General features: G+C 43.3%; 2 protein-coding genes across 7 annotated transcripts; one reads left to right on the forward strand and one right to left on the reverse strand.

Annotated features, from left to right (window-relative positions):
- Positions 1–13,997: 13,997 nt before the first annotated feature.
- Ehf (ETS homologous factor) lies at positions 13,998–53,982 on the reverse strand. Of its 4 annotated transcripts, none has more exons than XM_034496409.2 (9): positions 53,820–53,982; positions 34,193–34,292; positions 29,700–29,945; positions 26,951–27,013; positions 24,504–24,572; positions 24,335–24,403; positions 18,714–18,776; positions 17,509–17,704; positions 13,998–17,411 (listed from the first exon to the last, which is right to left on the reverse strand). In XM_034496409.2, exons 2-9 carry the CDS (start codon positions 34,287–34,289, stop codon positions 17,312–17,314), a joined length of 903 nt encoding a protein of 300 aa, XP_034352300.1. In that variant the 5' UTR covers positions 34,290–34,292; positions 53,820–53,982; the 3' UTR covers positions 13,998–17,311. The 4 variants fall into 4 exon arrangements, with proteins under 4 accessions (XP_034352300.1, XP_076785466.1, XP_076785465.1 ...); XM_076929351.1 differs by lacking the exon at positions 53,820–53,982 and adding an exon at positions 53,738–53,760; XM_076929350.1 differs by lacking the exon at positions 53,820–53,982 and adding an exon at positions 48,318–48,469.
- Positions 53,983–54,091: 109 nt separating this feature from the next.
- LOC143441377 (uncharacterized) lies at positions 54,092–100,601 on the forward strand. Of its 3 annotated transcripts, XM_076929352.1 has the most exons (5): positions 54,092–54,532; positions 54,703–54,855; positions 56,722–56,846; positions 60,403–60,468; positions 64,797–75,871. In XM_076929352.1, exons 2-5 carry the CDS (start codon positions 54,836–54,838, stop codon positions 64,979–64,981), a joined length of 396 nt encoding a protein of 131 aa, XP_076785467.1. In that variant the 5' UTR covers positions 54,092–54,532; positions 54,703–54,835; the 3' UTR covers positions 64,982–75,871. The 3 variants fall into 3 exon arrangements, 1 of the variants encoding a protein (XP_076785467.1); XR_013108713.1 differs by lacking the exons at positions 60,403–60,468; positions 64,797–75,871 and adding an exon at positions 85,773–100,601; XR_013108714.1 differs by lacking the exon at positions 60,403–60,468.
- Positions 100,602–121,896: the final 21,295 nt, after the last annotated feature.

The raw sequence follows: 121,896 nt of genomic DNA on the forward strand, positions 1-121,896 counted from the left end.
CCTTTGAGAGTGGGGTGGCAGAAACACCACTTGAAAACTTTTTGTAGAGCTGAGGATCCTGAGTGTTTGCTGTACAAGAGCTAAACTTGAATCCTAAGCACCAACATTAAAAAATAAAAGACATGACTGCAAGCCCCCTGTAGCTCCAGCACTGGGGTGGGTGGGGATGGTAGAAACAGAAAGATTCTGAGTTCACAGGACAGCTATCTGAGCTGAAATGGAAACTTCTTGTTCAGTGATGTAATAAGACTGAAAGTAATTGAAGATACTGCACACACTACTTACACTCCTACACACAAACAGACATACATGTACAAACTCATACACATACACACCCGAATTATTTTCAAGTCACCTCTGTGGTTCTGGATAAACTTCTTTGATAATATACTGAACCTGGGCCACATAGAATATAGTTTGGAGAGTTACACATGAAAACTCCATAGGAAAAATGTCATAGAAGATAATGCAAACACTGTACTAAGAAGGGATATCGAAGTTCACTTTGTGTGGTCCAGAGAAAGATCTACAAAAGACGTTCTTTCAGTTTCCAATGAGTGCATTTATTAAGCATTTGACAGGCAAGTCAAAGAACAAATAACAAGATAGATAACAAAGCATCATCAAATTAGGCCCTTTCCGCACTCAGCAGAGGCTGATTGAGAGAGCAAACAAAAGTAACCCTATCACATTGGTGCCTACAACATCCAACACAGATCAACCAGAGGAGCCTTCCTGAGTCAGTCATCTGGAGCTCCAGTGGAGATTCCCTCTGCAGGTATTTTTGTACCCTGCTATGAATAAGCAATGACTGTTGGAAATAATTTGCCTTCTACATCTTCATGAGAGCACAATGCTTTCACACTTTATCTATTTTTCTTTTCTCCTTTCTCCTTGTCACAGGACCAGGAGATTGTCCAGACACAGGACAGACAGTGTTGGAGGACGTTTGATATATACACACTTGAATCTGACACAGGGAGACTCATAACACATGGCAATTTACCAACATAATGTACATTATATGGGTAAGAAGAAACAGAATGTTAGTACAATGAACATATTCTGCAAACAGGTGATGCTTAATAATCTCTGTCCCAGAAAATTTTTGTAGTTCCCAATTATTATCACAGTCTCAGGGAACTTGGCAGTGGGTATGTTTTGGGTTATGTAGCAGTCTGGATATCCCATGTCCTTAGATCATCCACACCCCTGATGTAAAAAACTGGGACAAGATGCAGATTATAGGGAGGAACATGATGGCTATGACCTTGAACACTAATATTGTTTGATTATATGTTTTGATTGTTTGATTATATATATTGTTGAATTATATGAACAATTTTGTTCATATAATTCAAAGCAATTACAGGCTCTTTGAAATCCCTGTGAAATTTTCAACAACACTTTATAGAAATAACAGGAAAGGCTTTTTGTAAAATTCATGTGGTATCACGAAGGAGTCTAACTAGGCAATCATAAACAAAATGAACAAATCCAGGGACATCGAATTATAGAACTTCAAAATACACTGCAAAAATGTAAATCAAAATAGCATTGCAGTGGCATTAAAAATAGATGCACGGAAAGAGGAACATGAAGATAACTGAGACAGAATTAACTGGAGTTCAGCAAAGATGCCAAGAACACATGAGAGTCTGTTCAATAATGGTACTGGGGAATTGGAATATTCATACACACAAGAGTCTGGTTGGGCTCCCGCTATGGCACACTAAGTGCAAAATTAGCTCACAAGAGATCGGAGATGCAAACATAAGGCCTGAACTACGAAACTACTCAGAAGAAAGGAGTCTCTATAACAGTGATTTGAGAAATGATTTCTCAAAGGACCTCAAGGCACAGGTAGCAAAAGCAAAATATACAAATAGAATTATTTCACACTGAAAAAAGCTCTACACAACAAAAGAAACAGTCATCAGAATAGAAAGACAATGTATAGAATGAAACTATTTGAATATGATGTACCTGATAAAGGGTTACTATCCAGCATATGTAAGGGACTCAAACAGCTCAACTAAAAAACAAATAATGATTTTTAAAGTGAACAAAGAAACAGGATACTTTGGTTTTTTTCAAGAGAATATATACAATGGCATTCACATATAAGGCTGAATGTTCAAGTCCCGTGATAATCAGGGAAATACAGAATAAACAGAGACTTCACCTCACCCCTTACAGAATGGCTATTATCAAAAGGATGGGTGGTAGCAAGTATTGGCAAGGTCATAAAGAATAAGGAGCCCTTGTAGATAGGAATATAAATTAGCAATGCTAATGAAAACCTACTAGTATAGCAGTTGCCCCAAAAAATTAAACATAGGACTTGATGTGATCCAGCAATTCAACTGCAAGATATACATGTGAAGAATGTGAAATCAGAGCATCAAAAATTATCCCTACTTCCATATGCACTGCAGCATTATTAACAAGAATCAAGATTTAGTGTTCATGTATGAGTGAGTAAAATTTTTACATGTGATGTGTGTGCATATATATATATATATATATATATATATATATATATATATATTTCTGTCCCTTAAAAATGTCTGTGGCATTTTTAGTAAATGGGCTTTTTAGTAAGTTAAGTGAGTCAGACACAGAAAGACAAGTCCACATCATCACATTCAATTGTGAAATCTAAAGAATCGAACTCTTGGAAACAGAAAGGTTACCAGAGGCTGAGAAGAGGGATGGAGTTCAACCTCCATAGTATATTTTAAAAAGAAGAAATATGGTAGCATTTAAACATAATAATAATTTATAAATTGATAATAATAATGTATAACTTCAGTCTCTGATTTCTTTCAGGGACATTGGTTTTTTAAAAACTAATCTGGGGAATAAGAGTCTATGGAGTTCTCAGCCTTAAACGGGCTCTCTAGTCCACCCTCTTATTCCAAGGTTCAGGGATCACTGTAGAAGAAGGAGCAGAAATATTTCGAGAGTCAGAGATAGTGGATTACTGAAGTAAAACAGAGTGATCCAGACACAGCAGTCTGGTTGCACACATAAATTCATACCTACTGGGACGGCATGTGTGCACAAGACCTGCACAAGATTAAGCCTGACAGAACCCTGCAAGGAGGCGAGACACAATCAGAAAGCTATTGACAATGGTAGTTGCTGGGAAAGGTAGAGTCCTCTTTTTTTTTTTTTCAGGAATGTGGCCCCTGAGAGGCTGCCCACATTGTGCCCATATAGGCAGCACTATGTAGATCCAGTAGGTTTAGAAAAAGACTATGTAAAGTTAGAAGAGAAGAGTGATTAGGGAATAGAGGAGAAACTGGAAGGAGGAAATTGAGGGTGGATTTTATCGAAATGCTTTAGATACATGTAGGAAATTCTCAGACAATAAAGGGAAATTGGTTTAAATAATCTGAGAAGGTGCTTGGGAGATTGCTCAGTCAGCAAAGTACTCGCTGTGTAAGCATGAGAACTTGGATTTATTCCTCTCCCAAACACAATATAAACTGTTGAACACAGTAGCTACTGCAGCACAGAAGAAGCAGACACAGGAGGATCCCTGGAACTCACTGCTCAGCCAGTCTAGTGGGCTCAGCAAGCTCTTGTTCAGTGAGAGATCCTGTTTCAAAAAATATGAAGATAGTCAACATTAACATCTGGCCTCCACACGTACATGCATGTGTACCTGCACACACTTGTGTGTGTGCACACACAGAGAGACAATCATTGTCTTCTTCTTCTTCTTCTTCTTCTTCTTCTTCTTCTTCTTCTTCTTCTTCTTCTTCTTCTTCTTCTTCCTCTTCCTCTTCCTCTTCCTCTTCCTCTTCCTCTTCCTCTTCCTCCTTTTCCTCCTCCTCCTCCTCATTATCTGAGGAGGAGGAGGGGGAAGAGGATCCAAGAAGGCTGGATAGTGGTGCTCAGTGGTCATCTCTGCTACCAAAAGGAAATAGGGGCCACAGAGGAACAAGTGTATTTAAAGGAGAGCTCTAGATGTCAATCAAGAAGTGGCTCGTATGCCAGATGTCCTGAGGAGTCTGGCATGCACTCTAAAGAAAGGAATAGAGTTCACACACCAGGAAAAGTTGAGAAGGAAATCCCCATCAGCTCCCACCATCACCGGGTACCAGCTGTCTTTTTTTAGAGTATAAAAAATTCTGCTTTTAATATTTTTACAAAAATAAAATCACTTCAAACTGAACATTTTTAACTCAATTTTTTTTATTTCATCTTGTTTTGTGAACAATAAGTCAATAGGAAGACATCTATACCTGAGCCTTCACAAGCTGCATAATGTAAATGCCTCTTTAAAGAAAAGTCAGTGAATGGAATAAATGAGGGGAATTGTCTCAGAATATGTGTCATTGAAATTCCAAATTTCATGAATGTTTAGCCTCGAAAATAACCCAATCAGAGAAGAAAAGTAAAAGAATAAGAAGGAAAGATAAAAGGCAGTCTTCAAGCCTCCTGGAACACCATTAAATAAACAACTATCTGCATGCTAGAAATTTGAGAAGAGAAGGGGAAAGTAATTGAAAATTTGTACAACAAAATAATAGCTGAATCTCGACTTTTAAAAGAGATATGGGTTTATATATTCATAAAATCCAAAGGACCCACAGACTCAACCACATTTCCAAATGCCAGACTTTTTAAAAAGAATTGTTAAAACAGCAAGACGAAAGCATCAGATCCCATGAAAGGAAATCTCCTCTAGACAGCAGAAGATGCACTTGCTGACATCACACAGCAAGAGGAGGCAAAAAGTCATCTATCTAAAAATCTTGGAAGGAAAATAACTGTCAGCTAAGGCTTAAGCAAAGGACAAATCAAATCTTTCCCAAATAAGCAAGAACTGAAGAAATACATCACCTGCAGGGAGGTCTTACAATAAATATTTAAAGAGGTTCATGTTCGATCAGAAGGATGGCATCTACCCTCGTGAAAGCACACAAAAGGATAAAACACACTAGCAAAAATGTAAGTATGAAAAAAATGAAAGCTTTCCACTCCAGAACACTGCCAAATGAGGAAAGCAAAGACTCAAAGGAGAGAGGAATACATTTTAAGATGTTCATTTGTTAACAGAATGGCAATAGTTAGGTTCTTATCTACCAATAATAATATTGGGTGTAAATGAGTTAAATTCTTCAGTCAAATGTACAGATGCTCTAATGATTGTCTTTTAAGAACATTATTCAGAGCCTTTGCACATTTACATGGTGCCATCAGAAGTTACTAGAGTCAAGAGACCAAAACAAGGAGGAAGACCAGAAATACAGAAACATCAGTAAAAGATTCTGACAAGGACTTTAAAATAGTTTTTTAAAGGCATAGAAAAAAATGAAGAAAATAAATGAAAAGATAATTTTGTCATAAAGATGGATTCTCACAATATTTTTTTATACTTTTTGGCAATTTGTATTTTTTTAGAGATAGCTGTTCAGACTATGTTTAGTTTTTGTTTGTTTTTTGTTTTTTATTGGACTGACATTTTGCTGTTAATATTTGGGGGTTCCTAATGTATTCTGCATATCATTACTTCCTTATTAGATAAATAATTCTCCCCAACTTCCATTGTGTCCTTCGTGGTGATGTGCAAACCTCTGAATTCAAAACAACCCCCTTTGTTTTCGCATTTACTGCCCTTGCTTTTGGGGGTTTTACCCAGTTCTTTCCTCACCTATGGCAAGCCCTTGATCTGTTTTCCCCGTGCTTCAACACAGTGACTTTACTGTTTCGGGTCTTATTTAGGATTTGGACCAATTTTGAGTTCTTTTTTGTATGTGGTGACTACTAGGGTTCTAGTTTCAGTTGCCTGCAGACATAAACTCCAGTTTATAAACAGCACTTTCTAAAAGGGCTTCCCTTCTGTCATGCTTGATCTTTGTGACTTTCTCAAAACTCCACTGGCTAACATGTGGGATGCCTCACTGTCGATTACCACTCAGGGAAGCCCCAGAAGCACTATACAACAAAAGCTGTTGTCTTTGCTCTTGGCTGCCAACCATATCTAGATGGCAAGACCCTATTGCTGAAGACACTTTGGTGACAGGACATTGAGAAATCAAGCTTCAACTGGCCTAAGATTTTCTTCCCTGCTAGCTAGACTTTATAGTACTGGAAAGAGCTTTGAGGGCCCTTTGGAAGAAAAGCCATCAATGACCTTACTCAGTGGAGACCCCTAAATGCTGCCAAACCTAACTACAGGCAAGATGTACAATAATGGCATGACATCTATGAGGCAACTAACCATTTCCTTTGTATTTGAGGTGGTTTCACAGTAGGCAACACATATATGGTGCTATAAACCTGGTCAAAAGCCCATGGCTGGTAGACTACGTGAGGTTGGGTGGGTGGTCATGGGTCCAGGACTCTGGGGTCTATAGGAAACTTACTCCTGTTATTCTGCTAAACCGACAGGTTGTCAGAGTGCTTTCTACGTATTTATAGCTAAAATTATAGGTTAGTGCTGCTCTCAGCCTTATCCAGAGAAGCTTTTTAATACACTGGACAGCAGCTAACATAGCAACTGTTAAATTCACAACTATCAAAGTGCTGAGAATAAATGACCATTGAGTGCTCAGCAGTAAGTGGGACAACAGGATCAACACCAAGGTTCAGGGACATTCAAAGAAAGACAAGGGGATAAAAACAATGTAAGAGCTGGAAGATGGCAAAGAATGTTACTGAAATAAGGTCTCCTAGACGTGGCAGGGCCATTGTGCTTGGATCTCACTGCAGATCTGCTGACCTGCACCAGATCAAACCAAGATCAGTCAGAATTCCAGCAGGCAGCACTACCTGGACCCAGTGGTTTACCAAAAACAAACAAACAGAAAAGAAGGTGGCATGGAGATGTGAAAGGATGGGGTAAGGGAGTGCCCAAAGGGAATAGGGGTGAGGGGGAGGAGAGGATGGGATCCAGACACACTGTGCATAACTATGAAAGTATCAAAGAGTAAACAAGACAGTTTTAAGTGACTGTGAATAAATGGGTTTGTTTCTGGGTTCTGGGTTCTGGTCCATCAGTGTTAGCTTTGATGCTATGGCAGCACCACATTACTGCTGTTACTGTAGGCTTGAAGATGCTGTTAAAATCACGGTAATGGGATGCTTCCTGCTCTGATTTTCTTGCTCAGTGACAGTTTGGTTAATTGGGCCCCTCTGTGGTTCCATATGAATTTTAGAATTCTTTTTCTTTGCAAACTATTACCCCCCCCCAAAAAAATAATTGAAAAGGAAAGAAATCTGTCAAACTCATTCTTATCCTACTACTCAAACAGAAGTCATAACAAAAAAAAAAGTGAAGATAAGTTTCCCTCACAAACATAGATGGGAAACTTAACAACGTACAAGCAGCTGGTCATGGTGGCTCACAACTTTAATTTTGAGAGGCAGAAGTAGGTGGATCTCAGTGAGGTCAAGGCCAGCCTGGTCTACATAGCAAGTTCTAGGACAGCAGGGCTCTGTAGAGATACTCTGTCTCTAAAAACCTAAACTAATAAATAAATACCACAAAGCAATCATAACCCAACAGCACATCAAAAAATTTACACAGCATTATCAAGCGAGATTTATTTTAGGTATTCAAGAATGGTTCGACATATTGTTACACAGATCAAAAGCGATATCAATATCATAGCTGAGCCAAAACTCAAACACAGCCAATCTGGCCCTAGAGCCTAGTGTTTAAATAATGCAATATGTGTTGTCTGACTCTGAGAACTAAGGGAAGTTGATGAAACTCCCAAAATCAAACAAATGCCAAGAGATAACTAGAAAGTATCCCCACAGAGCAGTCTATGATCCTTTCAGTGTGACCTAACCCTGCACCTATATGTCCAGTGTTACCTGGCCCATGGGTCCTATCTGATCAGAGTCAGTACACTGAAAGCTGAACTCCCAGGGAGCTGCAGGAGAGCTGGATTTGTCTCATAGGCAGACAACTGCAGCCAAATCTTGCAAATTCTTGCAAAAGTTGTCAATCATCTTTTTAATAGGAGTTCAGGTTTCTCTTACTCAGGATTCTGTCTCTGTTTGAATTGGGATTGCACTGTACCCAGTTCCCTAAACAGAGAAGTAAACAGGCTTTGTTCATCTGCCAGGACAATCCCTTTCCCTCACTCCCTGCTCACCCCATTGGACTTCCTTAGCTCTTATGTAGACTCTTAGCTGCCAGTAAAACCTTCCAGTGATAGCCCAGGACAGACTAGTTACTATCTCTTTTATATTTGGAAAAACTATACTCTCAACGATTGATCTACAGGCTTTCAGCTCCTGGCCTCTGAAGTTTTGTTCCTATCATGTCCCTGAGAGACATCATTTAATATAGCCATCTATTTTAATGATAGTGTTAACTAGTATCCAGATTGCAATCAGCATAGACCATCTAAAATAAAATTTAATACATTTTACTAACAACGTTTATCTCTGTAGATGAAAAGTCTAGTATCTGGGATACTAGTACAGCTTTCAGATGTACCAACTCTGATCAGATAGAACCTATGGGCCAGGTGACACTGGGCACATAGAAGCAGAGTCAGGTCACACTGGGTCCAGCCTGCCCCAGGCATTGTTAAGATCATCAAGCATGAAGTCCCATTCCTACACTGCCACTTTGGGGACTCAAGAGTCTCAGCAAAAGGTAATGTCTTTCATAAGTTTTGAATGTCAAATTATTATGTGTGCTTTTTAAAAGAATGTTTCTTTATTTTATGTGTTGGGGTGTTTTGCATATACAGCATATGTGCCTGGTGCCTGTGGAGGTCAGAAGAGGGTGCCAGGTCCCTGGAACTGGAGTCATAGATGATTACAAACTACCATGTGGGCACTGGGAACTGAACCCAGGTCCTCTGTATGAACAACAAGTGCTCTAACCACTGAGCAATCTCTCTATCCCCTATTTGTGTTTTTAAACAAAACTCTACATTCAACTTTTAGATCTGAAAGGGCAGCCTCCCCTGGAAATGTTATGCATGTCGAGGGATCTGGTGTTGGCTGCATTTGCCTACACTCTCCTCCTGCCTCTCCAACACTACACTACCACCAGACACCGGTGACTCGGTGGTCACTTCAGCTCCACAATGCATCCCAGGACAATGAAAAAGCCCATTTCTAAGCTGTTTCTAATCATACACATTTAAATGAATCTTGGACTGAATTCAAACATATCTTCACATGTTCTAGCACTTATTTTACTTGAAGCAACCTCAGAGATGCTCTGGTCTAACCTGTCAGTTTTCAGATTGGTAAACTACCATAAGAGAATTTCACAAACTTCCTACTGTCAGCAGTGGAGCCAGGACTAGAACCCTATACCAGTGTTCTATCTCTCCACAGTTACCTACCACTGATCACAGTTTGGCTGGTTCTCCCAACACAGCACTGACTTAGCACTCCCTGCCTGCTCATGAGGAACAAAAAGCTGGGATGATTACAACCCAGAAGCCTGTGTGGGCTGCGCTATGAACCTGTTTTCCCAGCCCAGCCATTGGAGATTATTCTCCATTGTAAAGGCAGACTGGTCATCAACAGAGGCAGGGTGGTAGAACAGCTCTGGATGTCAGGTGACCTCTGACACTGACCTACTTTATAAGGTTGGAGCAGACACTTGACCTTTTCCTTGGGTTGTGGTGCCCTGTGGCAGCCTCTGGCAGTTCTTGTCACACAGTTGTCATCGATACCTAATTGAAATTAGCTGAATATTTGAGATGCTTTTTATTCCTCTTGTACCCAGGAGCGATGCTGTTCAGTTCTTCCTGCTTTCCCTGCAGGAGAACCTCAATGGAGAGAGTCCAGGGTCCTGTAAATGCCGGCTCAGGTGGAGACGTGTCCTCAGACCCAACTTGAGAGATCACCTCTGTTTTCACAGCTCCGGCAGGGATCAGTGCCTCTATTTGGTGTGAACGCACTGTTTGTTTTCCTTCTTCTCTTTCTGTTTGCTGTTGGAAAAGTCCATTAGTCTTGAATGACATGGCTAAACCATAAAGGGGAGTACAGTTGATGTGCTAATAATTCTTAGGTAAATACCATTTGTTATTGTCACCTCTAAGCTTTCCAAAGAGGTGGCACCATTCCTGGTCCTGGACCGACTCCTCTTTGGCTTTCACCAACCTGGAAAGGCAAGTTTGGAGAGAGAAACTTGACAGGATGGGTGAGCCTGGGGAAGGAAGAGTATGATAAAGAAATGGGGTCACTGAAAGAGGTGCAGAGAGCAAGCGAGAGAAGGGCCAGACTCGTGTGCCTGCTGCTTACATGCCTGCTCACAGGCAAACACAGCAGAGAAGAGGAGAGGCAAGAGCTGATGGAGCCTTTCTCAGGCTTTCTCTCTGAGAGGCTTTTTCTCTGAGGCTTCTTCCTCAGAGACACTGGAACTCTGCAGTTGTCATGCCCTAGTGGCACTAATTCATAACCTCTAGCTCCATATCAGCTCCTTTCAATCGTTAGCATGGGTGACCTTGGTGACTTGCTGTGTGGCAGAGAAGAGATGTTACATATGACATAGGGAGGTTTGATGATGTCAGCATTAAAGTGGAGCATCCTTATGATGCTCTGTGTCAAGGATGGAAGGAATATGACATGACCAAGAAGATTCACGTTTGCCTAGAAGGATTTATGGTTGATAAAGAGAAGAGAATGTGGACTCATCTCCTAGCTAACACCGAAGTCTAGAGAAAAGACTTCTATCAGAATAAGGCCCTTCACTTACATGTTCAATAGACTTCTGATGGTGTCTGGTACTTAGCTTAGGGATACCCTTGTTCTGGGAAGGTGTTGGTGTCGGGTCTCTTCTCTCTAATGACTTACAGCCTAGCACTTTAAGAAAACATTATAAATATAAAATAATGAACTGAAAATGGACTGAATAGGTTATACTTATGTATTTAGGAACACACACACACATTCTCTGTGTCCTATTTCTCTTACAGATCCACAATGTACATTAACGCATTAAAGATTCTGAGAAAGTAGAGAAACAGGGTCAGGGCTTGACCTTTAATAGCAAACAACTTCAGACTCACTACTAGCTTGTGACTTTAAGACAGAGTGGATGAGCCATTTTTGCCATTTAATTCAATAAAAGCTAATTAACATATCACTAGCTTGCCTATGTGTGTGCATGTGTGTATATTACAATTAATAAAAAGGAGGCGATGAATTTAAGAGAGAGCAAGGCAAATGCATGGGAGAAGTTGGAGGGAGGAAAGAGATAGGAGGAAATGATAAAATTATAATTTCAAAGAATAAAAATTATGAAAAGAAATGGAATGGCAGATATTATATGTTCTGACAACATGAAACATGGGAAACCTACTAGAAGGTGACATGGGATAGGCAAGCAGCTGAAGCAAATATATCTGAAAAGGTGACTGTGAAGTGAGACCTCAAAGGAGCCGGTTTCACCAAGAGTGACAGAAAGGGCATTGCTGATGGAGGGAACAGTGGGCAGTTCAGATCAATGGGTGGACTGTGACCTTTAGCAGAACATTGTCAATGCCTTGATGTATACAGAGAGAACAGACTGTGTGCATCACAGATGAAAGTTAGCTACCGAGGAGAGACAGAGCTAGACTAGGCTACGAGAGGGTGTTCCTGAAAGGAAGGAGGACAATAGTTTTGCTGCCATTTTTTAGTGTATGGTGGGCACGGCGGCCATTCTCATTTGGGGACCTCTTATTCCTGTTCCTGTAACAACCATCCCCTGTCAATGCCAACATTTAGAGCCAGAAAGCCACAACTCAATCAGTTCATATTACTAACTTTAGGGTACTTGTGGGGTTTGGAAATAATCAAATCCTCCCACTCTGCACCTTCACTGGCATCATCAAACTTGTTTATTCTTGAAGACGCTGTCATCAATCCAGCAAATACAAGGACATTTAATTCAGTTCCCCACCCCCCTCTATTTCAAAGTCACCTCTGGTTGTTAAGATTACAGGTTAAGGTTCTTGTTTCCTGGCAGTTATCTTGGCTCATCTTTCATCTCTGATCCTAGTGTGATCAAAAGACTCTTCCCCAATGATGGCTGTGTGTACATCCTGTCATCCAGTGCAGGAGCCACAAGCTGTCTATGGTCATCCAGTATAGAAAAGGTAGATGTTCAATTTATTGAATTTTACCTAATGTAAATAGTTTTAGATGGGTAGTTCCAGAGAGTTAAATGTTCTTTTTGATTACTGAAAAGATACTGAAATGCATTTACATAAGTAAGCAACACAGTTAGTGAGAAATTTCTTCTGAAAGAGAGAAGGAGAAGGAGAAGGGAAAGGGGAAGGGGAAGGGGAAGGGGAAGAAGAAAAAGAAGAAGGAGGAGGAAGAGGAGGAAGAGGGGGAGGAGGAGGAGAAGGAGAAGGAGAAGAAGAAAAGGAAGTAGAAACATACTTCAAAGTTGGCTGAATTGGCATACAGAAATATGTCATTATATGTATTTGGCCAGATCATAAAAATGTCACCTCATCCATATTTCAGAAGGTTTTTTTCTAAAAATTATTATTTCATTAAGTATTCAAAAGTGAATCATGAGGTCTTCTTTGATGGAAATAGTCCATTACAAAAGAGCCTGGGAAATGGCTTTGCTTTCTCTTTCTCTTATAGATTCATAGTCCATGTCAACATAATAAAGACTCCCAAGAAATCCTATAGCATTCACCTCTGGAAAACACAATTTAACAAAAAAATTCCAACATGTTTAAAAGAAGGGTCGTGTGTGTGTGTGTGTGTGTGTGTGTGTGTGTGTGTCTGTGTGTCTGTGTGTGTCTGTGTGTGTCTGTGTGTGTCTGTGTTAACCTTAGCATCTGAAAAAAACTAGAGAAACCAGACAAGGGCCTGGACTTTAATAGCAAATGATGCCAGACTCATTACTAGCTGGTGACTTTGAGAAAGTTGGTTAACCTTTTTACTATTTTGTTCAATAAAATGAATGAATTATTGTATTACTGGCTTGCATTGTATATATAGCCCAAGCAATTAACTAGTATTTCCACTATGCCTGTGGGGTTAGGTAACTGAGTGACAGACTGTGGGTCCAAGAAAAATGGTGCCATCATTGAGCAGAGCTCAGGTATTGAAAACATTTATGTGAATTATAAGTCAGAATGAGAGATGAAGCTATGCTTCATCCCATGACTTAGAATGTGCACCCAGCACCAAATGCTTTCCTACAGTTCGTTCTTGGCACAGCCACCATTTGAGCTGTAAGTTGAAGCATGTTATCCTTTGAACCCCCAACCTTATACAAAGTGAAGACGGGACCCATCATGTCTGCCTCTGGGAGCTCTGTGCTCTGGTCTGCCCTGCTCAGGCCTCTCTTTCATTGTGTCCAACCACTATGAGTCTATTTCTGCAAAGTCTATTTGCTGTTCATTAGATATGACAGTATCATGCCTGCCTCTGAGCCTTTGCATTTGCTGGCTGTTTGGTATACCACACTCTTCCTGTTATCTAAGGCTCCTTCTCTTATACCTCTTAATCCTTTACCAAAATGTCTTCTCAGCCCACCCTAAACTAGCAACACAACTCCACCTCTTCTCCAATCTTTCTTCTTGCCTCACATATCTGATGTGCTAAGCTTGATTTTCCTTATCTGTTTCCACCTAAAAGAATATAAGCTACATTAGAGCTGAGTATCTTTGTCTGTTTCATACTCTATGTCTGGCACAGAAGACATCACTGACAACAAGTGGGCACTGGAAAGAGGACTCAGCAGGAAAGAGTGCGTGATGCTTTTGTAGAGAACCCGGGTTTGGTTCCCAGTACCTACCTTGGTACTCACAACCACCTGTAATTACAGTTCCATGGAACTTGACATCTATTCTAGTTGACACCTGCACACTCATAGTCTACATACAGAAAAATAGGCACACATACATATACACAAAATAAATCTTAAAAAAAAAAAAAAAAAAGAAAAGAAAGAAAACCACCAAGTGGTAACCAGATGCCAAAGCTGTCCATATTCTGTTGCTATGTTTAGTTTGTAGGATGGATTATCCCAAAGAAGGAAACACATCTCCAGCATGCCCTCTGTGGTCTTTATTAGTGTTTTCTGGGACCCATTAAACAAACAAAATAGAATTCTTTCATTAAACAGAAATTGTTTGAATTTAACAGTTTAAGGGGAAAGGGTTATGATTTTTTTTAAACAGTGGCAGTAGGGTTGTTGCCTACCAATTATCAACCCAGAAGCCATGGCAAGAAGAATGAGATGTATACAGATAGCTACAGAATGATTAATCCAAATTCAACTAAACTCTGAAGTCTACATGTTTCAAAAGTTTGTGAGATACAGTTCTAAGAAGTCTTGTTTTCTTAATGGTCTCTCTTATTCCAGAAGCTGAATCTTGAGCCCCAAGCTGAGGATAACTCACCTGTGACACTAAGTTTGTCATCCTGGTATCTTCTTCTCTTAGTCAGTGTTCCTCTGCAGGTCCAGATCGTGGGACTTTTACAGTCTATATTCTCACATATACTCCTCATATGTATGGTGTTCCACTATGCACAAGGCATCCATTAGGTGCCTTAATAAATCACTGGAAAAAATAATGTAACTGCCTCCCCTTCTTACTGTTCTCCCTTTTCTTAAATTTTTATACATTAACAAAGACATACTTGCAAAATGAAAATCTAACATGCATGACTAACCTTATCAAAATATCCCTCAGCATTTTTCAAAAAGGAAAAAAATAACAAAAAATGAAAACCAACCCCTAAATACTAAAACTGAAAATGGGTTCCTGATTAAATAGCAAATGACATCATATAAACACATTTATAATCTTCATTGGTTAAGTGGGTCAAAGGTTCATTACTGGCATCTTATAACCAGGTTAAGTCTCACAGTTCTAGAAAGCAACAGAATTCTCATCCAGCAGACACCAGTGAGTGGAACCAAGCAGGCTGTTTGAATTTCTTTTCAGCACAGGTAGAAGGCAAAGGAGGGTGTCACAGTAAAATGTTCGCCTGAGAGGATATGTCTTGGAAAGTTTGGTTATTATATTCTGTTCTAGAGAAGTGATTCACATCCCAGTTATGAACATGACTGATGGCTTCCCAGTCAGAGGAGTCTCCCAGATAATCATCATCCATTCGTTGAATATTTATCCTGTTGCATTCCAGGTATGAGGATAACAAAGGTGATCAGACATGGTCCCTGCCCTTGGAGAGCTTACAGTCTAATCAGTTGGGAACTTGAAGGAAGGCTCAGTGGATGAAACTCGTGGGCAGGGTCTGCTCTGCTCAGCATACTGAAGAAACTGTAGGCCTAGTCCTGGGATCCAGGGCCTTGCTTAATTTCATCAAGTCATATAGGAGCCTCAGACAATCTGAGTCTTGTGAAATATTAATGGTCCATTGCTTGACTTCAGTTCCCATGGAAACCACTAATACACCACTTAGGAATATTCGAGGAGACTATATTTAGTGATCCTGTGGCCTATTAATCACAGATGAACTTATTAACTAGGTAACTATCCCCTAAAGAAAGAGGGGCTGTTCTGTAAGACTTTAGTGCTTTTTTCAAACTGTGGTGGGAAGCTCACTGCTACACCCCAAACTGGCATAGCTTGATTACCTGGAGTTCTCAAAGTCACGAATACCACATAGAAAACACAGCAAATTCAAGCCAAGACAATAGATATGCAGAGAACTTAATACTCCAGCCTACTTAAATGGAAACTGGGTGCCAAGAAGCTGCCACTCTCAGCAAACAGCATAATCTATTTATCTGTAGAACTGTTCCCACTGGTCCTCTCCAGATTCACCTACTCTCTGACAAGAATAGCTCTATAATGAGGTAGGTGTAAGAAGAGTCAAATCCAGTTACAAGAATAAGAGAAACTGAACCTAGAAAAATGTCTGGTCATCCTAGACAAAAACCAGGGAAGGAAAAGCAGAGAGAAAACTGACAAAGGCCCCTAGTAACTTCACACACACACATACACACACACACACACACACACACACACACTCACTCACTCACTCACTCACTCACACAAGCTCACCACAGAGAGACATCCATAGACTCTTTCCTCGGCATTTCCTTCTGCAATATCTACATTCTTGGTGCAAACATCTTCTCTTGCACTTCTCATACATTACTGGATTTATTTGACTTTGGCTCTCATGTGAAGCTCTGAAAAGAATCTTCTCCATCTATCTCATCCTGTTGTCCCTATGATTTTAAAAAATAAAGATATATTGACTTTAAGATCTTGCTTTTGCTTTACCCTAGGGACTAGAAGTGTCTACAGATCCCTCTGTTGTGAGACTAATGACTGCCTTTATACCAACTGGTTCAATTGGTGATCCTCACTCAAGGGTACTATTGTCCTCCTAAAGACATATGACAATATCTAGAAATACCTTGGATTGTCACAGTTACTAAATGTGGATGGAGGTCATAGATATCGCCATACATTTTACAATGCCCAGTATCACCCCCACCACAAAGAATGACCCAGCCGCAAATGTCAACTGTACCCATGGAGAAACCTTGAACTACAGAGACACAAGAGCATGTTCACCACTCATTTCCAGGCTACCATCTTCCTGTCCCACTTATTTTTCAATATTTGGGCTAAACTCTAAATAGCTAGAAGTGATCACATGTGGTAACTGATTTTTCTAACCCACCATTCAAGGGTCAAGGGGTTACATGAAAATCATCCATGAATGAGGGTAAGCTCTTCTCCCACCATCATTCTCACGTACTGAAACATTCCCAGTCCTGTGATCATGCCGTGATTATAGGCCACTCTGGATTGTCAAAGTTCCCACTCTCAACTCACTATCTCCCAATTCAAGTCAAACATCCCAGCATCTTTTAGATTGATCCCACCAATCTGAGACCCTGGACTTTGTCTTACCTACCCAATTCCATTTCTCTTGAGGTGGTCACATGGATGCTTATGTGCAGAGAATACATATTGCCCTTTTTAAAAGTCCTTTTACATTTGAAAACATTTAATGCCCTCATTTCCTATCCCTTCCTCTTAGCAACAAGCACAAGGCTATAGGCCCTGTTGTTCTCAGGGTAGAAAAGAACACCACAAAGAGGCAACAGCAAATCACAACCACATACAGCTTCATAGTTCACAGAAAACTGTGTACATTTGTTCCCCACATAGGACATACTTCAAAGTAACAAAATAATTTTCTTTTTATCAACTGTAGTGTTCCTTCTTCCCATCAGAAGTAGATTTTCTTTGTCCCTTCATGGTACATAAATATCACAGAAAAGTAGTCTTTGAAATATTTACGTCCAGTTCTTCATTGATCATAATCCATTTGCTGTGTGTTTTGGTTTGTGTCCCAAGGGTTGGCAGCCTCAGTTCTCATTTTCTCTCCATCCACGAGCGTTCTTCCCAAACTTATAGACCAGCCGTCGTCCATCCACACGTTCCAGGATCTCTCGTTTGTAGTAATATCTGTAAGAAGAAAATGGATAAGGTAGCCATTCAGCCTGAGCAGGACAGGGAGCACCAGCTCTTGGCCTTGCTATTGGAAGAAGGTGGAGCTGCTCACCTCATGGCCCGGCTGAGCTTCTCATATGTCATACTACTGTTATTTTTCTTCTTCCCCCACAGCTGAGCCACAGCTTCTGACTTCAGGAACCTGAAGATGCCTTCTGAACGGTCTTCCCACTTGATCAGCCCTGGGTTCTTGTCTGGGCTCAGGAGAATATCTCGGATGAACTCCCATAAGTGAGTGCCTCTTGGGTCTGATGGAAAGCAAGACACAATGGCTTAGCAATAGTGCAAATCAGAGAGCAGGAGGGAGAGAGAGAGAGACTGTGGAGTAGTGACCACCTCTGCCTCGAGATACAGAAGCACCAAATAGTCCTTTTAGAGTGAACAAGTAATACAGTCGGGGCGTGGGGAATCTCAGTGGTTTAACCAATGTCACGCAGTTAACTACTAGCAAATCCAGTACTAAAGAATCACTGCTAACCATGTAATTCAGGTCCAGTTGCTTCTAATTATTGTTCACAAATGGCCTGGGCTTCATTTCAGACAGCAACCTTCAGTCATTTACCTAGCACCTCGTTTGGTTAAGTTACTCTGGCCCCATAGCCATGCTTCAGCCAAATGACATCACTAGAGCACTTGAGTCTTAACTCCATAAACATTTTGTGGAGAGGATTATCACACAGGGGTCAGGGGAACCAACTTGAAGACTAGGCAGCTCCTGAAATTTGATTTTACTTTCAGGAGATTTGTGTCACTGCCCCTCCCCCATGCCACTCAAGGGACTCTATAAGTTCACTTTTATGGCATAAGCTGGAGAGCAGAGAGTAAAGATGTCCCAGGTCTCTGTCCTTTCTAGATTTTACAATCCTGATACTTCTCTGTGCCCAGAGACCCTATGTCTCTGATAGTCTGATATGTTCATAAGGTTTTATCCCTGGGGAAAAACCAACTCCCAGAGAGCAGAGTTGAGTATTCAAATAGCCATGTCTTGGGACAGGAAAGAGTGCTGTACCTCAGCCACCTCTTTCCAGCTTGCTTCTTGTGCCACACTGTTTTTTTCCTGGATAAAGGAAAACCTTTAACCTGCCCACAAGTTCTTATGCACTTAGTATCCTAATTTTAGAGAAAGCAAGATGAGGAAGAAATCCCCTGGAAGCCTCACCTTCAGAAACAGCCATTTAGAGAGTCACTTTGATAGAAAACAAATCCCACTTAGAGGTAAATGAATGGAGACAGAAGCAGCATGGCTAGGTGACTTACTGTGCTTTTTGGTGTGGGACTTTACAGGGTGTTCTTGCTCCTTTTTCATATCAGGTGACTCTGCTAAAGAGAGAAGTCAGAACATCTCAGTTTACATATCTCCTACAATTACCGTTCTCACACATACACTTAACCAATATTCAGTGAATACCCACTGTGTGCCGGCACCATTGGGCTGTATGGTAGTGCCAAAACAGAGAATAAATGCCATGGAGAAAAATAATGCAGGGTAAGAAATGGGGATCACTATTATATATTATTATTTTTATTATTTTATTATTATTATTAGAGAGATAGAATTCTGTGATAAAGGGACCTGGGGAATGTGGGGGAGTTGGCCCTGCAGAAACCCAGGACAAGCTTTGCATAAATGAGAAGAGTAGGTGCAAAGTGCCTGAGGTCACTTTATACAGGACAGAAAGAAGCCAGTGTGGATGTGAACAGAGAGATGGGAGCTGAAGTCTGACCACTAATGCCTTACAGGAATTTTTGAAAGGACTCTCTGAGAGAAACAGTAAGCCGTGGAGAGATGTAGGTCATCTAAAGGATGTTTTTATAACATAATACAAAAATGTAAACACTTATAACAAAGAAGGATAACGTTCAAGCCAGAGGAGTGCCATTTTTTTGGCATGCAAAGATACATTTTAATCACCTTGACAAAGAGGCCATTGAGTGGCCTGAGCTCAGCACAGAAGGCCACCGTGGACTATGGAAACACAGATTAGTTTAACAAATGACTCTTTATGGTAATTCTTTCACTGTCTTCATGGAAGAAGAAACAGAGACAGCTCTCTGATGTAAAAATTTGTCTTAAAAAAATCCAAAAACTACTACATGTTCTCAGGTACATAGGACAGATTGAAAAGTTGAATCCCAGTGAAACAGAAGTGGAACGATGACGGTAGAGATGGAGGGGACGAGAGGGACAGCAGGGTTTGTCTGTGTTTGTGACTGGTGATGCTCCACAAAAATGTAGTTACTCTGGAAGAACAAGGTCTATTGTTCTGCCAGCCAGTAGGACGAAAATATAACGCATGGTGATTTATTACATAGCTTACAAAGAACCAGAACCAAGAAGTCCCAAGGTCCCCAGCATCCAGATGATGAACAGTGAAGAGGTAGAGTTGCTAGGGAGCTAATACATCTGACTTAGTTATAACTTATTATACACAAATACCAAGCTGTCCCATGAATATGTTGTTATTATGGATCAATTAAAAGAGGCAGAGCTGGATAGATGACTCAGCAGTTAAAAGCCCTTGTTCTTTCAGAGGACTTGAATTGTGTTCCCAGTACCCCCATGATGGTTCATAACTATCTATAACTCTAATTCTAGGAGACCTGGTACCCTGATACTCTTGTTTGGTGCCATGAGCACCAGGAACACACAAGGCACACAAGTGTTTGTGAGTGAGTGTGTGTGTGTGTGTGTGTGTGTGTGTGTGTGTGTGTGTGTGTGTATGTGTGTGTGTGTATCTATGTGCATTTCTCTGTATCTATGTGTCTGTGTTTGTATATGTTCAAAGGCACTTCAAGGGTTGTGAAGACCATTTTGATCTCACCCTAAGCCCCATAATCAACAGCTAGCCAATTTTAATATATAATAGTCCCTAAGCACAAGTCAGTCCTCTACAGATATTAAGCAAAACATGTGTCTTCTTGTGATGTTAGAGCAGAGCTTCCTAGCCTAGGGTTCTCTGGTGAGGTCTTCACCAGCATTCTAGGTGCATTGACAATGTGCGCACAGGGAGGGGGTCAAAGCTTGCATCTGAAGGAAGAAGTTACTATTCTATTTCCAGTTAAAGTGATCAAGAGGGCTGGAGATAGGCCTCAGTGTTAGCGCACTTGTACAAGGCTTGATCCCCAGCACCACAAAAGCTGAAATGTACAATAACATAAAATCAAATAGTAAGAAAACCACTCCTAATTACCGAGTTCTTGCCATGTGCCAGGCACCATCCTGAACATTTTACATAGTTTATCTTAATGTCATTCATACAATAACGATATGAAGTAGGTATTATTATATAATTCATACAAAAATACTATGAGGTTAGTACTACTATAATTCAGTTCATATCTATTGAGGATTCAAAAAAAAACCAGCCTAGAAGAAGAGCCAGGCTGAAAATATCAATGGTCGGATCCCAGAAGCTCATAATTCTTTGCTAAAGGGAAGCAATTTGCTCACACAACACACTTCTCCAATGTCTTCTGAAGGGTCCATCCACTTTCACAGTGTCTTCATCAACAGAAAACAAAACAGTCATTCCCATGTCCTGGCACTGCACTTCTCGGTGTGTGGTGCTGATGGGGGCCCCTCCATCCATCACATATCCAAGCATCTCATACTTCCATGGGAAGAGGGATTAAACAAAAGAGAAACTCCCCATTCTGAGTAAGAATTTTTCTCCTGGCATGGATGCCAGCAGGGCATGGCCCTATGTAGCTTTCTCTGAAATTCAGAATGACCAATACACGGAACTGGAAAGAACACCTCTTGGCCCCCTGCAGTTCACAGGGCAAGGTTGCAACACCCCACCAGGACATGATGACATTAAAACAGGTCTGGCACCCACCCCGGTTTCCCAGTGATACATCACCGTGACAGGGCCATGTTGTTCTGGAGACAAAGAATGGCATTTACCCAGCAGGTCACAAGCAAAGCTCATTTTCCAATGAGATCCAGGAGGGAACTGGGCCATAATTTCAGAGCCAGGGATGGCTTCAGAAAAACACACATTTTCTGGCACACTGGCCTCAGTCAGTGCATGAGGGCCTCAATGTGACAGAGAATCCATCACTTTGGGGTTATGGTATCTTTAAGAACTGAAATCCTAAATGTTCTCCCCCAGAAAATGCAAGTGTGTTGCACTAATGGAATTTGGTCAGTCATTTCAGGGATCTCTGGCTCATTCAGAGGGGTTCACAGACTCTAGATTAAAAGATTAGGGAAATTCTATAGACACTCATACACACAGACACACACACACACATGTTCCTGTCATCACATGGTAAAATAAGTAATCCTGGGCAAAAAGATGAATGTTTCTTTCAGACACCCTTCTCTTGCCAATAGGCAGAGGAAGCCACAAAAGCCCTCCCAGCCTCAGCTCTAAAGCCTTTTGATCTATGAACTCATCTAATACAACAGCCTCTCTCCTGCCCCCTTGTCCTCCCCACTGCCACAAAATAAAAGCTACCTTTGAAGTAGCCATGCGGTCAAGTGGTTCATTTTTATAAAATAATGGTTAGCTCTACAGAAGTTGTCCAGCCTAGCTTTCTCTTGTTTCCCTCCCAGACACTTGGGGTCAAGGTGTCCGTGGGTCCAGGTGGAAGCTGTAACATGCCCCAAGTTTGCAGTGTAAGTGGGAGCCTATGCCTTCAGCCTAGCTACTTCGCAAGAGAGCAGAGATTAGATGGATTTGCATATGAGTCAGCTGTGAGCCATTTCTTTACGGGATATACAAATTTCGGTGTTCTAATAGACTGTGCCACCCTAGCTGGAGGCTCAACAAGTCAGAAGATAAACACATCAAGCCCGAGTTGGCGTGACTGGCTTCGGGACTATTGAGCAGATCATAATAGTGGTGGCAGCCATTTTATGGAATGGGCAGATAAAAAAAAAATCAAAACAAAGCTAGCTTCCCCACCGGCACTATCAAGGAGACCATCAGTTGACATCGAGCCTCACCTTAGCTCAGCTTCAACTTGCATGAAAACATAGAAAGGTGTTTAACTACACCCTATTTTACAGGAACTTGAAATGGCAAAACTAGGACAGATGGTAAAGGTCTTTGGGGGCATTCTGGCCCCATCCAGTAGAGATTAAACTATTCTGAAAGGAACTGACTCGTGTGTGGTTGCAATTAATATCCTACCAGACCTAAAACTCCAAAGAATCCACCAACTATAGAGAAAAAAAAAAAAAAAAAAAAAAAAAACAAAAAAACAAAAAAACAAAAAAAAAACACCCTAATTCTGATAGAGGGCTTGGATTATCTGTCTCATTTTCTAGCCTCTTACCAAGGCAGGTGAAAATGAGCAGGAAGCAGGGAAGCAGATTCATAAGTTTCATTTTAAAGACCATCTAAAGCCATAATAGATGGATCCAGAAGACAGTGACTCCCTGCTGTTACAGGATGCAGGCATAAACTGTTGCCTTGAGCCCCTGATCTTCTGAGATCCTAGAAGATGTAAGGCACTGAAAGGGGAAGGCAGACTTGGATGTGAGGTGACAAGGCCGTGACTTCCCAGGAGTCTGGGGAACTTAAAAACCCTGGAGGCTCTCAAAGCAGTTGGTTCAACTTTATCATTAGTTAACATCTTTTGCCACATGTTAAAGACCCAACAGGAAAGACAGGGAAGGTGACAACTACCGGAAGTTGGAGTGGAAACTAGAGGGTGACTTGGGTACTTTCCTCAGCCCTGAAGCTGCTAGTCTTCTCTAGGTAGGTGGCAACAGTTGCCACAGAAAATTATACAGATGGACTACTCTTCCATAGTGGCAGATATGGCCTTCCTTCCTGATTTACACAAAACACTTCAAGGGATACACACTAAGGGCTATTTGGGGGTTGGGAGGTGACTGCTTCAAATCTCAACCACAATTCCAGATGTGCTTAAACTAGCTCTCAGTTCTCACATTCAAGGAACCTGACCTGCACAAAACTTCAAACTAAAAGCTATGATTAGTTCAGCTCACACAACACATTCAACTAAAGCAAAAGAAGATGGAGAGTTATTAAGTCCACGCTTTCTCCCACACAGACACTGTTAATTTCCAGTTTTGTCATCACTCCCAAGATCAACTCGTACAGAATACTTCTATTACAAATGAAATCTCAGTTTCTCAGACCCAAAAAGGTCTAGAAATAGCCAGGGCAAGGAAACACACAGAATCTTTTGTTCAGCTAATTCTTGTAGTCCATATATAAACTGTCTGAAAGCCCTCTTCTCAGATCCAACCCCAATGTGCCAACCTTGCTATAACCTTTGACAAAGCATCATGGCCAACCCCTAGTTGTATCCAATCACGACTAATATACTCAATGCAAGTATCGTTGACACAGGGCAGATGCTCTGATTACAGAGTACTGATGAGCCAACAAGATTAAGCGTCAAGTGTGGGGGGGAGGGGCTGTAAGTGCAGGGCTGTTCTCCAAACTTCCAAATTACTGTATCTGTAGACCATGCCCATAGGTCCAGAATTGTTTTGAGTTCTCTAACGCCAAACATAGTTCAAATGTATGTTTGGGATGCAATTGAAAATTAAATCTAGCCTTCTCCCCAATTTAAGTACAAATAAATTTACCAGGTTTATCTCCAAAGCAATTTTTTGTTCAAAATAGAAGAAACCGCAAGGAGCTTTCATCGTCTCATGAGACTAGTGAAGCAGAGTGATACAGGAGAACACTTCTGTGGAATGTAAGCTGATAATCTTTAGTGTATAGCTGGCTGGGAAGAATGGCCATTCATGCGGATGGCAACTTAGTCCATTCCCTGGCTTTTTAATGAGAAAGGCTCCAGTGAGGTAGAAATGAGGGTGGTGCTAAGTTTTATTGATAATTAGTAAGCACAGGTGGAAGGCAAGCCCAGCCCATGTCTGGACAACTTACCAACTGGAAGGTGACTGGAGGTTGTCATGGAGATCTGAGCCCTGCAGAAAGTTTTGCTGTCCAACAGATCTGCAGGAAACAGAAAGGGAAGGGGCATTGAGAGACCCTCGTGATGACACAGGACTGAGGCAGAGTGTAAAAGGCCCTTTAGAGTCAGGGAGGTAGTTACCTACTGTGCTACCATAGCTGGGATCATAGAGATAGTTTTCTTCTTTCCATGTGTTCATGATGGAAGGATCTACAAGGGATAGAGAATGGGGACCATCAACAATTGTTATCCCTGGGTAGAAGAATTCTCATTCTAAGAGGCGGCTCATCTAAGAGGTATGGGGAAAGGAAGGGCAGCCAAGAAGAGGAGTAAAAAAAGACTCAGCTTCAATTATCTGCTACTTTGTAACAATGTCAGCCCTTTTTTTTTTTCCTCCCAGCATCAGGAGAATAACTTTGTTAATGTCTTAACCAAGTGATCTGCACTCGTTACATTTTAGGCTATAGAATCCTATCCTAGACCAATTCTCTTTCTTTCTAGAAATTGTTTCAGCCTGGCTGTCCTTACTTGACATCCTGCCAGATAATCACCAGGATAATTTTAGTCTAGAGTGGAAGGAAAGCTTTGTTGGAGATGAATAAATGCATAATAGTGAGTTAATGAGCATTCTTCTTTCTTAGAAAATTGATGTGTTTCTTTCAGAAAAGGAAAAAGAAACTGGCCAATTTTTTCACAATTCCTTCACTGCTGAAATCCAGAAGAGTAGTTCCCCTAAGTTACCTAACAGCCACTGCCATCTAGACTTTCTCAGAGTAGCTTAAGAGGTAATACACAATTCTCAAATTTCAGGAGAAGGGGAGAATGTTACTAAATCACACAAATAGCTTTTATGGATGGACCTTTGCTTCATCTCTGGGAGAAGCTGAAGTCACCCCCTCACTCCCTTGCTCCTTCTCCTGTATGCCATGTCTCAAGAGTTAGTCCAAGTGAGACACACACTTCAGCCTTTGGAACAGAAGGAAACTCCCTTCCATCTATCCAAGTAAGCCCAACTCCCACACAATCGTCAGATCCAGGCCAGCTTCCAATATAAGCATTCTCCTTTCAAACTGGCCAAGAGCTTGATGCTCCCACCTTCTTCCTGGCATCAAGTTCTTGGCCCCTACTCTGCGCTGCTTTAGTTTTCCTGATACCCAGGTTCCACATGTGAGGACCAGGTTGGCAAGCTACCGGCTGAGCTCTGTCTTGTTTTTAACAGCATAAATGATATAACACCTGACTCACTGGCTAAGTCCTCCTATTTATGACACAGGGATTTAGCTGGTATTTAAACTCACAGATACGTATTTGGACACTCCAAGCCTAATGTTTTGGGGTTACACCCTCTGTTCTTGTTGGGTCGCCTTGTACATCTGTTGTCTCTAAAAACAACATCCAGAGAGGTTTGGGGTGGTGGTTCCTCTGAGTCTATTCTCCCCATTTCCCAGGGTGGACCTTCTCCACCCTGGAGCTCGGCTTTTCCAAACCAGCAACACAAGAATGTCCGGACAGTCAAGGAGGATTATCAACTTCTTTGGGGCCTCTCCAATATCACCTTGGCCTGTGCAGTGGGCTACATGTAAGGCCAAGGCCATTCTCTAAGCCAAAGTGTAATCTGTCTCCAGAACTTGGGCAGGCCTACAAAACACAGAGCACCCAAGTTGAAGGACAGGCCTAGGAAGGCCTAATTAACATGTTTAGCAGCTATTTTTTCCTTTAATTACGGTAAACTAAGGTCCTTATAAAAGATTAAATAACTGCATGGGCTAATTTTGGTGCCGAGTGACTCAAAATTTCACCCCTAGGTCAAATTCTGTCCTTGGCAACTGGCACACAACTCTCAGGGAGACCTGTGGCAAAGTTTGTCAGCCCACATGGATCTATCTGACATGGTAGTAGGAAGTGACCCAGAAGCAATGCTAACTACCTGCATGTTATGTTTTGTTTGTTTGGTTGGTTGGGTTTTGTCTCATTTTGTTTGGGGGGTTGTACCCATGAAGTTTGGAGCACAGAGGAAAGGAACCAAAAATAAATGTAGACATTATGAAACTATAGACTTTGCTCAGAGCCCAGGACAGGCTCTTTCAGATAGAAATAGCCTCAAGATGGGGATTGGCCTCTATAACCACCTTTAAACGTCCCTGTGGAAGCTCACTAGGGCCCAGGCACTACGCTGCCTACAACGTCAAGATAGCCTCGGTTCCCTCCTTGTGAAGTTCACTCCCATAGAGGTAGGAGAACAAAGACTCATCTTCTCTCCCCTTGCTCTTCTGACCTCAGACTCACTCTTTTTGGGAAGGAAGCCCACCTTAGAGTCTGTGTTTACCTGGCTACTGGTCTTGGATTTGGATTGGTGCTATGATTGACAGAAGGACACAAGGTGCTGCTGGCAGCACTACACATACCAGATGGAATTGGTGGTCCCAAGATCAGGGAAGAGGTTTCTAATGGGCAGAGTGGCCCATTGGAAGTAGGGAAGTGACCTCCATGGTTCCTCTTCTCCCATGGTCTCCTGTTCTCCCTCCCCCTAACCCTCCCCACAGGGCTCTGCCTGGCTGAGCTGGCTCCCTCAGCCTCTCAGCACTCACCAGTTTGTTCAGTCTTGACAATGACATTGTGTGCAGACTGGAAAAGGTCACTGCTGCATTGACCTGTGAAGGACAGATTGCAAAGTCAGACCAAGTTAAAACCTGATGCTTCAGTAAGGACAGAGCTGGCTCCTTTGAAGATCTTCAGCCATCTTGCTGCCTTCCTTGTTTGCCTGTGGGAGTCTCCCTCATGAGCCTCAGCACACCAAAGCCTGGGACCATCTCAGGCCTTAGGAAACCAGTAGCCTAGGGCACCTGCACAAGTGGGATCTTTTGATGGTAGAAGTAACGAATGTCATAAACAAGAAGGCCTTCTTTTCCAATGCTAGGAGCTGTGTGGCATTTGCTAGTCTAGTCTCTGTCTCCTCTGTAAATTCAGGGGATCGGAGCAGGTTGAGTTCTTACATGAGCTCTATGGTACTTTCTCACACTAAGACATCATATGAAATGGAAGTGAGGCATTTTAAATAAATGCACAGAAAGGCATTTTAGCTTCTCTAGAGCTTAAGTCTTTGATCTTAAACTCAGTCAACCCCACTTTTATGAGATTCATCTATGAGATGCACCTGGATAAAATACCATGGGTGTTCCTTTACCTACGCCTTCAGCACTCACACACATGGGTCCTGCCACATAGCCTCATCTTGGTTCGAAACTCCTCTTGACTATGACATGTAAAGGCACATATGTAAATGAGTCTGTGGTGATTTTCTTCCCCACAGGGATTACCAATAGTTCATATTTCTGACCTTCAGTTCTCCCATCTTTAAAATGGGTATAGCATTTTTCCATAAGAATCAATTCACAATGTAAATATATTCATAACAAATGTAAATTAATAGAATATGTGTAGAAATTCAAACAATTTTGAAATTGTTTGACTGAAAATTCCTACCATTTTACACTCATAGTCATGAAGAGCAAGACCAAACAAGTATAGAAGGTCAAAGATGACTGCCATCTCCCAGGCCTCCCTGCCTCAGGCTTCAGTCAGAACAAAGCTTTCCAGGAGTGGACATAATTAGAGATGGTACTTCTAATTCCTCTAGTATATGTCTGCTTGATGCAAAGATTCCTGTGGGTTATTTAAATAATAGAGCCTCGTTTTGTTTGGTTATAAAAAAAAAAAAACCAAACAAACAAAAATGAGTAACTACCACCATGAGGTGAGTGAAGAGAATGCCAGAGTACCACTCGTCCAAAACGGCATGGTGGCCGCCAGTGTCACTGCCACACTCCCTGATGATGGCAGGCTGTCAACGCAGGCAAGAGTTCACATTCACTGAGCCCTGGTTTCTTGTCAAACACAGGCTTGGCTGAGACATAAGCACACTTTCCAATGGGTCAACTCTCTGTATATGTATGTGTATGTATATATGTGTGTGTTTATGTATGTATGCATATGTGTGTGCACACTGTCACCATGTACAATTTGCAAGATCGTGAAGGTGAGACCTGAGGAGAGAACCTTGAAGTTTTAGGAACGATTCCAGAAATCACTCCAGAAACAGTCTGTGTGTATCCAGCCCAGTCATTCTCTTTTCAGAAATATTTTTATTATAGATCTATTTTTAAATATCTATCTCTTTATTATTTTGTATCATGTATGTCCTCGTATGTGTGCCTCTGTGTGTAGGTATGTACATGTGAGCACAGAAGCAGTGTGGTTCATCATAGGTGTTGGATCCCCTAAAATTGACATTACAGGAACTTGTAAGACCCCTAATGTGGGTATGGGAAACCAGCTTAAGCCCTCTGCAAGAGCAGTGCACGCTCTTAACTGCTGAACCACCTCTCCAGCCCCCGTTCTATACATTTAAAGAAAAGGGGGAGAGGTGGAGCTAGCCTTCTGTACTCCAGAGACACAGATCTAGTTTCACTAGTCTTCTTAAATACACCGGATGCCCATTTTAAGAACTGGGATCTGGCGTGGGTGTGCTATTCATTCCTGTAATCCTAGAACTTGGAAGGCTAATTAAAGAGGATTTTTGAGTTCATGGGCAGTCTGAGTGACAGAGAGAATTCAAGGCCAGGTATATAACCACAAAGTCCAACCCAAACTCAAGATAACAGGACAAAAAAATTCTAATTAAAAATTTAAAACTTAGGTCAATATTTTTTCTTTTTAAAAATTACTTTGTTTTTTATAATTGATGATCTTTAACAAGCAAATGAATGGCTAAAAATGAAGCTATTAGGCTCTGTCAGAAAATGTAAAGGAGGACTAGAGAGATGGTTCAGAAGCTAAAGGGTCTTGATGTTCTTGTAAAGAACCCAGATTCAGCACCCAGTATCCATATGGTGGTTCACAATCATTCATAACTCCAGTTCTAGGAGACCCAACACCTCTTCTGATCTCTTCATGAACACCAGGGACAAATATGGAACAGACACAAACACACAGGCAAAACACTTAAATGCCTCAAGTAAAATAATATTTAAAATACATACACACACATACACACACATATATACATACATGCACATATATATGGAAAATCTTGTCTTACTGTGACAAGTATCCTGTGGATAACTCAGCTAGCTCTGTCTCTCTGGAAATGAAGGCAACCACAAGAAGTTTCATAAATGTTTCTAAGGGATTAGACACATACCATACATACCCTAGGCTCTGTACCTCTCCTCTCTCTCTGCTACTTCTCTGTCCTGGGAAATGGTAATTTGGAGATGTCACTCCTGAGAAGGAGCCTAGCCAGCTGTGGAGCCCCTGCTCTTCCCAGGCACTACTCACCATTCCACTTAAGATGCTGTAGGTTGCTGTAGAGCAGCTGCCCGGCTGAGCCTGCTGCCCTCGTGAACTCCTGCAGACTCATGCTGCACAGGTGTTCTCCGCTGATGTCGAACTCCTGGAAAGGGATGCAGCTAGCATCCAGCTGGTTGGTGTCCAGGAGATGCTGCAGCCATTCCCACACCTGGTATTTGGTCCAGTACTGAGGGTGGATTTCATGCCACTGGCCTCCAAAAAAACCACTGGAAACTGCAAAATAGGACATGACCCTGTGAGTGGCCCCTGCTTGTTCCTGAGTGGTCTCAGACACAAGAGGCATGGCTGTGGGTAATGTAATGGAGAACATAACCTTTGCCCCCATCCTGAGAGCATCACCACGGGAGCTGAATACAGAATGTGCTCTGGATAGCAAGTCCTAGCATGTGTGTGTGTATGAGGGGGGTTACCCAGCTGTGGCAGGGCATTTTCATATTCTTCCTAGTATGATGTCCATCTCTGAATACTAGGTAATAGACGACACCTGAAGTACTCTGAACTCACTCTCTACCCTACCCTCAAAAAAGTACCAACATGAAAGAGTTGGTTATAGTTTCATCTACTTTCTAGCTGATTGTACTCATGCAAATACATTAACTTTGCCAGAACACCTCATGAATACCAAAAACATCCCTTATACAATGCCATATTTGCATATAACTTACATATTACCCACTGTATTTTAAAATCTCTAGAATAACTACAATCCCCACAACAATGTAAATGCTCTGTATATAGTTAATGCTGGATTGTTTGGGAAATAATGACAAGAAAAGATTTTGTATTTGCTCAGTTCAGATACAGTGTGTGTGTGTATATGTGTGCGTGTGTGTGTGTGTACATGTGTCTGTGTATATGTAAGTGCATGCATATGTGTATTGAGTGGGTATATGGAGACCAGAAGTCAGTCTCTGGTGTTTAGTATAGCTCTCCACCGAATTTTTTGAGACAAGGTTCCCTCAGTGAACAAGGAGCTCACTGATTTGGTTAGACTGGCTGGCCAGAGAGATACAGTGAGCCATCTATCTGCCTTCCAGTGCTGGAATTACAGCTGTGATCTCCCACATCTGCCTGGCCTTACCTAGGTACTGGGGACTCTGAACTCAGATTCTTACACTTGCCCAGCAAGCACTTTAGCCATGTACGATGATCTCTCCAGCCCTCGGATACATTTTTTTTTTATTAGGATGTAGTTGGATCTGTAGGTGTAGAAACCTAGGATACAGAGGACTGTGGATAGTTCTTTCCCACTCTTTTTTTTTTTCCTCTCTTATACACACACACAGAGAGAGAGAGAGAGAGGGAGGGAAGGAGAGAGAGAGAGAGAGAGAGAGAGAGAGAGAGAGAGAGAGAGAGAAGAGATAAAAGCTGAGAGCCATCAAATACAGATTACTTTCAATCAAAAATGGGGTCTTCAATTTATCTTCCTTTTCTCTAATGGCTTCGCTCTTCCTTGAAGTGACACAATCCATTTGCTGACCATGTGATGTTTCCTCACCCTGGCTGATGGCTATGGTTGCTCTGACACCTGGCACTCAGGTTCCTTCAGTAGTATCGCACTATTCCCTGAAATAAGACACAGAACTGCCACATCAGGCCCTGGAGCACTTTGCTAACTGCTTTTGAAGTGACCTGTGTCCTCTGTGTTTATTTTCCTGTGCCGTCTGTCCCCAGGCCCCCTTCTATCCTTCCCTTTACTGATACTAAATTCCAGGCTCCCTTTCTTTTGAACTTAGAGCCACCGCCATTTCCCTAACTTACTTTGAAAACTGAACCTCCAGGAATCAAGCTTGTGATTTCTCTCAACGGTACCTGTCATGCCTTGCTTATCTTTATAGATCTCTGAGTCCTGGCTTGTTCTACTCTGCAAACTGTATGTCCAAGGTCATGGACGCTAATCTTACTCATCTTCATATATCCATAAAAACTCCACTGGGGCCATAGTGGAAGCTCACTACATAATCAATATTCCACTTCAGCTGAAGCACAAATAATGCAGGGATATAGATATGTAGTGTGAGGTAATTTGGATAAAGATGTGAAGTGCATTCCTGTGGGTAAATGCTGAGCAAGATATATGTTAATGTCCTATGTACATGGCTGACTTGTGCTCACTTAAGAGAACTGTACAGAATTGACCCAAATTCGGTCTCCTATGAGTGCTCACAGCTACTCCAGTTTCCAGAACCCATGGCCAAGCCATGGTCAGGAGACAGCATTCTGTGAGGAAAATGTATTACAAAGAAAATATTCCTAAAACTGTCCCTTCAAAATCATGCTGGCTAACTAACTACTTAAAACTTCAGGGCAACTACAATCACCAGGGTCTCTGCAAATCCCAATCCAGTAGGAATGGGCTAGGGCCTGAATTTCTGCATTCTTGACAAGCTTTGCCATGCTGCTGCTGCTGCTGCTGCTGCTGCTGCTGCTGCTGCTGCTGCTGCTGCTGCTGGACTGTAGAGTGACAAGAAGATTCAGGACTCCATAATGCCTGGGGGCTAACCCTTTATCCTACCCAGAGGAAGTATAGGAAGCAGGGAAAGTCTCGGGCAATCTCACTTTTCTCTCCCTTCAGAATCCAGCCTTTGATTCCAGACCTCAGAGGCTACAAGAGCAAGAAGTCAAGATCAGTCAGGATATCAAGGTGACGGCCATTGCTACCTGCCACTCGCAGGATGAGCCTCGTGGCTTCCATCTTACAGCCAAACAGATGAATCCCCACAGCCTCCCCTACAGGGGACAGCAACAGGGCAAGGGGAGTAAGGACTGGGAAAAAGTAGTCTAAAACTTGGGGTACAGAGAAACTCTCCAGCAAAATACAAAGTCTATAGTGGATGTTTCCAAGTCCTTACTACTATTTTTATTACTATTGTATCTCACATGTGACATTGTTTAAAGATGAGAACTGTTGTTGTTGTTGTTGTTGTTAGCTGATGGCCTCTATTCCTGAAATAATTCCATTGCTATATGTGGCTAGCCTGGGATCCTCTCTCCTGTGCACTCAATGTGAACCTAATTACACGAAGTTTCTGATATTCAGTTAAAGCCTGAGAAGGGAGAGACAAAAACTTGCCTGAAGTTGGCTAGAAGAAGATGCCTCCCTCCTCAGGCAGAGAATCATCAGCATCCCTCATGTCAAGGTAACTGACAACCCAGAGGGTTCTATTCTCTACCATTCAGCTTTCTTCTCCCTCCCCTTCAGTCTTAATAAAGACCAGGGTCTTCTTTGGGACCTCCAGAGTTAAAGAAATAAAAATGACTTCTGAATTGTACTCCCTGCTAAATCTACTGCTCCAGTTTTCCCCAAAGCAAACAGCAAGACAATGCCTGCGGCATGCCCAGACTTCCTGCTCGATTTAGACTTGCTTTTTTCTAGTTCCCCACAGCAAGTTCGAGGTCTGCCACAGAATATGTAACTGTCCAGAAAGGACAGCAATTTGAGGAGACAAATAATCTAAAACAGGAAGGCCACCTGTTCATTCTTCCTGCCATGCTTGGTTGGGGTTCCAGATTAAAAGAGGAGTGGCACATGGACCCACCACTCAGCGGAGAATGTCACCCTGCCATTCCCCTCGCTCTTGCTTCTCAAGCTCTTCCTTCTGACAGAACACCTCTGTGTGTCTGGGTAAACGTGAGCCGCCACATCTCTGGAGGGGAAATTAGCAGCAGGTGAAGAGTGCTCTGAGTCCCAGCAGCCTGGCTGTGCTGAATGCCTTCACAGTGAAGCACGGGGCCCCTAATTCAGTTTTCACTGTGCGCCACAGGCTGGATCACCAAACATTACCTACAAGTCTTGTCACCAGGTCCTCCTACTTTGAGTCTATATGTTCCAGAGTAAAGCACTAGAAGGCAAGGCAACACCTGGTTTCCTGACCAATCTCTTCCTTAAACTGGGAAGTAACAGTAAACAAGCAATCTATCTATCTATCTCTCTCTCTCTCTCTCTCTCTCTCTCTCTCTCTCTCTCTCTCTCTCTTTCTCTCTCTCTCCTCTGTGTGTGTGTGGTGTGTATGTTTTAAATACAAATGTATGTACTTGTGTGCACACTCACCTACCTGATCCTATCTTGATATCCCAAATGAAACACTACTGAAAGTTTCAACAAGGAGTCTCCCGTCCCTTGGAATATCTCATTTAACACCTTTATTGCCAACCCAGGTCTTTACATTTTGGGAGAAAATGGCGGTCTGTCTCAAATGGGCTTTGGCATAGAGCCCTGGAGGTCCATGGAGCCCTCCAGCATTAAAAGTTTCCTCCTATGAAAAAGTATAGATCAGTGGTCTATGATTAGGCAAGGCACTGGGTTCAATTATCAGAGAGAGAGAGAGAGAGAGAGAGAGAGAGAGAAAGAGAGAGAGAGAGGGTTAGAGTTGTTCCTAGCCTCCGTGTAACCCATGAATAAAACCTCTGTTTTCCAAGCATCAAGTTGGAAAGGAAGACCAGGAGAGGTTAGGCCTTACCATTGCATGCAGGGTAGCTGTCCGTCCAGGCTGGCTGCTGGTGAAGGAGGTTGTTGGCTGGGTTGAGATTCATTACACCACTTCCTTCCAGAATCATGATCTGCAAGGGATCAAACAGTCCTTTAATCTGTGCCTCTTAGAAATGCCACTGAAGAGTGCGGAACATGGAGTTCATTTGGGAAAGAAAGAAAGAAAGACAAAAAGAAAGAAAGGAGAAAAGGAACCTGCCCTTCCACCCATTGCCACAGCCCTTTCAGCAAAAGCAAAACTCATGGCAATTAAAATTTTCCAGGTTCAATTTTCATATGCATGAGGCAAGTTTTTACAGCCACCCATTCATAAATGAATAATCTCTGATCAGAAACGAAGCCGGGAGGAAAACACAATGCCTGCTTGCAGGGCAAGCCTGGCCAGCATCCAAGTACTTCACAAAAGTGAAAATACCAGAGAGGTCTTATTTGAGGTGAAATTTCGATCAGTGAAATCTCAGACCTAGTCCCTGTGTGAGACAATACTGTGCATCCCCACATGAGTGGCCACCACACTTAGGGACAAGGAACGTTTCCACAGTGCCGAGTTCTCCTTGGGGTCAACTGGCCATCTGAGAGTCTGCATCCAATCTAAGTAGAGCCCCTTAAGCTTTTTGACTCTGGGCTAAGATTAATAATCCTTTGATTTCTGTGATAGACACTTTGTCTTTCCAGTACAGAGAACTAAGATTTTTGTGTTCTGCTAAAAAGTTATAGCATCCCTTCTGATAGAGACCTGGAACATCCAACAGGCTTTGAAATCATCCTCAAGACAACTTCCTTGGCTTCTTAGCCTTGAGACCCAGGAGAACAATTTTCATTGAGAGCCAGTCTAGAACATTGAAACAATGTAAAAAGTTTACATCTCAGAAAAAAATCCATAACATTTATGATGTGCCTACTCCCAAACTGGTCACCCTCCACACTGCAAGTTAGCGCCCAGGAGTGTGTGCAATCATGGGGATGGGGGGCAGGTTTTTTCTGAAGCCTAGTGAACCTATTCACAGTCTCTCCTTCCTCATACTGTATCTTAGCCGAAAGGCTTAGAAGCATTACCCCTTATTGTTTATAAAATGATGCAGTGTGGATAGCCACAGATCAGGGATGGGTTTTTTGTCCTATTTGGAGGAAATTTTACATCCTCAGGTATTACCCATGTCAACAGAATGGTCCTTCCCCTCAAAATATCTCTCTCTCTCTCTCTCTCTCTCTCTCTCTCTCTCTCTCACACACACACACACACACACACACACACACACACCAATTCAGCTCCTCTATAGTTGGTTCTGTGTAGAAACTTATCGAGAAAAGATATATAACCTTGAGAAAGCATATAATACACCCATAGATTCATTAATTCAGCAAAGGATTAGCAGTCTGATGAAGAGCTGAGGACCACCTTTAGGTCCTGAGGACAGAGCAGCACTTAGGAGTTGAACTGGATCAGACACCACTTGTAAATTGCCGACCTCGTCACTGATGCTTGGTGAGCACATTAACTTACACCGGGCATGAGTGGAAAGTGAAGAAAGCAAGCCAGATAGAAGCAACAAAGACAATTCAGTTAGAGAAGCTTGGGAGGGAGCACAGGAGCGCTGCAGCCTCCTTCCTGGCACCTACAGGAGAGCTTTGAAGCCAGGAGAGCTGGGATTCCTCCCAACTCTCCCACTTGCTAGCCTGAGTGAGTGTGAACTCACACAGGTTACTCAACATCTCTCAGCCCTCCTTTCGTTCCCGTATGTAAAAATGCAGATGATGACATCTACCCCGACACTGGTTAGAGATCAAACACCGTTCTACACTTATGGCTCTTGGCACAAGGTCAGACACAGTTAAGAGAAACCACCGTGAGGAAAATGGCTACCTCTGTGGATAACCTGGACGCAAACCAACCCTGGGCCTACATTTCTCAATCTAAAAAGGTAAAACTGATTCTCAAGCCCCCTTCCAGAAACCTTTTTCATTCTCACCTTGAGAGAAGGAAAACCAATCAGATCAAACCTTCCTTTCACACAGTAAGGGAGGCATTTTCCCATCTGGCTTTTTAAAACAATACCCCTATGCTAATTCATCCTTCAGGGGCTTTAAGGCAGAAGAAAGTCTGTGAGACTCAGAAGGCAGCTGGGGAGGGACAGAGCCCAGCCCTGGCTTTTTGTTTGCTCAAGGCTGGGTTTCTTCCTTGGCAGCGTTTGCTCACCCACAAGCAGTGGAAAGGTTACTTTTTAACCCCCGAAAGGGTTGCAGCTCAGAGCCCAGCCCTGCTGGAGAGAGCAACCCTGCAGCCTCAGAGGATGGCAGAGATAGGCCTCCTGTCATCCATTCCCAGAACTCCCCTGCAGGGCTGATTCAAAGTGACTGGTGGGGACAAGACCTGCTGGATCCAGTAGGTGCCTCCCTCTTCCCCAATTCAGGGATTTGTCCTCTACTTCCTAAGAGAAGGCAGGTGGTATACGGGCTGGACCTACTCTTCTGAGTTGAGGAGGGAACAGACACTCTAGTTCCTCTGCTCACTGCTGATCTCTGTATCCTTCTGGCTCAAAATTTCCTGGGCCTCACTTGCCCCAGCTGTACACAATGGGCATATCACCAAACTCAAAGCCTGAGAAGAATCACCTGACACTGTTTATGTCAAGATCTTAGATGTTCATAACAAGAACTGGGGCTGAAGAGGTGGCTCAGCAGGCAAGAACGCCTATTGCTCTCGTAGAAGACCCTGACTTAGTTGCCAGTAGCCACATGGTGGATCATAATACCCCTAACTCCAGTTCCAGGGGATCTGGTGTCCTTTTCTCACCCCCTCAGGGACCAGGCACACACAAGGTGCATATACATACATGTAGGCAGAACACTCTCACACATAAACACGTGAAAAACAAATCTAAGAAAATTTTAATAAGAAGCAGCATAGAAACATTTTTTTAAAAGAATGTACTGTCTCAGACTACTTCTCAGCTTCTTATCAGGCTCCTTTCCCTGGGGCACATGTCATCTCTCGACACACTCGCCTGGAAACATCCATAACTATTCCCAGCTCACAGAGAAGCCTTTGGAACTACAGAGTCTCAGTTGTTCATCTTCCCCACTACACCCCCTCCCAAACCCTTTCAGCACCCCCCTTTCCAGGGGAAAGCAAGCAGCATAGTGAGGGGCCCTTTTTACAGGGCCCTTTAAATGGTTACCACTCATAAAAAAGTTTATGTGGCTTAACCCTTAGTGACTCAGAGTTCATTGGAGCTCCCCCAGGCTTGTGAATAGAGACAATCCTACCCCCCCCCCACACACACACACACAGCAGCCACAGGGAGCCACAGAGGCACTTTGGTCGGACTAGACTAACCAAGTGCCTTTAGCCAAGTCTACTCCCTTCCAGGCCCAGCTTTTCAAATTTAAAATGTAGATATTTGTCCTCCAACAGCCTCTCAGGACGGTTGAAGAGATCAAATGAGATAATGGATAATAAATGTGCCTTGAGAACTATAAAAAAGCCCGATTATGACCAACGTACCCACACCCCCGTGTACTAATATAGACATTGCATGCTGTACACTGATTGGTTTATGGAATGTAAAAGGCTACCCTTTTAATTAAAAGGAGCAGGGATTATTTAGGGCTTGTTTTCAGCTCCCTACCTTTGCCTTCAGCATAGCTTTCTTTAAAAAACAAAAATGCACTATTAAATGTGTGAAGTCAAGTCTAGGATCTGCAGGACCCCAGTCAGGTTCCAGGCTCCATCTGGCTCTGTGACTTTGAATCTATTCCTCATTCTGAACCCAGGCAATGGTGAGGGTGAGAGGCGGGGTGCCCTGTGTCACCAAGCATAAAGAAGAGCTGAATAATAATAACACAGTGGCTTTAGAAGTGTCCAAATCCAGTGCATGGCGTGCACACAACCCAATTTAAAAGTAGCCCTCTTTTTCTTTTCGTGAAGCAGCAAATGTCAAGGTGTTGCTATAACACATCTCATCTGTGCTGGGACTCAGTCTACACATCGGAGACTGAGAGGGGCTTTCTGTGCCATGTGTTCAAGATGACCTGGAAACAGGACTCACTTCTCTCCAGCCTCAACTTGAGGGACGGATACTGACAGTACTGTCAGAGGGCAGGGCAGGGGCACAAAGGACTACATCTTCCTCATGCCAGAAAGGGGCCGATCGCAGCTTCTCAGCATTCCCTCAGCCCAAATTTGGTGCTGAATGATTCTTTCTTGAAATTTCTAATTAAGGCCTAGTATATGTGCATATTTTGGAGGGTACAGTCTGGCAATTCATACGTGTATAAAATATATAATTAGTATTTCTTCCTTTCCAACATTAGTCATTTGCTTGCATTTGGAATGCTTCTGCCCCAGTTGCTTTGAAATACAAAATGAATAATTATAGACTGTGGTTACACTATTGTTCTGAAAAACACTGGAGCTAATTCTTCCTCTAATTGCATTTTGCGACCTGCTAACCTTGGCTTCTCTACCCACTTCCTTGCTACTTTCCTAGCCTCTAACTCCACCATTCTCTCTTCTTCTATGAGATCATTATTTAACCTGCCACCAAGGAGTGGAAGCAAACATGCAGTGTTTGTCTTTCTATGTTGGGTTTATCCTTCACCATGATACCCTCCAGTTCCATCCCCATTGCCACAAATAACAAGATTCTATTCATTTCATGGCTTCACACTAGTCTATTGCATATATGGACCACATTTTCTTTACCAAGTCATCTGTCAAGGAGCCATTCCTTGGTCCACTGTGAATCCTGTTGTAAGAAATGGGAATGCAGGTAGAGCTGGGACATTCTTTGGTGTGGAAGTCATCACACACAGGTAGGGTATGTAGCATCACCCATGGTTTCTACCCACTAGATACTACATGCTGGAAGCTCCCTTTTCTTTTATAGTGTCCCCTGGAGCAAAGTCACCCCTGGTTGAGAACTATGGTTCAAACTAAGGCCAGTGGAAGTGATGGATGGGCAAACAACATACGACTCCAAGATGCTAACCACAGGGGCTTCTGGGCTTACATGATGCCCTGGGACTATGCTTCCTCTAGGCCTCCATCAAAGGCTCCCTTCTCTTCCAGAGAATGGCCATCCCAGACATCACACATAGAATGGACCACTTGGGGAAAACACATACAGCAGGAATGGAACACTTGACCTGAACAAAATTTGAGAGTCTTAGATGTTTGCTGCTGGTAGCAGGGGATTTTCACATGGGAGAAGGCAAGGTCTAGCCACAGAGTCTCTATGGCTCTGACTTTGAAGAACGTGTTCAAGGGGATCAGAAGATTTCTACTCAGCTCAAGTCACTGTATCTCCAAGATGGTCCTTAAATGCCAAGGGTCATGACATATGCCATGAAGGCTGAGATCTTGATGGCTGTGTTCATTATGGGGAAGTAGTATCTTCTTTACAGCTGACAAAAGGTGGAGTTTACAAACGTAAACAAGAATGTTTGGAAAGGACTCAAGCATCATACATGTGGCCTCTGTCTAATATTAATTAGCTCTTAGGATGAATCTCTTCTTAAGCTAGAAATTGACTGGCTTTAAGAACATTCTTGGGGTAGAACCAGACTCTTCAGAAACAAGAGGGTGCAAGAGTCTAGGAGCCATTGGCTATGGAGTCAGGATGCCGTATTTTAAGTCCTAGCTTTGCCAGACTATTAACAGGGCAATTCATACAAGTTATTTAACTTCTCCAGGTTCAATTTCCTCATTTATGATACGAGGATATTCTGTTAAGGTTTTCTTAGTTAAAAAAAAAAGAAGTGAGGACAGCCAACACAGGCTTAGAAAAGTTTTGGATACATAATGAATATTTTGCATACGTTAGGTGACTTTTATAATTATAATATTAATAATATTCATGATTCTCATCATTTTTGAACCTCCAAGGAGAAAACTGAGCACTGAATTCATTTCAAACAAAACCTCAGACCTCTGCCATCTGCACAATTCTTCAGATCCAGCTGCCAGAGCAGCCAAGCCTTGAGCTTGTTCTCCAGGTTCCTGTTCTATCTCAGCTGGTGCTGCTGAGTGGATGCAGTGTATTGATACCGCAGCTGAGCAGTCAGCAGCTGGACTATTCACAGAAGTCGTATTATTTGCCTACGGGCACAGTTCTTGCCTGAGGGATTGAAAACTGTGACCCCATCCCACCAGTTCCCTAACCTCTCACCAACCACATAGAGCCTGAGGCTGCCAAGCCCAGTGCAAGGGTACACATGCCCAAGCTCTATGTGACCACGGGTTTTGCATGCCCACAGCCCTTGGTTATTGCGCTGGGACAAGAATAGATGGTGAGAGTAGCATGGCGCTAACAAAACATGGCCATGAGCTTCTCTGCCCTGTGTGATCCCTTAATACAGAATGCTCAGTGACTACAATGATTGGGCTCTGAAATCTGGAGTGTAGACACAGAAAAACAAAGGAAGGCAACCTTTAGAATTCTGACAAGGTAATGAAGCCCTGTCTCTCACAGGAAGTTCTGGCCAGCCTCAGAACTCCTATCAAGGGCAAAGACTGTTCTACTGGCCTCTTCTCTAGTGCATGCAGAGAATCTTCCAGAAATGGCAAACAAGGCCAACATGACTTGCTCAGCTAGAAGCAGGTCTTTCTTTTGCTCAGTGGTAGGGTGCCCAATAAGGACCAAATACTGTTTTTAAAAAAATTGCTTCTGTTATATTATAGTAACTAAAACTTTGAGAATATTTTAAATGTGCCAGCTATGTGCTAAAGTCTTGAGCCATTATCTGAGTGGATGCTGATGGTTACCACAACTCCAGGAGACATTACGCCATCTAACAGGAGGATCAGAGGAGTTAGGCAACTTGTTCAAGGTCAAGGGGCTCAGCAAGATTGGAACTAGATGGAAATTCAAACTCAGTCTAACAACAATGCTCAGGAGCGTCAAGTCAAGTCATTTGTACCCACAGTCCCATTTCAAAGGTGGCCACAGCATTTTCTGTACCACTGAACTGCCTTATACCTTTATTAAGCTTATACACAGCACATATATGTGCACGATAACTAATATATATATACACATGCGTACATACCATTATGATGTAACTGCCCCCCTCCCCCCCATAACTTCCCAGGTCAAAGGATTTACTGTTTACTCCTATCACAAGGTGGCAAGCATACTGAGAAGGCCCTGCACCAGGGAGCAGATTTATCATCAGGGTTAGTGGTTATATTCCCTGTCCTCATTCTGAGGGAAGTGAGAACGAAAGCCACCCACGCTGTACCTCCTCCACAGCTCCCTTCTTCTCAACCCAGCCACACTCCTCACACTGCCTCACAACTGGCTGCCATGGGATCCAGTTACTTCTCCAGTGAAGAGAGCAATTAAGCCTTTTAAATAATCACTTGTTCTGTGACAGCAGCAGCCACCAGACAATTCTCCATCCTTAATCAAAGCTGCCAGCGGGTGAATGCACAGCATGTCTCCTAAAGATGCTGCAAGGGCTTCCTGCTTACTTCCTGTTTCAATCTGACTGTTCTTTTCAAAGGACTACTACCAAGCAGGAGAAAAGAAAGTTCATATTCGTGTGAAAGGTAGCTGAATAGAACACCGGCCATAAATTGTGGTTTTACAAATTGATTAAAATGGGAATCAAGCTTGGAGAATGTATCTGATCCTCTTGGAGTTGCATCATAGCTAACTTCCTATATTCCTAATGTATTTTGGGACAAACATTTCTTGTTTCCAGGGGCAGCATCCAGTGTCTTCCTGGGACACTGAACATTTTCATGACTGATAACACAGTATGGGGAGAGAGAGAGGATGATTCTACGGCAGATACACCCTATTGACTATAAGCCGTTGGGAAATAGTCACAGTGTGCTGACCTCTATCTGCCTTGGTGCCAGACCCAGACAAGATGGTACATACTGACAGTGGCAGGCACCAAAACTGATCAAAACACAAGATTGTCTGAAATAGCCCACAGAGCCTCTGTCAATTTCATTCAGATATAACAAGCCAGGTCATGATTGAACCTCCACAGGTCACAGAGCCCTTTGAGGCCTCAATAGAAGTAATTGTTCTCTCCCTCCACCAAAAAACGTGCATAGGCTTCTGCTTTAACACTGTTCTGTGGGCCTTAGTTCCTCTAATGATCAGCGGTTGATCCCTAAAGATCAATGGATACCATTATAATTACCATGGACACCAATATAGTTAGTATAAAACATAAAATAAAGCTCTGTGCTCATGCGAGATTAGAATTTTAAGGAAACTTTATGGTAGACACAGGTTAGCAAACCGAAGTGCCATCTCTGAGAAAGGTTTTGATAGTTTTCAACTCTGTTCTCTTACCTGGTATGTGTGCTGCTTTGATGCCTCCCACTGGGAGCAAGAAAGACTCTACTGTCTTCAGGTGTCTCCAGCAGCACCTGAAGCAGGAACCAAGTCACATCCTAGGTGGGTCATTTCTAAGAACTTGGCATTTTCCTTAGTACCTCTGAACCTCAAAAATCTGTCTCCTTGCTATGGCCCCCTCTGGATTTTAAAAGCCCAATGACTATAAGGTAAAGAAAGCATAGTAAAGACACAGGCCTCGTTCTTCCTGCAGCCTGGGAAGGACTGGAAGAGATGTGGAGGCTGGAACACCCCAGATGACTCCAACAACCACCACCTTCCAAATTAGCTTGAGAATATGGGACTGATTGACTCTCATATGAGTGTGCTCACCACCCAAGGAAGAACTGAGCTTCAAACTGCATGGGATCCTACCCAGACCTAAACTAGAATCTGCCTTTCTAAGCCCCTCTGTTACAGTCCTTGAGCACTCCCCCAGCTGAAAATGTCTGCTCTGTGACTTATTCACCTGCTCTCACTTCAATCTCCCACCACCTGGTGACTAACACCTAGAGACATCAGTCTTGAAGGAAATGTCCATAAACATGAAAACAGCCCATATAAGATCAGAAACAAAAGATACCATCTGGAGGATTCAAGATTCAATCTGTCTGTAGAGCGCCCATTGCTCTACTGTTTGCCAGCACGACACAGGACAGCCTCTGATGGTCAGGACCCCCAAACTGCCACATTCATAGGTGTATGGTTACTTATAAGTGTGCGTCTCTGACAACTAAACAGATACTCTGATCTCAGCACCCAGCATTTCTAGATGGCCCTTATAATGTTTGGTTTGTTGTTGTTTTACTTCAAAAGGCTCTTATGACTGGCTACTGTGACCCCTGACCTAGCCCCGCCTCCACTTTTAAAAGATTATTTAACCACCTAGGTGTTAAGCCTTACACCCTTCAAAATTGATGAATCAGCCTTCAAGGGAAGGAAACTTATCTCTGAGAAATGCTTGCTCAACTATTACAAATATTTACTGGTCTCTTCCAATTAACATATAGACCAGATGTGCTGCATCCTGCTTGATGCTGGGGGAAAACAAACAAACAAACAAACAAACAGTGAACAAAACACAGATGTAGCCCTGCACTAATCGATTATCAGTCAAGACACACTTTCAAAACAATAACAGATCTTTCCGAAGGCCCCTGAGCTTGTTCATCCCCTTGGTAATGGAATGGGGGCAAGAGTAGAGACAGCCAGCAACTCTCTCTGGTATTTGGAGAGAAGTAGCCATGGAAAGAATTTCAACAAATTTAAAAAGCAAGTCGGGTCCTCACCTCTCCAGCAACCCCATACCCTTGCCCTCTGAGAAAACCCTCATTTAGACATGGAGTTGGCAGACAGGATAACACCTCTGAGTTTCACAAAGAAGCCTCAGCCAAAACCAATCTCCACTTGGGGCAGAATAAAGCAGCTGGTTGTCAGCATGGCTGAAAGTCTCTTCCCCAGACAATGGTGTGTTTATGTGTCAGAGGGTTAGGAGTGGGTTGTTAACATAAAACCCACCGTCCACAGAGCTGTTAATTCAGTTGCTGGCAGGGGCTTCTGTTATCTTCTGAATACCTCCCAGAGGGGATAAACCCTACCTCTTCATTTGAGTTGGCAGCAGGATTATTTTTTTGCACCTGTTGCTCTACTCCGATAACAATGCAGTTAAGCATTGATTTGTTGGAAAATAAACAGAAAAAAAAAGTAAAGAAAGGCATCTGCCCAGACAGCCTGAGCTGGTTTGACTCAGCCTTCATGCCAATTTGTTTTTCCTATAAAACCAGAGAAAACCCTGTCCTTTCGGTTATGATGCTATCCTCCCACTCCCCCGAAGAAAAGGAGGTATCAAATAGGCCAGTGGGAGCCGGCAAAGCCCAGGAGCCAGAAGACTTTGTACTTTTCCATTGGCTGGTTTGCAAGGGCACTGAGGGGTGTCCAAGGTCTGCAGAGTGATATGGCCAGCCTCCAGCTAGCCAGGTTCAGACCAGGAATGAGATGAACAAGGGTGAAGAAGGGACTCCTGGGAGGTGATTCAACCCCAAACCACACTCTTCAAATGATTGACTTCTGAAATGCAGGGTGTTCAGGGAGGAGATATGGTCTATGGGTTACCAGCTAGAGTGGAGACTTAGCACACACATTCTCAGTCTCAGCCCAGCCTCTCCCACAGATGCCAACATCTAGCCTGGATGAAAAGCCCTAGTTCCTAGACCATGGCAATTCCCATCTCAGAAATGAGGCTGGCCGTACTTATACCAAAACCAGGCTGTTAAAACTCCTTCATGCTCTAGATCAGGCTCTGAGGTCCCAAGTCCCAGGTGGAAAAGGACCTGAGAAGTTGACGGTGTGATTCCCTCTGTAATTCAAACAACATGATATTCTCACTTCTCATTAGTTTGTCAAAAACCCATGATGATTTAAGCGTTAAAACTCCACGAAGCATTTCATTCAACAGAGATGATGAATGACATCAATTAGCCAGTAACATCATCACCCAACCTTCAACACACGGTCAGAGGAAGTGTCTTCATATTTCATTTTGTGCATAGTCATAGGCAATATACATCGCTCCCCACAAAAACACCTTCTCCACAGCCTTCTCTGGACCACAGGCCCATTACCACCAGGGGCCCCACAAAAACACCTTCTCCACAGCCTTCTCTGGACCACAGGCCCATTACCACCAGGGGTTTAAAGAGCAGTGGAGAAGGGCTGGGGAACAGGCAGGGTTTGTGCCTTCTCTTCTGAGTGTTAAGGACAGGGTGATCCAGCAGGGTGAGACATGGCTGGCTGAGCACTCCCAAGCATTCTTGTCATGAGCAGGGCAGGGAGTGGAGTTCCTCACATCAAATCAGGCAGCAGCAAAAGAAAGGTTTAACAGCACCCTTAGTTGACTGAAAAATAAATAAGACCAACTTCGCAGGAATGCAGGAAGGGTGGAGGGAGGTAGGGGGTGGGGACTGGAGTCAGGGAGGGGTTGGGATGGACTAGGACAATGGATTTGACCAATTCAAGAGTCAAGTTTCCTCCCAGGAAAATACCAAAATGTCAAGCTAACAGCCACCAATCTGAAGCCTCACAAACTGTATAATTACACAACAACAACAAAAACTAAGATAGAGAAGGCAGTTCATATGTATTAAGTATTTGTGTAGACTGATTGGAGCCAAACCATACATTAATAATCTCCTGGAATCCTCATGAGAACTTCAAACATAACATACTAAAATCTCCATTTTTACAAATGAAAAGGCACAGTGAAATTCAAAATCTTACCTGTGGGACTTAGTAAATAGAAAGGGTATCCTGTAAATGTATTAGGAAAGGGGTGGGGGAAGCAGCATAGATCTTTATAGCTTTTGAAATGGATCATTCTGTCACTACAAAGGAGACATCTGTCTCCTAGAACCTCATACTTTTCATTTAAAAGCATGTCAAGATGGCTCATTGACTCCCTCCCCCCACCCCCCACAAAAAAATGTAATGAGGAGACATGCTGGTCACCTTGTGATCAAGAAGGAAAGGTGTCCTTGAGCAAACAGGAGTCTAGATCCTACTACATGCTGACTCATGGTCCCCCAAATACATTCACAAAAACTTAAGCTTGAGTAGAGGAGACGCTGAAGACCTCCCCCAGTGATATGCACATGTTGAACTTGTAAGAGCCCCTTGTTTCCATCCCCAACACCAAACCAAACAAAACCCTTCAGTCCTGCTTCCTGTTGAAAGCCCCAGGTTGACTCAGGAGTTGAAGTGGCTGCTGGAAGCCACCTCAGACTTATTGGCCTTAACAAAAGAGCCCTAATAATAGCAGGAAACACTGAAGAAAATTAAGGAGAATTTATAGCTCCTTCTGAGGGCACCAGAAGTGTGAGGGAAGACCTGCAAGTGCCAGGAATACCTCAGAACTGAAAGAAACTGGGTGAGTCGTCTGGGAGCCTAATTTCCACCAAGAGAGATCCAGCAAAGCGTTCCATGACTCTGCTTCTCCTAACTCAGTGGTCTATGTGTGGAAGAAGCTCTCTGGAAATTCAGGAATGAAAACCCACCATGAAGGCAAACACCTCAATCCCACAAAGGCTTCCCCAGGAATTAAATTTCACAACACTAATAATGACTTAGCCCATCCCCTGGCTATTTCAAAGGAAACTTGCAGTGTAAACTCTAAAGGAATTCACCAACTCTGCAACTCCATCTTCCCCTCTTCTGACCCAAGCCTCAGGCTTACACCCAGGTTACTTTGATGAGGAAGATGATCGTGGACAGAGCTCCTCCAAAGCAACTTCCCAGACTACCAGGCCCCAGGAATTGTCACATATTTCAAAAACCTCACCATGATGAAAGGCACCATAAGCTACAGAATGCAGGTCTCAGTGCAAAAGGAAAAGCAGAGCTCCTTGTTGAAGCCTTACTAAGTATGTTAAACTAGGTGTGATGGTGCATGCTCGTAACTGCTAGCACTTGAGACACAGACACAAGAGGGTAAGGAGTTTGAGGCAGCCTGGTCTACATAGTGAGTTCCAGGCCAGTCCTAGCTACATAGTGGGGAGAGTGAGTGAGAGAGGAGAGAGGAGAGAGAGAGGAGAGAGGAGGATAGGAGAGAGGAGAGAGGAGAGAGGAGAGAGGAGGAGAGGAGGAGAGGAGGAGAGGAGGAGAGGAGGAGAGGAGGAGAGGAGGAGAGGAGGAGAGGAGGAGAGGAGGAGAGGAGAGAGGAGAGAGGAGAGAGGAGAGAGGAGAGAGGAGAGAGGAGAGAGGAGAGAGAGAGAGAATGAATATGAATATATGAATATGCAGGTCAAAAGTATAGCAACAGGGCATTAAACCAATGCTGGCTGCCTCCAAGACAACAGCCCTAACATTTGCCTTTAACTCATTAAGACTCTAACACCACTGAGGGTGAAACATTCTTTTCTGTCTTTGGACGCCCCATGATCTTGCCTTCTCAGATCGTTTTGAGGATAAAACAAATATAACATTGAACATACTTGAAATCCTGTCCTACAGTAGACACTCAGCAACCAGCATTTATTAATATTAGTGTTATCATCACTCTCCTCTCTATGCCTTACACACAAATATATCCACAACACCAAGACCGTCTATAAGCAGAAAGAACACATTCCCCTGTTGTGGTGAAGAATATGGACAGTTGACCTACTCAGTGGTCATTTCCTGTGCAAGAGAATGCTATAGCCTAGATCCTCACCCGCATTTGTTCTCCGTGGACCCTTTGTGCACTCTGTCTGTCAAGGCTTGTGAGCCACACTCTCAATTATGCTAAATGTGTGATATTATGTGTGCTTCATTAACACACTGAATTAGAACATCTGTCTTACATCTAATTACCTCTGTGAAGGAAGGTGTTGATTCTTTGGTACTTCTGTAACAAGTACAATGTGATATAATAATATTAATAATTTTTCTTGGAATAATCACTGTTTCATCTAATACTAATAGACAGATTTGACTATATTTATATTAAGAAGATATGTTAAATTATAATTTAAAGTTATTGAAAATAATGTCATTTTTTCCTTGGTCGCCTGAATTATTCTTTCCTTTGGACACAAGGTTAGACCTCTGGATGTTTTACTAACAGCAAGGATTATTTGTTCAACTTTGTCTTTAGAAAGGATTTTCACGTGTCTACAACATCTCAACAATTCACTGAGAGACGGACCACAAGATCTTAGCAAAATAAGTAGCAACACACACACACACACATACACACACACTCACCAAAGCCTCCAGATGCCCAAGGTTAATGTTTTCTATAGCAGTGCTCAGTAGATATCTAGGGAAACTCTGAAGAACCGTAGGAGTGAGCACCATTTCACACAGCTGAATTATCTAGTGAACAAACCAGAAGAAAGACATTTCTTCCAGAGCCTTGTACACATGAGGTATCCAGGCATAGGAGAGAAATGCCAAAGCCTCTCCTGTGTGCATTGTAACTTGAAGCCAGCTCAACATAAGGCTCAATTTGAAGGACTCTTATTAATGTGGACCGCCCCATTTCCTGATACCCACTATCTCCAGTAAAAATTAAATATCTAGTTTTTCTTCCCCAAGGTCAGAGTTTAGAGTCATTACAGGAAAAGAAAACACAAAAACAAAACTGGAATTTAACACTCCTTCTGCTCTAATACCCAGAATTGAATACTTTTATGTAGGCCCCAGCCTATAAATTATTACTACAAATTATTCATGAGCTTATTATTATTCTGGGTGCTTTCACATTCTTTGCTTAATTTAATCCTCACTAGCCCTACACAGTAGATGTTATTACTCCATTTTCCAGATGAAGAGTCTTGGATGCTAACGATTACAGAATTCACCCAAAGGCATTCAACCACCCAGTGGTAGTGTCCAGTTTAAAGTCAGGTATTCTGACTCTACATCCAGGGTTCATCTTATCACTTCCCAGCAAACCTTTGCCCCTCCCCCCAAGAACTCAATGCTGCCCATCCCTTCAGACACAGTCTTTATTCACAAAGTTCCACAAGCCTCTGGCCAGTAGAGGGAAGATGGCAGAATTGCAACTTCTCTTTAATTTCTTAAAAGGAACAAAGTTAGAGCTGTGGTTAAATTAAGATCACTGACTGCTCTTCCAGAGGTCCCGAGTTCAAGTCCCAGCAACCACATGGTGGCTCACAACCATTTGTAATGGGATCTGATGCCCTCTTCTTGTGTGTCTGAAGACACTGACAGTATATTCATACATTAAATAAATAAATATTTAAAAAAAAACAAAGTTAGGCATAGGCTAATTTTCAAGCTAAATCTACAGCCCATGAAAAGCCAAAACAAGCCTGGTCAGCAGTCACCTGGAAGACAAAAGTGATATTAACTCTTCCCCTTCAAAATCTACTCATCTCTTCCTCCAGACTGTAACACCAGCCCTACTGAGGGAAAGCTTACTAAAGACTTCTAAGAGAGAGCCCAGGGCCAACCGCACAATGGCCATGTTCAGCACTGTTGTCAGACACAAGAAAAATCTCTTATTCTGAGAGGCTCATCAGGGTTAAGTTGGTATCAGGTGGGGGAAGGATTAATAATACCTAAAGTCTCTCAGATTCGTACCTGGCTTAAGATCCCACCCCAGAATCTGCTTATCATGAGTCTGTGATACAAGGAGAGCAAGAAGCAGCAGATAAGCCAATTCAACTTTACCACAGTTACATCAAAGAAAGCGTGCATCTAGACAAGGTTATCTGAGAGAAGTTTTCATAGTAAAATAGTGGGGTTAATGGGATGTTTGGTCCTTTTTACGGGAACACAATTATCTGTTTGGCTCTTTGCCCCTTTTTATTTTAGGCTTGTTTCATCAGAAATCATGTTTTGAGTGCACTTATACACATCAAACAAATAGTCAAAACCCCTTACCAGCCAACTATAATGCTAAGAAGTAAATGAGAGGAGATCAGGAGAGGGGATACAAGTGAGGCAGTGACCAGGTGATAAGGAGCCTTCCCCCGGAAGGCAAGCCAAAGACAGACTGTGGTTAGGTGCTAGTGAAATCATTTTCAAGGGAGCATTTAACAGGATGTCTCTTTTAAAACCAAGTCAATTAATACTCTAGGAGCCTCTTTAAGTGGGACACTATGCTTGACCCGGTTATAAGCTCTGTCTGCTGCAGATATAGAGCTGAGCCATCTGGGAACAGCACGGGCTTCAGCTTGGCCCAACCAGCCCTGTCGCCCACATGATTACCATCGAGTCTTCCTCTAGGACAGGGTCCATATCTTTCTCATCTGCTCAGTCGTCCATGGACAAACCAATGTAGCTCAGGTTGAGTGGATGCCAGTGTGTGGAAGGCTCACCTTGGGCTGATCCTGTGGCAGCCTTGGTGACTCTTCAAATGCTAATCAGGAATCACCTGCTCTTTATTGATCACAACTCGCCCAATTCTGCTATCCCACCAGCTCTGGGCCCATGGGTTAGGATGCCATCTCATGTGCAATTAGCTGCTGAGACCCCCTGTGAAGGTGCCAGGTGCCAGCTTCATACCTCGACAGTCTCAGTCAAAGTTCTGAAGACACTAAAGGAGACCTTTAGGAGACCCCAGTAATCTTCCTGTCTTGGGGCATCTGCCACTCCTGTCTCTGTTCTCATGGACACTAATCCTCCCAATCCTCTACATAGTTGGTGCCCCCAACCTTGGCTACCATAGGTGGCAGAATCTGTAAGTTCAAACGTATCTTTAAAAATAGTCAGAATGTACAAAAGAGGAAACTAAAGCCCAGAGAGGTGCAGTGTTTTGGTCTGGGCCACACAGCCTTGCCAGGTCTCCTCACTGCCATGGTGAGCCCCTTCCCTGTACCATATACTCTGATCACTCCAAAGACAGAGCCTCAGGGAAGGTCCCTAAGAAATAATCTTTGTTCCTGTCTTAAAGGTAATACAGTTTTCATCAACCGACTTTAAAGGACTGATAGAATTGTCTAGTGCAGACCATCTTGGCTTCTTCACCATGATGCCACTAGGCTAGAAAATATGTCTCATCCTAAGATAAGCTATTATGAACAGTCATTCTCCCCATGATGTCACTGATTTCCTGCATATCTTAGTACCTGGGCCTTTAAAATTCTGACCAGCATTTAAAAAAAAATCACAAATTTTAATAAGAGCAAAACTGCTTCTTTGAACAAATCATATCTCTTAAAATCATTTTATAAACAGTTCAGTATAAAAATGCCAAATAAAATGAATTATCCACCCTCTCCCATCAGCTGTAGGGAACCAATTTAAGGAAAGTTGAGCAGGGTGGCAACCTCCTGCCTCACTACTCCGAGGGAGACCCCACTACAGATTTGTCTTACCCAAGCTGAAAGCCACTGCTCTGTGCTCAGTTAAATAGTAACAGAAGCAGGGTCAGAGTGTATGGTCTTGAAACACCATGCCAATGCTTCCCAACCGGGGCCCCACCCACAACAGAAATGTCTATGGCTTAGTTCCGTGAAGAGGAGAGCCAGCTGAACTGGAGAAATGGCTTAAAACACCAGCAAAACAGTGGCACTGAAATCCAGGTTACTTCATATGGGAGAACCATGTGTTGTTGGAGTCAGTTTTGGTGTTGCAGTACCCACCCCCACCTCACCTCCCAGAAGTCTTCAAAGACCATATCTCTTTTTAAAGGCCTAGAGATGGCTCCATCCAAATGGAGAGGAGACTGAGTGAGATCCCCTGTAAGCCTCCACAACTGTGTGTGACAGATAATACAATATGAAACAACATTCTTACATGTTAAAAATGCAAGGAAGCCCCAGTGAACACAGCCTAGTTCTCAAATCCCCAAAATTCGGAGAATATCATAAGGAAATAAAACCTAGTAAGAGTCCAGAAAGCAAAATCCCACTTCCTTAGAGCAAAACATGACCCAAAAGTGCTCACCTTCTGACCTGCTAATAATACCAACTAGCTAACAGAATACCAGCGAGAACATAGCTGAAAATCTCAGTTCTGTTTTTTCCTTCTCAGGCCTTCGAAGGTATTTAAAGAGGATTGAGGTAACACCAGCCAATGAATGGGGGACCCTTAGGGTACCCACAAATGTGGAATCATGAGTGTGAGCAGAGCTTGTCAGAGGTCTAGAAAGGCCCAAGGCACTTGCATGAGAAATGTTAGTATAATAATATAATAAAGAAAACATCAGAAAGCTTGTATGGATATAGGTAATATAATTTTTAGCACACACAACAATGACAAAAAATGTTATTGACTCTGGGACCTTTTGCATAAATGAGGCCTGAGTCAAACACACTTCCATACCCACGACTATGGGAAGAGGTCCTGAATAAGGGTGTCATGAGTGGTCACAGAACTTCCAACACAGCTTCCTCAAGACCGCTCTCTTAACTTCTCTGCCCAGTGAAATTGAAACATGGGAGGTGGTACTCATATTTGGTAGTGTTTAAATGTGGTTATAACCTTCCGAATAACTCTGGTTTCTCCCATCCCAATTTTTAAATACCACTGGCCAGTAATGCAGCAGAAACTAGTCCCACATGGCTTCATATTCTAATAGCATTCTTAACTGTGAAATTCTCTTTATCTCTTCTGTAAAGAGAAAAAAAAAATCTTTATCTCTTCGGTAGAAAATGACTCTTGCCTGGACCTTGGGGAAAGTAGCATCCAGCCATTCATGATCCCTAACTTCCCTTATTAATTGAAAGATACTGTCTTGATACAGCCTTACACCAGTGCCCACAGAACCAATCGGTGTTTCTGTCAGAAACCTCAGACTCCAAACTCCCGATTCTCCCTGAGATCAATGTGGAAAAAGAATGGAGACACCCGAGGATTCAGACTCAGAGAATCTTACAGTTCATCTAAAACATGCATTATGCACAGCAGTTTTCAGAGAGTCCCAAGAAAGACAAGAAAATATACGTGACATTGTCACTTCATTGATTTCATGAACCAACAACATTCATTCCCTGACTGTGCTCAGCTTGATCCACACTGGGACCAACACTTGTTCATGGTGTACAAACAAAATCAAAAGAGTCCCTACATTGGAGGCATTTGTTGCTGGTGAGTCATGTCTGCCTGTCTGGTCATAGTATTCCATTGTGGAAAAACAAAGGGTTGGTCTGTCCTCTTGTGATATGGTACAATCGTCTACCTAAGCTGAGTTTTTTTTCTGCATCCGATCATTTTTAAGGGTATGGTCTGCCTAACCTTGGCCACCTGATTCCTGCCGCCTTTGTGAATATAGGTTCTTTTACCTACCTACACCTGTCTCCTCAAACTGGAATACACTGAAGGTGAATTGGCTTTTCCCTGTAGCTCCTGAGTCTGAAGAAATATTAGCAAACACACTTCTAGACTGTGAGACCATACGCTCTGAGCCCAACCAGCCCCTAGCCAGCCAGTTAGTCACTGAGCGACATCAGAATCACCTGTCTCCATTTGAGTTTTGTTCCAGAGAAATCTAACCCAGACACACAGCTTTGTCATACCACATGGGCAGAGAGAAACAGGGGACTTTTAAACTCTTGCTGATTGGAAGTCCAGACACTGTAGGGAATTCACAGATAAGGCTCACACCGAGTAACCCAGCAGTTCTCACCCAAATAAACTCTAACAAGACCCAGTAGGTGAGCCCAGGTAAGACAAGCTCTACTTCCTGCCAGCTGCCTCCCGGAGGCTCTCACCTGTCTGCTCCAAGACAAGCTTGTCTTTCCACACAGGTGTTTGAATTCCAGGTTCAAAAGAAGTTTAAATGCGAGGACTTACCTCATTTACCTAAAGATTCTGGGTGGGAAGTCCTATGGCTCTGGCGATGGAGAAGAAGGCAGGAAGCTATCACACCAGCTCCTACCAGGATGGGGAGCTACGGCCTTATCACGTCTGAGCTCTCATCTGAGTGAAGATAAACGCATATGACAATAATTTAAAATCATTTTGTAGGATGTTAAGCAATAAGCCACCAACCGGGAATTCCCTAAGTCACTTCCCCCTCCTCTGATTGGCTGCCGGGCCCTTTAAAAAAATAAAATAAAGGATTACAAACATTGGCTCATTTGCATTTGGCCAACTCACACGTTAGTGTTCAAACAAAACAGGTCTAACCAGGTTATGCCTGTGTCTCAAGAACAGAGACAACCTGTTAATGGATGAGGAATTGATTTGGTGGGGACTGTGCTTTTCAGCTTAGAGACAGTTTCAGGTGAAAAGTATCTCACTCCCTAAAGATGCTGTGAGGGGGAGAGGGGATATAAAAGCCAAGTCCCTGTCAAGCAAATGAAGGAAGAGGGCTGGAGGTGCTCTTAAACACCCGCCTCATTTTCTAACCTGTATTTAATCCTCTGCTATGTCATCAAGATCTTTACCCTGGCTGTGCAGGTACCCGACGTGGAAGGAGCTTCTAGCCCATTCTGTCTCTGGGCATCATGACTGACTCTTTGTAGTGACTCTTGACCATTTCAGAGGCTTTCCCCCAGCCCCAGGTAAGCACCTTGGAGGAAGGGATGGTCCTGGAAGGGCGGGGCCACTATGAAATGTCTTTGGGCAACAATCCCCCTCAGCAAACAAGGGCTGGTTGACCAGCTCATCTTCCCTCCCCTTGACGCTTACACGATGCATCTTGTTGTTTATCAACCCTCCCGGTACGATCCAGAAAAGAGAAAACCAAAATGCCAACAGTCTGAGCAAGATGTGGACTGCTGAGGGGCTCTATGATTTCCCAGATCCCCACCCCCTGAACTAAGGGAGCACAGAGAGTTTCCTAGTCTTGCTTCACTGGGTCCCACATGTTTCTCCACCTGCACAGGTGAGCGACTACCTTGGCCAGGAAAAATACAATCCCCTAACCATTAACTTTCCCTTTTGAGTCTTCCTGGACACCAGTCTTCTATGAGCAAAGCATCCAGACAGGTATGTTGAACTCGGCAAGCCTCCTCTCCCTTTGCTGGAAGGCAGGAAGGAGTTTGGCAAAGAGAAGATTTTGTGATCAAGTTCCTTCTGTGAAACAATATATGTGTGTGTGTGTGTGTGTACATATATATGCACTGTATATATACATATACAGTATATATATAATATATATATATTATATATATATACACACACACATATATATATGTTCATGAAAGGAACAGAACCCAAATGGTTGTTGTGCTGCTAACTGGGACAGGAGCCAGCCAACTGCAATACTCTCTTGTTGTTTGATTTGAGCACCATGAATTTAGAGAAGTTTCAGACGCAAAAAAATAGCGGTGAGGCAAGGATGGGTTTGGAGGGGTCTTGGAAGAAAGTAGGTCTTTAAATGAGATATTGGTGTCCTTAATGTGGTAGAGTTTAGGGTGGCTCTGTAAAGCTCCTCTGCTTCTCTAACCTCCAGCAAATAAACCCACCTCCCCTCCAGTTCAACCTTATCTAGCTGCCAAAGGCGCTGTTAACATGCAAATGTATGCCCTGGGCCTTATAAAAGCGGTTAATGTCATCATTGCCCATTATCATATTAGCCCCAATTAGTTTATCAGCTCCAGATCTGAGAGAGAGGCCCCAGGGAACAGCTGGCTGGAGTTTTGCTGGAGAGATGAATCAAGCTGCTCTAACTCCACCCACCATAGGGCGTTCCCAAGAGGGAGGGAGGAAGGGGGGAGGAGGGCCTTAGGGAAGCAACCTTAGCTTCTCCACACTTTTGCCCGACCTTCACCTGAAACAGCAGAGACTAGTAAGGGGTAAAGGGTATATAGCCCTGAGGTACAAACATCAAATAAAAATACCTACAATCTGTGGCTCCCTAGCCCAGGCCCAACCACCCTTAGTTATAGGTCTTTTAATATCAAGATGAGAGTCTACTTCTGCTTCCATTCCTTTTACACTCATATTCTACTAAGCTAGATGGACACTCCTGAGAAGGGACAATCTGGGGCATTGGTGGAGGGGGGATGTCACCTTATAGCCACAGCCACTGTGGACATGCATATGTACATATCTCCACAGGTGTATATATTAATATACATACTAATAAATATGTATACGTATGTATATACATATATTAGTATATAATTAATACATATATTATATATGCATTAATATATTAATACATATTAATAATATTAATATATTAATACATTAATATATTAATACATATATAATATATATTAATATATATTACCTAACAAAGTGTCTGATAATTAGTGGATCCATATTAAATATTGATTGTTTTCTTTACTTGGGACCAAACTTACTCTTCTAGAAGAAAAACAGTAGCTAAAATAGTACCTCCGAGAGAGAGAGAGAGAGAGAGAGAGAGAGCGAGAGACAGCGACAGAGAGAGAACAAATAAAGTCATTTACCTGATAGTAAACAATACAGTCCTGGTAGGTAGGTAGGTATGTAGATAGATAGGTAGATAGACAGACAGACAGATAGACAGAGCAAATCTGAATAAAAAAAATTTAATACTAACTATTGAAACCTCAAACAGAGCAGATACTTAACAGATACAGAGCAGGTTCCTGAAGAAGAATCTGGCAAAGTGTCATTATCATCACAGATTTCCATCATTCATTCTATGTTTCTAAGATTCTCTGGGAGACAGATAAGAAGGAAATAGAACCAGGAACTATATTAAAATCTCTAGAAACACAAACACTCTAAATAGAAACCTGCCTCATCTTTCCTATAGGTCAAGGCTCTGCCAAGTATTAGACTTGTACAAAGATGTGGAGCCTCTGAGTCAAGTCCTGAGAGAAGACGTCTCAGTAAAGTGCCTACTGTACAAACATGAGAACATGGATTCGCTGCACCCAGGTAAGATGCCAGGCATGGCAGCATGCACCTGCAATCCTAGCACTAGGGGTGACAAGAGGTTCCCTGCAGCTTGCTGGTCAGCTAGTCCTGCTGAATCAGTGAGAGTTCCTGTCTCAAAACCTAAGGTGGAGAATGACTGAAGAAAATGTCAACCTCTGGCCTCTAAGTGCACATGCACTCAAGTGTATATACATATGCATTAATATATATACACACATAAACATACACACACAGCAGGTAGAGCAGACAGGACTATTTGTAGTTCCCTGGAGTTCCTGAGTTAGTTGGTTGGTCTCCTAAAAGATCATGAGAGTAAAGAAGCAAAGGGACCTAAGTGCTAAAGCAAGGCCAAAACAAAGAGTCCCTCTGAGATCAGCAGGCCTTAAGGGGTTCAAGGTTCAGACAAAGCCATGATGTCATTACAAGGGGATGACAGTGATATCCTTGTTTTGCGCAAAGGCAGATGCTCAGTTGCTTTACACTTCAGTCCCAAACTAGAAGCCTATATTCATCTTTGAAAGCAAATGTGTGTTTGTGTGTATTTCTGCCTCTCATTCTCTCCTGATGATATGGACCTGCCCAAGTGCAGAATGGGACAAGTATGTAATAAGAGACAAACGAAAGTTTAGCACAAGCTGAACAGGAACAAGAAATTCTCTCTCTCTCTCTCTCTCTCTCTCTCTCTCTCTCTCTTTGTGTGTGTGTCTGTCTGTCTGTCTGTCTGTCTCTTTGTCTCACTCTCATCCTATAAAACTCACAGGGGATAGAAAGTCAGTCATTTATTAGCCTGGTTATAGCCAAATAAGGAACTAGGCTTCATACATATGGATGTAAAGTCTCTAGAAACACAAATACTCTGACTAGAAACCTGCTTTACCTTCCCTACAGGTCAGATGGATAAGAGGCTTCTCACCTCTTACCATCCTCCTTAAACTCTGAATGTTAATGATTAGATTCCAAGTATCTTTCTGGACTCTGTGATGATCTCACAGGCCCAGGAAGTGGCATTCTGTTTCATTGGGAGGTCATAGGTTGACCATTGTCCTCACATTTGCACGGAGGACTCTGTGGCTATTGCCATCACATCTGTGCACCCGCGAGCTGCTGAGCAAACTCTCCAAACTGCTGTGGTGAGAAACAACCTCACTGTGGAGTAGGGAGGAACCCAGTGAGAACTGAAAGGAGCTCAGTGTGGCAAGAGGCAGATGGAGAGACACAGACAGACAGACAGACAGACATTCTCCATCATTTGAACATGTCTCCAGCCCTACTTAAGCACCAAAGACAAAACAAAATTACCCTAAAGTCCTACTCAGAAACCCTCCATTCCTGCCCAGCACAGTTTGTCCCTGCCTTACCTCTTCCACAGAATATTATCTTGCTATTTCCTCTCTAGCTTTACCTTCCCTTGTGACCAGCTTCACACACTGTCCCAACTTCATAGTTGAGACAAGAACTCTGGTTCTTGAATCAAACTACTCCCAGACTCTCAGAAAAGGCCAAAAGACCAAGCAAAAGTTGGCCTCTGTCAGACAAATTTTCTGTAACCAGAATTTTCTTTTCTGTATAAGAAAAAGCTTTTCATAATTAAAGCAGGCTTTCCCACTTTCTGTGCGACTCTTTATAACAGACAAATTAAAATTGAGTATATCTAAGGTATACTACATGATGCTTTGATATGGGTATGCCTTGTGGAATGAATAAATCAAACTGATTAACATATGCATTACCATAACAACTTAGCATTTTTAGACAGTGATAATAGTTGTAATCTGTTCTCAGCAGTTTTCAAACACACAATATCTTGTTTTTAACTCCTGTTTTCCTGTTGTACAATTATCAGTTGCTTTTTCTAGGTTATGTTGTGCTTAAGATTGCCCTTCCCTCTATCACGGAACCCTAAATATAAAATTAATGAAAGGATGACTACAGCATATGGCTGAACTCCAGCCCAGCCAGGGCTACAGAGTGAGACCTTGTCTCAAACAAGTAAAAGCAAGTGAGTGACTAGAAAAGCAAACTAAAACTAACATGAAAGAATCTAAACTGTGGTGACAGGCCCGGATCTCAGGGCCCAGTCTTCAGCCCCTGTGGTTCAATACCAAATACTGGAAAAGCTGAATGTTCAGAATAAAAATTGAGGGGAAAACCCACTGCAAAAGTAGGGATTTTGTGTTGTCAGGGAAGTCATGAGGGTCTTTTGACACAAAGGTCACCCTGCTGCTCATCGGGCTTGGTGGCACTGGATAGGCTAAATGCCCCGTGAGGAGTCTCTGACATCTGGAAACAAAATTGAGGAACAGAGCAGAGAGGGCCATGACAGTGATAGCAGCAAGGCCTGAGAAGAGCAAGGAAAGTGAGCTGGGAGAGAAGGTCACCATCCAGTGGCCATTACTCCTCACAAGCAGGTTAGAGAGTCTCAGAGTGACCACCCAGACAGCCATTTCTAAAATCCTCTTCCAGATAAAACTAGCACTGTCCATGTCCTTGGACCAAATGCATCTCAAAACTCCTAGAAGTGATGTTGGAAAGTAGACAGGCACATCTACAGGGACTATGCAAATTACTCATTTGTATAAATAAGTTATCCATTCAGGCTATTCAAAACATTTGCACCTGCATGCTTGTAGGAAGCAGGAAAGAAGCCTCTGGAATTATTTCTGAATAATTTCATATTTGGGGGAAATCCAGATGAAATCTCCCTGCTGATGTTGGGACATGTCTTTGATTTTTTTCTCTCTCTTCTCTCCCCACCCTAACTCTTAGTAATCACATGTTAGTTCAGGGTTTAAAATAGTCAGTCTCCCGCTCTGCACAGACTATATGCCAAACAGTCTTATTTTGACAGCTAACTTCTTTCATGACATTGACTCAAGGAGGTTTGATACAAGTCATGATTTGGAGGCTAGTAGCTCTGAAATTCTGAAAAAAAAATGTATGTATACATATGTATATATACATATGTATATATACACATATATGAGTGTATATATATACACGTGTGTGTGTGTGTGTGTGTGTGTGTGTGTGGAGTGTAGTGTAGTGTAGTGTAGTGTAGGTGGATGTACAGTAAAATCGAAATAAGGAACTTGGCTACAAACAGAACCAAATCTGCATAGTCAGTGCATGTGAAAACTTCTGCTGGGAACACAACCCCAACAAGGGGGACTAGCCATGGTCTGCACAAAATCCCTTACAGTGGAAATTACGAAGTCCCTGAGCTCTGGTATTCTGAAAAGAATGGCCTAAGACAGGCAGGAGAGATGGCTCACTCAGTAACATGCCTCCTCACAAGCATGAGTACCTTGGTCCAGAGCCCCACTTAAGAATCAGGCACGGTGCTATGTGCCTATAACACTATCCCTGAGGACAAGGAGACAGGAAGATCCATGAAGGTCACTGCCCGGCCAGTCTAACTAATTGTTGAGGTGCGGGTTTAGTGAGAGAGTCTGTCAGAATGGTAAGGTGGAAAATCATAGAAGAAGACATGTGAAATTGACTTCTAACCTCCACTTACACATTTCCATGGCTGCACACATGGTTTAAAATTAATAAGAAGAAAAACAATGCTATAAGAAGTCAAGAGGAAGGAGCCACTCCAACAAGAAGAGACTACAGACAGGTAAGCCCCACTCACTGTGGACGCCTTTCCACCAACACTGAAAGCTAATGTTGATGGACTTTCTCTATCAACACCAAAAAATGTCAAAGCCTTCTTTATGACCGTCAGCCTCATTGGCCTATAGCTCTTCAGAAGTTTCTAGAACCACCAGGGCAGAAATCCTCAGGGAATCCTATCTTAGATCCAAGGTTGTTTGGTCACGGTGAGGGAGGGGTGCCCCTGGCAAATACCCCACTTTTGCTAATCCATTTTTTTTTCTCCCAGATCAGCAGGTTAGCTTAAGGACTGAAGGCCACACTGGGAAAGATGTTGCTTGCTAGGAGGAGGGACAAAGCTCTGTGAACTTGAGCCTTGGCTGGGGGTAGCATTCCTTTTAGAATCAAGTAAGCTGAATCTAGAAAGCCACAAAAATCATACCAGTGAAAGTGTAACTGCCAGAGGTTCTGCAGGTCACTATGGAGTCTACAGCCTCTCTCAAAGGGAGCCATACCTTCCATTCACGGTATTTCTTTTCTTGCTCAGGGCTTCTACTATGCACAGGGCACAGGGCAAAACAGCTGGAAAGATGGTGACCCAGAGAGAGAGGGGGGATTGGGGGTTTATAATCAACCCCAATGACTGCAAAGTCAACTTGGTAAATGTCTTACCATCTTAGTCACAGTTGTACCTGAGTTTCTTCCTCTCTCCCTCCCTCCTTCTCTCCCTTCCCCCCTCCCTGGAACAACACAGGCACACACAGCACATACGCTCTGTTCTGGACTTCCTTGCATCCGTGACCTTCTCAAAACAGCATCCAGCTCATTCTCTTTGTCAAAATCCTTGCCAGTTCTCTACCCCAGGCTCATATTCCTCAGAGGGAAACCTGCCTATCTTAGGTGACATGCAAGATGATTTCAAGTGCAGATCATCATTTTTAAGCTCTGTGATTTTTGATGTGAAAAAATTTGTAAGTAAAAGTGAGTCAAGTGAACGTAAACTCTTAAGTTCTGTAACCCCAGGAAGAATGGAAACAGCTAAAACAGTAGCAAAGAAACAGAAAAGGTTAAATGCGGGGGTGGGGGTGGGGGGGGGGACTGGCTTAAAGACGGGCACTCCACATTCACACTGCTAGCACCATGGCAGATTGCAAATTCTCAGTACTGAGTCCTGCCAAGGGAGAGACTTAAGTCCTGTACAGCAGAGTCTCCACTTAAATTCCTAGTTTGAAGTCTCTAAGCCTCCAGCCTCAAAGGGTGCATCCCAACAGCAGGTATGTGTCCTCTATATAAGCACCCTGCACCTCCCTGTTCCCCTTTGTCCTGTTGTGACCCAGATGGGATGAAGATGAGCAAAACAGTCCCTCCCCATCTTCCCATTCAGCTTCCCCAACTGCCTTCATTCAGAATTTGAATTTCCTAGGATCCTTTGTCCTTGGAAACATGTAATATTCCACATTTAACAAATGTTGCTGGGGCTTCTGCCTCCTGCCTAGGGTATACTAGGGAGTGGTGCCTCAGTCACATGTAGGTAGAAAAAAAATATCTACTGTGGCAGATAGACTGTAACAAAATAAACTGTTTCTGATTCTGCCCCAAAAGGCTGCTTCAGATTACCGCTTTTCCCTGCCAGCCTGGCAAATCCAGCCTGAATCTTCCTTGTAGTCCTGTCTCAGAAAGGCCTAACATTACTCCATTCAAGTAGCAGGGCATCCAAACCTACTTGTTGAATCAAATCCGATGGCACCAGCTCCAGGGTTGAGATTAATCATTAATATTAGCTAAAGATCCTGCCTTCTGCCCTTCTTTCTTTCTTCCTTCCTTCCTTTCTTTCTTTCTTGCTCAGAAAGGTTTTTTCTTTCTCTGTTTTCCTCCACCCCACCACCCCATCCCAGCCCCCAAGGACAAGGTCTCTCTGTATAGCCCTGGCTGTTCCAGTGTTCACTTTATAGACCAAGCTAGCATGAAACTCACAGAGATCTGCCGGCCTCTGCCTCCCGAGTTGTTCATCTTTTAGAATCTGTTTCCCCTTTACATCTGTTAGATTCCCCCACAGTGTCCCTTTGGTATATAATATAGACTCTGTTGGGTTTGGTGACTTTCTGGGGTTCTTATAGCTCTTAAACAGGAGGTAAAGCTTGAGGTCGAATTCAGGATCCCCCTTACGGCTGCTTTTAGCACATCGAGATCTCTCTTCAAGCCTCAGACTAAGGCTCTTCCAGGAGATAGCTCCAATCCCCATGACTGGAAGCACCCTGTGGCCACATGGTGACTACAGGAAAGAGGGAGTCGCTGAGAACCTCAGGACAGGGGGAAGCCAGAACCATTGAAAAACTGCAAGGCTGAACTTCAGCCTTCACTTCACACCCCTCTTTTCTTGCTCACCCCCAACCCTCCTCCAGAACCCCTGCCAGCTCAGCAGGAAGGCTACATTAGGGTGACCAACTCATTCTAGCTGCTGCCCCATTTTAACACTGAATGTCCCATAGAATCCCACATACCCAGTCAAACTGGGTTGGCCGACCTGGGTGCCTCTCACACTGACATTTTTCAGCCTGATCGTCTCACATAGTCATGCATCCTTAGACTAGAGGCCATCTCTGAGCCTCTGTTTCCTCATCTGAAAATGGACTTGATAACACTCCTCACTCCCAACCCTGCTTTGGGGAACAGAGAGGAAGCATGTTAGGGGGCTCATGCACCCTGAATGCCTACACTGATTAACACCTATGGGTGATACACTGAGAGCCATGTGGGAGCTGCTGCTGAATCGAAGAATCCATCTGCTGATTAATACCTGCTGAGCAACCATCTCTTTGGGTGGCCAACATGTGGCAGGAAAGAAGAGTCATGCATGCAACATGCTGGCACCAAACCCTCACTTTACCCAGCTGTATTTTTTTGATCAAGTACTTACTGCATACTGGATACCGATTTATTAACATGCAGTTTATTACCTAATCCTCCAAAAGGCTCTAGAAAGTACCCATAATCCCACATTTTCAGAATGAGAACACTGAGGCTGAGAAAAAATTAGGTGACTTTCCCAAGGTCACACTGCTGGAAAGGCCAGATGGGAGCCAGCTGAGGCTGACCTCACTCAGGACCTCTCTCCTTGAACACCTAATCACACACAAGAAACTCTCCCCTAGCTTCAGTGGGAGCAGACAGCTGCTCTCCCCTCCAAACAGAAGCAAATTGGCATTTGCCTCCACACTGGGCAACCTTATAGGTCGTATAAGGCCTGAGAATTAGCAAGCAAGCCTTTGCTTGCTGGGAGATGGCTTACCCTGAAGCCCTGCCGGCTTTCCCAGAACCCTGAGTTAATATTTACATAATCTTACTACATCATTTTCCAGTTTCATCGTGAGAAGAACACCCAGAACCCACTTGGGTGAATATTGCCACTGTAGCATAGACAGCTTGTTTGTCAACCCACAACAAACACACAGACTAATTACAGAGGGAGAGGTTCTTACCTTGGAAACAGACTAGGTTTGTATCTGACTCCACTGTTTACTAATTATATCACTTTGGACAATTTGAGACTCAATTTAATCATCTTTAAAATGAATATAAATTGTCCCTGTCATTACTGCTGTCATCATTATCTCTGGTGCCACTTAAATGTGCAAAATCCCTTTAATGCTTTATGCAGTGGTTACATTTTTGAGTGTGTGTGCGCGCACATGCGTGCATGTGTGTGTGTGTGTGTGTGTGTGTGTGTGTGTGTGTGTGTACAGACACACATATACATGACACATATGTAGAAGTCAGAGGACAACCTCTGGTGTCCATCCCCAGGAACCTCATAACAATTTGAGGCAGTGTTTCTTTCTGGCCTGAGACATCACCATCACAGGCAAGTAGAGCTGGCCCATTAGTTTTCCAGAGTCCTTCTCCACCTCCCCCCTCCTCCACCCCCTCCTCTCTCACCTCCCTCCTCTTCCCTCCCCCTCCCACCTCCACCTCTCCCCTCTTCTACTCCTTCCCCCTCCTCTCTCCCTCTCCCCACTCTCTCCCTTTTTCCACCTCTCTCCTCTTCCCTCCCTCTCCCCCTTCCCCCTCCCACTTCCCAGCACTGAAATTACAGACATATGCTATCTATCATACTCAAATGTTTACAATGGTTTCTAGGGATTCAGACTCAGGTTCACACATTTCCAAGGCAAATACCTTACTGACTGAGCTATCCCCAGCCTACAGTGGCTACCTTTATTCTTTATACCTAAGGAAACCCAGACTCAGAGAAGTGGGAAATTGGGCCAAGGCTATACATGGTAGAACAAGGTCTAGAACATAGACCTTGTAACCCCAAAGCCTCGCCTGTCATTGGTGTGTTCTCTCTCATAGGCAAAGCTCTCAGTAAGGCTGCCCACATTGGCAAGACCAGCTCCCGTCCTGTGCTGCACAGTCCTCAAGCCCCTGCTTTTCAAGAGTTTTGGTGGAAGGGAAGGGGCTGTCCTCAGGAGCAACCGCCCCAAGGCAGCATCTCCTCCTCCCTGACCCACACTGCCCTTCCAGGTGATGGCAAGTGACTCACCAGTCTAGATGTGCACACTGGAGCTTGAGAATGACTCAGGAACACAGGGGGACTGAGGAAGGAGTATCTAACTGCAGAACAAAGCCAGGCAGCCACTTGTGGCCAAGATAATTACAAGCTGGAGCTGGGACAAGAAGAAGGCCAAGGGCTGTCTTGTTTACAAGGTCATAAATCACAGCCTCAAAGACTTCCAGGAGGTCCAGAGATTCCACCAGGTACTGTGGACCCAAGTAAAGTTTGAAAAACAAATAACCAAAACTAAACATGTCACTTGGGCTTTCAATCACCCTGCAGCATCTCCGTGTGATTCCTCCAGAGTTACACCTGCTAAGTCCATATCACTGGCCCTTGCTTGCCCAGCATTCTCCAAAAGGGTAAAGAGAATGTGAGGTTAGAGGGTGGTAGACTTGTCAAATATGTACAAATCTACATTGCCAGTTCAGCAATGTAGTCCTGATTTGTCCCACTATCCTGTGACACGTTGAATAAGGCTCATTTTTTTAAGAAAAAATGAAAAGCTTTCGTTCTCATGTATCCAGTCATTATGGCAGCAACCTTTAACTGCAGGTCACACCCCGTATGCTCTTGATAGCATTTTGGTTTACAGTAGGATAGGTCTCTTTGTATTCCAGATTGGTCATTTATGACAATGAGTGATTGGCCAAGTGACCCAGTTGTCTACCTTCTCTTTCTGAAGCTCTTGGCCATCAGTTCTACACAATTTCCATTGATATCTATCTTCCCAGAGTAGAGCAAACTTGACTCCTGACCTTGTTTCTAGGAGATAGATAAATGATAACTAGATATAGATAGATGATAGATAAATAAATGTAGATAATAGATAAATATAGACAGATGATAGATTTGGAGTTACTGTTTATACAATTAAATAATATTTGTATATAATAATGTGTATATGTGTGCATGGTTGCATTATGTGCTTGTGTGTGCAGATGCTTATGGAGTCCAGAAGAGGGCATCAAATCCCCTGGAGCTAGAGTTAATGGGCATTGTGCTGTACCCTGATGTGTGCTGGAGCTAAACTCTGGTCCTTTGTAAGATCTTCAAGTACTCTGAGCCATCTCTCCAGCCCTATAAAACTTTAAATATTTATTTTATTTTAAATTATGTGTTGATATGTATGGCAAGGTACATATGTGAATGCAGGTGAGTTCAGAAGAAGGACTCTGGTCCCTTTGAGCTAGAGTTACAAATGGATGTAAGCTACTTTATGTGGGAGATAGGAAAGAAACTCGGGACCTCTGCAAGAGCAGGGTGTGCTTCTAACTGCTGGGCCGCCTGTCTAGTCCATTTTGAGATTTTTTTTTAAATGAAGCCAGTGGGACTAGGAACCAACTCCCAACTAGGTCCCTAGTTCTTATCCCAGAGAAAGGGTGGCAGCTGTATTGTCAGTCATGGTGATATAGAACTATTCTGCTTAGTAGGTGTTTTGTTTTGTCAACAAGGACAGGGTCATCTGAGAAGAGAGAACTTCAATTGAGAAAAGACCTCCATCAAATTGACCCATAGACAAGTATATGGGGTATTTTCCTGATTACTAATTAATATAGGAGGGCCTTAGCCCCTAGGCAAGTGGTCCTGGGTTGTAGGAGAAAGCAGACTGAGCAAGCCAGGAAGAGCAAGCCAGTAAGTACACTCCTTCATGGCCTCTGCATCAGCACCTGCCTCCAGGTCCCTGCCTTGAGTTCCTGCCCTTATTCCCCTCCATGCTGGACTGTAAGCAAATAAGGTAAAATAAACCCTCTCCTCCCCAAGTTGCTTTTGATCAGTGTTTTAATATAAACTCTAACCAAATCGACTGTTTTCCAACAGCCTCTTGAAGGTTTCCAAAGCGGCAGAGTCCCTTTCCTCCCCTCTCCACTCCAAGAGTGCACTCTCCCACTAGCACACAGCTCCGGCTTTGGGATCTTTCCATGGAAGGGCTATTTGGTTACCAGATGCTTTGCATCTAGTAACACCAAAGGCCTGTGACGCCTGGTCATGTGATTAAGACATGAGCCCAGACACAGCTTGACAGTGACAGAGACACTCTTTGAAGCTATCGCCTAAACTTACTTCTTCATGCTCTCTAAGTACCACCCTTCCAAACACAAACTTCCTCTAAGAACAAAATCATAAAGGACTCAATACTGTGTGCTTTAAGTCCGGTGTCCCTACTGCTTCTACACAACAGGTTAGGAACTGAGGAAAGTCTGTTTAATCCTGCAAGTCTTCTCTACATCTCAGGGCTTGGTTCCCTCCATTTTATCTGGCAACTGTTCTTTAAATGATCTAACCTCTTGATGTTGTGAAGAATTAGATGCATAAGACAGAGAGCAGTGAGGTGTGGTTGGTCAGTGTCCCATAGGCACTCAAGGAAGGAATTGTTGAAATCCCCAAGAAAACTAGTAGCATACATAATCAGTTCAGACATGGGCAGATATTATTGTACCAGACAGGGGTACATTGGGATTCCCAAATACCTGCTGCTTGAGCTGTAATTAATTTTCTGGAACAACTTACATACCTCAAGGAGACACTTATGTTTACCAGTTTATTATAATAGATATTTAAATGATGCAAGTCAACAGACAGATGAAGGGCTGCATAGGGCAAGGTCTAGAAGGGTCTCCAGAGCACAGGCTTCTATTCCCATGGAACTCAGGTATACCATCTTCAGCACATGGATGTCTTCTTGTTCATCTTCCTGGAAACCCAGAGCTCAGATCTTGCTGTTTTTTTCTGGAAGCATCATTAACCCAGCATGATTGACTACATCACTGGTCAGCGTTGATTAGCTTCACTTCCAGTCCGTGTCTTGTCCTCAGATGTGCAGATCAGGACTGAGCTACAACTCTCTTATATACTGTATTTGAATGATTGTTTCTTCGCTGCTTGCTTGTATGGAGGGTTGTATGTACATGCCTCTGCGTATATGTGTAGGTCAGAGGACAACTTGCAGGCATCAGTTCTCTTCTTCCATCAGTTGGGTCCTAGGAATCCAACTCAGATCACCAAGCTTAGCAACAATCACACTGACTCACTGAGCCATCTCGCCAACCCCTGGTTTCTTCCCATTGTCAATGTTGTGCTCTAAAGGAACCCAGTAGTGGCCGTCCATTAGTCAGTTCATTATTATAAATATCATATCAGACATATCACTTTGGAGATTCTGAGACATTTAAGAGTTGAATGCCAACAAACTGGTTGAAACCTAAATCTACATCTCAAAATACCACATTCCCACAGACAGGCATGCTAATCTCCCCTAAACTATCATAGTATACTCTGCGTATGCCCAAAATATGTTCATTGATTTTTGTTACTCATTCTTCTGACTACTCATCCTTTAGATCACAGCCCAAACACAGCTTCCTCTGGGAACCTTTCCTGATTAACTATCTTACCACAAATCAGTGTGCACACACACATACACACATACACACACATACACACACACATATACACATACACACATACACACACATACACACACACATACACACACATACACACACACATACACACACATATACACACATACACACATACACACACACATACACACATACACATACACACACACATACACACACACACACAGATACACATACACACATATACACACACACATATACACACACACACAGTGGCCTGTTGCATTCTCTCTCCTTGAATTTTCCTCAATTAAGCTCTTAAGCATTTCGTTACAATGTCCTATTTGTCACTCTCTTGGGATGAACTAGCAGAGTAGCTGGTGTATCCTAAGAATCTGTAAACATGTACTTAATGAATGAAGCACAATATGGATGCCACCTCCTCAGTAGATGACATGTATCTGACAATGACAGCCTCACCAGCTTGTTGCATGTCACATATAAATCCTGCTACCTTCATCTTCATGTCATACCCTAGAAAATCTCAAGACTTGGATGACAGCACGTTATAAAAGGCGGTGAGCATTGGGAGGTGAACAGGGTGATATTTTTGGCTAATTCTAACCACAACTCCTTAAGGGTAGAAACAGAACACCCTCAGGTTTACAAGGTGGTAATAGAACCAAAGGGCTGAGAGGAAGATCAAAAGGTCATTGAATCCATGCCTCTGCCTCCAGGCAAAACTGGCCCAGTCACAGACAAGTGGGAGTGTCCTTACATTATTAGTAAGAACAATATTATTAGTAATATTAGTAGCGGTATAATAATGGTTCTACTAAAAATAAACACAGGGAAGATGCCATCAACCACACAGGTCCCCCTTTCCAACACGCAGTAGGACACAGGAGATCATCTCAATAGTATCAGTGAGCTTATTCAGTGAGAGCTCTCCTCCAGAACAATAGGTTCTCTATTAGAAGGCAAAGACAACGAGAACAGCCAGGTTTTGAAGGAGCTCTCCCACAGCAGCTGGGGGCCACACAGCATCACTGAGTTACAATCAGACATCTCCTCTGCCATGTATAAGCAATTCAGCCTTTCCCTGTGCAGAAGACTCTGTTTTCTAAATGTTCACCCATCCATGGTATCATTTGATCCCCACATCAAAAGTCACATGTTCATTCAAGAACTGGAAGAAGCCAAGACTGATACAGGCTTCAGGTCAGTGTCCCAGCAGTCTCAGACTTGAGTGGTTGAGCTATGATAAAGCAAACAAGATATCTAGTGGCCAATTGAATACTCTCCCTGACTTATATTCAGCTTTCTCAGTGTAGAGAGAAGACAAAGGATGGAAAAAATTGGGTCATCAACCGTAAACAATGTCTTCACTAATATGGAAAAACCTAATACATTCTAATCACTGACCCAGGGGCTGGGACAATAGCAAGTAAATGAACAGATCATCAAAAGGGAAACCACAGCAGCCCTGCCCTCATGAAGCTGGCGTTCTAATGCTGTAGTATTTAATAGTCACCTGAAATGGCATGGCTTTAGATTACCTAGGGACCTGGAATTACACAGTTAATCACAGAGAAAAGTATACCTCCTCTGATCTCTTTCATTCTTTACACACTTCAAAGGAAGTCTCTGTGTGCAGAAAGACATCTCATGTTCATAGAAAGAACTGGAGTTCCAATGTGAGAGGTTAGTTCCTATGCTGGATCTTAGCATAGGTATTTATTTATTTATTTATTTATTTATTTTTGCAGCTATTATTATTGCTGCTTATTTTCTATTACTGGTAGTGATATGATTGCTTCATAAATGCATAAATATTTCTTTCACTGAAATATAGTAATTGACCATATTTATGGGGTGTGGGGTAATGCTTGTTACCTGTATACCATGAGTGATGATCAAATCAGAGGAATGAGCTTCTCCATCTCCTTTAACACTTATTGACTCTTGGCTTGGAGCCTTTTATTGAGTCTTCAAGATCTTTATACAATGTAAAATAGAGTGTCGTGAACTATAGTCACCATGTTATTGAACATCAGAACTCTTTCTTTAGTAAATGACTCATTCATTTTAAAGGAAGACCTAAGAGGCTAATCAAGTAGGTGGTAAATGTACCAAATAAACAAAAGGAGGTTTGAACAGGGTGGTACAGTAGCATCCATCATACTGGGAGGTGCCAAGAGCAATTCTACATCTATGTCTGGAGACTTAGATATACTAAAGTTGCCTTTTCTTGGGCTTTTAAGAACCTAGGGTCTGTGGAGATGGCTTAGTGGGTAATATGCCTAGCTGTGCAAGCATGAAAACTTGACTTTGGATCCCCAGGACACACACAAAAAAAACAGGACATATCCATTTGTGCTAGGATCTCTGTGCTGGAGAGGCAGAGACGGGCAGATTCTTGGAGCTTGCTGGCCTAATCTAGCTAATTGATAACCTCTGGGTTTGATCAGAGACCAAACCTTGCTCTATTTCTTCCCACCTTATTTTTTGTCTCAAAAAAATAAGGTGGGAAGAAATAGAGAAATAGGCATGCATCCACATACTCAGGAACTAGGACACAGAAACAGCATCATTTCTGACATCCATACATGTAGACATGTAGCTATATACTCGGAAACATGGACACACACACACACACACACACCAGTTAATAACCAGAATGAGACATCACTGCTTAATGTTTTAAATATCAATAATCTTTAACACTCTACCCAACCTCCAGAAACCACTGAGCTCAATTCTCCAAAAGAGAACCTCCAGAGCTGAGCCTTGAAGCCTGACCTCAGACCACACACTCAAACTTATCTCAATCACAAGGGACAAAGGTCACCTGCAAGAAGTTCCCTCAAATTTAATGACCCTGCATTCCCAGAAGCCAGCAACCTGTTCTTCATGAAGAAAAACCCAAAGAGGCCATTCTATGGAGCCCAGCTGCTCACAGGGTGATGAAGCCTCTGGAGGTTCTGAAACACCTAGGAACTTCACCAAAATATGCTGCCTTAGTGCTGCAGACTACCAGAGACAGCCACCTTAAGGTAGGGTTCAGAAAGCTGCATTCTTCCCTCCTTTGGGGGAACATGATGTTTTGCTGACTGGAACGGGGAAGCCAGTGATCTTGGTTGGAGACACCATGTCAACAGGCTAACTGTTTGAACCAAGTGACAAGCCACAGCTGTAAGGTCTAGTGGGTGTCTACATGCACTTTGGAACTGAATGAACCTCCGCATAGGTCCTGTGCTCACCCTCAGGAGGAAATGGTTGAGTGGCCTCAGGCAAGTTGCTTCACTACTCTGTGGATCAGTTGCCCCAGCTATAAAATGGGAAAATAATAGTATAATGTGTACATCATCAGGATGTTTTTGGGATTCCATAGTAGGATGTACCAAAAGTGTAGAGTACGGTGATTTGCATAAACAAAGCAACCACTGGCTGTGATCAAGGTGGGATGGGGTACACTCTGGTAACTAAGGAGGACTCAGAGAAGTTTACAGATGAGAGGAAGGAGGCAAGAGACTAGGGGGAGGGTGAGAACACCATCTTAGATCTCTCGATCGGATTTACCTTCTTCCCTTCAACACATGAGGTTCCCACACCAGAGCGCTGAGCTCTCTGATCGTTTCTCACTCACCCACTCTCTGACATCTAGCTGCCCTGGAGATTCTGCCAATTTGCTGAGTGACCCATGGTATGCAGCAGCTGCTCACCGAATAAGCTAGGGAGATCCAGAGGAAGTTTGATAGAGACAGTCTAGGCCACCATTGTGATAAAGGGGTGTCAGAAGACCCTACATTTCTCGACACAGAGGATACTCTCGTCTCCCCACTCTAGCACACTGCTTTTCTTCATCTGGGGGGCAGGGGCTGTCTCCTTGTGGAGGATGACTGGGTAGATCACTCATTTTTGGTTCCCTTTTTCAGCTGATCCTTGCTGAGAGCCTACTGGATGCTTGTCCTGTGTTTATAAAATACACTGTGTGCTGGGTACATGCTGGCTTACCTGGTTGGTTCCACAGATGAGAACCCAGCATTAAGGAGTATCAGGTGACTAAGCCACTGAGAGGCATGGCCAGGGTTCAGATCCAAGTGTCCTGACTCTTACCACCTGGCCCCAATCCCCATGCCCCCTTGTAAACTACAGAGTCAAAAGTTCCCATAAGGAGGTCCATCCCTTAACCTACACCTGTTGTCTGACCCGATGTCTATAGCTGGTCATCGTTTAATTAGTTGGTAGAATACAATAGTTCAGGAACCCACCAGAAATACAGTTGGATTGTGCAAGAAGGGTGGTGCTCCTCAAACTGCAAAGCATACACCAGTCATCTGGAAATCTTGTTAAAAGATGCAGATTGAAAGAAGTTGGTGGGCAGAGCTGGGGATTCGGCTTTTGATCAAGCTTTTGTGTTACACACATGATACTGGTTTGGATAAGTTCCCACACATTAAGTACTTTGTCCAGGCTCATTTGCTACATAGTGGGCACTCAAAAAACTTCCACCTTCCAACAAACCATGAGGCCAAAACAGTTCTGACCATGGTCAGCATAACACAAGGCATTTGCGGCAGCTGCTGGGAAGGAGGAGAGTAAGGCACCTTCAGGCCGTGCCAGCTTCCTTTGCCTCCCCCATCAGGTGAGCTTCCAGCTGGCAGTCATTCGGGTACTTTTTCTTCTACTCGTAAAAATCTGGGGAGGGGGGGGGAGATAAGCAGGTTTTATCTATAACATTCTGAAAAGACAGGCAGTTATAAAAAAAAATTGATGAAGTATCTATTCTGGGCCCAGATGATAGCATCAGCAAGGAGGTGGGGACACCTATCAGTGAGTTCCCATGGCCACAAATTAAAAGCCCCTCCAGGTTACGAGATTGATAAGAAGTGAAAAACCCAGGCAGGGGCAGGAGTTGTGCTGGGATCCAGACACCTCAGGTTGTCTCCTCCTCTGTGGCTGAGGGAACTTGTCCTATACTCTCAGTGCCCTCTCAGTTTTCCTTGTCACTCAGCATCTTCCCTCCAGTGGCAATCATTCATTGCAAGGCATGAACGGCTGTCAGCACCTGGATGGAAGTCTGGGGTTTTGATTTCTCCAGAATTCAAGCCTCGGACTAAAAATAAACCACTCCCATGAGAGCATTTTGGACACTGGCCATGGGAAAGGGACAGTTGAAGAGACAGTTCTGTTGTTTTGAGGTCAAGGGGAACTTAGCTGGGATTCCAACTCTGAGACTCAGCAGCAAACCCTGGAACAGGACAGCAAACTCTCCACTTGTAGAGTGGGGTTAATCCCTTGAACACAGGTCAGTATATGAAGTTGGGGATAATAGACAGGACGCGTCTGTCTATTAACACTGCCAAACCCTCCATTAATGATCAGGATTATGAGCTGTGGAGCCCCCTCTCCTGACCTCCTAGGAGGGGCTGGCCACTCCCTTTGACCTCAGCCTGCCTGTCTTCTTACCATGTTGGCCTAGACTACACACAGGTATCCTGTCTGTCTTTTCAGCATGAATCCAGTAAAGGCGGGCAGCTGACCGACCTATCCGGGGCTTCCAAACCCTGTACAGAACAGCATGGACAACTTGCCCTGTTTGCTCCTTGGGGTTGAGTCTTGGCTGAAAGCAAAGGGTCCTAGAAGAGAAAAGTCACTGGCTGCCAACAGCCTATCAGCCAGGTTCTGCAGCTGCCAGGGACTGGTATGCTTTCTCCCCTGTGAACAACCTCAGTTTGATCCTGGGGCTTTTCCTGGCATGCCAGGTCCTGGCATGTGTGGGCAGGGACTCGCTAAGCTCTGGGTTGGGCATTTTCTCAATTGTTTCTTTCTCTTTTTCTTATCTCTGGCTAGTTAGTGATTAACTGCACTCTGAACGTTTCCCAGCCTCCCCAGAGCTCCCCAGGAGCACAGGTGGCCACTGGGTTAGAGAACCTGACTCAGACTTGGTTCTCTTTGCAAGACAAGGAAGATTTGAGACACAACCCTGGGGATCACACCCACTGGGGCAGGCTGAGGCCCAGAAAGTTTGCACAGTGCTGAATGGCAGAGGTTGCTGGGAAGGATGCAAGGACGTGGGCCTGCTAATACTGGTTCCTTGCGGGGGGGTAGGGTGAGCTGAGGGATGATGACCAGGATGTGGAAGAGACAACCCAACTTCTGGGAGATACATGCAAGCCCTGACCTTGGGTAGCTTCTGTCAGATTGTTGCTCCTTCTGCAGGTGGCTCCTGAAGGTGGGGAGCAGCCACTCGGTAGCAAGGCCCACCCTAGTGAGCCACAAAAGCAAGAGAGTCAAGGAAGCTCATTTTCTCAAAAAGGTTTTGCTTTCCTCCTATTCGTTCTCTTGCTTTCAGTAAAGAAGACAAGCTCTGATCAGAATGGAGATGTTCTGTGGCCCTCTCCTTCAGCCTGGACTTGGGTCAGTTGGCTCATTTTCAGCTCAGGGTCTTTACCCTGGCTGTGCTCTCTCTCTCCCTACCTCATCTGTCTCCCCTTTACTGGAGGACATGCCCCTCGTGTTTCAGGCATTCATGCTCCCATGTTTCACCCTCAGGCTTCCCTGGCTGGAAAGGCAGCAGCATCTGCTCCCCAGCTCCACTCCCTGTAGTACCTGTTTGTGCACTAAAACTACGGGGGCTCCTTTTGCTTAGTAATTTAATGTATGAAGTTTATGCTCCCTGAGAACAGGGCTTTGTGGTGGTCATAGCTGCAGCTACAGAAATTGCCAGAACCCCTGGAGCCCAGGGAATCTAAAAACATTTGTAGGATTGAAGAATGAATGAATGAATGAATGAATGAATGAGTAGCCTTCCTTACATGCTCAAAGGAGGCTCATTGCAATAAGAACTATAGCTCTGAATCGGATATCCATAGACTATAGCCTTTTGCCCAACTGTAGGCTGTTGTCTATTTTTTTACAGCTAATGAGCTAAAAATATTCTTTACATTTTAAGTGATTGAAAAAAAGAAAAAGAATAATATTAGTAAATGTGAAAATCATATAAAATTCAAATTCCAGTATTTATACCTAAAGTTATAGAGACACAAAAACAGCGCCCTCTGTGTCCACTTTTCACAATAGCAGGGTTCTGGACAGGCGCTGTCCACTCTGAGAAGTTGAGAATATTTCCCTCCAGCCCCTTTCCAGCTAATGTTTACTAAGCCATGCTCTAAATAATGCTAACAAAGGAGGCAGAGATGGAATCCATGCGGATACAAATTCCGATGAGGACAGGAGAGGAGAAAGCGGTCAAATAGAAGGAAGACCTTGTGCCTCTATTGTATAGTATGGATTGTGTTCCATGTTTTCCCTGATCTGTCATCTCTGGATACAACTTCAAGTAGATGCAAAATTGTTAGTCTGGAACTTTCCATCCTTAAACTCACTGCTTCATTTGGGTAGCTGCTACCTGTGGACAGTCTCTCTGTCTCTCTCTTTCTCTCTGTCTCTGTCTCTGTCTCTCCCTTCCTCCCTCCTCCTCCTTCCTCCTCTTTCTCCCTCCCTCCCTCCCTCCCTCCCTCCCTCCCTCCCTCCCTCCCTCCAGACCCACCATTCTCATTCTCTCTCTCTCTCTCTCTCTCTCTCTCTCTCTCTCTCTCTCTCTCTCTCTTTTTCCCTTCTCACCCCCCCCCTTAATGAATGACTGTTCCTCCAACTCCTGCGTAGCCTGTTCCGTGCACGTCTGTGTACAGAGAACAAGGTTTACTTGTTTATCTTATTCCTTTAAAATCCTGCTACGTGACAGCAGGATTGAACAGGACATTTTCTCTGCGTTAGTCTGACCCCCACCCACACCACCCCAGCACAGAATCCGGCACTTAAGAGGACCTCAGTAAATATTTGTTATGACTGACTTAGACAATTGACCACAAAGAATCTTAACTGGGTTAAATAATGTCTTATGACAAAAGGCCCTGTGGTGGTGAAAAGGCTGGGGAAGAGGCAATGAGATGGAGCAGAAGAGAAAATGAATGAGAGGGAAAAGTTAACCAAAACCGAGAGAAGACTTTATGGAAACGCCGTAAGGAAACCTGACCGATAAGCTAATTTTGAACAGTTTAGAGACGGGCTCAGCAGTGAGCACTCGCTGCTCTTGTAGAGGACTAGAGTTTGTTTCCTAGCACTCATATCAGGCGTCTTACAGCTACTCGGATCTCCAGTTCCCTGGGATCCAACACCTTCGTCTGGCCGCCTCGAGTACCCGTATGTGCGCATGCGCACTCACGCACAAATAAATATTTCAAAAAACTAATTTTTAAAAGAGTGTGCTTTAATGGGGGTGCTCTATGTAGGTGAGTAAAACTGTTCCCAGCAGTCATAGGTTATTTAATGGAAATCCTAGAGCCCAGAGTGGGCTACCTCCCTGTGATGACTGATCTTCATTGTGAATACAAGAACCTGGGAAAAGGGAGCCTCCTTTGAAGAATTGTTTCCATCAGATTAGCCTGTGGGCTTGGCTGTGGGGCATTGGCTGCTTGATTGCTAACTGAAGTAGGAGGGCCCAGCTCACTGTGAGTGGTATCATCCCCTAAGCAGGTGAGCCTGCCCTCTGCGGTAACTGAACTGGAGCCTGCAAGCAAGCTGTAAGCAATGTCTCCCTGTGGCCTCTGCTTCAGTTCCTGCCTCTAAGTTCACGACACCACCTGCTCTTGCTTTCCTGGATGATGGACCATAACCTATAAGCCAGGGGTTCTCAACCTGTGAGTCTCAACCCTTATGGAGGGTCAAATGACAGTTTCACAGGGGTCACCTAAGACCATGGGAAAACACAGATATTTACATTATGATTCATAACAGTAGCAAAATTACAATTATGAAGTAGCAATGAAAATTATTTCATGAGTGAGGGTCACCACAGCATAAGGAACTGTGTTAAAGGGTTGCAGCGTCACAGGGGTTGAGACCATCTGCTATAAGCTCAAATAAATTCTTCTCCCCTAGGCTGCTTTAGATCATGGTGTTTATCACAGCAGCCTATTGTTCCGAGAAGCCTCTGAGCTCCCCAGAACAATACTGCCTGTGGCCAGCGCTCATGGCTGTCCTCCCGAACAACAGAATAAGACTCTATTGCAGGAAACACCGCTCTTTCTGATTATAGGATGTAGAAATATCAAGCTGGCAAAAAGCTTATTACCTGCTGACTAGCCCTCATAGAGCAAGAAGGTGATATGCATGCTTCTGGGGGAGGGGGGGAAAAGGAAGTTATCAGCAATCAAACTTATCTATGGTGCCTGTGTGCTACACTGCTGACCCAAGAGGCAAGATAATGACTACTGGTGTAATAGTTGCAAGTTTGTTAAGTTTGAAACCCAGTCAGAATCTCGTGGCTGGAGAGGTCGTAGGCCCAGTGTGGAAGCTGCTGTTGTTGCTTTGCTACATGAACATGAGGAACTCACCAGACTGCCTTCTAAATAATTATGTTTATGCCCAATGGTTAGTGCTGTTGTCAGCTTTGATCAGAGAAGCTTCTGTTTACAGCAGGAGTGTTTACTACTACAAGACTCGGACTGGTCAAAATGACAAGAATAAGCAACTGTTGAATACTCAGCCATAAGTGAGACATCTACCTAACCCTTTCCAGAGTCTGGAGAACACCACAGAAGGAGCAGAAAGAATGTAAGAACCAGAGGAAAGCAAAGAGTGCTGCAGAGTGCTGACCTCTGGTCATGACACATGGAACTGAAGGCTATGCTCTCAGTGGGAGAATGCATTACCATAAAGAGGCCCTGGCTTCCATCCCCAGCAAGGGTGGGTGGTGTTGGTGAAGAAGAGAGAGAACAAAGAGAAGAGGAAGAAAGAGAGGGGGCAGAGAGAGACAGAGACAGAGAGAGACAGAGACAAAGACTGAGAGACTGACCTCACCTGGTATTTTCTTTAACTGGTGATGACGCTCACTTTCAGGGCTGGCTGGATGAAAAGGGCAGGTTATTTGTAAAAGGGAAAATAAGCATAAGGACTAGATCAGAAAATTGAGAGAGAAGATGGGTGGGGTGGGAAGTGATTCTCTTCTGAAATGTGGCCAGTACATCAGTGAAGACAGCCTGGGGAGACTGGGCCGGCTCTTCCCAGCTCCTCCGTCTCACTTGTCTTTGATGAAGGCATTGTCAGTTGGCTTTGTATCTCTCTGGGCTTTTATGCTTCCAATGGCAGATACCAATAACTCCTGGGAGAGCTCAAGGCTGGAGGTTAAGCAAAGATTCTGGTCACAATTGCTTTTTTCCAGGTCCCAAGAGAAACCTGGGAAAGAAGGGCCAAAGCAGGGGAGAGATGGCTCAGTGGTTAGCAGTACTTACTGCTCTTTCAGAGGATCTGGGTTCAATCAATTCCCAGCACCTACATGGTAGCCCACAACCATCTCCAACTCCAGTCCTCGGGGTCCAACACCTTCTTCTACTAACCTTTGCAAGTACCAGGCATACACGCAGACAAAAATCAATACACATCAAGTTAAAAAAAAAAAGCAAGCAAATCAATTTTCAGAATCCACAATAGGAAATCAATTCAATTGGACAAATGACCCTGACCTCTAGATGTGACTGGCCATCTCCAGGGATAAAGCAGGACTTTTCTAATACCTGTGCTTCTGGCTTGCAAAGTACCTTGTACTTTCAAGGCTGAGCAGCCATTTTGGGGCTGGCCAAATGAATGAAGAACAAATGTTACCGGAACTTACTCTTTTTGTTATTCAAATGAAAATTGTTTAATAAAGGTAATCTCCATGTGAAAAGAAAAATATATTCTTACAATGTGAATGCATGATTTCAAAAATGCATTTTTAAAACGATTTTAATAGAGAGCATCATAAGCCAAGCATGATGGTACGAAACCTGTAATCTTAGCACTGAGGAGGTAGAAGTGAAAGGCCCTGAGGCTAAAGGTCGTTTCTACCTGCGTATCAAGTTTAAGGCTAGCCCAGGATAGATGAGACTCTCAGAAGAAAAAGAAAAAAAAATGAGCATCATTAAACAACTTTAAAGAGACACTTAACCTAACTGGTAATCTGAGAATGCAAACTAATGCAAGAGTGTCCTTCCGACTGACAAAATTATAAAATTTGACAATAATTAACATTAGCCAGGATGTGTTGAAGAAAACATTCTAATTCTCTGATGGTTCAGAAGACCAGATTCTTACAAACAATTTAGAGAGTGATTTGTTACTATTTAGTAATGAGGACAGTGAGTGTGCCCATGACCCCAAGAATCTGCCAACAGATACAAGCCCTGGAAAACTTCATCCAAGATTCATAATGTGATGGTATAGAAGTAGTCAGCACTTCAGAAAGTGAACAACTAGAAACAACTTAAGAGAATGGACTATAAGAGAACTATAAGAGAATGGACATGGTAACACTGTTTGCACATGTTTTTCATTTAATACATTTCCATGAGACTGTTTTTATGAGAAAGCGGGAAGCAGAATTCCTGGACCCAGCTTGAGAGAGTTTGAGAAGGTGTGCAAGAAATTCCGCTCTCAATGTGAGCACTCAATGTCAGATGCCAGAGCCTGTGGCCTTTGAGTCACACACTATGTAATCATCCATTCTAACTTCAGATTGCAGGCTAGATTATGAAACTAGGTAAGTCTCATATGCTCCCTGGTTTCTCACCACTTACTAGACAGAAATCTCTGAATTGCGAGCTCCATCAAACAAACCCAAAGGGAGATAGCAGAACCCCATTAGCCATACTGATTTAGGAAGTGATAGCCAAGAATACCTTCTGATTCTCTGATGGCAATGTCTTGGGGTGTTCACCATGGAGAGAACAGGTAGGAAGTACATCTAAGACCAAATAAGTCCAAATCACACATACCTGATCCTCTTCTTGGATGCATGCCTGCCCCTGGACCTTTGTAATTGGAATTTGGCTTAAACCTAACATAGGTATTAGTTTCATTTCCTGTTGATATGATAAAATACCCTTTTAAAAGCAATTTATGGGAGAAAGGGTTTTATTTTGGCTCACAATTCAAAGGTGTGGAAGACAACCTATGAGGCAGTTGGTCACAAGACACACAGCAGAGAACAATGAACCCTGGGCTCAGCTAGTGCTTTCCTTTCTATGCAGTCTGGGATGTTAGCCCATGGAATGGCACCAGTTACATTCAAGGTGGGTCTTCCCATCCTCGTAGATAATCCCTCCCAAATCTGCCTAGAGGATAACCTAATGTGAAGAATTGTCTAATCCTTCACAGGTATCTCCTAGATGATTTTAGATGCTGTGATGCTGTCAACAGCAACCATCACAGGTACCAAACTTCATCTTGTACCTCATCAGCAGTTAATACTGAGTCCAAAAATCAAACAAACAGGATATCTATGGGCTAGATGGCAGAGGTCTGGGTCACTGTCTCCACAATGACCAAGATTTCTGAGAAAAGAAATGGTACCAAATCAAGATTTTATTTTATCTTAACCTTTAGTCTGTACGATTTTTCTTTGTCTGCAGAGGCAAAGGAATATTTAAAAAAAATTAGACAAGTTTTGCCTACACCTGAGCAAATATAGCAGCTAAATAATTAATAATAGTATGGAATTCTTAAGTAAGATTTCTACCATGTATGTATTGACTCACTCATGACATTAGAATCCCATTATCTCTCTTCAGTTGTGAAATGGTCTCTAAGTGTAACAGAACATTTGGCAACCTACGAGCTGAAGGAGTTGGAAGGGACCATCAATAGAATTCTAGATAAAGTAGTGCTAGTGACTTTAGTATAGAGATAGTGTATTCTGTACAGTAGGCTGTTTGTTTTTTTTTAAACCATCCATTTGCTGGACAGTACACTCTTGCAAGGAAGTAAAAAAAAAAAGAAAAGAAAATAGAACCAGCCTCTATTTGACCACCATGTTGTCGTGAGGAGACTGTGGCCAATAGAAGTGATACTTTCTATTGGGGCACCAGCAGGAGCCCCAGTAGGAGACTGGTGGAGGAAGTAAAAGGCCAGGGAACTGCTCTGCTCTTTCTTTTCCCTAAACATGCCTCCAGCAGCCATTACTTTCCCTCCATGGTTCCAGCTTCTTCCACAACTATCCATCAGGAACACTGGTAACATTTCCCACTGTTTTTTCTTAGGAGCTTGCAAATGCTGTTGGTGCTCTACTGTTGCTAACTTTGCAATATCTCATCAACAAATTTGGCTTTTTTGGAGTTCCTCTAGTGTTGGCACCATTCATTACAGCATTAGATTCCCTCTGTTGAAAACACTTGCATTCTCTCTATTCTGCTCTCTCAGCTAGGTTCCAACTGATACAGGAGGTGGCTGACCTTTGCCCTCTAGTCCATTCAATAACTATCACCTTCTGTTGTCCATCCTCTGATCATCATGAGGTGTGCCCATTTGGAAGACTGTTTATTTCATGTAAGCATGGTAGCCCTCAGGCATGGACAAAGCAAGGCATTTTTCAGAAAATAAAAGAACAGATCTAGAGAATCTAAATGACATTCCACAGTTGCATGACCATGGAACAGAAGCCAAATGCCAGGTGTCTTGTGGCTGGCATAAATTTCCCTATGGCACTCTGGCTCTTCTCTCCTCCCCCAGGCCTTACCACCAGAAGATATTCTTTCTGGGTCACAGTAAAAAAATTCATTTGGGTCTCATTTGCCCTTGATGAAAAGGTGCTATAACCATGCAAATTGAACATCCAAAGGAGGTTGAGGGGAGTCTGCATTTCTATTTTTGTTCTTTATAAGAACATTTTGCATTTGAGGCAACCAGGCTTTGTAGGCCTTCCATGAATCCTAGAGCAGAGTTTCTCTAAGTCAGAATTACCTTAGGTGACAGGAAATGAGTGTGTTGTATACCTTCATCCATTTGGGCTTCTATAAGGAAAAACTATAGATAACTTATAAAAAATAGAAATTTATTTCTTATGGATCTGGAAGCCATGAAATGAGATACAGTACTAACAAATTTTGTGTCTGGAGGGGGCTCACTTCGTCATTCATAAACAGTCACCATCTTTTCACTCTGTCTCCACACAGTGAGGGTGAGGAAGCTCCATGGGGATTCTTGTATAAGGACACTAATCTCACTCATTAAGGTCCCACCCTCATGACCTAATTGCTTCCCCAAGGTCCCATTTCCTAATAGCATCATCACACTGGAAGTGAGGATTGCAGTATATAAATTTGTGAACCACAGACACACATGTTCAGTCTACTGCAAGGATATTCTTGCGGGAAATACCCACAAATCTCTGAGCATCTTCTGAAACTGAGAATCTTGGAAACAAGACTCAGAAAGATGCATTTTTAATGAATGGCCTGGGTGGTTCTTCTAAGAACAGATTTTCAGGTCTCCTTTTCAATAAGACAGAAAACAGTTATCCGCATTCACAGAATAGAAGAACAAAGAAAAGAAATATAGTTTGTAGCCTGTCACATAGTGTATGGCTTCTTAAACATTTTCCCCTTATGGCTCAATACAAGACAAAAGTTACTGATAGGAAATTGTGAAGAAATGTATTGTTTACAAAAAACATTTGGTATGTATGTAACTACCATTAGTGGAGATTAATGCAAATCTGCATACTAATAAGATGGCCATGCTTATTTTATAAAATTTAATCTGCAGCTGACTATTTGATACTGCAGGACATAAAGCATCTTTAAAGGTTTTCTGAGGTGATCAATTTTTTTTTGTTTTATTATCATCAGTGTCAAGACTGCTGCTTCACATAAATACATACGACAAAATGACAGACGCATGTTCAGGGATGGATCAGAAACTTATGGACGTTCTACCTTAATCGTGAGCCAGTGATTTTTTTTTTTTAATGAAATGAACAAAGGCATATCAAACAAAATTTTGAGATCATTCTTATACAATCCAAAGATAAGTTGATTTGATATGTACAAGAGGAAGGAAAACTAGAAAAAAAATTAGTCTTTGTTTTTTCTAATTAAAATCATTTATCTCCTACATAAAATCTTCTACATACAGTAAGAACACTAAAATTCATAACAGATAACTGTCTCAATTCTGAACTGGGGTGTATCGGGAAGTGTTAGTGAGAGGTGGGAGTTGGGGGAATGGAGAGAGGACCTGGGGTGGGAGTTATTGAGAGAGGGGAGGGAGGACCTGGGGTGGGAATTATTGAGAGAAGGGAGGAAGGACCTGGGAAGAAAGGAAAATTACTATGATGGGGTGCATTGTACAAAATTCCCAAATAATTAATAAAAACATTATGTTGGGGGAAAATGCTCACTCTGTGTTTGCAAGCAAGGCTAGAGTGAAGTGAAGTTCACCAGATGTATGCGGGTCAGCACTGCAAGGAACACCTCAGACTTGTTACTCATTGATCGTTGAATTAGATTTCAGTCACTGTGTATTCACAAACCTTTACTGTTAAAATTTTTTCATGACCTTTACATTCAATTACACAACTTTATATGGTGCCATGACCCACAGATTAAAGAGCTGTGGTAAAAAGCACAGACCATCTGGTTCCCACACCCAGTAAGATGTATTACTGATTGACTAGCATCTCATGATGTCCCTGCTTTTGTCCTGCTGGTACATGGCTACGTGTGTTCTCCACAGCCATACTGTGGAATACTTAGTAATTGCCATTCAAGAGAAGAGAAATCCGAGACTAACTAAATTACTGTTGTTGAGTCATTCAGCTATGACCCAGCTACTAACCAAGGTCCCACTTTTTACTTCACCCCAAAGTTAGCTCCTCTCTGTACATCCCATCCAGAAGGAAGCCCTCTTCATCACCAAGTGATCACAGGAACATGAGGAGGCTGTGTGGAGGGAGTCCGATCATGCTCCTCAGATGGTCTCTGTTGCTCCCCTGCTTGTTCTTAAATGAAGCATGCCCGAAAGCTCTAGAGAAGGTCAGGATATAGTACGCTAGCCCCTACCCCCAAACCACCAGGTGACAGAATAGAAATTCTGACACACAAAGACCTCAGGATTGTCCCCCAGCATTTCTGGGTGCTATTGAATGCTCTTTGGTCCCTGCATTTGCTTCAGAACCTTTTGCTTTTGCCCCTGAGAAGCCAGTCAGAAAACCTAAAGCAACACACGCCTGCACTGCTTCTCCAAGAGGCCCCAGGGGAGGCAGTCCATCTGCCAGGCTTATCAGAAATGTGTAAAAATTGAATAACATGGATGGGCGGGTGTACAAGCACACGGTGCCTGACATCTGTGTAGTCTTGCGTCACCCGAGAGCTGCCTCCTCTGTTTGTCTTATGCATTGCTTCACATATCTGGTCATTGTTCTGCTGACACTGCTGTTTGGATCCAACAAGCTAACAAAAGACCAGAAACAGACTGGCAGAGGCAGGAGGCAGTTGGAGACTCTCAGATGGGGCTGATAGTGCAAGGAGATTAGAGGAGGGCTGCAGATCATAGGAAAGTACCTGAGCCCACAGTTTCATGGATCTCTTTTCTTTCTCAATGTTGTTGGCCACCCCAACCTACCTTTCCCAATTTTATGTGCATGTCCCAATAGGCATTTGTTACATACACAAGTGCAGCCTGGATAGCTGCAGGATCATTAAGAGCTGAGTTCAAATCCCACCTCAATCATTACTGTGTTGCCTTTGGCATGTTAAATAATCTCTCTGGGCCTCAGGGTCACTCACCAGCAACAGGAAGACAACAACAGTGTAGTCTGAAGGAAAAGGTAATTTTATATAAAGCAACTATCATCGAACCTAGTATATAGATCTTTCTTGGGTAGCTGTTGTGTTCTAAGAACTGACCAAAACATAGGGACCTTCCTGGTAAAAAGAACTCAGAAGAGCCACCCTCTAAGAGGAGGTTATAAACTAGCAATAAAGACAGATAATAATCAAATAGAAGCATCTGGCAATATTCTGTCATTTAGTGGCCAAGTGTTGTGAAGTAAGATAAAGAAGGGAGTGGCAGAGGGGAAAGGGACCACTATGCTGTACAGTCGTCAGAGAATTGGAGATGGCAGATGAAAGCAGATGGGCACCTGTTGGGAGGGATGCTTTGCACAGGAGGAGCAGGGAGTGCAAACCCCACCCCACCCCACACCCCTGAGGCTAGCCAGCCTCTATTTTAGGAAACAGTATGGAGGCCTAGATGGCTTGAACTCTGGATACAAAAAGTAGAGGCTAGGTGTGGTGATGCACATTTAATCCCAGCAAAGGCAAGCAGAGCTGTGTGAGTAGAGGCCAGCCTGGTCTACAGAGTGAGCTCAAGGCCAACCAGGGCTACATATCGAAATGCTGTTTAAAAAAAAAAAAAAAAAAAAAAAAAGATGGGGGGGGGAGAGGAAGGAAGGAATTGAAGGAAGGAAAGAATGGAAGGAAGGAAGGAAGGAAGGAAGGAAGGAAGGAAGGAAGGAAGGAAGGAAGGAAGGAAGGAAGGGGAGAGAAAGTAGAACTGAAATCTGTCACTCATATTTTTATATTCCAGGTAGAACTTTGACAAATACAAAAATGGACTAGACAGAGAATCTTCTTGATGATCCTTGAACTGTAAGTCCAGCAAAAGAGAAAAATATCTAAATAAGAATAACAAATGTCATAAAAGAAATGTAAGTATTACAAAAGTCACACTGCCCCTTATAGCCATTTATGAGACCAGACTATCACAAAGTTCAAAAAAGTAATGAGTCATGAACTGAGAAAAAAACAACTGTGAATTAAAGGAGCCAGGCAGAAGTTCCAGATTCAGAGCATGAGCCAGTGTGTAGAAGGCCCTGGCACAAAACAATTATTATTCTAGAATAACAATTCTAGAATTGTAACATTTAAAGTCCCAATAGCCCAAATGAAATGCTCAACGGGTAGGATTAATAACAAATTCAAAACAAGTAGGAAGAGAATTGGGGAATCGAAGCTACCCAGAATGAAGCAGAGAGACAGGATGATAGGAAATACAAAGATGAGAATGATACAGAGGAAACACAACGTTTTTAGAAGAGTTTAGGAAAACAATAGTGAAATAGTCTTGTCCAGATGTGGACTAAACTCAAGAAAAAGAAATGTCATACAGGACTGTCCTTCAAGGCAAACTGCCACCACCTTCATGAACTCAGCTGTGTCTGCTTGCAAATACTTGTTGACTGTTGACACTCCTTCATGGAAGGAGGGTGGAGAGGGTCATGGGCCCTCACCCAAGTATCCAGCCACTCCTCTCAACCAGTTGTATACAGTTCTGCCCTGATTGCATATGGCCTCAGGGAGGGGCTAGAATCCTGTAGCCAAGGACGGACTTGCTGAGGGGTGGCATGCCAACTACACAGCCATGGGGGAATCATTCTGGATGCAGACCTCCCAGAGGCTGCTTTACGGACATCCATCCTCCTGCCTGTACGAGCTTGCCCATTCTCTGTAAGGCAGCCTAATAAACTCCTTGCTTCCCCCAGGATGAACTGTGGTAGAATTGTACCTCAGGCAGTAGCCAGGACCTGCAGAGGAGGGATAGACATTGTTTGGGTCTTCCCCTAAAAGAATGTTAACAACAATACTGAAAGAAAAAAAAAATTTTAAAGAAAAAAAATTTTTTTTAAAGATTTAAAAAGTCAGAATTTGGTTCTTTAAAATAACTGACAAAGGGGCCACTGAGATGGGTTAAAGAGCTTATTACCAACTCCCAATACCTCAGCTCAGTCCCCTGGAACCACAAGGTAGAAGGAGAGAGGCAAATCTTAAAAGCGGTGCTCTGACCGCCACATGTGTGCCTGGTGTACCCCTCATAAATTAAAAAATAAATATAATAAAGATTTAATAACTAATAAAAGCAATAAATCTGTTCAGACAAAGCAGGACAGAAAAAGGGAAAGACCCTGCTATTACCACCAGCAAAGGAAGAGTGGCAATATTGCATCTGTTGGTGACATTTGCAGAATATAGTGAGGGCATCACAAAAGACTGCCAATAAACTTCAAAATGCAGATGAATATAAACCTCAAGAAAAAGTTATTTACCAAGATTAGCATAAGGAAAAACACCATGGAAAATCTGAAATTTAAAATAAACTTGTCACCAAATGATAAGCTCAACCAGATATTATTAAATGTTTAAAGATTTAATGTCAATCTTGTACAAAATTTTCCAGAAAATATAAAAAGTGGGTATACTCCCTTCTTTATTTTGTGAAACTAGAATAACATCAGTGCTACAATCCAGTAAAACATAGGGTGAGGGGGAAAAAAACCCACAGGGCAATTTTCCATGTAAACATAGGTGTAAACAGCTAAGCAAAGTGTTGATAAACCAACTCTAGCAATATGTAAAGGAAAAATCCACAATGTGCAAATCTGACTTGTTCTAGGATGCTAGAATGCATGATGCTATGTATGTCCTATAATCGGAAACCAGATCAACAGCAACAAAACATACATCACCAGACCCATGAGTTTTCAACTTTTTGATGGTATGAAAGTAAACACACTTAGCAGAAACTGCACTTGTAATTTTGAATTTTGACCTTTCCTGGGTTAGCAGTATGAGCAAAAACACTGAAGACTCTGGGCAACAACCATGAACCTCAATTCCCAATCACCCCAGGCAGCTGACAAACCCGAGGATACTCTGCCCCTGAACCGCAGTGCTCAACGATTCCGTGTATCAAACACATTTTAGACTTGTGTTATTTCGCACTTACAAGGAATTTATCAGGGAATAGCCTGATCAGAGAATAGTGAGTCTAGGAGCATAAGTAGTCAGCTCAATACATGCAGAGAAAAATAACACTTAGAAAAATTCAATATACGTTTAGTATGCAAAAATCTTGGAAATTAGGAAAAAATAAGGCATATTAATAATCTGCTATTCAGTGCCCACAGTAAAAATCCTTAACAATGTGTTTATAGAAGGAACTTTAAAAATGTTCTCTCTGAGGCTATGAATGGAAGAAGGAGGCTGGTTCTCGCCGGTCTCTATTCAGTAGCATCTACAGGGTTAGACAAGAACAAGAAATAAAGACATAAGGCAGGCTGTGGAGATGACTCCATGAAAAAGAGAGCCCACTGTACAAACATGAGGATCTGAGTTGGAATCCCCATATTAAAAAAAATAATAAAAGCTGGTTTAGAGCAGATTAACATTTACCACTAGGACATGGCCATGGCACCTGTAACTCCAGCAATGTGAGAAATGGAAACGGAAAGATTGCCGGGCTAGCCAGCCGCCAGCCTAGATCAGGGTCCTTGAGAGACCATGTCTCAGTGAACTAAGGTAGAGCGTAATAGGCAGGGCACCCAAGATCTTCCTCTGGTCTCCATATGTGCATGGGTGTTCACACCTGCACACAAGTGTGTACACACCACACTCATGCCTCCACATACGCATACATAATGAATGAAAGAAAAAGGAAATACATAAGAATTGTTTTTATGTGTGGATTATATTCTTTTCCCACAATAATTTTAAAAATGTTTTAAGCATAGTTACCTCATTTCCTTTCTCCCACTCCCAGCTATTCTAGCTGTGTCCCGTCCCTCCAATCCTTCCCTTTTCTTGCCTACTCCCTCTCAAACTCATCACCTCTTTTACTTATTATTATGACATACATATGCATATGCATCATATACATATACATCATATACACATACACTACACATATACATATGACATACATATGTGGAAATGCATAAATGCAATCAGCTGAGTCCATTTACTCTTGCTTGTATGCATATGATTTCAGGGTTGACCATTTAGTATTGAACAACCATAAGGGAAGCTCATCCCTGGGGAAGACTAATTCTCCCTCTCTTGGCAGTTGTTAGTTATCATTGGTCTTTTGTTGAGGGGTGCAGCTCTACGAGATTTCCTCCTTCCATGCTAACATGCCTATTCACGTTGTCATTGTTGGGGTCTTTTTTAGGCAGCCATATTGTTGAGATATCACAGGTAAAGCTTTCCTGTTATTTTTAAGAGACACAATCTCACAGCAGACTTTCTGGTCCTCTGACTCTTAAAATCTTTCTGCCTTATTTCCCATGATGTTCCCTGCGCCTTGGCTGTGGGAGTTGTGTTAGTGATGTATCCGCTAGGGCTGGCCACCATACCATATTTTGTTTTCAGTATTTTGACCACAGAAAACCACAGAAGGTTTTCTGTGCTGGCTTCTGTTGAAAAGGGAAGTTTCTTTGATGAGAGCTACATTTTTAAGGCAAAGAAGGCTCTTTAACAAGGCCTAGTCTTGGGCCACACAGGTCTGAGGTTAAGCCTGTAGGTGTATCGATGTCAGTTGGATGGAGGGGTCATACCCCCATCAAAATCCATGGAAAGCCATAGACAATTTTTATAATCCAAGAGTTTCCCAAGGGCAAGCAGGATGGCTCCACGGGTAAGGGGATTTGCTGCAAAGCCTGATAAATGAGATTCAGTCACCAGAACCTGCATGGTGTAAAGAAAGAACCAATTCTGACAAGTCGTTCTCTGACCTCTGGACATGAATCTCACACACATGCACACTAAGTATAAAATGGTTTTCACAATGTTTCTGGGTGCAAAGTCAATAAAGAAAATGAACAAATGCTTATATACCAACTATAAACATTTATAAAGAAAAAATTAATATAAAAAAAGAAGGGAAGTTTTAACAAGCTGTATACAAGGCCCCTGTTCAGAACACTGAGCATTCTCAAGAGGAAGTGAAAAAGACCAGGGTCAAAAGATAAAAAGTCATGCTGTTGGTTAAAGCACTCTCTATTTTAAATGTTAATTCTCTTTCTCAGTAGAGCTATGTATCCGATAAGATCTCAATTAAGACATATGCATTTCCACACTATGTATGTCTGAGTGTAGAGGCCACAGGTTATGCTGAGTGTCTTCCTTGATCACTTTCTGCCTTATTATATAATTCTTTATTTTTATACATGTAAATATTTTATCATTTATTCTCCCTCATACAACACATACTAACCAGTTTCACCTCCCTCTATTCCTCTCAGGTCCCTTATTCCAGTTTCCCCCCAAACCACTCCTCTGGTTACCTTCAGAAAAGAGCAAGCCTCCCAGGGATATAAACCTAACACAGATAACAAGTTACAGTAAGACTAGGCGCAAACCCTCGGATCAAGGCTACATGAGGCAACCCCATAAGAGGAAAAGGTCCCCAGAGCAGGCAAAAGAGTCAGAAACACCTGGCTCCCACAGTTAGGAGTCCCACAAGAACACCAAGTTACACAACCATGACCTACACAGACCCGTGCAGGTGCTGGGGCTGTTGTTTCAATGTCTGTGAGCCCCTGTGAGCCCTGCCTAGTTAATTCTGTGAGCCATGTTCTCGTGGTATCCTCGACCCCTTCTGGCTCCTAACATCCTTCCTCTCCTTCTCACATGGAGTTGCCCTGAGCTCCACCTACTCCTTGGCTGTGGGTCTCTGCATCAGCTCTAAATCTTTTTTTTTTTTTTTTACTTATTTTATTTTTTATTTTTTGAGATTAGAGTATAATATTGTTTTAGCCTTCTGTTTTCTCCCTCCAAATCTCTTGCTGTCTCTCCTCCTTGCTATCTCTCAAATTCATGGCCCCTTTTTTTCATGAATTGTTGTTACATACGTGTACTCCCAAATATATAAATACAACAGACTCATTCTGCCTCATGTTACTAACATGTATGTATTCTTTTAAGACATTCTCTCACTGAACCTGGGAAACTCACCAACTGGCTACACTCACTAACCAGCAAGTCCCCAGAAACTCTCTGTCTCCTCTCTAGTGCTAAGAAGGCCATGATACCAGGATTTTTTTACATGGATGCTGATGATCTGAATTCAGATCCTGAATGCTTATATGGCAAGCATTTGACCAACTGAGACAGATCTATCTCCCACCTTGTAATAAGACATTGACCACTTTCTTACATTCATATAGAATTACCAGGATTCAAGACAAGCCCTGACCTTCTAGAAGGAGAAGCAGGGCTGGAGGACCTGCTCTGCCAGCTATGGAGTCGTGCTGTTAAGCTGTGGTGATTAAGACTGTCATTTTCATTCAGGGATAGATAAATGGAGACAGTCATCACTCGTGTTTTCCAATAGCATCCTCCCCTTCCAGGCACGTGACAGCCAGCACATCACTGCCCTTTGCAGACAGGTGGAGCTCCCTAACTGGTTATGACAGATGAACTGTAAGAGGAAGGGAATGATGGATGATGTTTTCATGATGAGTCAATGAAGCCCATGGACCATTTCCAGTCTGTCACCTGTATGGAGAGCTCTCCCAACAGTGCTGACTCCACCTTGGAAAGGATGTGATACATCTCCTGGGATCTGCCAAGGTGGAAATTGGTTTATCCATGAAATGTTGAGGCTCATTGTTACCTCACAGAAAAGCATAACCTCTTTCTTTACATACAGCATGCAGACAGACTGCTGGGTCACAGCAGCAACCAGTGAGAGATCTGCTCATGTGTGGTCAACTGAGTTTGCAAGAAAAGGTAAAACTGAGGAATGGTGGAGAGACCAGGGCTTGGTTGTTGCTGAAAATTCATTTGGAAGGGAAATAGAACTTGTTCCTTCTTCTATCTGCCATACACAGAGATCAACTGGGAGGTGGATTATTAACATACACATTTCTAAAGAGAATTTGGGCAAATTCTTCACAACTCTGGAAAAGATTCCCTGGAGGAGAGATAAAAAATCATTATCCAAAAAGGAAAATGGTATACATAATATTACATTCCACAAGAGAAAAACTTTTTGATAAAAAGGAAATGACAGGGCGAAGACCAACATTCTAATAGTAATTACATGCAGATGATTGGGTTTCAGGCTGAATTATCTTCATAATTTTGCTTAGCCTGATTTTTCCCTCAATCTTCCACAATGACGGGTCCCTTCTGTAATGCAAAAGAAGAAAATGAGTTGTCAGCTTTCATTTGTATTTATATCAAGAACAGGAAGCCCAAAGTTAAATGTGGAGAATAAGAACATTCCAGACCCTTCTACCTGGTTGCTGTTCCAGGTAGAAGTCCTCATGGTGGAACCTGAGACTGTGTGGCAGGTGCATGGAGGAGAACTGAGAAGCATGCAGGTGGATCCAGCAGTCTCTACAACTCTCCGTGGCTTTTTTCCACCCAGGTACTAGCATTTCATCAAGGAAGCCATATTTGGCTTTCAAACCCATTATAGAGTCCTGATTTCTTTTCTTGGAAAGAGGTATCCTTAGGTGTTCTTTTGTTCTTTTCTATTTCTGGTCCCTTAAAAAACATATTTTTTATTACTGTTTGTGTGTGTGTGTGTGTGTGTGTGTGTGTGTGTGTGTGCACCCGTTCACACACTCATTCATAGATAAGGTAAGGGAATATGTGCCATGACACAAGTGTAGAGATCAGAGGACATTTTTGTGGACACTTTTCTACCTTTACATGGGTCGTGGGGATTGAACTCAGGCTGCCAGGCTTGTGTAACAAGACTTCCAGGGTGGGCCTATACAGCAACCATCCTTGTCATCCCCATTACTGTTTATTAGACACCTCAGCAGCCAGTGTGGCCAACCAGGTATGTCGTTTATTTCATCTGTTGAATACTCTCAGCAACCTTGGGGCAGATATTGAATTTTCCCTTTTTTAAATATGAGGAAATAGAGTCTCAGTAGACACTAGATAGTTTGCCCACAGGTCATATGCTAAAAGAGGGAGGGTGGATCTGGGAATCCAGTCTGTCAGACTGGAAATCTCTGTGCTACTTGTGTACCAGTAACTTTGGCACTGGCAACTGGTGACTAGTCATCTGCGTCTCACGTGCCTCCACTTCAATGTCATAGCCTTCTGTGGTAAAACAGGAACCTGGGTTTTTGAAGCCCATTTTTAATCTGGCCTCTGTGTTCCTTGTTTCTGCTTTTGCTTTTAGTGCCAAGGGACCCCAGACCTTCATACATGCTAAGCATGTAGCCTTCAGCTGTGTTGTGCCCCTTAGCCCATGGCATCCATTCCTGCATTTGAGACCCTGTCTCCCACAAGATGCGGACAGAGTAGTCAGTACTTATTGGAACATGCTATGTCCCTTTGTGACACATGACAGAGCCCAGCACAGGGAAACCCTTTGTACATGGCCTACCTCTTTGTGCCATTGTCCCCTTGTCCCCCGAGATACCTGTTCCTCCTGTGCTTGCCCCCAAGCAGACACAGATCCAGCAGTGTCTTGCCTGCTGGTGCTGGCCTCTGTCTGCAAGCAACTCTCTCATCCCACATATTCACATACTGTAGTGTCACACCTGTAGGTGTGACGTGGAAGCCACCAAGCTCCGAGTCCTGAGCCTGCTCACCACCCCTGGGCCACCATGTCCCAACCAGAGAGTGATGAGATGCTGACTGGTGCTCTGGTCCGAAACTCTGACAAGTTCCTCCGTCAGAGCCTACAAATGGGAGAAAGTATCACAAGCAACTTCATAGCAGGAATGCTAAAAGATCTGCTCTGAAGTTAGGCAAAGTAGGGTGTGAGTCTGGCTCTGTGCCTTCCAGCTGTGTAACCATAGGCAAGTTATTTACCTTCTCTGATTTACCCTATTGGACCTGTAAAGCAGATACAGTAATAACTGAACAGGATATGTCAGCAGATATCTGTAATCCAAGCGCTGGGGAAACTGAGGCAGGGAGGATTTTCCTGTGTTCCTGGATAGCATGGGCAATATAGACAGTTCCTGTCTCAAAAAAAAAAAAAAAGCAGTAAGACCTACTTCATGGTGCTGCTGGGATTATGTGACTTAATAATATTAACTGATTAAAACAGAGACTGGTCCACAAGAAGCACTAAATAAGTGCTTACTATTATCATTATTAACTGCAAAACATCTACTGTGAGATGTGAGATTGTTTGGCAGGTTAATAAGCAATTACTTTAAATGACTTTTCTCCTCTACTGGATCAGTCAGCTGCTGGATGGCTTTGAACAAATTCATCTGCTATTGGAACCTCAACCATTGCAGCATGTCCGGGTTTGCACAGACGCCAGTGCTTGGCAAGCTGGAGCCAGGAAGCTTAAGAAGGTGTGCTAGCTCATCACAGAGCATGAGACATTGGAAAAAGCCATTTAAAGTCAATTGAGATGTTTACATGCAAAGAAACTTGGCAAGAAGACAGAATCCAGAGAGCTACCTTGCCCTGACCTCAGTTTCCCCATCTACAAGAGAAGACTCCCGTCGCTCTCTCTATATTCTTTGCCTGCAAAGGAGGTACTTAATTCTGCCAGGATACTCTTAACAGCCAGCCCTGGACATGCAGTCTGCAAGGCCAACTTCTGCAAAGCCAAGCGGCACTTGGCATGGGCAGTTTTTTGCAAGATTCACACAAGCTTTCCATCTAGGGCACATCTCCACTACCTCTGCAGCTCCCTAACACCTGCCAGTTTCCATATCTCCCCGCCCGCCGACACTGTATGCAGCCACATCTTCAGTGGAGACCTCCGTCCTCACAAACATACCTTCTTTAAGCAGGTGCCCTGTCTGTCTGTCTGCATCACTAACTTACCCTGTGTTCAGAAAGAACAGCCTTTGCTTCCCTACCACTATAGACATTCTTTTGTGCTTTAAGGGAGAGCGTGTGTGTGTGTGTGTGTGTGTGTGTGTGTGTGTGTGTGTGTGTGTGTGTTATTTCTATTTCTCCAGGTTAAAACTTGGCATTTTTCCAAAGCAAAACCTTGCTTTAGGGTTAGGAAGACATTGCCATCTAGTGGCTGCAGGCAGAAATAACCAGACTGCAACCCAAGCAAAGTTGCAAACATCCAAAGGGTCCCTAAAGCTTGAATCCAATTCACTGACTTCTCCAGAGTCAAGAGATGATTTCTGACTGTCAAGACTGGAACACTAAAGACCTACTGATCTCTTCGCCCTTGGCAGGGAAACCCCGTCCCCTGGCTTAAAATGCTCCTTTGAGGCTGGCAGGACCAGAATTATTTCCATCCCTTGTGCCCCCTCCTGCTTTTTATCAGCGTTGTGGGAGGCAGAAGAGAAAGATCAGCAATCTCGCCTGGCAACTGACTAAAGGCTTTTCTGAGATAAGGAGGAAGTAGATAAGGGACCAGAGGGAGGGAGCAATTGTTGATTGGGGGAGTGAAATTTCTCTCTTGTGTTCCCAGTCCAGGGGTGGTGGTTCATGCTTTAATTCTCAAGCAAGTAATTTTCATTTTCTGTTTGTAAATCTTTTTTTTTTTTTTTGTCTCTAAAATATTGACTTTGTCTTTTTTTCCCCCTTTAGCCTAACTCATTGTACAAAATAATAGGCGTCATTAAGATACTTAGACGTGTAATAATGTACTTTGGTCATTCACCTCCTCTCTTACACTTCTCCCCTCTCCTAACCCCAGTCTTTCCCCCAATGGTTAGGATTGGGAATCTCAAAGAAGTAAGTTCAGAAAGGAAAAACCCAACACTTATGCAAAGTGTGACAATTCATTCTTGTGTAAATGGAGCCAGGGATCCCAACTCTACCACTTGTATTTGCATATCGCTTTGCAGTTCACTACGTGCTTTAATGTGCTTAAAATTCTTTAATCTTTACAAATACCCCCATGGTCAAAATTATTAGTCATTTGCAATGAGAAAATAGAGCCTGGGAGACATTGAGCAATTTTCCTGAAGTCACACAGCTATCGATGGCAGCACTGGCTTCTCTTGCTGTCCGGACAATGTGCCAAGTGCTTCTAAGGAAACTCTATGGCTTCTCCCCCTGAGGAGCAGCCAGAGAGTCAGTCACCCCTAGTTATTCCTGCCTGACACCTACAGCACCCCAGTCTCCCTGCAGCCACTCCTACAGCTTTTTTCCTGACTGCACAACACATCAGAAAGCCCTCTGACCCCGGCCATAGTTTACAATTGGCAGCTCTCAGATATTACCATCTCTTTTAGAGAGAGCGACACAGCAGGGCTCCTCGGTGGCATATGGAGGCCACCAGCCTGGATCTGTTGTACCACTGAGAGGGCTTTTTGTGAACTTGTTCTCTCACCCCCTACCAGGTAGTGCTTTGGTAAATGTCCTGATAAGGATTCTCATGCTCTCTAGTGTTTAGAAATACCAGCTATCCTCCTGGGTCTTCCGCCCTCTGAATAGCATGACCTGAAACTTGTGCTCACATGCTACACTCTTCTGCATCCACCTCTGGGAAGGGATAATTCAGCCTCCAAGTACCATCTCTAGGCTGATGACTCCCAAACTGAGACCCACAGCCCACCTCTCCCCCTGTATACCACACTCACAGCGGCTTCTCCTGAGCAGTTGCAGCATGGCAATTGGCATGTCCACATCCAAAGTCATGACCAACTGGTTCACAAATTTTCCCATCCCAGTAAGTAGTAATTCTATCCTCTTCCTTCCATACTACAAAACTCTGTATTCGTACCTGGGTTGGTTCTTCCATCTTACTACCCAAGGCCAGCCTAGCTGAGAAGCTTGCCTGCCTCAGTATCAAATTTAGAATGTGCTTCTTCCTAGCTACCTGTCTCTGGACTATTCCAATAGATTCTGACCTGGGCCCCAGTGTGGCAGCCAGAGTCATCTTCTGGAGCATAACTCAGAGCAAAACACACCCTTGCTCAGACCCTGCAAGAGGCTCCCATCCTGCTCTGTGATCTGGGCCCCCTATTATGTTACCCTACCATCCAAATTGCCACCTTCCCTCCCTAGAAATGTCAGGGAAGACCATGGCTTCTATTTATTTCAGCAATAACCTATTATTTATTCAAGAACTGGAGTACAGGAGGCACATGGGGAATCTTAACAAAACCTTCTACCTGGTTCACTCATCCACAGCACCTGTTCAGAGCCTGACCCGACTACCTCCTTCTGCCTTTTCAATCAGCAGTTCTTACTCTGTGCTCCACAGCAAAGACTTCCCATGAGCCCAGGGGCTTCTCCCTGTCTCTCCCTACCCCTCAACTCCAGCATAGGCCTATCTATAGGTGTGCTCTCCAGCCTCGCCTTCTTTCCAACAAGCAGTTTCCCAATGACCAGGACATCATCACATTGGTGGTTCTGCCCTTCCCCACCCTCCATGGTGCCAGACAGCAGAGCCAACCAGGAACCCGGAACACCTGGCCCCAATGAGGCATCAAATGTGCTCAGGTACCGGCCAAGTTCACAGGAGTCAGGAGCTGACAGTTCTAGACTCCTGCCGAGTGCCCCAGTCCCACCTCTAAGTGGAAAGGAAGGAGAAACTAAGACAAGAGGGGCAAGGAGGGAGCTTTTCAGAAGAAATAAGAAACATCAGTGACAAGGGCTGGGTTTGCCTTGGGGAAGAGAATCCTCATTGGGGGAGAATAAGAATCCTAAAGACACCCCTACCCCTCATACCCGCCATGTTATTGGGTAATTCAGTCTAATTCCTTTAGGTAGATGATAACTTACTAAAATACAAACCGGCCCTGGGTTAGCAAGTCTTACCCAAAAAAGGGCTGGACACTATTTTTTGGGTTTACACCTGTGTGAGGCCTTTACTTACAAAATCAGGGGGAGTTCAGATACGGCCCCAGACTATAGTTTACTGAGCTTTAGTCTAGAATTCCTTTAAGTGATAGAGAAAAGTAAATACTGCTGTCTAAATTCCAAAATGTATTTGTAGCTCGTCCACCAGAACCTGGGGAAATCTCCTCCCGATCTTTGAAAACTCACCCTTCAGTCAGCAAAAGAGTTACTCGCATCATTGGCAATGTAGAGCATTGTTGTCATGGTTTCTTCCTACTCAGTAACAGAAAGGGAGACTCAGATCTACACTCTTAACAGCAACAACAACAAAGTGTATGCATTCACAATCTACAATAACACCCTGGCTACTCTTGGGTCTAAAGATCCCAGTGGGACAAAAGCCAACAAAAGTGCTGAGGTCAGTCAACTACAGAGGATTCATAGCAAAGAGGATTGTGTCTTTCAGTGTCATCTGCAAGTTGTCTTTACACTCTCTGTCCAACAACCAACACCTAGCAACGTGTCTCTGAACAGGGCTTTCTTTCTTCATGCAATTAGAACTACTCCAAGACCTGGGCCAGGAAATACAAGGTTTTGTGTCTTTAAGAACAACTTCTGTATCATGGCAACATTTGCTCTTTTCTCATCCTTTGATCCCTGTCCTGTCTACTTGACAGTTTGAGAAAGGCCCAAAGGCACACAGCTGGGTTCCTGGGGTCATCCTCAAGGGGAACCCAGTCAAGATCCATGAATGAGGTCTTCATCTCCTATATTCTTTTCAAACCTGAAAGGCAGAGACTCACTTCAAGTGCTTACCGACTGCTGCGGAGAGACAAGTCCTCTTTTCAAATCATGTTTTAACAAACGGAGCATAGGAATCCAGGCAACACAACTGTGTTCCAACTACATAAAAGTTTTTAAGCATTGACCACAAAGTTAAATTATTTGGCACAATATCTGAACTTTAAAAAAAAAATGAATCCAGTTTCAAATGTCAAAACAAGTTTCACTTGTTCATGAAGACTACAATTTCTGGCAGGAACAGAGAATCGGGCCAGTCTAAAAGTGACTTTGTCTCCTTAGAAAACCATATCCCAGTTTGTGGACAATCAAACATCTTACTGTTTTTAGTATATCTAAACAGTCAAGAACAGTCCTGTAACTGTGACTATGAGACCTGTGTATGATTCTAGAACTTCCCTGTGCTGCCCTTTGCTTTGGGATCCTGTTTGTATCGCTGCTGAGGTTGTCAGGCTGTGTGCTATTAAAGGCAGCGACTGTGTTTGGGTCTTACTCACTCGGTGAGTGACACACTGTACAACATAATATGGGGACTCTTGCATTGCACAGGAAAGGGACGTGTTCCTCATGACTATTTGCGTATAAGTCATCATACCAAAACAATACACAGGGACAGAAAACTACAAGTGCACAGTCCATTCTTGGTCAGAGAAAGAAGTATGTCAGAGTTTAAATTTGAAATGCTCCACCCTCAGTTTCATGTTCTGAATGCAAGTCCCCACCTGGTGGCATAGCTTAAAGATGTTTCAGAAAGTTTAGGGGTGGTCCCTAGCAGAAGCTGGGTCACTAGGTACAGGTGTCTGTGTGAGTGTGTGTGTGTGTGTGTATACATATACATACATATTATATATTTACTATATTTTATATAATGTGTATATATATATGTATGTATATGTATGTATATATATGTATACATATACATACATACATATACATACATGTATATACACATATACACATATATGTATATGCATACATACACATACATACATACCTTTATGACCCCTTTCTGATTTGCTTTCCTCTTCCTGTCTGCCATGAGGATTCCCTCTGCCACTGTGCTCTTTCCAAGCACATGGAACCAAGCGACCATGGACTGACAACAACCTTTCGCCTCGTTAAGTTGTTCCCTCAAGTATTTTGGTCACAATGACGAAAAGTTACTAGGCAGGAAGAACAGTGCCCCTGTCAGCACAAGAGTTATGTTCAGATCTGAGCTCTGATCTGCATGGCCTTGAGAACACCTCTTGTTCACTGCCCCCTGAATCCCTCCCCTCTGCAGCCATGTTTTATGCAGTTATCTCTTCTGATGATGGTTTGGGGAGCCATCTTCTCTGAGTTCTTCCAATGATATCCCCTCCATCAGAGTCTGAACAACAATGAATTCTTACAAAATGTATCTTTATCACACCCCCAAATTTCTTGCAAATCCTTCAGCTCCCCCACCAGAACAACCTGCAGGTTCATTTAGAGAACACACAATACTTTACAAGACCTTCCTGGTTGGTCTCTGTACACCCATGGGTCTTCTTTTTCTCAGGACCACTCTGGCCTTTCAGCTCCTCCCTTATGCAAATCCTATCCCCACCTCTGAGCCTTAACTTCTGTTTGGCCTTCCCTCTGTCCCTTCCACTTCATTTCATCTGGCTAAGGAACTCCCTCATTTGACAGACAGAAATGTGCGACCTCCAGAGAACTCCCTCTGACTCTCCAGACCAGGACAAGTGACCTCCTGAAGATGTCCTTACAGTCTATTAGACAATAATCTCAAATATATTTAACAAATTACTTTAAATTGTGTGGAATTGTGTGCTCAATATTTGTCATCATGATGTAAACTGGAAGATCCAAAAGGTCAAGGACACACGCCTGTGCACATCGCATGTCTGTCTCCTGGCAGCCAGTCTGGATGCATGTACTGAGCGAATACTGCAGAAGCTGTATCTCTCCAACAGTTTCCTCACTACAAAGGTCAAGAACTCCCACTTCACAAGACTGCCGTGAGGACTGAAGCAGACAACCTGCGTGAAAGCCCTTGAATTGTGTCTTGCCTACAGTAGACAATAAATGTTTGTTGAATGACTGAGTATAAGCACGGTAGCTTCTGAGATGCCACCTTTTGAAATGGGTCCAGCATGAGGGCTGGGTCAGTAATTAGCACTTGTGAAGATTTCTTTATTAGGTGATTAATGCAACTTAAACCTTGGGTGTTGAGGCTAAGGTATTATTAAGGTAAGTGTTGATTGGCATCTGCTGGGTATAGGCAGGTGCCTCATGCCAGACCAGGACACACAGAAGTGTTGTCCTGGGGGATGGGTTCACTGTGATCTTGACAGGCAGATAAAATGGAATTGTCTGGAAAATGCAAGGGGAGCTTAACATGTCTCCAAGGCCGAATGATGCTTCTAGGCTGCTAAGTTCCAGATTTGGCCCAGGACTCAACTGTTTTACCTTTTGATAGTTTGTTTCACTCTTTCTTTAACATGTAATAGTAAAGCCAGATGGTGACAGTGGCAGCAATGGCAGTGGCACATGCCTTTAATCCCAGCACTTGGACACAGAGGCAGGAGGTACTCTGAGTTGGAGGCCAGCCTGGTCTATAGAGTAAGTTCCTAGATGGCCAGAGCTACAGAGAGAATCCCTGTCTCAAAATAAAAACTAAACAAATAAACAAAAAAAGTCTTAGTAAATAAACCAAGCGGGGGGGGGGGGGGGGGTGTGCTGGCTCAGTAGGTCCGAGTGTTTGCTGTACAAGTGAGAGCCTGAGTTCAAATCTCCAGGATCCATGTAAAAGGATGCCTGCCTGGTAGCTCTAGTATCATGTGGGAAGTAGAGACAAAAGGACCACTTGCTGGCTAACAGCCTAGCTTCAAGTCCAGTGAGGGAGTAAGGCAGAGAGAACTGGACATCTTCCTCTGGCCTCCATGGGCACATGGTATTGTACCCACATGCATCATCAATGTGGTATATGATGCATCACATACACGTGCAAGAGAAATAACAGTATGCTCCGTCAAAATTAAGGAATAAACTAAATAAGACAAGAAGACATAGCTGATCCAGTACAGGAAATGGGAGGCTAGAAGTCATAGGATGATAAAGATGGGGAAACCTGAGTAGACAATCGAGCAGCCAGCCAGAGCAGCCACCAACCAGGTTGGAGGCCTCAGGAAAATATGTCAGCAGAGAAAAGCAAAGAGGATCGTGGGAGAAAGGGCTGGAGAAATACTGGTGATGGTCAGTAGACAACCAAGCAAAGAAACAAGGAAATCATGAATTCCCTGATGAGGTTGGGGGCAGGAAGTTGAGGAGGATGAGGGAGAGCAAAGGGAATACAGTGTAATTTTTATGACAAATGACATTGTCAACACACAATGTCACTACATGGAGGAGGAGCAGAGTGGGCCTGAGAGGAGGAAGATCCTGTGAGTGAACACACTCTTATTTTTAATGGTAATATACTCAAGACATACTGGATACGAAATACAAAATGCCAGAGAAGTCATGTAAGCACATTACTGACCTCTACAGCAATGACTCTAGCAGCAGCCAGAGGAATCGGAGCTAAGGCCTGGGAAGAAGTTTATCACAGACTATATTACTATTTGAGGGCTTAAACTACACATATGTGTTTATTTGATTAAAATATAGTAAGGTAGGAGTTGACAAGTTAGCTCAGTCAGTGAATGCCTTGGAAGTGGGAGGACCGCATTCTAGTGCCTAGAACCTGTGCTAAAAACCCAGGTGTTGGGGCGTGCACTGTATGTAATCCTAATTCCAGCCCTGGAGATGTGCAGACAGGCTCTCAGGAGCCCTGGTGCTCATGGTCCGTCAGCCTAGCTACTGTGCCAGTTCCAGGCCAGAGAAAGATCCTGTCTGAAAACACAAATTGGGGAAGGGAAAGAAAGGTAGGGAGTGTGTGAGGGGGTGACACCTGAGTTGTCCTTTGGCCTCTACATGCACAGGCATGTGCACTGCACACACTTAAACATACATACATGTATACATATTCATGAAAACATACCACCATAAAATAAATTTTTAAAAAATGAGGCTAAGTAAGGCATTATAATGTTTGAGTGATTTATTGTTTTTCTCTATTTTACAAATTAAAAAAAAAAGACCCTCATCTTTATCTTTTCATATGAGAGAAAAATAAAATTAGCTTCTCATAACCCAAAAGGAAACAGCAGCTGTGAGCAGGGGCACAGTTGGGAAGAATGTTCCAGAAAGAATATGCAGAAAGAAAGGAGGCCTTCCTTGGTGGTGGATTGGGCATAAGTGATGAACCATCTAGGATGTCACACAGTGGTAGCCCGGGAAACTGCAGCTTCCCCTGGACCCTTAGCACCAGCACCCACTGTTCCCACTGTTCCAATTCATTTGTGCCTTTCTTACAACAGGGCCCCCAGTGCTTCCTGTACCCTCCCCATATCCCAGTTCTGAGTGGCTTTACATATGTTGTATGCATACACATAAAACCGTGATTATAACTATATATACTATATATTACCTATAATAACAGTGTTCTGTGTTATTCAATAAATTCACATTGTGCCTTATTGCCAGCATCCATGCCCAGAACCTTTTCAGCCTACTGCACTGAACCACTGAGCAATACTGAGAACTACTGAACAACAGCTCCCTGGTTCCTCCACACAGCTCTAGACTGCTCTAAGTGCCTTATAGAAGTATTTTGCCATTGTACTTTGTAATCTATCTATCTATCTATCCATCCATCCATCCATCCACCCATCTATCTCTGTATCTATCTATTTATCTATCTTACAGTATGCAATGTCTTCATGTGTTAAAGGTCCCCTCCTTTGGGATATCAGCCCTCTTATACTACATATCACAGTCCATCTGTAGACACTCAATTTTGGCTGTTGAAAGTAATGCTGTTGGGAACACAGGTGTGCACGACTCTCTCGGAGACCCTGCTTTCCACCAGGAATGGAGTGATGAGGATACACACCCAGGAGGAGAATTGCTGAATTATACAGTATCCTGTTTCTACCATGTGAGGGATCACCACTCTGCTTCTCACAATGGCCACACTGTTTTCACTCCCCGCTAACAATGCTCTGATGTTCTAACTCCCTCAAATGCTCAACAACACCTTTTGTTTTCTGGGGTAGGTGGTCTCTAGGTGGTATCTTGAGGCAGTTTGGGGGCTCTCCTCTGGCTGGTTTGACTTATGTTCCACACCTCCAGGCTGCTCACTGAGACCCTGAGCTCATTACACCTTCTGTCTTTAAAAGGAGAATGAAGCTCTAGTTGCAGGGTTGTTTTAAGGATCAGCATAACAGAGCAGCATCTTAAATGCCCAGTAAATGCTGGTTGTTTTCATTATTTGAGTTATTAGATGTCTGAGTACACGGAAACCACCTCTGACAATCAGCCTTGGCATGTATATTATTGATTAGCATATGTTGGGAGCTGACTTAAGCAGAAAGCGGCTAGATCAACTTTGCAGCCATCTGGAACCATATACCCTGATGAAAGACTTGGTTTTCAAAAGCCTATAACAGCTGAAGCACACTCTGATAAATATACTGTTTATCCCACATAGCTTGTTTTGCTGTTTAGTGACCTCAGCTGTATGGTGCACGTGGTAAAATGTTTTCACCTGTGTTCTCCTACTTGTGTATATAAATACCTCAGAATTCCCTTCAATAAGAGAGACTTGAGGGAGACTTGAGAAAATAGAGAGACTGAATCACACCCTGTCTTGTCTCCATTCTTTGCGTCTCTTGCCCCAAGAGCCACACTCTCTCTTGACCAGAGCACTTAGCCCCAAAAGCGTTGAGGCAAAGCATTGAGGCCGAGTGTGGGCCTCAACAAGCATACTTGACTTATTTTTCATTTTTTAACTAATAATTTACTCTTTTGTTGTAAACATAGTCAGTGGCACTGAAAGATTTGCCTAAAGCACCTCCAACCAAATGGTATCTCCCCATTACCCCCACCTGTGACCACCCTACCATCACTCCCCATGTCTGCTTCTAGGGGTAACACATCCACCTCTTCTAGTTTCCCTTGATATTTGTTGCATCTACGTTGTTTTTGCAGTTGGAGGTCTTTGCTTTTATCACTTGACACATCAGTTTTCAACATCAGCAGAAACAAAGATCAGCTCCCATAACTCCCCACTGCCCCACCCCTCCCCCCAGCTGTCATGGCTTTGGCCTAATGTACTAATCAACCCTTGCATTTCCAAGACAGTGTGTACAGTTCCCTTTTCATCCAGGAGTCGATTTTATCCAGCACAATTGTCTTTCCTGTCCTGAAGGCTGCTGTCTGCTTTCCGAGAGTTAGCCACTGCCTTCGCCACCGTCCTACTCAGTTTTCTCTGTGGCTTTTATAGTTTTGCTTTTGTTTTTAGAAATGTAACAATTTGCCTGTTATATACATTTTACTACTTTCCAAACATGTTAGCCAAAAAGACTTCCTTTCATTTCTTTTCCTGGCGCTGTTCTGCCTGGGACTGACTATCTCTTGTCTCCCTGGATGCACCTCTTGGTGTCCTCTGGCTGTGTATATTGTGTGTTGTCCGTATTTCCCAATCCCCATTCTTCTATGTTCTTGATTTATGTCCTGCTTCTGTGGAAATGTGTTTTCCAATAACTCCTGGGGTTGGGTGCAGGAGGTAAAATTTTAGTCTCTATATCCCTAGCAATATTTTAATTCTCATTTCACTACAGGGTTTCAAAGGAGCTGACTGTGGAATTTCAGTTAACCGTTTTTCTTTAGGAAAGTTCAAGACATTGTCTCCGTTGCTGCTGCTGCTGTTAATGATGGTGATGTTATTATTATTATTAGGTTTTTACTTTTGTTATTCTTTAGCATCCAATGTTACTGCAGAGAAGTGCAAGTGCAACACTATTCTTAGATGAACACATTTGTATGTGGCATTTTTTTTAAAGCTTTGGGACAAAGTTCTAAAGGATAATTCTCTCTCTCTCTCTCTCTCTCTCTCTCTCTCTTTCTCTCTCTCTCTCTGTGTGTATGTGTATGTATTTGTCTCCCTCTGTGTGTGCATGTGTATATATGTCTCTCCCTATCCCTGTGTGTCTGTCTTTTTCCCCTGTCTCTTTGCCTTTGTCTCTGTCTCTGTCTCTGTCATTCTGTGTGTGTGTGTGTGTGTGTGTGTGCATGTATGTGTGTCTTCGTCTCTCACTGTGTCTGTTGCCCTATCTCTCTGTCTCCCTCTCTCTCCCCACTCTGTGTGTGTATGCATGCATATACAAGTTTGTGTCTGTCTCCCTCTTTTTTTCTCCCCCACCCTCCCATTGTAGTAATCATTTTTTGATCTGGAAACCAATTCTGGGGAGTCTTCAGGCCATCCTTACCTCCTGGGTTGATTCTCTGTTGTCTCAAAACCTAAAGTCTTATTTCAGTAGTTCTTCTAACTTTCATTCCATTTTGATTTGACTCCAGTTCTTTCCTCTTTCCTAAGAAGCCAAATTCTGTAGCAGCTTATATTTTTTAGGTATTTAATATCTTTATCTCCCCGAAAGGTTATAACTGAATGAGTGTTTCTGAATTTTAGCTAAATGTTCACTTCCCTTTTTTCTTCTTTCTCTTTATTTGATTCTCTTTCATAGTGGAAGTTTCATTTAAAGAGAACCTAGGTTTCATTCACTAAGACTGAAACATCAGTCAATGGCAGAAGCTCTGTGTTGTGGTGAAGCCAGCACAGGCAGCCTGTGTATGTGTGAAGGGGGCGGGGTGGTGGCGTGTGAATTTCTCCCTCAGGAGATCCCACACATAAGGTGTCTGCTATTTTCTCTAGGATAAATCAGTTTCTCCAGAAAGAACTCTTCCAGACCTCTGCCTGAGGCAGGGTATAGGGCTAATGCAAGCTCTGTCCCGGCATTCTGGGAAGAGATCTGGAGTCTGGTCCATAGTCCTGCCCATAGAGAGCTGGAGTCTGGTCCATAGTCCTGCCCATAGAAAACTGAATCTCATCCATAACCCATCTTCACTTGTGAGTAACATCTCACCCTGCGCCCTGCTGCTTCTGTATCTCTGTCACCCAAAGGACAACTGATGTCTTAACTATTAGGGATGAGAAATGGATCCTTAACATCCAAATTTATGTATACTAAATTTGAGCATATCCCCATCTGTTGCTGCCTGACAGAATCCCTCAGCATCTCCTCACCTTGGCCTTCCTGTTTCTTCAGTAAACTGGATTGATCCTTCCTGATACCAACTCTGCACAAACCTCACCAGAGTCTCACAGCTACTGCTTCCTCCACTCCAGATATTTTCCAACTCCCAAAATTTATTAAAATTCTTTATTCAATGATGTTTCCTCTTTCCCTTTCCCCTTGGTCTTGGTTGCTATCCTTTAAATTTTTTTTTAACTAGGATAAAAGTCACATGGAATATACCATAGTAATTATTTTATAATGTAAATTCTGAGCAGTTAATGTATTCCCAATACCATACAAGTTTCACCTCCATTTTGTTCCCCCCAAAATCTTATTAATCCCAAAAGGAAACCTTGTGCTTATTAAGAAACAAACAAAAATAAACAAAAGAAACCTAGCCACTTTCAATCTTACCGTCAATACCTGGAAAGGACAAATCTGCTCTCCATCTCTGGATATTTGCTTTTGGGGTATTTTTCTATAAAACAATTTAGGGACATTTTACATATGTCTTTTCACTTAACATTATACCTTGAACAACATCTATGTTGCAGTATTTATCAATATCTCCTTCTTTACTGTAGCTGAAAAACAACTCATTAAATTATGTATACTTTTGTGGTGGTTTGAATATGTTTGTCACTTGAATAGTGTCCCATGGGAAGTGACACTATTAGGAAGTGTGGCCTTGTTGGAGGAGGTATGGCCTTGTTAGAGGAAGTGTGTCACTGTTGGGATGGGCGCTGACACCCCCTCCAAGCTGCCCATGAGACAGTCATCTCCTCCCTGCTTTCAAACCAAGATGTAGAATTCTTGGCTCTTTCTCCAGCACTGAGTCTACCTGAATGCTGCCATGCTTTCTGCTATGATGATAATGGACTGAACCTCTGAACCTGTAAGCCAGCCCCAATTAAATGTTGTCCCTATTAGTGTTGCCTTGGTCATGGTGTCCCTTCTCAGCAATGGAAACCTAACTAAGACAACTTTTATCATCAGTTCATCAGGTAGATATATCTCTAGTCTTTATTTGATCATATCACAAGGGGGTTGGAGTTGAAAGACATAGTCAATTATGTAAACAATCAGTCTGATGTGTTCTGTCAAAATAGTAGTGCTGCCAAGTATTGGTATAAACTCCATCCTGCCAACCAGAAAGAAAGAAAAGTGAGTTTTGTTTTTACTTATTCTCAAGAAACAATCTCTACGTCAATTGTTCAGCAGAAGGATGGAGTCCTTCCCTGGCCACCTAAACAAAATAAAATGAGCAAATTAAAAAAAAAAGTGTTTTTTCATGTTTTCATGAGTTTTTTTTCATGTTAGTTTCAAGTAGGTTTTAATTCTGGGAATATTTATAATTAAGTATAAGCTTCTAAAGTTTTCCAAATTCATAAACTATGTTTTATATTAAAGAATAAATCATAGACAGTATTCTAAGGCCATAGGACTCATTGCACAAAATCTCATACTTCACAAAATTAGAACCCAGCAATTTGTTTTTCTTAAGACAGGGTATCTCTTGATATGTAGATCTGGGTGGCTCAGAACTCACAGTACAGTCCAAACTGTTCTCAAATTCAGAAGTGTCTCTGCCTCCTGAGCACTGAGATGAAAAGTGTGCTTTACCCAGCAACTTAGAGGCATGAGCGAGGTCCCGGGTGCAGAACTACTGTGAAGAGATGAGTGCACACCCACATCTTAGTGCTTCTTCTCATGATAGCCTGTGTAGATACATGATCTAATGGAAATACAGAAAAGATGGTGATATGCTATTGTGTTAAATCAGTAAAAAGATTAATTGTCCAAGTTGATGTTGCCTAGAATATCAAGGCGTCCGTCTCAGACTATGGAATTTATTTAAAATGTTAAATTTGAACCACACCTGGAGAGGGTGAAACATAGTTCCATGAAGTCCAGCCAGCAAGGTTATTGGAAAGTTAATGGAAGATATAGGAAGGCACAGAACCAAAGTCAGGCACATTTGCATATTAATTCAGGCCACGCCTTTCAGCACCCTTGGGCATACTGCTAACTCCCTTTGTCCTGATCTTGGAAAAGAGAAAGTCTTTCCTCTACAGCTTTCTTGGGATTCCAGGCCTGTGGAGAGTTTGGATTTCCTCATAGCCATAGGTAGGTGTGTGCAGGCCAGGTAGCCTAGACCAGGCTGGAAAACCAGAGGAGCTTGTTGTTCTCTCTCAAGACATCGAAGACATGAGCCACTGGCGAGTAAAACCAAAAAGGGCTGCATTCTGAGGGCTGCACTCTGGGTTTCTAGTGCCCTGCCTGTGTTCCTAGTGGTCTGAGAGACTAGCTCCTTGGCCTACGTTATCAAGTGCCACTGGCAGATGAGAGGTCTCCTCATTGAATAAGGCTTAGCCTCACCTCCTGGTTCTACTTACAGGCAACCATAGCACCAGGCTTTACAGAAAAATGAACAAAACCAAACAAACAAAGGAGCTCAATAGACAGACAGAGGCAGAGGAGGGAGGCAGGGTGCAACAAGACAAGTTAGTCAGCATACTTGTCAGATGGCTGAGGAAAGGCTTAGGAAAGGCAAGTATTGACAATGTGGCTCGGACAGGAATTGTAAAAGCCTTCTATGTCCTGTCATAGTCGTCATCCCTAGTATGAACATCATCATACCATAACTATCATCATCAATTAAAACAAACTGAGTGGCATGCTATTCATCACACCCAGCATGACTATTCCTGTAACCGTCGCACACCCTCACTGTCGTTAGGATCATGAGTTCAGGCAGTACCTAAGGAAATACTAATCTGTGCATTTCACTGTGGTCCTCTGTACATGGAGAGAAAAACTCAGACCACTGCTAGTCTGCTAGGAATGCCTATCACTGTCATCATTATTAGCTAGACCATATTAATAACTGATCACTGCTTAGCAGGCACTGCTTATAGATTGAATCTAACCATATTGGTATGTTCTTAACATCCTCATATTACAAATGAAAAGGAAAGACCTGAAGAAGAAAGTTGGCTTCCTGAGAGCTCACAGCTAAGGGGTAGCAGACCTGGCATCTAAGCCTGTGCCAGCTGGTTTTGTCACCCACCAATGCACTGTGTAGTAGCCTCACCTCCACAGCCTTCCCCTAAGCCCTGCACTGGGGACATATACAACAAAACCTGTGCAGGGCAAGAAGATAATATCAAAACTGCTACGTGCATCTCATCATTTTCCATCTCTAGCTTAGACCATATTTACCTGTGTGACACAGCACTATACAGTTAGTTAGTATATTATTCATGGGTAGAGCTCACTCATTTTCCAGTACAAGTACATAGTCAAAAAAGCTAGGAAACCATACTGCTCTTACCAAAACTAACTGGCCAACACCACAGCTAGGCAGATGGAAAGTTATACAAACTAGACCTGAGGAATGCATTCAGTGGGCCCCATCCTGAGTCATGGTATTATATTCCAAAGAATAAAAGTCTCCATTGTGGCAAGTGATAAGAAATTACACTGTATCTTTTGTTAAGGCCCCTCTTTAAATTGATCTAGTAAAATGAGCTCAGCAGATAGGGTGATTTTTTTTTAACTGATTTTAACAAGATGACCCATATCAGAAGCAATAAGGACATGTTAGTTGTCTGTTATATTTTTAACTGAGATGATAGAATGTTATTCTTTCTTTGATCTCTATGAAAACTCCCTTAATTTCTTTCTTTAAAGAGTAGAAGCGAGGCTGAGGAAACTGTACAGTTGATAAGATGCTTGCTGCACAAGCACAAGGACCTGGTTTGGGTCCTCAACACACAATAAAAAGTTGGGTGTGATGTCATATGACTGTAACCCCAGAACTAGGAAGGAGGCAATCCAGCCAGTTAATGAGCTCCAGGTTCAATGAGACCATTTCTCAAAAAACCAACAACAGTAATGATGACTGATTGACAAGGATGTTCAATGCCAGCCTCTGACCACCACACTCTAGTGCACACATATGAGCACACATACACATAGATGCCAATGTTGGCACAGATACACTAGTTTTATATCAACTTGACACAAGCTAGAGTCACTGGAGGGGAGGGAGCCCCATTTGAAAGAATGCCTCGATAAAATAAAGAAATAGGCAATCCTACAGGGCATTTCTTAATTATTGATTGATGTGGAAGGCCCACCCCATTGTAGGTGATGCCACCCCTGGGAAAATGGTCCTGGGTTCTATAAGAAAGCAGGCTAAGCAGGTCAGTAAGCAGTACTCCTTTATGGCCTATGCACGAGTTCTCTCTTACCTCCAGTTCCTGTCCTGACTTCCTGTCCTGACTTCCTGTCCTGACTTCCTTCAAAAGTACACTACAGTGTGGAAACATAAGCCAAATAAGCCCTTTCCTCCCCACGTAGCTTTGATCGTGGTGTTTCATCATAGCAATGGAAACTCTAACAAAGACAGGCATACATGGTGTATAAAGTTTTCTTGTTTTGCTGTTAAAGAATACTTGTCTTTTGGAGATACACAGTGAAATACTGCAATGACTTAATGTCAGGGAGTAGAAAAGAACTCCAGAACCAGCAAATGAGAAGCTTGAAGATGGATATTTAGAACATATGATGTTACTCAATCAACCTCTGTCTCTGTGTTAAGTATTATAATAATTTGACATGAAACTATCCTTTTTTATTTGAGACTATAATATAAGTACATTTCTCCTTCCCCTTTGCTCCCTCCAGACCTTCCCATACAACCCTCCTTGCTCACTTTCAAATTCATAGTCTCTTTTTTCATCAATTTTTATTGAATGCATGTATATTTTTGTATATACATGTGTATTCCTGAATACAACCCACTTGGTCTGTAGAATGTTATTTGTATGTGTGTTTTCAGGGCTGACCATTTGATACTGGATAACTAACTGGTGTGTTCTTCCCAGGGAAGACTATTTCTTCCTCCTTAGCATTCATTAGCTGTGGGGTGTTCTTTGTGTGGGGTTGAGGTTTTGTAGGCTTTTCCTGGCCAGAATTAGCATATCTATTGCTGTCCTTGTTCAGCTCACGTGTAGACGATCATGTTGGTGAGACTTTATGGGTGTATCATCTGACATTGCTAGGAGACACAATCTTATAGCAAACCCCATGGTCTTCTGGCTCTTATAATCTTTCTGTACCCTCTTCCACAAAGTTCCCTCAAGGTTAGATGCTGGAGTATTTTGTAGATAGGACAAAGCAAAAACAAAAGAGGCAGTGTAACAACATGATGCTTTTCCTGTTGAGCACTTCAGAACCTCTATCTCATTGATAAAGAAGGAATTGACGTGGGCTCAAGGAATTTCTTGTGTGTCTTTTCACATCTGCCTATCAGGAACCACATATCAAAGCAAACATGTTTATGCTGTTCGCTATCATGACAGAATGAAACTTCATCTACAAATACAATTGAGAAAGGAAAAATGAAATCATCACTGTACACCAGAAAAAAAAAAAACGGGAAAGAAACAAATATGTAAATGTGAATGACAAGACTTCAGTTGGGTATAATCTCTCCCTCTCCTGTGGTGGAGACCGAACACTCCAAAGCTATCTGGAATCCAACTGCCATCGCTCAGGAAGCCATGAGTTCTTTTGAGGGAATGGAACACATCTCAAGGACAACAGTGAAAGGAGACCAGAGTGCTCGCTCACAAGGCCATGGTGATGGTTCTTCCTTCACTATTCCACCCTGGGATAATTCATCTGTGGACTGGTGAAATACTGCAGACATAGTAAGTAAGAGCAGTTACAATGGCCCATAGCTACTGAAAAGGCAGGAACTCGCTCCCCGAAGGAACACCCACCTGTTGGCCATAGCACCGCTCCAAGAAATGAGAGCCACCTCGCCAAGAGGCCTCAGGGAATAGTCCTTCCTGGGTGCAGCCTCTGAGCTCCCTCCAACCTTTTGTGCTCTGAGTAAGAATTTCCACACCCAGAACCCAGTTCCAGTTACACCCCAAGATAGCATCAAAATGATAGGTAAGTATAGGCCCAGCTTTCTGGCCAAGCAGCCAAAGCACACAGTGTCATGGGGGAGAAAATGGGCTGATTCAGATCTGCACTGGCCATGATGTCTTCTCAAAGGCCAGCTGAAGGCAGCTGGGAGCCCTGTTCAGCACCCATCAGATTATGCTACCGAGAAAGAGCTGGGAGAAGCCCGGGGCTGCTCATTGTGACACAGTCTTTCCCTGGAAGGGAGGGAGAGGATGAGCCACCTCTCCATGATGTTTGAGATGAGCCCAGCTGATGTGAGAACCCTGGGCCCCTGGATCTCCACAATGAAAGATCAATCCTAAAGTTACAGAGGTGGACAAGTTTTAACTAGTGTCATCCCCTCCCAGGCAAAGGCGGCCAGAGAAGTTTGGGGTAGGGGACAAACCTGGTGACCTCCATTATCTAAATTTCAAGTTGGCCCCAAATAAGCATGTAATCTCAAAGAAAAGATGGTGTCGGAGCACTGTGCATTTGAATTGAACCTAGTGAAGGTTAAATTTAGCACCCTGGTTTCTTTTCTTCACTTTTGGATATCATTGGCATTTTTTGTATGAATTCTGTCTATGAACATTGTCTTAAATGGTGGAACATTATCAAATATAGTGATTGTATCACCACTATTTCTAAATGCTTGATGTTTTTAAAAGGTATCATGAGCCAGGAAGATAGCTCAGATGGCAAAATCCTTGACTTATAGCAAAGACCTGAACTCTATCCCGAGTACACGTAAGAAAGCCAGTCATGTGCTAGTGAAGGCCAGAGGAAAGTTGTTGTTCCTTGTGGGCCCCCTTTTATCTGAGACAATGTCTCTCATCAAGGGCCTCATCAACTAGGCTAGGCCGGCTGGCCAGGAAGCAGCCCACCAGAGACGAAATTACAAGCACACACCATCAAGCCCAGCTCTCTTACGTGGGCGACAGGATGGAAGCATTCTGCCAACTGAGCTATCTCCACAATCCCTCTTAGTACTCTAATCATTTAAAAACACCGGGAAAAGAATACTAGAAGTGATAAAGTTCCTCAGTTTGATAGTGTTCAACCATTTAAAATGATATTCATAGAATGCGTGTAAAAAGATGATTATGATATCAAAAAGTGAAAAAAATCAGGATGCTAAATTTAACATTCATTAGGTTCAAATCAGTTAAAAAAAAAAACTTTCTTTATTAGACTGTTTAGCTGGTCTTCATGTGGGTCCCCTAACAATTAGAGTGGGGGGGCTGGGGACGGGCTGTCTCAGATTCTGTTGCCTGCCATTGAATCCACTTCCCCTATCTGGTCTGCCTGGTCTGGCCTCAGTGGGAGAGGATGTGCTTAGTCCTGGTGCAGGGAGGTACCCAAAGGGGGCTTCCCCTGCAGAAGAAGGGAGAGATGGGGGGAGGGATTTGTGAGGGTGAGACTGGGAGGAGAGGAGGAAGCAGAGCTGCAAGGGGATGTGAAGCTAATTAATTGATTAATTAATCAATTAATTAATAGAAAAGAAGGTTTAGCTGGGTGGTGGTGGTACATGCCTTTAACCCTCCTTGCCCCAAAAAAAAAAAAAAAATACACAAAAGGTTTAAATTTATGTATTTTATATGAACCAATGAAAAACAAAAGGCACCAAATCAAAATACAAATGTCTGGAAGTGATCCTACTTTAACAATCCCATGTGTAAAGGCATTTGCCAGCAAGCTTGATGCCCTGACTCCAATCACTGGAACCCACATGGTGGGAAGAGAGAACTAAGTTCTACAAATTGTCCTCTGACTTGTATGTGCACACCATGGCATGCACACACCCACACACAAACACAAAATAAAATTTAAAATGTAATTAAGAAAAAATAGACACCTGGAAGCCAAAAGCCACACTCACAAAGTAAAACAGAAGTTACTAGGGATGAGGTGAATGGGGAATGGGGCAAGGTTGCTTAATGGGTAGCGAGTTTTAGTTTGGGATGTTGAAAAGTCTCAAGTGGTTGGCAGTGCTAACTGCACAACAGTGTAAATATAGTGTGCCACTAACATACATACTCAAACATGGTTAAAATACTATATTGTGTATATTTACCACAAAAAAAATACATTCTGAAAATAACTAGAAGAAAATAACATAAACTCAAAAGTTAAGACTACTGTGTTTGGAGAAGTGTGTGTGTGTGTGTGTGTGTGTGTGTGTGTGTCTGTGTCTGTGTGTACATGTGAATATGTATGGATGTGGATGTCTATGTGTGAATGTGTGCATGTCTCTGTGTATATGTGTGTATTTGTGTGTATGCGTCTGTGTGTGAATTTGTGTATGTCTCTGTGTGTATGTGTGTATATGTATGTATGTGTCTGTGTGTGAATTTGTGTATGTCTCTGTGTATGTGTGTGTTGTTGTTACCTGTTTTGTATACCAGGTCTTACTAAGTAGCCCAGGCTGGTCTCAATTTGCCATCCTCCTATCTCAGCCTTTTGAGTGCTATGATGACAGATATGTGCCTCCATGCCCAGCCTGTGTGATTTTTCTCCCTGTAGTTTTCTGTATATTCTAGAATGTGTACAATAAATATATTTAATTGAGCATAAAAAATTTCAAAAAACTATCATGTTTCTCAGGGATGCTCAGCAGCCATCCGAGTAGATTCCAGAAGCTAGTTGGCAAGCCAGTCTAGCCAATGGGTGAGCCATACATTCAGTTAGACCTTGTCTCCAAAAAACATAAGGTAAAGAGAATAAAGGAAGACATATAACACCAACCTCTGGAGTCTACATTACCCCCCCACACACATGCACCCACACAAACACAGACACTCTTGCATACACAGATACAAAATTCCCAGAAGATCCTACAGCCAGCCCAGAAATTTCCCCTACTTCCTGCCTGTCAATATTAGGACCCTGGGACTCTGAAACTCTGATGTATCAAGGACTTGTTTATACTCAGGAGATGGGACACCCTGAGGAAAGTTCTAGTTTGTTAATTTTTAGGCACATTTTTAATGATCTACTACTACTCCTGTTCATTTCTATCATTTACAATACTAGGCTGCCTAAAGCACATATGTCTCCCACGCTCTGGTTGTTTTTCACTTCGGATGAGACAATAGAGTATGAAGAGGGCTGTGGCGTGCTTGCAAGATGGGCACTGAACGGGACAGCGAAGTCCTCCACGAGGAGTATATTACATGCAACCTTCCATAGGCTTCCATGCCCATACCCAGCTCACTTGACCTCTCCCCAATTATCAGCTTAGTGACCTTTGTACTCCCGAAGAATGGAAGAATCCCGCAGAGAATGTCATCCTCGAGACATCTTCAAAAGCCCTCTGCTAAGTCCACTGAAACAAAGGAAAGCCCTTCTGGAATCCAGTGCCTCATAACTAAGGAGCAACGCCTCATTAGTAATAGAGAGGATGTGAAGCGCTGTGAGGGCTCCGCTGAGCTCTGGCTGAGAGCAGAGAACCAGCTTGGTCAGTGGAGGAGACAAATAGATACCATGAGTCAGTGCAGTCTACCCTGAAAACTCTCAGCTCCAAAGGGCTTCCTGCAACCGGCACACAGCTGCCAAGCAAGCTTGCTCTGTGGACGTCTCGCCGCGCTACAACTCCGTAGAAAAAAGCAACTTCAGGGCAGGCAAGATAACTCAGATGGTAAAATGCTTTCCATACAAGCATGAGAACCTGAGTTCAACCCCTAGAACCCATGGAAAGAGCCAGGGGTAGTGGCAGGCACTCGTAATCCCAAAGCTCAGGGGCCAGTCTGCCTAGCTTACTTGTCAAGATCCAGGAGAGTGAGAGACCCTATCTCAGAAAATAAAACAGATAACATTCCTGAGGAAGAACACTGGAATTGACTTCTGACCTACACACACACCACACACACATACCACACACACACTACACACCACACACACACATACCACACCACACACACGGCAGGGGAAGAGAAAAGGAATGAAGGAAGAAAGGGAAGGAGGGATGAAGGGAGGGAGGGAGGGAGGGAGGGAGGGAGGGAGGGAGGGAGGGAAGAAGAGAGAAAGGAAGAGAGAGAGAAAGAGAGAGACAGAGAGAGAAAGAGAAAGACAGAGACAGACAGAGACAGAGAGAGAAAGAGAGTAAGTTTCAGACTAAGTTCTCTTCATTTCATGTCTGGGATCACACTGTGCCGGACCCAAAGGGGAAACTCAAGTTCATCAATCTATCAACCCTAGCAGGACCAGGTCCTGACCCCCTACTCTAGAGAAGTGTCTGTTTTGTTGCATGTGTTCACATTTTTCTGAGAACATGACGCAAGGCCATCTGTCAACGGTTTCTGCTCTGTCCTGGACTGAATGTGTTCAGCAGCTGTGAATGCCAACCTCCAACTTCCTTCAGCCCTGAACACAGGAGCTGACTCTGACACCTCAAACCGTGAGGTCCACCTAGAGATCTCCTTAAATAAGGCCAAGCACAGCTAATGGGGAGAAAAGAGCAGTCTTCCCAGTCTCTCAACGTAGGCAGCTGCTTCTGTCAAGCTTACCATGGCTAAGAGAGATCCTGTTACCTCAGACATGAACCTATTTATCCAGTAAAGATGTAGTGCCTCGATCACCCCAGCCTCTACCATGCCAGCCTAACTACTCCCTCCTCCCTCTCTCCACTGAGAGTGCAGTACATAGTACAACTGACTACAAAGGCATTAGATCAAGTCAATAGAAGGTTATATCACAGCAGCCGCTTTTGCCTGAAAACCCTCATGAGTTACTTAGCTTTTCCATGAATCCATTTCCCAAACTGTAATAGGGCATATTAAAACCTACCTTGTTAATAGTCTACTACCTGCCCTAGAACCTGAGTGCCACAGAAAGCTCTGCCAGGCAACTTGACACGAGGGCACTGCATTCACAGTGGTCTAGTTATATAGCAGTCCAGGTATAGGGTGCCCCCTGGAGTTGTTGGGTGGTAATTACATGTAGCAGCCCTTCCACGAGAACAGATTTTTGTTTTGTTTTTTAATGTATATGGTTATTGTGCCTATTTGTATGTCTGTCCACCCTGTGTGTGCCCAGTACCAGCAGACACCAAAGAGGCATCGGTGTCCTAAAGATATTTATGGGTCAGATTGGGGTTATCCTGGATTGAGGAATAAAGGATGAGACCAGATTATCCAAAGCCACACTGATCTGATGACAGAGACTTGATCAAGTCCATCATACATGGTTTTGCAAATGGCAGGCAGGGGCAAAGGCTTTTCCACTAGAACTAGCATTAGAGACAGTTGGGATCTGTTCTATGGGTGCTGCGGAAAGAACCCCAGTCCTCTGGAAGGGAGGTTACGCTTTCTTAACTGCTGAGCCATCTCTCTACTCCCAAGAACAGGGTCCTCGTGTGGCCCGTTCCTTGAGCTACCTAAGCACTTAGCATAGTGCATGAGCACAGTAGAAATTCAACAAATATCGTTGGGGACTAAAGAAGGTTCTCATAAAGAACTGACTAATGAACAGTAGTTGTGATTATCACTAATGTCCCAGTGACAATGGGAAAAGCCTTTGCCCCTGCCTGCCATTTGCAAAACCATGTATAATAGACTTGATCAAGTCTCTGTCATCAGATCAGTGTGGCTTTGGACAGTCTGATCTAGTCCCTTATTCCCCTCAATCCAGGATGACCCCAATCTGACCCCAAAATCTCTTCAGAACACTAAGGCCATCATCTGTCTGCTACCAGAGTGACTTGCCTCTTCAGGTCAGGGTAAGGACTTTCTCGGTCCTGCCTTTTGTTGGCTCTGTCATTTGGCACAGCGTTCCCTATTCAGTAGCCTACTTCTTTATGAAGACCATGTTCCTTCTTGGAAATGGTACCAACCTGAAGACAAGGGGCTCCAACACCTTTGCCAACAGGGACATTGCACAATGACAGCACCATGTTCCAGACAAAAGAACATAGTTTCGGAGAGGAGAGTAGTAATTCGTTCCCTACGTTCAGAGAGGCTGAGGTGGTTGTCAAGCTGCCTCTCTTTTGAAGGGACAGATTAGGTTTTGAAAATCAGACAGCCCTGGCCTCATCTAGGAGGTGCCTCTCCACCATTACCACTCCCACAGGTACAATCTCCTTTGGGGGACAATAGGTGGCTGCCACTTTTGTGTAATATGAACAGTGTCAGGAAGGAACCCACCCTAGAAATACAGCCTTCTGAAATGCCTGGGATTCTACCGTCTCTGATTCACTCCTTTGGGCTCAGCACCACCCACTCTGCTCACCTTGAAAACCATAGAATCTCCTGGGAGGGGCCCAGAGCAAGTTGCTACCACCTGCAGTGAAGTAACTCCCCAGCAGTTCTACTGCATCTTGATAGGAGAGCTATCTGTGTGCTTGGAATCGGCTTTGAAGTCAAGCTTTGTTAGCGTCCCAAGTTTGTTACAGCCAGCACTGTCTACACCCTCCAAAGACAACTGGCTCTGGAACTGTTCATTTCCATGTGTTAATCACCAAAGGATTAAAAGAGGCAACATAAACACAGAGCCTGCCTCATGGCCAACATGCAATAGACCTTCAAAGTTCAGCTCTCCCTTCCACACATGCAAACAACAGGCTTGGCCATCAAGAGAGGGTCTGGCCTCTCCTCCCTGGGGGAAAGAAAGCCAGAGGACTATAGTTTCTTCTCTCCTCCCAAGTAGAGTGTGGGTATTCCTCCTCCACATCAGCCCTTTTGGTACATGGTTCCTTCACTGATGACCAAGAAGAGAGGAAGAAAGAATTAGGCACACAGCTTAAGTAACTGTCCACAGAGGACCTGTACCTGAGTTCCCCAGGTTCTGAGTGGTTCCAAGAGCCTGAAGAGACTCTTGCTCACCATGAACTCCTCTGTGCTTTCCATTTCTGCCATTCCCTTCAGAAGACCAGTCCTGACCTATACTCTGTGTTTCAAGACCCTGACCCCTCAGGCTGCATCTGCTAGCCTCTTTTGGTTGTCTGGCTTCAGTTAGAGCCAGTGGAGGGTCTCAGCAGAGGCCAGAGTTGCATAAAAAGATGGAGAAACATCAGAATTCTGTCTTTCCTTCCCTCCTTCCTTCCTGAGCCATGTTTGACTGTTGATTCTTCTGCTGACTCCTGACTGTGTTCATGCACCTCTTACCAAAATTACTCTCTATGTGTCTCCCTCAGCCAGATCTCTATAAGGACCGAACAAGACTACTGTAGTTTGTTCACAAATATCTACCACTCACTGAAATACTCATGGGGAAATGCTTCCCCAAGGAAGCTGTTACATCCGCATCAAAATGGGCCAGAGTCATCATCAACCATCTACAACCCATCCTCTAGACCCCTGAGCTTCCCTGAGAATCCAGATCTACTCTCTACATCTATCGCTATGTACCTGCCGTGTGTGTGTGTGTGTGTGTGTGTGTGTGTGTGTGTGTGTGTGTGTGTAGGGGTAATAATAATTTATTTTCCACCTAGTCTCATAGGATAACTTTCAGTCCTCTCTCTATACAGTGAGACCTTCTTCTGGGAGTTCCCTTAACTTGGCCAAGTCAAGGAGTGTTTTATCAAAGATGGGATAGACTCTCAAAGACCCACAAAACCAAAAATAAACAAAAAATCCAGAGCTAAATAGCCCATAGGATACAATATGAAAATTTCCTATTTCAATGTGAGGAAATAGAGAATTAACAAGAACCTCCTCAAAGTGACAGAACCTAGACACACACTCCTGGTATCAGATTTAGCATCCTTCTAACCTCCTCTTACAGATCAGAGCCCTTCTTCCCCTAAACTCTCCGACCTGTTTTGCTCATTAGACTCTCAGTATTATGAGAACTGGAATCAAGCTTCTGCTCCAGTGCTTGGAACAAATTCTGAGTACACCTCTCTGAGTTCTCAGACACCAAAGTGCTCTTGCTTCCCCCCAGTCCTCTATAAGCATCCATTAGAAGACATTCAAAATCACAAGCACCTAGAGAAAAAGTACTGAGGGCTGTTCTTGTGCAACTCCTGAGGTGGCACAGGTAGGGTGGTATTGAGTAGAAATCACTCCTGAGATTGTGTACAGAAGAAATCAAATGAATGAGGATAAAAGGCTCCTAGAGAGAGCAATGGCCACAGATGGCTCCCAGAGCACCTAGAGATCTGATTTCCTGGAAGGCTAACTGCTACTCAGAGAAGACTAGTTATTTGTGGCTGTCACCATGATTATCTCATACTGCCTACTTACACCATCTCAGTTGCCCTGTATGACCCTTGTACAGGACACGAACTGTGATGCCAGACTGACAGGAGGGAAAACAAGGCATGGAGAGTTTGAGGTACTTACTTGCCCTTACCCCACTTTCACATCTCAGCAGGATGACCTTCCAAGAGGACTACAGGCTTTCTTCAAATACCCATCTGTGTTGTCTCCTGATGTCCCCCTTGTCCCTGGACTTCCACAATTACAGCTCAGAGTTAGAAAGAAGAAAGGGGAAAATGGTGGTAAATATTGGGTTCAAGTCCAGTGTGCCCTGAGAAGTGGTTTGGGATGAGAGAAAAGCTGGAGCTGGGGAATGGGGTGACTCCAGGCCTCAGTCCCAGCCCTACCACTCGGCCAGCTTCTATCCTATTGACCATAAATGCTATCTGAACCCACAATGGTATATCATACAGAAGGCCTTCAGGTCATTAGGGCATTTAAGCTGCTCAACAACCTCAAGGCAAAGGAAGATTATGAGCACCATTTTTAGATGATGAAACAACTGCCCCAGAGATTAAGTCGCTTGCCTAGGGTCACACAACTAGGAAAGGAGGAGGAAGATTCATACTCAAGCCTTCTTGGATCGGTTCTCATTCACCTACAGTAGGCCTTGGCTTCAGTGAGGGGTGTGGATTGGATGAAGCTAGGCAGCCTTGGCATTGACCCAGACTGCTCTGAACCACAACCTCAGCTTCCACCACTGAGTTTTATGGGATGACTTAATTACTCTTTGTTAACACCCAGAAAGATGGCTGTCAGGCTGAGGACACACCTGGTAGTTCTGCCCTCTGGCTGCCCAAAGGCATTCTGGGAATAGAGCAGGCAGCTCTTGTCCTCAAGACGAATGCTAGCCTCTGCCGGCAATAGGAAGTTGTAAGCCACGTGGACAGATTACTGAGCAGAGCAAACCAACCTGAGCTAACTCAGAAGGACCAAGGATAAGTGTGCACCCAGTACCCTATACCATCCAGGCCAATATTGAAAAGTCCTATGGATGTTAGAAGGTGTGGAGGACATAGAGAGGGGAAAAGGACAAAAGATAAAATTTACAACTCCTGCAGCAGTCAGC

The sequence above is a fragment of the Arvicanthis niloticus genome, chromosome 2, assembly GCF_011762505.2.
Source record: "Arvicanthis niloticus isolate mArvNil1 chromosome 2, mArvNil1.pat.X, whole genome shotgun sequence".
NCBI lineage: Eukaryota > Metazoa > Chordata > Mammalia > Rodentia > Muridae > Arvicanthis > Arvicanthis niloticus.

Bases quoted from the DNA above. Each gene is read 5' to 3' on its own strand.
- Ehf (XM_076929350.1), bottom strand. From the start codon at position 48,410: ATGGTGCTCACTCCTACGGTTCTTCAGAGTTTCCCTAGATATCTACTG. The intron at 24,573-26,950 runs GTGAGTGCTGAG...TATCCCTTGTAG, and splicing joins TGTCAAGACTGAACAAACTG to ATCCTTCCATCATGAACACA. The intron at 18,777-24,334 runs GTAAGTTGTCCA...TTCTCTCTTTAG, and splicing joins CTCCAGTCACCTTCCAGTTG to CAGAGTCACCTGATATGAAA.
- LOC143441377 (XM_076929352.1), top strand. From the start codon at position 54,836: ATGTTTCTCCACCTGCACAG. The intron at 54,856-56,721 runs GTGAGCGACTAC...TCTTTCCTATAG, and splicing joins ATGTTTCTCCACCTGCACAG to GTCAAGGCTCTGCCAAGTAT. The intron at 56,847-60,402 runs GTAAGATGCCAG...AAAATTAATAAG, and splicing joins CATGGATTCGCTGCACCCAG to AAGAAAAACAATGCTATAAG.